Here is a 138,487-nt window from a genome sequence, read left to right as displayed (position 1 = left end):
GTCCAGCTAATGGGAGAAAGCAATTGCACCCAAGCGACCGAGTTCAGCTTAACGGGGTTCACAGAGGACCCAGTGACTCAGGTCACCCTCTTTCTGATGTTTCTGTTCACCTATCTTGTCACCGTCCTGGGGAACCTGGGGATGATCATGTTAATCAGGGCCAGCCCCCAGCTCCACTCCCCCATGTATTATTTCTTGGGTAACCTGGCTTTTGTAGACTTCTGTTCTTCCACCGTCATCACTCCCAAGATGTTGGTTGACTTCATATCAGAGAAAAAGGGCATTACTTATGCTGGGTGCGTGGCTCAGGCGTTCACTTTTGATCTTTTGGGGATCACCGAATGCTTCCTGCTGGCTGTGATGGCGTATGACCGTTACGTGGCCGTTTGCCATCCCCTGGTGTATCCCCTTGTCATGTCCCCAAAACGCTGTTTCCAGCTGGTGATTAGGTCATATCTTGTGGGGTTGACAAATGGTGTGGGACAGACTATCGGCAAGTCCAGTTTATCCTTCTGTGGCTCCAGCATCATCGACCTGTTCTTCTGTGACATTTCCGCTCTGATATCACTCTCAACCTCCGACACCACCCTCAGCCACATTATCCTAAGAACTTCAGCATCTTCATTAGGTGTGTCCAGCAGCCTGGTTGTCCTGGTCTCCTATGTGGCCATCATCTCTGCTATCCTGAGCATCAGTTCAGCCGAGGGCAAACGCAAAGCCTTCTCCACCTGCACCTCCCACCTCACCACCGTGAGCATCTTCTATGGGGCATCGCTTTTTATGTACTTAAAGCCCAGCTCAGACAGCTCAAGAGAAGAAGATGAATGGGCTATGGTGCTCTACACTGTGGTGACTCCCATGCTGAACCCCTTGATCTACAGCCTGAGGAATAAGGAGGTGAAGGAGGCTTTGAGGAGACTCACAAAAATAAAATGATATTGAATGTTGTAAGTTTATGGCCAGATAGAATGGAGATGTGGGTGATATTCTCAGTTTTTGATTAATTATCTCAGATTGATAACTTTTTTTGGGTCTTCTGCACTTTGACTTAGCAGCTGCACTGGCTGATTCAATATCTTCAGCCGGTTTAGGTTACCAATAATTTCACTCAGTTCTCCAAATGTTGATAATTATATTTAGTAGTTAATTTAACCTAATGAAGACATGGGTAGAGAACTACAAGCATGCACTACTCCTCATTTAAAATTTTGCTCTCTACCATTTATTCAGTCCTATGTATCAGGCCAAATTAAACCAGAAGAATATGGCAAAAATTTCTGTAATTGTTTGGACTCAAATTGCGAGCTGTGTCATGTGTTGCTCTCCCTTTTACTTAGCAAATCAGAATAAACAGGGGGTGAATTCTACTATTCCACTAAAAAAATTCCATTTCCAGACAGCTTTTTAAAATCCTTAAGGGCCATAATAACTAGCCTCAGGATGCCAACACCTTTAGCAAGAAAAATAGATATGACAGCAAATAACTAGTACGCTACACAGGAAATATTTTTTCTTTTTCATACTCAAACCTCGTTAAATGATTAACAGCACCATACATGTCATTTAACTTTAGGCAACTAAAAATTTAAGTTAAATACGGTATTTGGGTGACCTCTATTGTGAATGAAGGCACTTTGAAAGCATTTTAAGATGCGGTAGTAATTAATCCCCCCCCAGGCAGATACTACCAAGGAACCCCCATCCACTGCTCTACACCGTTGCTTTCCGTCTCCCTGTTGACAGCAATAAAAGCCATGATCTCCCTGCTACCCTGACCAGAACAGATCATAGGAGCTATGGTGTTGCTCAGCAGCCTTCTCCTTCAGACCCCGTATTTTGCAGCCCATGGCACCCTGGACCGATGCCATTGCCTGCCCTGATGTCTCTCCTGCTGCCTTCCTGCAGAGAGAGCTGCCTCGTGGTACACAAATATTGCATACGTGAAAAAAGAAAAAATACTTCAATTTGTGTATTACCTTGGCCCTTACAGACTGCAGCCTCTGTCAGGACCATGGCAAAATCTGGAGTGTTGGCTTAGCCTACTTAGTGCTATCCTAGGGACATGTAATAACTTGGGTCGGAGGGAGAAGCTGCACAGTTGGATCAAATCAAGTTAGGATCAAAGCGGTTCACTGATTTATTAATGACTCACAACTAACAGGCACCCAGGGTCAATCAGCTGAATCCTTCTTTGTTCCCAAAGCTTCCTGATAATTCCCTGGTTATTATTTAATCCAGCCGACGGTTGGCTGCCTGGCTAGCACGGTCAGCCTAGGGCAAACGTCCTCCCAGGCTGTTTGCGCTCCCATCCTTTCTTATCAGCTGTGCTGCCGTCAGGGCCGCCCTGCCCAGGAGGGGCTGTGCTGGCCCCCCGCCGCAGCTGGGACCCCGGGAGGTCTCCGGTACGGCCACCCACACCAACCAGGGCCAACTCAGACCCCGTCGTCCCACTGAGCCTTGGGGATGACCAAGGGCAGAGGTTTGACATCATCCCTGACCCCTATTTTGGTGTTTGACTGCACTTAGAGCGGTTTTTTTCCTCTGTTTTTTCCTAACTGGAATTTCCCATGTTGCAAATTCACAATAGGAAGTCCCAGATTTACCCTCATCTGCAATATGAAGCACATGGAGCGCTTGCTGCTGGCATCAAGTCAAAAAGAATATGATGTTATGAATTCCTTCATGTATCTTTTCTTTGTCCCTGAAATGGGTTCCAAAACTGCACTTAGCCATAGTTATCTCACATTACATGCAGACTACCCATTTCATGACGATGAGACCCTGGACACAGCCACAGCGAGCAAGGTTCCCCTCTCTTCATCATTTCACACGTCTCCAGATGTGTTCAGCTGGACCGACTGAACTGGGACCTCTGCGTATAACTCCTGCTGTCGTCCCACGCTTCTGCTCCTCTGTGACTGTCACCCTCAGAATGTTGTTTAATTTAGGTGCAGGGAAGATTGCCACCTTTTTCTTTAAATAAAAGACTCAAGATTATTTTTAATGTTTTATTTACAGTCCCAGAGCATCTCTTCTTGCTGCAGTGACTTACGGCCGTTATTGGGCAATATGTAAAATGCAACACTATTCAATGACTTTGTGTCCAGCTGGTCTTGCCTTCACCATCATCTGGTGTCTAAATGGGAACACAAAACCTTAGTGTCTTAAAAATACGAGTCTGTGGCTACAGCACTATTGCTCTGCTTGTTGTGGCTTCCTGCCGGAGCTGCCACTCTCAAAACCGAAAGCGGTTTGCTCGTTGTGCAAGCAGGGCTTGCTGTGTTTGGGAAAACCCGTGGTTAGCTGTGTCTAACGGCCCTCGCCGACTTCTGTGGGGTTAGCATCTGACCGTGACAGTGGTGGGAAACACCCCGCGTGGCTCCAGGAGGAGAGTTGCAGAGGGGAGAAGGAGCATCCAGCATTGCAACCCGCTTTCCTGGTGGGTCATGGTGAACGGGCAATGGCGTGGCTGGCGTCTTGCATCTCATTTTGCATTCATGCTGATTAGCCGCCAATTTTTTTGGAGCTCCTCTCCTCTGAAAGGGCTGGAGCTGCTACAGCTACATCCCCGGAAAGGTGTTTTAGCTTGTCTCTCTGTCACATTAAAAGCTCCAGGACTCTAGATGCAAATGAGTTTCCAGCTGGAATTCATTTTACTTAATAAAGCAGAAATAAGGCAATCAAAACAGTGTTTTAACATCGTAGTTATGTCATGGTTTAACCCCCAGTGTTTGCGGTCTTGTGTCTGAAATTGTCTTTTGGCTCTCCCTCAGAAAGCACATGCTGCACCGCAGAGTTTAGCTGGAGCCAGCTAGGCTTGCACTTTTGGGTGGAGCTGCCTTAATTCTAGTTAAATCTGTTTCAAACAGAGAGCTGAGCAAATACTGCTATCGCAGGGGTAGGAGCCACCTCCCCTTGTTTAGATACTTAGTGATTAGAGTTGGGAATCACCTCAGATGTCTTTAGGGGAAGGACTTATCTCCTTAACTTTAAATAAACACCATGTCACCTCTACATGTGGACTGGGTACGTGGGCCCCCTTTATGACCAAGGAAGATTTGGTCAAGTCCACCAGTAGGGTCCGGCGTGGGTCACTGCAAGGCAGACACCGACATTTTGTCAGCTGAAGCGATCGATCAACTCTGCTGATTGTACTGGCCAGTTGCGTTAGCTATAATGAGACTTAGCTCACAAATAGGTAACGACAGACACTCAGGTTTGGGTCTTAATATGAGCTGAATCTAAAAGAGGGTGAAATGAATCCCACTCTGGAGGTCTCCTCTAGCTGGTGGGTAAAAAAGGCACCGAAACAGAGAAATGTATTTTTTTTCCTTTGATTAAAAAGGAGTTGAAGACTTTGGCTTACAAATGTGTAAATCCTGCACTGGGGTGGTGACTCCCCTCCATCACGTGCCATCCAGATATATGGGCAGAACCAGGAACCTGGAGCACAACCCTTTTCTCTCCAGGCTACCTGGAAACCAAGCTACCTTCAGGTTCCCTTAGTACAGAAATGAAAGGGAGAGTCTCGGTTTGGCCTTACTCCCTTTAAAATCGATGGCCAAGGTATGTCTTGTTTTCAAAAGAGAAATGGGAGGTATAATGACGCATTTTAGACACAGTTACTGCCCTGGAGCAGAAAACCCTCCTGAGGTCCTAGTGGAAGAAGCAAGGAGACCCTATCCAAACACCGGTGAGTTCCTCTCTGTGTCTGCCTTCACCACCATACGTGGCTCAGAAAGACATTTTGAACCCAAGAAAGAGAAATTTTCATTTTCTATATTTCTTGAGAAAGAGGGAAAATGAAAAGGGGAAGGTTGGGCTGAGCAAGGACAGAGAGACACGTGGGGCAGGACTAATCTCAGCTGGCTTTAGACACCTGCAGTGTCAGCATGTGCATCTAAGGCAGACACCCCAGAGAAAGGGATGCTTCTGTGTGCGATGATGTGGATGTCTGAGATGGGCCGGATGATGTTTTACACTATACAAACTAGCAGCGGTATTGAGAACGGCTGGTTTGGATGTTGTTAGATGTCACGTATGTGTTTGAGATGTCTACGCTCAGTTACATAAATGCCACCCATGGCAAAGAAGGAAATTAATAAGGACCAGGAGATGGCCATCCAATGCGTGAGATGTTAGCAATGTGAGATGCTAGCAATGGGAAACAGCAGTTGCCTCCTTCCCCCTGCCCAAGATGCATGCAGATGACTGCAGTTGCACCTCCTGAACCCATTTAAAGGTGTTAAAGCTATCTAGCATAACCCTGTCTGCAATCAACTGCTCTTTTCTACAAGGAACAAGTCACACTATTGGTTTCCTTTCTTGCTTTCACAAGCACCGAACATCCATCCTGGGGATATTTTAATTTTGAAGCACACAATGCAAAATGGCTTTGCAAAGGGAGTTTTTTTGTTCAAAATGGGCAGATGGGAATCACACAAACTTCAACAAGGGGAAATGCTGAGTCCTGGCCGTGGGGAGGAATCGCCCCAGGACAGACTGGAGAGCAGCTTGGCAGAGAAGGACATGGAGGTTGTGGTGGCCACCACGTTGAAGATGAGCCATTGAGATGTCCTTGCAGCAAAGACGCCCACCAGCACCCGGAGAAGAGCATTGGCAGCGGGTCAAGGGACTTTCTGCAATGAACCTCTGACCTGCAGCCTGAGGAATGGGGAAGTAAAAGCTGCTTCAAGAAGGGCAGTGGGAGAAGAGAAATCATCCTGAAGAAACAGTCATCTCGCTGGTGCTAGAAAACGGACAGCAAGGCTGATGGAAAGAGGGAAGTGAGAAGGGAAGAAATAATAATACTCATTTCTCAAACAGGCCATACACATATTTTAAGGTCATCTCTAGTAGATAACAGGAGAAGCAGTCATCTCTTTTTTTTTTTTTTTTTAACCATGAATAAGAACAGAGGAAGAAAAAATATAGCAGGTAAAATTATGGTGATACTGAACACCAGATGTGTGACTAGTAGATGGGTAGCAGGGAAAAAAAAAGAAGAAACAAAAAAATACTGATTGAAATTCACGCCCCTAACTGCAAACATCTAGGAGACCTACCCGAGTTCACTGTCCGGACACATGCATGGGTGATGCATCCTACCCTTGGAGCCAGACTTTCAGAGAGCTGCATCCATGCAAATGCTGCTTATAGGACCTGCTCTGAGACTCTACCTCCTGGCAAGCAATGGTGTAAAAACATATTCAAGCGTAAATGGAAAGTGACAAGTTATCTTGAAAAAAGAAAATGACAGCACAATGGCAAATTGATATCTGCATTTCGATCCACTTTTTCTTTAATGTTTCCACATCTGCTCTGTGGAAATATGTAGTACAAAAGAAAAACTAACTGATCATTGCAAATATAAAGCAATAATTTCCTTAAATTAATCCATTACTTAGAGTTGGCGTTTTCTTTTTTCTCCCACGTTCCTGGAGAATAAAGAAAATCTTTCAAATCCAAGTCTTCAGCAAAAATGCATTGCCTTGTGTCCCACTCCTCATTACAATGTTGTGTACACAAGTCAAATTGCTCAGGCTCTGCAGGCATAATTTCTGATGTGCCTTGGGGATCCCACCCCTAAAACCTCAGAGAGAAATCTCAGTGTTTATCCCAGGCTCTTCGGGGAAGACGCACTCTCTTTTCAGGTGCCCCAGAGACCCTTTGGTAATTTGTCCTGTGGGCATGGGGTAAAACTTAAATCTTCCAGCCATGTTAGAGGATGTGATAGGGAAACCTTCCTGGTTTTGGAAAGACCAGTGGAGCTTGTGTTTTTCTTTCACCTCAAGGACCCGTGAGTACCTTTCTGACAATGATTCGAGATGCCATTGACCAGACAGAGGGTGAAATTCTAAGAGGTTTTGAGGCAATTTTTGCTGGATGGGGAAGGGCTTCCTTAACGAGTGTGTGTCCATCCCCTGAAGAAGCAGGAACAGCCCCATGAAGAAATACTGAAGTTATTAAGGTCCTTCCTGAAGGAAAAAATGCATACTCCAGTAGGTCTGAATCTTAATTCTGAACTCAAATTTTGGATAAAAATTCCTGATATTAGCAGACTCGAAAGGCGTAAGGAAGATGACATGGAAGTATAATTCAGAGTAGAAGGAGGTTTTCCCTTAAAGCTAAACCTACATGAAATTGCAATCAGATATGCTGGTCTCATTTTAATTGACCCAAACATATCACTACAGAGTCAGAAAATCACTCCAGCATGGTCTGTTATCTATTTAATGCAACACTAATTAATGTGGCAAATTAAGGCACGATATTATTGTATTTACTTGTCTCTAAATAAGAACATCCCCCCAACAAAGGGAAAGAAATCCTCCCAAACATGCCCACATATTGGAAAGAATTTGGATGTTCGTGAGAAGAAATCATTTGCAAGATCTTTTGCAAGACTGATTCTTTCCATAATGGGCCAGCCAGACCTTTAAGATCAAAGCTTTAAGATTTTTTTTCCATATAGGAACTATTGGCTATTATTTTGTCAATATAGTATTTTTCAATATATTATTTTGGATCTTCAACCTGTCCACTGAGGATAACATATTTTTTCTCCAAATAAGTGCGTGCATTCATCCAGGAAACACCGAATCCTGCGTTAGCCTCAGGCACTACCTATTCCTGTGAGCTGGGAGAAATTATTTAACCTCTTCCCTGTGTTTCTTTGTCTGCTCTGTGCTGGTGCCAGGAGAATGGCTGGGGGAAACCATTCAAACGTGACCGAGTTTGTCCTCTTGGGCTTCACCAATCTGCAGGAGCTGCTCTTTGTGATTTTTTTACTCATCTACATCACCACACTGGTGGGGAACCTGGGGATGATCATCCTCATCAGGACCAACTCTCAGCTTCATGTGCCCATGTACTTCTTCCTCAGCCACCTCTCTTTCCTGGACATCTGCTATTCTTCATCCATCACGCCGAAGCTCCTGTCGGGCCTCCTTGGAGAAAGAAATATAATTTCTTTCAATGGCTGCATCACACAGTTTTTCTTCTTCGCAGTATTTGGCACCACAGAAGCCGTCCTTCTGGCCGTCATGGCATACGATCGCTACATGGCCATCTGTGAGCCTCTGCACTACCTGGCTGCCATGTCCCACGGGGTCTGTGTCCAGCTGGTGGTGGGCGCCTACGCTGCCGGGAGCCTGAACGCCCTTGTGCACACCAGCGCTCTCCTCCGACTCTCTTTCTGTGGCCCAAACCTTGTCAATCATTTCTACTGTGAAATCCCACCGCTCCTGCGACTCTCATGCTCTGACACCTGGCTCAACGAGATGGTGATGGCCGCGTGCATCGGCTTCGTCATAACGGCCTCAGTCTTGGCCATCGTTGTCTCCTACGCCTGCATCCTGCTCAGCATCTGGAGCATCCGCTCCGCGGAGGGCAGGCACAAAGCCTTCTCCACCTGCACCTCCCACCTCCTGGCTGTTGCCCTCTTCTACGGCTCTGCGGCTTTCTTGTATTTCCAACCCTTTTCCAGACACGCAGAAGATCGAGGGAAAACGGCCTCCATCTTCTACACCATGGTGACCCCCATGCTCAACCCTTTCATCTACAGCCTGAGGAACAAGGAGGTGAGGAGCACTCTCAGAAGAGCTACGAACAAGCTCCTCTCCTGCAGGTATTCCCACAGGTCCCGCTCTAACCAAACTGAAGCAGGTATCATCTGCCACAGTGGAATCAGCAGAAGAAATAAGGCTGACACCTGACAGAAGAAGGGCACCGTACATTTCTGCACGTCTGGTGAGATGTACATGCTCTACCTTGTGCTGAACACTGTTTTAATTATGAATTAATTCCATGTTGGGGTCCCTTGAAAAATAAATTACCTGTAATTACAATGTCTGAAAGAAGGAAAGAATGCAGGAAAGACGGACAATCCTAAAAGCACTTACATTGTCAGTGAAACTTTTGGAGTAAATTAATTTATAAGCAGCTCTAGAACATGCACAGTTGATACTTTTTACCAAAGAGGATTTATTCAATGTTACAACAATATTAAATCCTGTAGCCTGAAAGAGTTGGCTCAGAGCAGAAGGGGACAAGCTAAATAAAGACTACGTGTTGGAGAGGGACAATGTCTTTCATAATTTTGTTTTCAAATTTTCTAAGTAGCTGCCTAAGGTTTTGCTTTACTACAATAAACTTGATTTATTATTTTCTCTGATTTGCCTGAGGATAGTCTTTATGGGGGGATAGCACATCCCTGTGCTTCATATATATTGCACGGAGAGCGCCTGTGCTGGGCATCTTGCTTTCCTGGATGGGTCTGCGCCATGGAAAGCTACCAGCCCGGAGCCACCACGCTGACATGCTCCTTTGCCTAGGAGCAAGGCGGAATTTTATCCCCTGTGACAAGCAGTCACTCATCTTGGTCCAGGAACAGTCTTTCAAGACATTGTCTGAGCAGTCTTGGCTTTTCGCAGGATGTCATCTGGTGTTGACAATACAGAAAGCCTCCGTACTTCTGGGCATATGTTGTATTCAAATGTGCCCAATGTTTGACAGCTCTGAGACTCTCAATGTTGTCCAAAACTCCCCCCCCATCTCCTCTCTTCCTTGTGTCTCTCCATCCAGGCGAAGTTTATTTTCCGTCTCAGCTGCAGCTTATTCATAATTTCTGCTTCCAGGTTTCAGGGGTTGAGTCACCTCGGTCCAGGAGTCATCCTATCTAATTGCAGGCGTTCACATCTGAATTAGTCACCACAGGTTCCCCTTATGGAGACAACTATGCATTTGGGGGCTTTGATTCATCTGATCTATTTTAAACATCTACATCAGTGTGAGGTGAATTTTTCTGGAAAAAGTGCATGGTTTTCTCCACTTGCTGCTTGGCAACAAAGGCTGATAGAGCTAAATGGCAAATATGGATTTGTCACGCTCAGGGCATAGTCTGAAGAGTCAATTTAAGCCTAAGGGGAAAGTTCCAGCTCACCATGCTGATGTTCTGGAGTCCTTCAAACACCCCACTCAAAAGTGAGAAGGTGAAACTAGCCTTTAATCAATAATTTATAATTCAGCTAAGCATGAATGCTCAGCATCCACAAAACACTTTCTGGAAAGAACAGAAGAGTAAAATGGATGAAGATAGTGTCAGAGGTATGCTTTTGTTTTGATATAAAGGTCGCTAATACCAGATATTAACTTCCTGAAGAAAGATTTATATTTTCCATGAATGGATAGAAAATAATTCCCTAGAAGATCTGACTACAGATACTAGTACCGTTTTGTTCTTTTAAGAGCAATAAAAGAGCAACTTTTCTGCATAAACTTGGCTGTGACTCTCTCAGATGCCTGGATCTAGCTCTGGGTTTTTAAACAACAGAATATCCCAGATAATGTTAAAACAAATTGCAGCAGAAGAGTTTCTGAATAGTTTTCCCTTTCTCTCCAATAGCATCTGCAATACTTCTCCAAATACTGAGCTATCTCCTAATCCTTGAATCTCTATTTCTTACACCAATTCTTTTTAATTCTTTGTGATGCCAAGAGATGAATTATATATTCCAAGAGATAAATTTTTATATATATATATATATAATTCTTTATATATATATAAAGAAGTGGAAAAAAATACTCAAGCTTACATTTAACTTGCTAATTGTGTTTATGCATGTCTCCTCCTTAAGGACCTGTTTCCAAAGTCATCAATTCCCAAGAGAAATTTCCTGCATGACACCAAGGGGAGGGCAGCAGCAAACTCCTTGGTCTTTCAATGAAAGAAGCCTATAAACACTGGCTTTTCTTGGTCAAGTATTGATGCCCTTCGTGCCTGGCAAATCATTCTTGCTTTTAACACCAACACTGGGAGAAATTTGGGCTTATTTGTCCCATAAAATTTTGGTCTAGGAGATAATAAGTCTCTGATAAACCAAAAAGGGCCCCAAGATGTGACCAGACAGGTGAGTTTTAGCCTAAATAATGCTACAAAGCTTCGATCTGTTGCAAGGGGAGGGCTTTAGGCAGGAGTCTGTTTTCACACCAAATAGTCACCTAAGGTCAGGATATCTCATGCAAAACCCAGGCGTTTATAAGTTGCTTTTCCAAATTTAAGGCAGCCACTAGATGAGGCTATGAGTAAAGCCACCTGAGATACATTGGCACTGCCGGAGGTCAGCAGCCCCTCAGTCTCGGCTGATCATTTTAATCATGATTACTGTGATTCATAAGTATTGTCTAGTGGCCGGAGATGGCAGCAGCTCGGACAAGCTGATGAAGTGGCTCTACAAAGCGTCGGTGGTCTGAGGCATGTTATCATGCTGGCAAAACCCCCTTGCTGTCCTTGAGGTCTGGTTTATCTCAGACCTTTTACGTGAGGCAGATAAGAGGACTGATGGCGCACGGTCAGCTATTTGCTATAATACAAAGATCACGGCATAGAAGCATAACCTGGTTTATTTGGCAAACTTCAAATTGTTTTAGAGGGGTGTGAAAGTTTCTGCTACTGACTTAATGCTGGAGTGAAATATAAAAATCTGTTTGACTAAGTCCAGATTTAAGGGAGGCTCACGTATAAGTCGAGCAAGGCACATGTATTGAACTTTCCTCATGCAGAACGGTCCTTTCCAATGGTATAATTTGGTATCTTGTTTAACAGTTCAAAAACCCTCAGTGAGCAACTTCTGTGACTATTCTTAACTCCTGTTTTAAGAAGACATGAGCTTAATTTTATCTTCCCTGCCTCCTTCAAGCTACATTATCAGCATCTTACTTGCCCCAGTTCATAACAGCACTGTAGCATTGTTGGGGTTTCCACCGGTACCAACCTTTTAAAATTCTTTCCCCTGTCTTTCTCAATTCAGTGGCATCACAAGAATGATATAGGTATCACCATATTTAAAGGGGGTTAATACTTACACTAACTGTCCTGTTTCAAACTTAATTTCAGAGTTTCATAGGAAGGAAGGGAAGAAATTAGAGTTTTATTTTAACTTGTTCTGACTCTCCTAAAGGAAATTATTTAAAAAATGTCTTGATCTCTCACCAGTGCTTTCTTTCTTTCAGTCTTCTGAAACAAGGGGGTTTTGGTTGTTGTTTTGGTTTGGTGGTTTTTCTGTTTGTTTTTTTTTTTTCAATGCAAACCGATTTCTAATGTCAGAATCAATTGCTGTGGTTACCTCTTTGGAACTGATGAGTAACGAACTTCTTAACTTCTTCAGGAGGTAGAGTAAGACTTCCGATTTGTGAAGTGACTTTATCAAACCAAATTAGTAGTGACTAGACCAGAATAAAACCATTAGAAATAAATTCAGACATGCATTTTGTTTACTTTAAAATGTATTTTGAGACAAACACTGAATATGTTGTTCAGCAGTTCCTGCCTCTGAAATTTGTATTTCCCAGTAAAAATAAATGCATCTCTAACCTCTGTTTGTGGGGAAAACAGGAATACGCTGACTCCTTTTTTCTCTGCATCTCTGCTTCCCTACAGCAACTGTGTTATGATGATGGCCGAAGGAAATCACACACCCAGTGCTGAATTTGTTCTCTCAGGGTTCTCAGAGCAGGGGGATGTCCAGGCTGTCCTCTTCATGGTCTTCTTGGTGATCTACGTGGTCACTCTGCTGGGGAATCTGGGGATGCTCGTGTTAATCAGACTGGATGCCCAGCTTCACACCCCCATGTACTTCTTCCTGAGCAGCCTGTCCTTCCTAGACATCTGCTATTCCTCCTCAATCACCCCCAGACTGCTCTCGCATCTCCTAGCAGAAAGGAAGGTAATTTCTTACTCTGCGTGCCTCACACAATTTTATTTCTATGCCGTCTTTGCCACCACCGAGTGCTACCTCTTGGCTGTGATGGCGTATGACCGCTACGTGGCCATCTGCAGCCCACTGCTCTATGTCATCTCCATGTCCAGCAGAGTTTGTGCTCTGCTGGTAGTTGGCTCGTACCTTACTGGGATCGTGAATGCCACTATCCACACAGGGTTTGCACTTCGGCTCTCCTTCTGTGGTCCCAACATCATCAACCACTTTTATTGCGAGGGCCCCCCGCTTTACGCCATCTCTTGCACGGACCACACTCTCAATGAGATTCTGATGTTCGTTGTGGTTGGCTTCAACCTCTTTGTCACCAACCTGACCATCCTCATCTCCTACACCTACATCCTGGCCACCATCTTCAGAATGCGCTCAGCTGTGGGGAAACTCAAAGCCTTCTCCACGTGTGTGTCCCACCTGACCACCGTGACCCTCTTCTATGGATCCGCTGCGTCCATGTACTCACGACCCAGCTCCAGGCACTCCCAGGACCTCGACAAAGTGGCCTCTGTGTTTTACGCGGTGGTGACCCCCATGCTGAACCCCCTCATCTACAGCGTGAGGAACAAGGAGGTGAAGAATGCTCTGGGGAGAGTGATGAAGAGGAAACGTTTATCATCTGAAAAGTAGTTTTCCCTGGTGCATCAGAGGAACTGAGAGATCTTCTCAGAAATGTTTGTACTTTCCATTTCTGTACAGCTATGGTATGAAAGAAGCAGTGCTCTCCTGTGAGCTACTGGGGACAAATGTATTGGGAAACCTCTGCCTTGTTCCTAAATACTGGGTCATTAACTCCTCTTGGATTAGGCCATTCACTGACCAGTCTCAGGGATGCGTTAGCTACTTTTGTTTGTGTTTACAGCCTGATATTATTTTAATTTCAAGAATTTAAACCCTCTGACCCTTTGTAGTTTGAGAATGCATTACCACTGTTGTCTCGAGCAACGACAGCAAATAACACCTATTGCTTTGAGTGTGACAATGACGACCAGAGCTCTCTTCATATCAAATAATGGGCACGTTTCTGGTGAACACAAGAGTCAGGTAATTTAGTGCTCCCAGTACTAGTGATAGACACTGGGCTTCATAACAACAATTCACTGCAACAAGACTTGTCAGGCCTTTCTGCAACTTATTTTAGCTTAACCGTAGCTGTATTTTCAAATTTATTTGAGAAACTTCACCAGTGCCTGCAACTTGCTCAAGGACCAGAGAGCTGTCATCTGTTGTCTCCTGTGAGTAATGGTGAAATTACCCAGTCAGGTACCTGCTCCCTATACTGGCATTTTGATCTTATTTTGGTTATATTAACTGGTTTTGCTTAGTTTTGATCAATTGTGTGATTTTCCCTCTAAAATAAATCATGAGATACAGGGGAACGACCAACAAACTTTAGCAACTATACTGTAGCTAACCCCATAGACCAATAGGAGAGAAACGAGTGCTGACCAGGAACAAATATGGGGTAGAAACATTTAGAAGTGATCCCGAGCAGACCCAAGACTGGCATGGAGAAAGTTCCCACTACAACCGGTGCTCCCACCAAGCACCATACCTCCTCAGCAAGGAGCTCAGGGTGCTGCTGGGTCACTGCACCATCCCACCAAGGAAGAAGGACCTCAGTCTGCAGGTGGGAATTTAACCTCAGGGATGAGGGGCAGGTACTTTAATCAGAGAAACCTTGAGGAGCATTGCTCTCCATCCATCCAGGCCCCCACAGTTGTCCTTAATACAGTCACATACCATCACACTGACTCTCCAACTCGTCGGCTTTTGGGGCCTGGACTAGCTCTGACAAGCAATGCAGCTGTAGAAGTGCACTTTGTCGTTAACAAGGAAGAAAGTTTCTTTCTTCTTAGCCCCTGCTGATTAGTCTCTCATGGCTTGTTAAGAAGAATGAGGTAAGTTGACTTCAAGCCCTCTGAGAAGCTTTCATGGTGATTAGGAAACTTTCTTGGTAAACCCCAGAAGGTCTTGTTAAGCTGATGACTCCTGGAAGGGTAGTTGGTCCCCAAGGACCACTTCTTCCTCTGGGAAGGGGAGCAGCATCACTTGTGATGGAAATAGCTGTAACCACCTGTCTGGCGAGAGCCAGGAGCTCAGCCTTGCTGGAGGGCCTGCTGGAGGGCTTTCTGTACCGGTACAAGCTTGGTCATACACGCTCATTAAAGAGACATCCTTGTCTGCATGACGTGCAGATAACGTGGTTCCCCTGGTTCTCGCTAATGGGGTGATTTGTCCCCCCCTGCTTTTGACCCCCTATCAGAGGGAGCCGGGGAAGGTTGTTGCATTTCTCTTCAACTTTGCACCTCCTCGAGGACACCTCATGCCTTGAATTTCTTGTCATTAATTTCCTTGGGATAGATTTGCTTGTGTCTTTTTTAATTCTTAAACTGCCAGGCAAGTTGAAGTACACTACGTACATCCTCCATGTCTGACTGGTTTTCATAAATATGATTTTCCTACCATTACGAATCTGGGACTGGACAATAAGCATGGGAACGGGTTCACCTGGCTCTCAACATCTAAAAAAATCATTGTCTAATTATGAGATAGTCAGCCAGGTCCCCTTTAAAATATGTAGGAATAAGAGGATGTTTTATCACATTCTAGGACAGATGGTTAGAATGGATGTGGTGGAACAGGAACAGGTCTGAAAGCACTGGTACCATGGACCAGCTGTCTATGGTATATGCATTTCAGAATAGTTTTCTCTGGATTAAATTTATTCTGCTCCAGTATCTGAACACCTACTGGAGGTCAAACTGCATTAGGTGTCCCCCTCAAGCCCATTTTCAGTTTGTTTTCGTCCAAAAAGAACCCAGCTCTTGCGGCCTGACCCCAGCCTGCAATGCGAATGAAAATACAGTGAGAGGAGAAAGCTTGGAGGTCTTCAAACTTAAACTCTTTAAACTGCACTTTGTCTGAACAAAAACTACAAAAATAGAAACACATCTTTATTGATCACAAATGGAGACAAGGAACTCTGACTTAATCACTCAATTTTTATTTATCTGAATTTGAAGGAGATTAATCTACTTCAGACCACCTAATCCCTCCCCCCAACACTCTTAATAATAATAATAAAAAGAGCTTTATTGGGTTTTGGTTTTTTTTCCTCTCAGTTGGACTAAAACTTTATAAAGGAAAAAAGATACTTTAATAACTAAGAAACCACTTCACCTTTTTTGCATGTTTTCCTACAAGTGGTGCTGGAAACTTTTGCTTAAGTTGCAGGAAAGGAGCAAGATGCAGTGAAATTCCCCAGGCCAGGTCTGGGTTTCATTGCCCTCATGTAGAAATTTGGTGCCATTTGCTCTGTCCTGAGGTGCCAAAGACATTGGCATGCACTTGACATGTATGCCATGCAACCTTCAGAAGAGTTGGGCCATTCTGGAGCGACATCTGAAAGCTCAGAGGGAGACCTGGGGGTATCTCCAGGGTGTTAACAATCTACATTCACGCAACTGAACTCAATCCCAGATGCCTCTGTTCTTCTTGACATTGGTTCTTCCAATCTGACCCACCCTATCCACACTGGTGTGAACGTTTCACTGGGAAAATAGTCTAGGACTATGAAAAGTATGTTTATGTGGTGCAAAACAGCATTGTGAAGAAATAACTGGGACAGCTCAGGAGCAGAGGCATGCTACTTCATGACGCATGGAGCTCCCCCTGAGCTACGGGTTTGGGCGTAAGTAAGGAATATTTAATCCAGCATAAGCACAGGGTGAAGATGATGTACAACAATGAGGCCAGCCACTGCTAAGATCCCATTTTATAGTACAGATATAAATTATATACGGGGAGAGGTGGGGAGGAGAGCAGGTCTGCACAGTGGCATGTCCTGTCCATTAGGAAGCACGTCAGGATCAGAAGAGTTTATGCTCCTGCCTTGCACCCTCCTGCACCTATTGTGAAAAGCAACAAATGAAAACACAAACAAAAGATTGGTACACTTCTTGCTGTATGCATCTTTGGGGACGTATTCCCTGGTTTTCTTCTGTTAAGAAGCTGTCTGTCTCTTCACCAGTCTCTTCAGTGCCTCCTTCACCTCCTGGTTCCTCAGGCTGTAGATGAAGGGGTTCAGCATGGGGATCATCACCGTGTAAAACACAGAAACCACCTTGTCCCTCTGAAGGACGTAGGTGGACCTGGGCCAGGCATAAATAAGGAGGATGGAGCCGTAGTAGAGGGTGACAGTGGTGAGGTGGGCAGCACAGGTGGAGAAGGCTTTGTGCTTCCCCTCGGCCGAGCACATCTTCAGGACGGCAGCCAGGATGGAGGCACAGGACGTGAGGATGAGCGTGGAGGGGAGGATGACATTGGAGGTCAGGACGACATACAGGAGCGCCTGGTAGCTGTCTGTCACATCGCAGGAGAGCTTCACCGGGGGGGCAGGTCGCAGAAGAAGTCATCGATGACGTCGGTGTCGCAAAAGCTGAGGGCAAACGTGCGGCTGGTAATGAGGGTGGAGTTGGGAAAGCCGCTGAGGTAGGAGGCAGCCACCAGCCCCATGCACAGCTTCTTGGACATGGCAGCAGCGTAGAGCAGTGGGCTGGAGACAGCCACGTACTGGTCGTAGGCCATTGCTGCCAGCAGATAGCACTCAGTGTAGGCCAAGCCACTAGAGACAAAGAACTGAGCAGCACACCCAGCGAAGAAGATGCTTTTGTCCTCGGAGACGCAGTTCAGCAGGATCTTGGGGGTATAGACGGAGGAATACCAGAGGTCCAGGAAGGACAAGGTCCCAGTGAAGAAGTACATTGGGCTATGGAGCCGTGAGCTACGCCGTATCACCATGATGAGGGTGATGTTGCCCACAAGGGTGGTGACGTAGGCTAAGGTGAACACCATGAACAAGAGAAGCTGCAGCTTCGGGTCAGTGGTGAACCCCAGGAGGATGAAGCTGGTGACCGAACTGTGGTTCCTCTCTTCCATGGACAGGGGAAAGGGACCGACCTGGAGACATGGATCACGATGGCTATTTGATACTTGCAGTGCGGGGTTTTGGGACACCGGCTAAGCAGGCATGCGCGCATACACAAAAGAAAAAAGCAGAGTAAATTTTGTGTTGAGAAGGGCTGCACTGTTATGATTTTGATTGTGCTATTTTATGTCAAATAAAGGTTTGGTGTTTTAATCACTTTGCATCACTTTGAAAGCTGCATTTGCCATGAACATACATACATACACGCTGTGCATGGTGCTATGCATACAGGTATGCACACAAGCAGTTTCTATATATTGCATATAATGCATTAAATCCTTAATAAAATATATACAAGAAACAGGATATGAAAATATGGGTATCTATATACTTGTAGGTATGTATACATGTATCTCTGTAGGTATTTGCTGACTCTGCATTCCCTGACTTTTGTGAATGTGAAATCTCAATCTCAGTGTTGCATTAAATTACTCGTGCATTGAGACTCCTTGATTTGAAGTACACATGGAGAAATTGGAGATACACATTGAAGAGAAATGCATGTAGATTCGCCATCTGGTACGAACCAACACAGTTTCATTAGATTCATTTTCATGAGTCATACCAGTAAAAACACTGTCTCATTAAGTTTTCTGTTTTGCATGAGCAAACATTGAATGGTTGGATGTTCGTCTTAACAGTCATCGCTACAGATGTGTGTATCTGGAAAGACCTCTGTTTTTAGGCCTATTACTGAAAGCAGCAGTCATTCAGTGTCTTTGCACACCTGAGTACAGGCACACTTGCATCTACAGAAGTTGGAATTCATCTCACCTGACATGGTCAGTCTAAAAACTAATTATTTCAGCTCTTTCATAGCCAGTGAAAGTGATAGACTCTTCCCCAGGGAGACCAGAACATGGGCTGTGCCCTGTTGCTTCCTTGCAACTTTCCCCGTGCTCCCACCGGGTTTGCGAAGACCCTCTCCAGGTGCCCCTGGTGCTGGCTGCTTCTCAGAGGTGCTGCAGTGGGCTTGATGATTTTTCTCATCTGGCCTCATATGTTGATTCTTACGTTTGGTTTGTCATCAGGTAACACAAGGGAAGAGCAGAAAGATGAGGGGACAAAGAAAAGAAAAACGAATCCCCTTGAAGATTTATCTTCTTGCCTATCCATAACACTGTATCCCTTGTTGGCCCTTTTTGCCCAGAAATACTTACTCCTGGTCTTGTCCAGCAAGCACTGACGGGATCACAACTTTAGAGATCACGAGAACAAAAGCGCAATGACGGTCTCTGTGTGGCCTCTCCACACCAGCTCATCTCACAGGGCAGAGCAAGCAGGTATGTCCTCGCCTGTCCCAGCACCGCCCGTGGTGTGTGGCTGGGATATTTATCCATTGCCTTGTTCCGCATTTCCTTTAAGGACCTGGTCCCTGAAGCATGTAGTTCAGCTATTCAGTACGGCCTTTGCAGCAAACGAAAGGTTGCTGCACAGTTGTGCATCCCCCAGAGATCCCCTGACTTACTCCCTGCACCCCAGAAAGAGAATTTTCAGAGCTTTCATGGCTCTCCATGTTACTAGCTCATTATTTTCACCACTATAGCTGCAGAACAAAGAAGCAGTCTCAAGAACATCCAAGTTATTTGCATTTAGTTGATTATATCTTTTTACCAGTCTGAATCAGGGAGGAAACAAGAACTCTTCCCAGGAGTCTCCCCAGAGCATTCTTCACCTCCATGTTCCTCAGGCTGTGGATCAGGGGGCTCAGCGTGGGGATCACCAGGGTGTAGACAATAGACACCACTTTTTCCTGGTCCAGGGAGTAACTTGAACTCTGCAGTCAATGGGGAGAAGTGGGAACTTTTATGCAAAATTCAGATAAGCTATTTAGGATGTTTATTTTGGAGCAAGACCAATTGCTTCCTAGAGTATTTGGCAACAGGGTGGAGAATGGTCAGATGAAGAAGTCTACAGCTGTAGATGACAAAATTCAGTTAAATCATGCTCAGACTCAACAGCTGGTATGCTAAATAAAAGCCCTGAGGTAGCTATAAATAATCTGGAAAAAAAAAAAAAAAAAACAACAAAACCCCACTACAACCCCATAATTAGCTTTTCATTTCTCAAAAAATGTTGTCTCCAATTTCCTTTTGATATTTCTTTCTGGGGTCCTGCAGGCTGGGACTCTCAATGAGAAATCCCATGCCAATCCAGGGGACTGGCTGTGATGACTAGCACCAGACCGAGCACCACATGCTAATGCCACTGAACGACTCATTTCACGCCTTATCATTTTTTTTCCCCTTTGAGCAATTCAGTGCTCATCCAGTCTGTGTTGAAATTGTATAGATTTTGGTGGAATGAAATTAAACTTCAAGCACAGCTTATGAGCATATTTGGAGGGAGCTGTGCACTGCTGTTAACCTATGCAGACCAGCTGGTTTCCAGAGGTGAAAGAACTGCCCCAGCCAAGCGTTGAGTCCTCTTATGCATTTGTCTCGGTGTCTTCTCTCATTCCCAGGACAAATTTTTGGGAGCTAGAGACCAAAAACTGCCAGGTATCTTGGGGAAAGAAGACTCTCAACGTTTGGTTTGTTTTTTTTTTTGTTTTGGGTTTTTTTTTTTCCCCAGGTTTTGCTTTCTGCATTCCTTTAAATTAAAATTCATTAGAGAATTTTTGGCATTGTTGCACAGCTGAGCACAGATTGTGGTTTTGTATATTTCCTGAGTTACTAAGATTTAACGAACAGCATAAGGACAGTGAGTAAAAGCAATAACACAGACACAATCTGGCAGACTTCATAATATCTCAAGCTGATGATACTTATCCTACTTTTGAAGCTGCCTTAGACCCCTGCCAGAAAATGCTGCTCTGGTCCCCCTAGACACAAATTCTACTGAAAAGCTGGGCACCCAGTGACTTTTAGGTAAGCTGTGAATATGGGATCAGGTAGGTCTTTGGTGAATTCAATACCAGATAAAGGCAGAGTGACTTCAGAAGGGGGTCATGTTCAACTGGTCCTAAGTGCTGCCCATATCCCAGAGGGATGCAATGTTTGGAGTGGCTGTACACAGCCTGCCAAGGTTTTTGACCCCAAATCTCATTAGGAAAAAATAATAATGAAGAAAAAAGTCCATCATGGAAGTTAATAGAGGACCTACTTGTCAGAAAAGTTATAATAACATTTTGAAAATAATTGGTGCCTTTCTTTATATATTCATATATTTTACTAGATGAAGGCATCTCTCTTAGCCATGGGGCCATTGACAGCAGTTGTAAAGGAATGGTGAGAGATTATCACCAGGCAGCCCGGGTTTATGCAGAGTTTGTCTGAGAGGGTTTATAACACTTCTGAATTCTCACTGTCAAAACAAATACACATATGAACAGACAATATCATTCCTGCTAATAATGGCAGGAATAAGCAGTCTCTGAAATGCAGCTGTTGAAGGTTCTGAAAGTAGCAACCTACTCAAACAAACTAATACAGAGAGACCTCCAGCTCTGTAAACTAAATCTCTTGGAGAACGCAGATAGGAAAGTTTTTCGTGATTCCATACATCAAGACCACAGTATCGTGGATAATACATGTCATGGCACTTGGACCCGGTGGACAGTTTTCAGTGAAAAGAATTTTGTTTAGGTAAGACTGCAGTTCTGGTATTGATTTGAGTTTCGGTGATTGCTATTGCCTTGCTCTTCTCATCAATGCTTATAGCAAAAGTAAAAAAAAAAAAAAGTTAACATGAAAAAACAGTGGGGAGACATTTACTGTCTTCTTGAAGCTGGCAAAGGCAAAGATCAACATTTGGGGTGGGCTTTGGAGCAAGAGGGTGCTGACAAGGGGAGACCATGACAGCAGAAATGGTTGCAAGAAATACCTTTGCATTGCTGAAATCCAGCTTAAGTGGCACTGGGAAAGGCACTTGAGAAAGTTAGATAATAACCAGGGGTGACTGCAGAAAAAAGTTGAGATTTGCTTTTGGTGAATCATGTAGACGTTCACTTTTCATCTGCTCCCTCTCCTCAGCATGGGAGCGGGGGAAGACATCTTCTTAAAACCAGACATTCAAAGCGAATTTTTCCTGGGCTTCATTAGTGAGCCTGGAGATGAAGAAATTTATATTCCAGGTGGATTTTTCTTGTTGTCAAGCTTCTGTTCTCCATGGACTGAAATGCCTCCAAGGTCACAGAAATGAGTATAAACACCACTTGAACACTAAAAAGTACAGAGGGGGTTTGTCTGCCCTCTGGAAGGTGCAGCAACAAATCATTCTCAGTGCAGCTTTTAAGGAAACAGTGCCAAAAAGCACTCTCAACATTTGTTTGAAGATGAATTATGGCCTCGGTCATTGTCTGGAAGAGCAGCCAAGCTCATCCCAGTTGCTGAAGGAACTGCATGGACCTGCACTGAAGATCTGAGGTTTTTTGGAGAAGTGGTGTCCAAGGTGAGGGCATCTTCTGTTCTGGCCAGTCCTCAGCCCTGAACCTGCTCTGAAGCAGCAGGACGTGAAGGGATATCATGGGGCTAAAGTAAGCACCCCTTTCTTTTGGTCTGATAGACTTGAAGGTGGTGAGATAGAGGAAAGAAACGACCAGAGGTGTAAGACATCTTGTTTATAGCAACGAGACTGAGAACAGCAGAAGGAATTCTACATGGGGGGGAGGATTCTTCTGCTTTAAAGTTTAGATGACATAAAGCAAGGAGACATGTAGGTGTTTGGTCTTTTCATAGGTGCCACTGTAATGGCAAGGGATGGCCCTGACGGCCAAGGCAAGAGGGTGCTCACTACCTACAGCACCTACAGAGTATTATCTCCTCTCCCTGCCCTGCCCAGCTCCTCCTGTGTTTGCTTGTATGGTCTCGGCTCTACATCCAAGTTCCTTTCCCTGTTGCCACTGTGCCACCGCGAATTTCCTTTCCTATGGGGTTGTCAAGACTGTGTATACTGAAAACTGCATGTTCATATCAGTTTTGAAAGAAAAATGCACGCTTTTGCTCTGTTTTGTTTTGCAAAATCAACAAGAAAACTAATTCTGCAATTTCTGCAAGTTGAATTGTTCCTTGTTGTTTTATTTAAAAAAAAAGAATTATTTTAAAAATGTACCTGTCATTTACTAAGGAAAAACCAAAATGCATTAATTATCTTAATTTTTTTTAAAAAAAGGTTATTACTAAGAATGCCTGTGTTAAATTTCCCCAGGAAGGGGGAGATGAAACGCTGAATTAAGCCCTGGTGGGCATTATCACTGTTCAGCTTCACAAGTCGGTTTTGGTTTTAGGATCCTTTCGAAGCCTCTGGATGGAGGCTTGGTTCTTGCAAGAGTGATCCAGAGTCCAGCTGACATTTTATGACCCTCTGGTAGGAAGGGCTCTGCCTCCCTTCAGTGACACCGAGGAATCCGAGGGTCCTGCTGAGCTGCCCAAATCATTGTCTGCCACTTTACCTGTCTCCCACAGGCTGAATGCGTTATAGAGAATGACACCTGTCAATCACACTGATGTGCGTGAGTTTGTTCTCTTGGGGCTGACTGCCTGCCTGGATCTTCAGGTTCCCCTTTTCTTGGCTTTCCTGGCCATGTACATGGTGACCCTCTTGGGGAACTTTGGGATAATTATATTAATCAGGACTGATCTTCACCTTCACACCCCCATGTACTACTTCCTCGGCCACTTGGCTTTTGTCGATGTCTGCTATTCCTCCATCATCCTCCCCAAAATGCTGGTGCAGATCTTGACGGAGAAGACGACCATCAGCTTCTCGGGGTGCGCAGCCCAGCTCTGCTGCTTCGTTATTTTTGGGGTCACCGAGTGCCTCTTGCTGGCCGTGATGGCCTACGACAGGTATGTGGCCATCTGCAAGCCCCTCCTGTACCCCGCCATCATGTGCGAAAGGATGTGCCGGAGGCTCATCGCTGGTTCCTACTGCGTTGGCGTCTTGCACGCGGTGACGCACACCACTTTCATCTTCACTTTCTCCTTCTGCCGCTCCAATGTTATCAACCACTACTTCTGCGACATTGCCCCGCTCTTAGCTCTCTCCTGCTCCGACACCCACACCTACGAGGTGGTTGTCCTCGCTCTCGTCAGCCTAAACTGTCTCAGCACCATGACCATCATCTTTATCTCCTACACTTATATCCTCCCCACCATCCTGAGGATCCGCTCTCCGGCGAGCAGGACAAAAGCCTTCTCCACCTGCGCCTCCCACCTGACGGTCGTCACCATGTTCTATGGGGCAATCTTGTTCATGTACCTGCGCCCCAGCTCCACCTATGCGTTGGATGAGAATAAGATGGCCACGCTGTTTTACACCGTCATGACCCCCACGCTGAATCCCTTGGTCTACAGCCTGAGGAACAGTGAGGTGAAGGCTGCCCTGAGAAGAGCGGTTGGGAAAAGGCAGTGAGCGAAGGAAGCTGGTGACCAGGAGAGTATTTCCTTATTGCTGTTATTGAGTGGGACTCAAAATTGCACTGAAGTCTGTACTGAGCAGAATTTCTTTATAATTTATCTCCCTTAATTATAGGGATAAGTCAGGTGACTGCCACTGGCTCGGATTAGACAGGTAACTTCTGCACAGCTGAAGCTGGGTGAGGTGAAGCCCAACCTCATGCAGCATCAATGGTCAATGAGCAGTGAGCAGCTCCTCCACACAGCTCGATCCACCCTGTTCATCTCATTTCTCTGTTCAACGACTGCAAAGAAAGCCTGGATTGCACTGGAGATGGGTTTCCAGGCTGCTAAGGTTCAGAGGAGCACCCAGAAGAAGAGTCAGAAACCCTTTTTCTATGGAGTCTCTCTCTGAAACCCAGTGCCTACAGGCTTGGGTGGGAATGGGATAGACCTGAAGGACTATGGGATATCATATAATCAGTTAATAACTCAATCACACAATTCTTCACTGTAGTTTCTCAAGCCATTACCTGTGGCTTGGCACTCTAATAAAGGCTTTTTCACCAAAAACTTGATTCCTGCAAATGAAGTTGCAGGTTGAGTTCAAGGTGTTTGGTCCTTCCAGATGTCACAGTGAGTGTTGGTGCTATTTTTCCTGGAAACCTCTGGGCATTTTGAGCCTCACCTTTGCTGTTCCTAAAGCTGCTTCTCAGATGGTGTGCAAACATAAATAACTTAGTCACAGATTGGGTCAATAACAACTGTTTCACCGTTCATCGAACCATCGATGCTGCATTTCCCAGCCCTTTAAAGCCTATTAAGAAATAGACTTTCTGTATAATACACCAAGAAGTTACAGAAAGGGGATGGATGCTGATACCCTGAAGGTCTCTGTCATAGTATTACGAAACAAATAACTTCAGGTAAAAAATACAAGTAAACAACTGTAAAGTTGGGATAAAAAATGTTCTTACTCAAGTGAGTTTTCCACCCAGTCGATATTTCCTCACACCCCCCAAGAAACAGGCACGTCTATATGTAATTCACTTTGTTGCAAGACCAATTTCTAAAGCAAATCACTTGGATCACGCACCAGAAATGCCTGTCTGTCTCCTAGCAATGGAAAGCTGTATGCATGTATGCATTTGATGGATATCTAGGACTATTAGGCGAATCCACACAATCTGTCCAATCTTTTGTGAGCTGCTCTACTTGTAAGACCAGTTTTATTTTTTTAAATTTAATTTAAATTTTTTAATTTTGTTTTATTTTTATATTCCTCTATTGTACATATATATATGTATATAGAGATTGTACATATATATATGTTTGACAGAGGAATATAAAAATAATTGCATTTCTCCCAAAGGAAGTTTTCCAAAACACTTCTCAACAAAAGCACCTCAGAAGTCTCAGTGGATTAGAGACAAGAGTTAAAAAGCAATTAAACCAGGCAGGCTGGACAGACCAAACATCTCAGTGTCCTCACAGTCTGTCATGAATTAGTGTGAAGTAAGAAGGAAGACCTCAAGTGGTAAGGAAAAGAGGACATCCAGATTTGTTTTACAGCTGAAACTTTAAGGTGATATATAATTTTAAGGGGGTATATAATATCTTTGCAGAATATAATATATAATTCCTTGCAGGGAGCAAGAAGGAAGGAGAACAGCTTCCTCCTTCAGAGATGAGGTCTGTAAAGAAAAATTTGATTGTTCTCGGTTGTATCTTTAGTAAACAAACCAAGACGAGCTATTCTTTTCATGTGAGAGCAATAGAACAAGACGAGAAGGAAAATCACACAGCACACAAATGTTCTGAAGGTTATGACACCAGTTATAATTTTTTATAATTCTTGAAGGTTATAATACCAGTTACCAGATAAAATACAAGTTATAATATGTCTTTATCTCTGCAATGCATTGAGTAATTTTGTGATTCTACAGGTTTTTCTGCAGTGTTTTAAACCCCTATAGCTGTGTCAATAAATGCTTGAGTTTGCTGACACACAGCTAAATCCCATGCACTTCTCCTACCTTGCTACATAGTTGATTTGATTTTTTCCATTATGAATATAAGCCAGGCTCATTGATGCCAGTTTTACAACAATTTACCTGCTGATTTTCCTGATGGGAAAGCTGTACTCATCCCACTAAAGAGATTTAGTTACAGTGGCAGAAACCCTATGAGCAGCACAATATTTTCCATGATCTTAGACTAAAAGTGGGCCGGTTTACCCAACAATTTTCTTGGCTCTTTTCTTGGTTTGTTTTAAATACATATTTATGTTACAGTGGCTGCTTCTGGACCACTGTGGAGGGCTCCTCCGTATTTCTCATGGATATCTGTGATAAAAAGTCAGGATGCATTGGGGTATTTTCATATATTTAAAACTCCTAAGTATGAATTTTAGAATGAGGAGGCGTAGAGAAAGATGTTGTAAAGGCAAAGATTTTTTGTGCCATCTTTTTTTTTAATGGTTTCTTTTCTCCCAAATGATGGCACAGCACCATTTCCATACACTCCGTAAAAGTGTAACCCCAAATTAGCAAAATAAATGAAAAGTTATGAAAGAATAAGGGGGATTTTCATCTTTTCTCTCTGCAAGCAAAATAATCTTTAAAAAAAACTCCACTGGGAAGGCTTCCTAAAATTTGAAAGGTTATAATCTAGCTCAAATTCTCTGAAAAGTCTATTTTCATTATCGATATAACTAATATGTTACAGGAATCACTGAACCCTTTCTTTAACTCTTTTTTCTTAGAGCTTGGGAGGGTTACACTGAAATGTGATATATAGTATGAGTGCAGCAGAGATAAAAATATGTATGTATCAAAATGAATGAAAAATTGAATACTTGACAGAGTAACTGACACCAAAATAACATTTCCACTGTCTTGCCAAATTGTTTTTTGATGAATGTTGATTCAAAATTAAACCAGTCTCTGATAATGAGAGGGTTAGTCAGTACAGGCACTGGGGATTGTTGGTCTTTTCAGGTGCTCAGTCTCTCCATTAATTTATTATTGTTACCATGGCTCTATGAACATAACTTACAGTGCTTTTGGAGAAGATGACAGAGGAAAATCAAACCGAGCAAGTTACAGAGTTGACTCTCGTGGGACTGACAGACAACCCACGACTACAAGCGCCTTTGTTTGTGCTGTTCCTCCTCATTTACTTCATCACGCTGGCAGGGAACCTGGGCATGGTTGTGCTGATCAGGAGCAGCAGTCAACTTCAATCACCCATGTACTTTTTCCTTAGCCATTTATCTCTCCTAGATGCTTGCTACTCATCGGTGGTGGCACCGAGGACATTAATGAACCTTCTGATTGAGAAGAAAACAATCTCTCTAGCCAGCTGTGCCACCCAGCTTTTTTTTTTCATAGCTTTTGGGGCCACGGAGTGCTTCCTTCTGGCTGCGATGGCATACGACCGCTACACGGCCATCTGCAACCCTTTGCTTTACCCATTGGTCATGTCTCACAGGGTGTGCGTCCTGCTGGTGGCTGGTTCGTACGTCCTTGGCCTGCTGCACTCTTTGGTGCACACGGACTTCACCTTCAGCCTGCCCTTCTGCCAGCCAGCCGAGATCGACCATTTCTACTGCTCCATCATGGCAGTTCTAGCGCTGTCCTGCTCCGACACCCGCGTCAACAGGCATCTGATCTTCGGCCTTGGGGGACTGGTGGAGATGGTGACCATCTTGGCTGTCCTGGTCTCCTACGCCTTCATCCTCTCTGCCGTCTCAAAGATCAGCTCTGCTAAGGGCCGGCACAAAGCCTTCTCCACTTGCACCTCTCACCTGGCTGGAGTCACCGTCTTCCACGGGTCTATCCTCGCCCTGAACTTCCGACCAAGGTCCAGCGACACCCTGAGCACGGACAAGACCTTTTCTGTGTTTTACTCACTGGTGGTGCCCATGCTGAACCCCCTGATCTACAGCCTCAGGAACAAGGAGGTGAAGAACGCCCTGAGGGATTTTGCCATGTGGAAGTAGCTTTGGCACGATATTTATCTGCTGGTTTTTTGGTAGAGGATGCCATAGTTTCACTTAATGACAAGGATTTTTGTTTCCCCACCCTATTACTTAGGCTTCCAGATTTGGTTTGGAAACATTTCCAAGTCTTGCTTGCTTTCTACTACTGGCTTGTGCCCATCATCATATACCACAGACAGTCTGATTCATCTTCTGTATTTTATTGCATGTAGCTTTTTTTTCTTCCTTCTTGGTCTTTTCAGATGTACATTGGACATTAGCTCCAGGCTCCTTGATAGATAGCCCTGTCAAAACGCTCTTCCACAGCCATAGCATCTCCCAGTTTATAGCTTAAAACCTGCCTTATGACCTTTTTTTATTTTCAGGCCCCTGCTCCCTTATCGTTAAAGGGCAATGAATCTTTCCTGTACAAGCACAAGAAATTTAATGAAAGTAATTAATGAATTACTTTTTTTTTTTTACAGGAAAAAACGGCATTTATCTCATCTATGTTAGGCACTGCTCTGAGATATCTGTCCTATCTATTATCTAAAGGATAAAGCTAGATAAGGTATCTAAAGCTAAAGATTTGGTAACTAATTTTTAGATAGATAAGGCAGGGTTATATGAATATAGTCTTAAATGCTGAGGTCAGTACGGGCCAGGTTTTGAATGATCTACAGAGCACCCCATTTTCTCTTTCCAGAATGTTCAGGCTGATCTAACTGCACCTGAAGCACAGGACAAAGAGGCACATTTCCAGCTCTTCCTGCCAAAAAGTGGCTTGCTTTTTGAGGTCTCAGAACCACTTACAGAGAGGACCTCTATCATGTCATTTCACAGGGGCAGTTTGTGTCTACAGCCACAGGTTTCTACATTTTGTAGATACCTTCTCTGCAAAGATCGAAGCAAAATAATACACTGATGCTCTTAGTAGAAAAAGTATTTCCAAAAAACCAAGCCTGTTTCTCACGTTGCAGGAGTTCACAATTCTGCCTCCCCTGCACTTTAGATGGAAGTTCTTGGAAGTTCACTGAGTTGGATTCACCACACATAAGACTATGGCAATCCAGACCTCTTTTAGAAGTGCAACACCAAGTCTGGGTAAACTTTTAAGCATTTTAGTTGTCTCTGCTTTGGGAACTTAATTAAAACCAAGAGGAAATAAGGACACCCAGAGTGGGGTAATTCATGAAGCAGCAATGAGCCCTACATACTACATTTCTCATCTAGGCTCCCTTTCCCACAAAAGGTTGGACACGATGATCTTTCGAGGTCCAACTTAGGCTTTCTGTGGTTCTGTGATTCTATATGTAACATATAAGCAAAAATATCCAACAAAATAGAAGGAAGAAAACAAGGCGTGGTGAAGATTTTAAAAGAAAGAAACTATCTGATATGAAAAGTCTCTGCCTTGCCAAGCTCTTTAGCATTTAACTACATTGATTCCAGCTCCTTCATTCGACTGCAGGTGGAAGCCACTTTTCCCCCAGGCCTAAGACAACGTCTCCTCTCCCGCTGCTGTTTGCCAGAGGACACAAAAGAGACTGTTCACCATCCATCTACTTTCCAAATATAAGTTAATTCCCATGCTACTCACAACAGCTAAGGGAAAGATATTTTTTTGCTGCAGTGTTTCCCTGCTGCAGACAAGGCGTGCGGGTCTATAGCTCTGTGGAGTCAGAACTCATCGCATCACCCGAAGGTGTCCGAGCGGCATCAACAGACAAGGGGCAACCAAACTCAAGTGTGTGAGAAGGAGGAAGACCCTGTGCTGAACTTATCCAGCCAGCCTGAATTTTGCTGAATTTTGTAAGGAGGTTGCAGAATTGCACCCAATCACAAATGCTTATGAGTGTGCACCCAAGAAACAGCAAATGTCCTTTGGAATTAATTAGGCTGAGCAGAAATTAGGATGCTTTTTCTCTTATGTGCCTGCCAGGTAAAGATGAAGGATTGCTGGCCCCTCCCCAGTGTTGTGGCCATTCCTGTACTGTGCTTTATGTCCCCCCTTCTTTAATGAGCCATAATTTGCAGAACTGCTGGGTTTTGGCTTTTTTCAGACCCAGACAGCTATCAGCTACCCATAGATTATGTGTTCAGGATTGTCTTTCAACTATGGAAACTAGACACACGCTTAATTTTTAAATGAAACACACCATTTGGTTTTTGTAGCGTGCTTTAGCATGAGCTGGGCATTTGGATGCGGGACACTGATGCCAATCTCCAGGTGTAATTCCATTTGCCTCACCAGTTAAATAAACGGCACTTGCGATGAATGTAAAACACCACTCAAAATGAATGGGAGGCCCCCTTGGTGCTATCACTGTGCAGAAATTGCCCTTAACACTGGGCAGTCTCAGCACAGTTCATCGTCCTGTATTTTTAATTATGTTGCCTACACTTTCTTCCTTTGAGTGAAGATGTATGCTGAAGTGTGCAGCCTGGGGAGGGATTCCCCTTGATATTCAAAGGTATAGCTTGAGATCCTGACTCCCACCAGCTTTTTCACTTTTTAAGTCAGAAACAAATGCGCTGCATCTTTTCAAGCCTTTTATCTTACTTTTTTCCAGCAAGCAAATTTTAAAATACACTTATTCTTCCAAAATGTTCCCTCCCACCCCAGCAGCTTATATCTAATAAATAACTTGCAGGTAACAGTGAGGAATTTTATTGGACTTTACAGATAAGGTCAATAATCTTGCAAGAAAATTACATATTTATCAGTGAAAAAAAAGTTATAAATCAATAAAACTATGATTTGTGCTTCCTGTGAGAAAAAGAGGCCTGGAATAATTTGGGGTAATCTCTTCCTACAGGCTGGTGACTGCAAAGTGAAATAAAGTTTGAGGCTCCCACTCCTCCTGGTTTCCTTCCAAGGAAGATGTGATTGTGGGGTGTATTTCTCAAGGCTAAGTACTGTAATTCACTTTTGTGCAGAAATTGTGGAAGAACCTACATAAAATTGTGAGGATTAGGGAAAAAAATCCGATTGTTTTAATGCATCACAGGCTTTCTCACTTAAGATAAACTGTTCACTTCCTAGCTGATACAACTCTTTGATGTTGACAGTGGTTTAACATCCTTCTCCTGCACTTCACCAGAGCACCCTTCACCTCCTTGTTCCTCAGGCTGTAGATGAATGGGTTGAGCATGGGGGTGACCACGGTGTAGAAGATGGAGGCCACCTTATCCAGGCTGCTGTGGCTAGACATGGGTTGTAGGTACATGAAGAATATTGTCCCGTAGAATAAGGAAACAGCCATCAAGTGGGAGGCGCAGGTGTTGAAGGCTCTGGATCTGCTCCGTGCTGAGCGCATCCTCAGGATGGTGCGGAGGATACAGATGTAGGAGAGCAAAATGATCGTGCTCGTGCCCATCACATTTATGGCGACAAAGGCAAAGATGACCATCTCACTGCCGTGGGTGTCGGAGCATGTGAGCTTCAGCACGGGGCTGATGTCGCAGAAGAAGTGGTCGATCTGGTTGGGGCCGCAGAAGGAACCCCCAAAGGTGCAGCCTGTGTAGATGATGGCACTGAGGAAGGCGATGATGTAGGACGATGCTACCAGCCGCCGGCAGACGTGGCTGGAGATGACCATCACGTAAAGCAGGGGGTTGCAGATAGCAACATGCCGGTCATAGGCCATCACGGCCAGGAGGTGACACTCGGCAGTCGCAAAGAAAGCAAAGCCGTGGAACTGCGTCATGCAGCCAGCGAAAGAAATGGTTTTATTCTCCGATAACAGGTCTGCTAGCATTTTGGGGGAGATGACTGTGGAATAGCAGACATCAGCGAATGAAAAATGGGTGAGGAAGAAGTACATGGGGGTGTGCAGGCTGGGAACCACCCAAACCAAGACCATAATCCCAATGTTCCCCACCAAAGTGACAATGTAAATCAATAGAAACAACCCAAAAAGAGGGGCCTGCATGTGTGGACTGTCTGTAATTCCCAAAAGGACGAATTTAGTCTGTGTGTGATTTCCTCCCATGACCAGATGTTACCTGCTGAGGCAAAAGTAAGAAAAATATCAAAATGATAAAAAATAGAGTTTCACTTTTGGACCGTATTTCACTCTAATCAATCACCAGTTTAACTGCCACATTTTGGTATATTCTGCTATATTTTCTAAACCCAAATTGTATATGTTTTTTCTTTTTCAGTTGAGGTACTTAGAAAAGAACAGGGAGTGAGTTGAAGCAACACGAATGGCAATTTTGTTTATCTATGCTTGGATACTTGAAACTATGGATGTATTCTAGCACCTGTGTTTTCAGATTTAAGAAAAGAATCAGATCTTTATTCACTTTCAGTTTGAAAGCAATGTCAGAAGACACCTCAGAGGAACCTTATAGGACTGCATGTAAACCTGGAGCAATGGAAAGCCACAGTCCCAGTGAAATCATAGATTACACAACATTAATGACCTCCAGACATTTTGCCTTGGCTTTTAATTATTATTGCAGTCTTCAAATCACATTTATCATACCATTATATATCATTCGCAATGGATAAAATTCACATTGGTAAATTAATGATTTATACCTTTATGAGCGCCAGCACGCTGAAGCATCCTGAAGCTATGGCCATTAAGTTAAGAGGCTTACTTGAAAACTGAGTTAATTTTAAAACATGCTGATTCCAAAGGCTGTTTTGTTAATGACTATATTCTGCTGACAATTTGAAATGTTGCATTTCTTTGTAACACAATAAGACTCATCCTTATTTAACACTTGCATAAATCAGTTTATCCTCCTTTAGCTGCCTAAGTAAAAGAAAAACAATTTGCACAAGCCATTACTCCCTCTTATTATAAAGAAAACCTACTTTGGTGAGGCTGTTTTCCAAGAGATCCCAAAAAAAGAGGACATGAGGACATGAAGAAGAAAACCCACTGCCCAAATGCAGACGAGGCTCTGCTTTGTTTTGGTCTTACAGTTCCTCCTGTGCCTTTGCTGCTATCGAGTGAGGGGAGCCAAGGGTTTATCCCAAATGCAGCAGAGGACATCGGTGCATCCGCATAACCTCTATTAACCGCCTGATGTGAAGAGACATATGTTCCTTCCCCGACTCCAATAGCTGAGCTTGTGGGTGACGGGGCTGTAAATACATTCCCTCATGCTTTCCTGGGAGAAAGCCCCTAGAGCTCCTCACAGCAGGGTTTACCAGAGGGGAAAAAAAAAGAAAAGAAAAAAAAACCAGGTGAAATGCAATTCTGAAAGCCATTGGGCTGCTTTGGGTATCTGAAAGACATCACATGGATGAGCCATCACTGAGCACAGATACACAGCGGCAGTGATGACCATCTCGTATGATGCTTCTGAGATACTTGTGGACCATGCAAAGATTTTGATCTAGACCTTGCTGACAGAATGAAAATGGGTTTAGAGACATTTCAGATCTTTCAGAGGATCCCCAAATGGTTCATAAAGCACAACTGACTCCGTCTCTGGAGCTGCTGATGTCCCTCTGTGGACACTAGACAGCCCAGTTTTCCAGCAAGGGTGGGATTATCCACGTTTAGGTACCTATGGCCCAGATGTCCACACCTGAGCTGGTGACTCCCGGCTCCCACTATATTCAATGGTGAGAAATGGGCATTTTCAAGCAGTGATTAATTGTTCCAGAGTGAACTAATAGGCCTTAATCACCCTGACCGGTCTCACCTGGAGCCTCCATCCCCATCCTCTGCCCATTTGCCCATGAGCTCTATTTAAGCTCAGCCTAGGGAGCCTGCTTCTCTCTTGAGTTATGCTGCAGGAGTACTGGTTTCCAGTTTAGGAATAGGTATGCACACCTATGGATTCCTTTGATCTGCACCTAGGCTTGATCATGGACCTTGGACCTGCCTCATCATCACCAACTTGCCTGATGGTCTGGAGTCTTGGCTGAATTTGGACCAGGTCTCTGGGTCTGCCCTACTTGCCTTGCTCAGGTACTGTGAGATGGTCCCCTGCACACTGTGATGTCCCCCTTGGCTCTATTTAAAGAGATTAAAGAGGACAAACCCCTGCGGCACTCCCCAGCCTCCAGGCAGAGTACAACCCATCACCCTCTGCACCCAACAGCCCAGCCAGTGCTCGCTCCTCTGGCAGTCCCTCCCCATCCAGACCATGTCCCTGCATGGGTACCATGGGAGATAGTATTCTCAGGGAAATAGAATAATAAACTTAATGTTATATTCAAGTGTTATTCTCTGTTCCTTAGTACCTCCTTCATTTCCTAATTTGATATTAGAATTATGGTCTTCAGTAGGTTGGCAACATTTCATCTTGGAAATGGGTAGAGTATTCTTTGCGATTTTCAAGGCTTAGTAAAGACTGGTAAATCTTTCCAGCTTGAGTGTTTCCATAGCTACAAGATGCTGAGGTGTCGTCTCTAAGAGATGCTGTTTCTCAATAACCTCACAGCAGTTTCTGATCTTGACATATTCTGGCTCCCAGAAGACAGCCCATCTCAAGGGTTGAGGAAGTAATAGCTCCAGGCACCTAGCTCTTGAAATCACTAAGGGAACTTTCCAATTATATCTGAAGGGGAGAAAAAACAAGAGTGATTGGCATGGGGTGATGTGCCCAGTGAGACTGTTGGCAGCTTACCCCAACCATCTAAGCTGGAAAGCAATAAATAGTGAAGACAGGAGCCTCTGGGAGACACAGCCATACATGGACATCCAACACCATGTAGAATTAAAGAGAAGAAAAGGAGGCTTGCAATAAACTTCCTACCCTGAAAGTTTGATTTATGAAGCAAGCTAGAAGGTGGAAAAATAAGTTTTTTCTTAAGTCAGTGATGATTCTGTGCAATGCAGACAGGTAAGAAAGAACTGATTAGAGGCAATGCCAAAGAAATGCAGCAGTGATTGTCGCAAGAGCAAAAATTGCCATTTCTCTTTGAAAACATATCCTTGCCTACTGGTAAGAGTTATACTGGGACAAATATATACATGTACAGAAGAAATCTTTAGTATGTCTTATGCGTTTACCCTCATCCCAGACACAATCCTTCTTGGGGACATATTAATTATTTTATCCTATTTATGAGATAAGCGCACACACTTTCAAGTTAACTTAATAGGATATTGTCTAATTTTCTGTATTGTTACTTTTCTAGTTTTCCTCAGAAATAAAAAGGTGCAGATTCTGTCTGTCTTTTGAATGATCTCCTTGGAGAAACTAACAACAGAGGCAGGCACAAAAGTAGTTCAGACTGAAAAAGGCTGGATCTTCTACAGGAAAGCAGAAGAGGTGGCATCTCAGGTACTGTTGGGCGGATAGCAGTGGAATTGGTGGCAAGCAAGAACCCAGGGCAGTGAGAGTCTTCAGGGTCAAGTGGAGGATTGGACTAGGGAATAAAAAAGAAATTGAAGTCTACTCCAGCCTGGTATGAGGGCAGACTGAGGCTTTCTTATAGAGAAAGGGGAGTTACACTGAAACTGCTCTCAAATACCTGAGACACATATAGTTATGTTACAACTTTTTTCTAAAAGGGAAGTTTTACTTTCTAACCTTAATTTGGCATGTTAATCAGTTGCTTGAAAGTACTGGTTGCTTAAAGTGTAAGTTAAATGATAGAAATAAAGGGAAGAGCACAATTTTTAGCAAGTCACCAGCTAAGCTGGAAGATATTGGAAAAGGAAAGATATATGTGTGTGCCCTTCTGTCTATGTATTTATTCTCATGAGATGAAAGCTGTTACTGAAATGCAGTTTATTCCCCAAAGTAGCCACTAACTTTGTTAGCAATCACTTATTTAAAAAAAAAAAACCCACCCACATTTTCTGAGCACTTAGAATAAGAAGTCCTGAGTGACAAATTCAAACCCTGAGCTACCTGGGATAATAAAGAGTCTCTGGGACATCATCAACCTGAAAAGCAGAGTGAACGCTAATATTCCTCTAGCTTGTGTATTATCAGAACAAACATTAATGAATATGAGCTGCTCTTCCCTTAATGTGGCGAAAACTGCAGACAGATGGAAACAATGCACGTAGTGAAGACCACAGCGATGTCCAAGGGAAAACTTGCTTTGTTGGTTTCATGCTTCTTTCCTTGAAATCAGTACATGAGGTAGAAGATACTTTCAAAGCTTGGTTTAAGAGCTTGAATGGCAAATGTAGTCGGAGATGTGGGTCCCTACATGGCCAGGTGGTTGTGGACCAACTAAGCATCCTGCCAGGGTGTCTGTCAGTGTTTCATTAGAAAACATCTTCATTATCTACAGAGCACAGGTTTAAAAATCACTAATAATTAAGCAAGGGATTAAGTCATCATAACTAATCTCATGGAAATCACCTCCCTGCCTGAGAGCTGGGAGTTTCTTGCAGTGATGGCTTGGGAAAACTGGACTACGGTGACAGAATTTGTTTTCAAGGGGTTCACGGATCGCCTTGACCTCCAAGTTACCCTCTTTGTGGTTTTCCTGCTCATCTATGTCATCACTGTGGTGGGAAACCTTGGCATCATTGCTGTAGTCTGGCTCAATTCCCAGCTTCAGACCCCCATGTACTTCTTTCTCAGCAACTTGTCCTTCTTGGATCTGTGCTACTCCTCAGCTGTGACACCCAAAACGCTGCTGAACCTCTCATCAGAAAGGAAGACTATTTCTTTTGCTGGCTGCTTCACACAGCTGTATTTCTACGCCGCTTTTGTAACTGTGGAGTGTTACCTCCTGGCCGTCATGGCATACGATCGTTACGTTGCCATCTGCAACCCGCTGTGTTACCCCATCGTCATGTCCCAGAAGGTCTGTGTTTCTCTCTTGGCTGGGTCCTATGTGGTTGGGTTTTTTAATTCGGTGGTGCTCACGGGGTTTGCACTGCAGGTGTCCTTCTGCGGCCCCAACGTCATTGACCACTTCTTCTGCGACGGGCCACCGCTGTCAAAACTGGCCTGCTCTGATATTTGCCTCAACCAAATGCTGCTACTTGCTTTTGGGGCTTCAATGGGGTCACCACCATATCAGTCATCCTCATCTCCTATGGCTGCATCCTAGTGACCATCCTGAGGATGGGCTCTGCACCGGGTAAGCGCAAAGCTTTCTGTACCTGTGCATCCCACCTGGTGGTGGTCATCATCTTCTACGGGACCCTTGTCTTCATGTACCTGCGCCCCACCTCCAGCTACTCCCTGGGCAGGGACAAAATCGTTTCTGTCTTTTATGCAGTGGTGACGCCTGTGTTGAACCCCTTCATCTACAGCCTGAGGAACCAGGAGGTGAAGCATGCTCTAAAGGGAGCAGTGAGGAAAATAATTATTTCCCTGCTGAAGCGGTAAATAGTTTGACATTTAGGCAGTGATGGGAATGAGTTCTGTGTTTTGGGGTCTTTTTGGAACTGGAGAGCAGCTGTGATAATTCTTCTATATATTATTGTCCATTTTGTAGGCTGCCTCTATTGATGTGGGATTAATTTGCTATACATTCACCTCTAGGTAGTGCATTTCCTAACAGGAGAAATACATACTCATTGAAGAACCACCAAAGGTCCATTTGTGAGGAAACATGCTAAAATGTCCAGATGGTTTCTGAATATTTGGAGGCAAGTACGTGCTGGGTTTTCTCATGGACCTGCCATTCCTTAGGCAACCCCAAGTCACCTCTTTCTTGAAGGGAAATACAATGACAAGGCTCAGCCCTGTAAAGGTAACACATTTGTAAGATTTCTGCTGAGAATTTGGACCACTTTCTTCTCAGCTGTCTTTGGCCTGAGCCTCCTTGTGGTCACCCTGTCCCACAGTTTGGATGTCATTCATCAGCACAGTGGACTACATCCCTACCAAGTGCTGTATCTCCTCCAGCCATGAGATGGGATCTCCAGATTTAAGGTGAACTTCAGTGCTTCCAGGTAATCCCCATGACAGAAGGGAGCATGCAGGAGAACACACGGAGCAGACCAAGGGGGCTTGAATGGGAGACGAGGATATGTTTTCCTAAAGCTGCAGGAAATGGGGAAAATTGAGAGGAACTTCTCTGAATCCTCTTCTTGCACAATGACCCATCAAAGTATGTTCAAAAGTATCTTAAAAATTTTCTGCTGCACTTTAATCCTTCAAAATGCATTTTATAGTGAATAAATACTTCAAATGATTTTGTTAATACACAACTAAGTATTGGACAATGACAGTTCCTAAAGGTACTGTTTAGTGGAATTTTTCAGTACCTATATTCAAACTTAAGGATCTACAGTAAAGCCATGGTGCATTAGTTGCAATAAACCTAATATTTCCAATCTTTTCTCTAATTTTCTCTAAGTATGTCATTATCTGTATCTGAAAGACCATTAGCTATGGGATTTAACTGGCCACACTCAAAGTTTAATGGGTAGACATTAAATCTGATCTTAGTCTCCCTCCGTAGCAGGAACAAAAGACCATGATTCTTGTTAAAATAGACATGGGAAATGGCTTGGGTGAACTGTGTTGCATAAAGACCTAATGCTGCATATAGGAAATGTAGCATGACTCTGACATATTTAACTTCAAGACATCTGAATTTATGGTGGCTGAAACCCACCCAGCCTATGGATCATGTCACTTCCATATGTCAGATTTCAGTTTATATACTATTTTCCTGTTTGGTTTTTTTTTATTTGCAACTGCTCCTTTCCCTTTCTACCTCCATTATAAGAGCAAAATTAATAGGCCAAAAATACCCTTAGATGCGGCAATACACAACGCAGCTGCATAGCTGATAAAAGAGATGAAGAATCTAGTGATAAACATTTCAAGGGTTTATACCTACTTACCTGATAACTATTTGTGTAACTGCTTTCTATGAATTGTTTTCCCTTCTTTGTCATTCTTTTGTAAAAAGTAAAAGAAGTTTCTTTTGGAAACAACTGGAATGCATGTTTTTATTTACCTTTTCAAGAAATAGGGGGTGTTTTGAGTTGTACCTGGAAGTTTAGTCATAAAGTGGGAACAAACGTGAATCAGTGGTGAAAGTGTTGGCACAGAAACTCCCCAAATATAAACCCTGCTGTTAAAATATTGCCATTTGTAGAGCTACACCCAACCAAAACACCCGTCTGGGGTCAGCACAGCTGTCTGCATTGCTCTTCTCTGTCAATATTTGGGTTTGCTGGTGCAGGTACTGGTCTGTTGCTGGTTGTGCTGGCTCTGGTGCCATTGAAGGTGTCCTGCTGGGCTCCAGCTGCTCTTCCAGAAGGTCATGGGTTCCTGTATCTGCCAGAGCCATCCCTTTAGCCAACTGAATCACACCGCTGGAGTTCAGAGACTGGAAGAGAAGCTGGGACACCTATAGCTCATGTGTAGGTCCATAGGTCGTGCGGACCTGGAGCAAGGTGAGCCCAAACCCATCCCATGTGTCCATCTCTCAGCCAGTCCTCTAGGCTCTCAGTAATGCTGATGGAGAACTTGTCTGTTCATGTGACCATCCGTGGGTCTCCTTTGGACATGGCAAATCCTCCTCCGGGCTCCGCTGAATCTCTTGATCCATCTGATCCCACCTGAGATATCATAGGATATATAGACACACATATGGCACAAGATGTAGGGAGACTTGTGCCCTTTAGGGGAGCAGGAGAGATGTACGGTGGGTCTCAGATAGTCCTAGACACCCATGTCTGAACAGCTGAACCACCACCTTCATTTCTACTGACTGCAAATAGAGCCTAGGCTGTTGGCTTATATGTCTATGCTTAATGTTGTTGACAACTGATAGATGAATAAATCCCACCTATGGATCAAATATCATCCAAATATGAACTGCTGTTTATATGGTGACTCTATCCATGCTGTCAGTTTAATCTAAAAGCATGGGCTTCTATTATTTAAAGGGAAAAATCAGCTATACTGAAAGAAATAGTGTAAGTTTTAAACCTTGAAATTGTTCCAGACACTGAAAGAAGCTGGTATCTATGGAGTGTGTCGAGCAGAGATGAATTACACTGAAATTACCATTAATATGCTATCAGTTTTCTGCTAGCAAAAAAAAAAAAAGTTAGCAGAAAGAACTGGATTAGCACCATCTCTTTTCAAAATAGGCTGTGATGAGATGGTTTTGATCTTGCAATAGAGGTGGAGCAGCAGAATGACCTGGTTCTCTGCAAAAGGGAGGAAAAAAATGGGTAGCTGAGGTATTCCTGGAAATATCTGGAGTGTAGTAAAAAGATTTAATGGACTGCCTATCAATCATGTTCTGACAGGTGGGTCCTGTGCAGAACTCCCTGTTCTTAACCATCAGTAGCCTGGAAGCTTTTCAGCCTCATTCATTGCCAGGAGGCTTGGGTCAGCCTTCATCTCCTGTAATTCCAGCCATCTGCTCCAGGCATCCATCCAGAGCTAATTACAACAGCCTAAGCTGCTCGCAATAGGTGTTTAAGCTACTTGGAGTAAATTGCCCTTCGGATGCACCGTGTCATCTCCCCCTTGATTTTCAGAGGGGCTTGTGAAGAATAACTTGTGCTCATTTGGATCTCTACCTTTTCTGTCCCTTGAGGCTGCCAAGTGTTGTAACAGGTTATTGATATTTGTGACAATAATTAGCGCAGGATTTTGCATCCTCCCACCTACAGAGCTAAGTCTTTATTAGCAGTTCAGACTCTTGTGATTCTCATGGATTCTCATTAAGGAGCCAGGAGTATACAATCAAGATTCACTTCTCTTAGAGACCTGAACTCTAGCCAAAGCCATGACAAACACTTGCTCCCTGAGGAGGGGTGCCCATTGCCCACAAAGACCTGCAAAGAGACATATAGAAGTGACGCGTTGCTGCAAGTAAAGAACTTCATCTGACGGAAATATGCAGGAGGCTCTCTGATGCGTAGGAGAGATGTTCTTGTTTAGCTGGAAGCTAGGAGGATGGCTTCAAGGGTCAGTCCCCCAGATTTATTGTGCAGACATCCTGAGCCTGTAGTGTCATCCAAAGTGGAAGAGACCTTGCAGCTGGTAAGAGGAGGTGACCCCCATCCACAGGTATGTGTGAGCATTCCCCAAAAGGTCCAGGTGAGCTCTGCTAGGACTAAATCACTGCAGCAATGTTACCTTTGTGGGGGCTGCTCTGATTTACACCAGGTAAAGGTTTGCTCCTCTGTGTTGGTTAAAGAAGATGAAATATTTCTGCTGGGATGCACTTGGGATGCACTCCAGTATTTTGAATTCAAAAGATCAGAAATCATGGTGCTTATGGTATGTTTAAGGAGCCTGGGAGAAGAAGAGAGAACACTCTCAAGGAAAGATTAACCCACCCACTGACCCTGAAATAAAGTGATATTCACTTTAAGAAGTAAAGGATATTTCTATAAATATTCTGCTGATGGAGAATGGTTCTTCAAAGAGTCTTCTGATCCTGGTGCTCACCTGGTGGGGTAAGAATTTGATTCTCATCTTTAATCCTGTAAAGGTTTAATTGTTCTGAACCTTCATGTTTTCAGGGACAGAAACCTGTATTTCACATTTGCATTAGGGCAAGCAGCTGAACTATGTGCCTAAACTTAGGCAACTGGAGTTGAATGAGTTTGGCTCAGCCCAGCTCTGTGGTCTCATCCGTGGCATTGACTCCTCTTCCAGCTGAAGGGAGAGGCAGGAGCTGCTGGGGTTTTGCCTGCTGAAAATGGGATGAGAGAAGTCCTGGTGAGTGCCCTAACCACCAGGATGCCATGCTGTGCCATCATCAGGCTGTCTCTGAGAAGGTTTTTCCTCTGCAGATGGCATCTTAAAAAAGTGAATTCTCAGTCTGCCTCATTTTTCCCCTTAACCATTCCCCTCCCTCATGCCTTCTGCCAGTGCTCTCAGCCATACCTTGTTTTCACCTGGAAATAAGGTGCACCTCGCAGTTGGATGCTGCTGTTTGTGCATGCTGGGGAGAGCACCAGGTGTGACTTTATATTCCAGGACAGCATCGTGGAACCTACTTTTGCCTGGGATTAGTCAGTACCTTACAGCTGGTTCATGCTCATAAACACTCACAGCCATCTCCCGACACTTAAATCACTTCTGCAAATCAGGTTTCATCTCCCAGTCCACTTCTAGAAATACAAGGCATGATTAAAGTCATCGGTATATCGTGGTGGTTCATGGTACCTGTCATGGACTACTGCAGCACGGCGAGGGGAGCCATGAACAGGGACGCGATGGGCTCGCTTATTGAAAGGCTGATCCAGCATTTGTTAAGCCCACATAAACTCTTTATACAGGGGACCCTAACACCAGGGCTAGTACCTTTGCTCTGAACGTCATGGGGAAATCAAGACAGATTTTATGGTGTTTAGTCTCTTAATTGTATATTCTGGAAATTGTACCAAGGAAAAGAAGTTTGATGTTTATGCCAGTTCAAAATAACAGCTTCAGACCCAAATTTTGCTCATAGTCTCCCTGGCTTCATCTCCCAAAGGCTTCTGAGAGTGTAATGTTAAACTCCTGATGTCCTGAATGAGTTTGGGATCATGCAATACCCCCTTCGTCTCTCCCTCCCTACTTCCCAACAAATTAAAGACTGGGGTTTTTTTTCTTCACCTTGGTGTCTTTTCCAAAACAAAAAAAGGAAAGCTACAGTATTTTTACTCTTACTCCAATCTTACAATTACAGCCAGAAGCCACTGCCAAAATCAGAGCTGTCTTGTTCTGGGCACCTTAATGTGATGGGTTTGAAATGGGGAGGAAGGGAAACAAATGTGGAGAAAAACTTAATTACAGGAGGTCGAGGGCAGAGCTGATGATTCGGTCTGTGTCACCTGAACCCCTATCTTCTGTTATATCCATCCATCTCATCAAATTGTAGGTATCAAAATGGGAGTCTATGATACAAAGAACCTGCCTGAAGCTCTGCCCGCAGCGGGAAAGCGAAAGACCCTCCTCAGTGACTCGGTGCAGGCGGGGAAGGTGTTTGGGAAAGCTGGGATGCTCTCCCTTCAGAAGGGACCTCCTCTTTCCTTGGACTGTAAAGGAGGACAAGCCCAGGGCCGTGCAGTCCATCCCACTAGCTCCCTAAAAATGAATGGGAATGGGTCTGGGTGCTAAATAAAGGCATGGTTTCTACATGGTCCTGTGTTTTCAGGCTCTCTCCTTCTTCAGTAGACACGGAGCCCTGAATGGCAGAGCAGAATCACACCTCAGTGGCAGAGTTCATTCTCGAGGGCCTGAGCGACCAGGCGGAGATGAAGGCAGCCCTCTTTGTGCTGCTGCTGCTCATCTACACCGTCACGCTTTTGGGCAACATGGGGATAATCGTAGTCATCCGAGGTGACCCACGGCTCCACACATCCATGTACTTCTTCCTTGGCAGCCTCTCTGTTGTTGACATCTGCTTCTCCTCTGTGATTGCCCCCAGGACCTTGGTGAACTTCCTAGTGGAGAGGAAGACCATTTCCTTCGTGGGCTGCATGGGCCAAGCTTTCTTCTACATCGTCTTTGTGACGACCGAGTGTTTCCTGCTGGCTGTCATGGCGTACGACCGGTACGTGGCCATCTGTAACCCCCTGCTCTACTCCTCTGTTATGACTCGGAGGTTGTGCATGCGGCTGGTGGTGGGGTCCTACATTGGGGGTGTCCTGAACTCCATCATACAGATGACCTTCATCATCAGGCTGCCCTTCTGCAGCTCCAATGTCATCAACCACTTTTTCTGCGATGTTCCCCCCCTCCTGACTCTGTCCTGTGCCAGCACATACATCAATGAGATGATTCTCTTCTCTTTGGCCGGCATCATTGAGCTCAGCACCATCTCCACTATTCTGGTCTCCTACATCTTCATCTCCTTTGCCATCCTGAGGATCCGTTCAGCTGAAGGCAGGCAAAAAGCCTTCTCCACCTGCGTGTCCCACCTGACAGCGGTCACCATGTTGTATGGGACAACAATCTTCATGTATTTACGCCCCAGCTCTAGTTACTCCCTGAACACCGACAAAGTGGTCTCTGTCTTCTACACAGTGGTGATCCCCATGCTGAACCCTCTCATCTACAGCCTGAGGAACAAGGAGGTGAAGGATGCTCTGAGGAGAACAGCAGAAAGAATCACAGTCAGGCTCTGAACCCTCTCATTAAAACCTGATACAGGAATGTGGGCAACATGGGGATTTGTCCCAGAGGCTGTGGAGCCTCCACCCATGGAGATATTCAAAAGTTGCCTGGACGAGGCAACCTGATGTGGCTGTGAAGTCAGCTCTGTTTTGAGCGGGACATCATAGAATAATTTTTGATCAGAAAGGACATCTAGGAGGTCTCTGGTCCTATGAATGGCAAGTTATACACATATATACATATATGTGTGTATATGTATAAAAATACGATATTAAATGTACATTATACTATATATTTATATATAATGCAATATATTCTTGTGTTAAATGTGTATGCCAACACACATGTTACTGATTTTTTGTGTCACTCCCTAGCCTCAGTTTAGCTGGGATCTCAATGATTTATGGGCTGGGTCAGGGAGGCAGCTCCTGTGAAAAGCTCTTCCTAGGAAGGATGGAAACACAAGATCTAAATGGATAAACTTTGAAGTTTTAATGCAGTTAGGGGGTAATGGAATGTTGTGCATAAGCCAAGTGAATGAAATATAAATTCTTAAATAGGTCTGTCTTTGAAACCAGGCTGCTGAGTTAAATTGCAGGGTTAAATTGATCTTTGTCACTTCTTTTTAGGCAACCATACACATTTGTCCTTTCATCCCCCTGCCCCGTAACAGCCTTTCAAAGCCTTGAAACAAAGCTCTAATTAGTTTTCTAATTTATGCCCACAGTGGTTTGTTAAAAACAAAGACAATAATATTATCAGTAGAGTTTGCATCCAGAGATTTACACTTCGGCGTGAGGCACTGGGGAAAAGGAATGAAAAAAAAAAACCAAAACAACCCCAACAAACAGAAAAAAAGAAAAAACCAAACACCCTGAAACAAAAAAAAAAAAAGGAGGGTAATAATAAAAAAAAAAGAGCAGTCTTTATTTCTTATGCAATAAGCAACTCCTAACAGAAATTGCAGCTCCCCTTTTCACCATATTCTGGATAGAAATGTGTGGTTGCTGTGAAAATGCAATGCCACCAGGGCAACAGTAACCACCATATCTTCCCCCCACCCAAAAAACCTTTTCTATTTCTGTAGCAGTTCATCACTCAAAGGTGAGAGATGTCCCTGAGCAAATCTTAAGCTCCTCTGGGAGGGGATTTGGAGATGATCGTCTTGGATGGAGAAGGTTTGGCTGGGTCCTGGATGAGGATTTTCCACCTGCAGTCACTTGATCTGAGCTGTACTGTCAACAGGGGGAAAAATACTCTGTAACACAGTGAAAAATAACCCAAACAGTGATGTGACCCTGGTCAGCACCTAGAACTTTTAAAAAAAATTATTATTATTATTTTATCATTATTATTTTTTGATATTAAAGTTACCAGCCTGAAGCTGACTCTTATGCGTGCTGGCAAGGCACAACAGTGTACAAACATACGTGTTCTTTAGCTGCCCCTTTCCTTCTCAAAAGTTGCATTTCATCTACTTCTGAATAAAATCCATTCCTGTTTGTATGGGAATGACCTATTTTTGTTCCTTCTATGTACCATTGTGCTTTGTTGTCAGTCCCAAGAGATGCAAAATGGCCATAACAGTCCCTTTCAGATATCAAAGGGGAGGGGGGGAAATGCTAAACAAGTGGCTAGAGAAATACTGATCAGGATTTCTTATACATCGTCACCATCTATTGGACATTGTTGGAAATATGTGCTCCTTTTTATTTTAGATAAAAACTTTTTCTAATGTGGTAGTAAGCCTTGGGTAGCTAAGTGGCTTGTCCGTGTTCAGGAAACCGAGAAATAGCGGATAAATAAAACAAGATCATCATCTCGCCTCTACAGTTGCTGGTCCCATTTAGGTCAGCTCCTGATCCTATTAAAAATGAATGGGCCATGTCAGATGTTTGAACAAGTTCCCCTCGCAGAATTGAGAAAGAGGAGCTTTGCTTCAGAAATGTTTTAAACTGTGTATTTTTTTTTTTTTAAAATACAATTCTTGGGCGAGGCTTCAGGTTGTATGAAATCTAGATTATCAAATTCACTCTGCCCCATGAATTATTTTTCTCTTAAATAGTCTGGGCTAACCATACACAACTTGAAATGGTAATTCCTGATATTTTAAATTATTACCTCCTACAACAGTTGTTTTCTGTAGATCTACAGATCACTCTCAGGAAGGGTCCCTACAGCACATCTTTACTCCTGACACAGCTATCCCAAATTTTACAATAAAGGCAAATGAAAATACATAGGGAGATCTGAACTTTTCTCCCATGTAGGTAAAGGATTTAATTTTTTGTTGTTGACTTCTGTAAATTGCATCCATCATTATCTAAATAATCTCAGGTGAGCAGCTGCCCTCAGTGCTCTCAGATGCTGAATTAAATGGATGAGGCTGCTTATATAGCTACCTGGTTCCTAGGTCAGTGGGGTGGATTCATCCCGGTGGCCTTCACAGGGAAAAAAACCCACCCTTCGCTCTGAACCGCTGAGTGCTAGGTGGATAAAAGCAGCATCATTCCCTACTAGGTATTTTTTTGGAGCAGGCGAGGAGGTGACTTTTGTCCTTTCCTGGAAGGCACAGCAGCTGGTGCAGCCCCCTCATCTTTGGGAGCAAAGTATAGGAAGAGTTTTGGATTGAAAATTAAAGGTGGATGCATCAAAATGAAAAATAAGGCTTGGTATGGGGTTTTTTTATTCTAAACATCAGCATAAACTGAAAAAAGGGGGTGCTGGATTTCTCATCACCTGCAGTCTGCACTGAGGGTTGAATGTTTCCAAGATGAGCCACTCTATAGAAACAAAAAAAGAGATTTTTGAATACAGATATTGCACACTACACACAGATATTACAATAAACTACCTTTTGGGATTTTTTTTTTAGAATGTATGAAACTATTAAAGGCAACATTTTTGAGCCGGTATTGTTCAAATAAGACCTTCTGGTGTCATTAATCTTAGAACCCCTTTGGCTATACCTTGACCTGGCAGTGGAAGATCTCGGGACCCCCCTGGGCTCGGCAGGGCTGACCCTCCCTTGGTCTGACACCTCCCTGGAGGTTAAGACGTTATTCCCCAACTTGTTTTACCCCCGGCTCTGTGAATCTGTGAAGGGCAAAGCTCTGGAAGCACGGATCGATGGTGCATGGGAGAGGACATGGCATACCTTTCCGGCTGGAGCGGGGAGCAGCTGTGAGTATAAAAACCATTTCAACTGGCCCCAAGAGCAAAGCAGAAGAAATCCCTGCTGTGAAAAAATCCCACTTCATCCCACGGCATCCACAGGATCCCTAGGACTTGTGGCAGACTGTCCCCCCTCCCTGCTCTGCTTCGGGGCAGCAGAAACAGTCACCCGGAGAAGCCAGAGGGATGCTGGAGGCATGAGCACAGGATGCTTTTGCTTCCCAGTTTAAACCATCCTATTAACAAGGTTTTTTTCTGCATCCACTAGAGAGTTTGGGCTGTAAGACTCTTAAAACACCAGCTAACCGAACAGTGTATTTTAGCTTGGCTGTAGGGTCTCAGCAGTGGCTGGTCTTTCTCCTACCTATAATGTCATGAGTTAAATCTTGGGAAAACACTAAAAGACAGGCTGCTCAGTGAGTCCTAGGGCAGCTTGTTGAAAAAAAAAATCTTGTGCTGGCTTGCCCAAGAGATGCAAGATCTTACTGAAATTTGTGTAAGAAAGCAGGTGCCACAAATGGAAGTCCTTTCCCCAGGAGGACAAGGATAAATATTCTGTTAGCTATTCAGCAGAGCATGGACCAACCACCTGCCTGTCAGCATGGATAATATTGAATCCGAGGCAGCAAGGTATGGGTTTTTAATTCAATTTATCTCCATTCCAGTCAGTCTCTTCAAGCCACAGGGAGATGTGGTTCCTGGCGGGCAGCTATCGTGCATAGCACGAGCCTTATTCACCTCCGGGGTTTCATATCTACATCTGGGATCGCTCCACACAAAGCAGTTGGCTTGTCAAGTAAGAAAAAGTGGGGGTGAGCCGTAGTTAATTGTGAAATTCAGGTCAATTCTCCAATGGCCATAGATGTCTGCATCTAGGCAGGTGGATGCTGCCTCTGGGGGAGGATTCAGCTCTAGACCCAAACAGCTCGATTTTCATTATTTGTAACACATCTTCCAGCACCGTGCGGATGTCTCAGACGCTGCTTCGCCTCCGGCATCTCTACGTGGGCAGTGAAAAGCAGGTCTAAATCCCCATTAATAACACCAGGAGACCAGACATGTTGCTCACAGGACACCTGAAATGAGATGTCTGGATCTGGAGGTGAACCTCACCCCTTCAGCAAAGGGTCGTCAAATAATTATGACTTTTAAGTTTGGATCTATGTCAGACGCCAGGCAGCATGCACTCTTGGTTTGCTCTCTGGTGTAACTCTGTCAAGCGATGATTGATGTTATCCAGGAAAAATCAATATTTGTTTATTTTATCTGTCGTAGAGTGTGATTTTAGGAGCTGCTGATTTCTCCCTGGTGAGCAGAGAGAGCAAGCCTGAATTTATCTTTTATCTCCAAGTTAGGCATCACGTCTAAAGTGAGGTGAGACAAATTCTGGGTCTTACTACTGCACCATCCTATGCTTGGAAAAATTACGCTAAGGAAAGTCGCATTTTCCAGTGCTTTCACCTAGAAGAAGTCTTCCTGGGACACAGGGAACAGATATTTATTCCTCATGTACTCACACTGGACTGGGAGCACTGAAAGATGAGAAATAATTCAATTTTCTCAGCAGTTATTGGGGAAGTCATGGACTTCCATGTATAAATGGCTTGAGAGGAACTATGAGAAAGCCCTGCAATTTATTTATGCTTTATTCTGGTATGGTATTGTCCTCCTTCCTTGCCTTAAAATATCCACCCACTTCCAAGCGTGTTGCTGGTGGTTGTATGCGTTTAGCTAAGGCTGAATGGGGAGACCGGGCTCGGGAACTTGAGGTTTTACTCTCTCAAAGAGAATTTACCTTATATTGACTTAAAGTGGTGTAACTGATTGATAGACAAAAATTGACATTCTTAACATTATTGACAGATTTGGGCCTGTTAAGCATTTCCATTTGAAAGACATAAAGCAGCTGAACTGCTTATATATTCAATATGGTTGAAGACAATTATACATTTGCATCCGAGTTTATTCTCCTGGGCTTCACAAACCGAGAAGACCTGCAGGTGACATACTTTGTCTTATTCCTTGCCATCTATGTCGTCACTCTAATAGGAAATCTGGGAGTAATTATGTTAATCAGAACTGATTCGTGCCTGCACACCCCCATGTACTTCTTCCTAAGCCACTTGTCTCTCCTGGACATCTGCTACTCCTCTACCATCATCCCTCAAACCTTGCTGAATTTTTTAGTGGAGAAGGTTATTTCCTTCGTTAGGTGTGCCACTCAGCTCTTCTCCTTTGCAACCTGTGCCACCACCGAGTGCTACGTGCTGGCTGCCATGGCTTATGATCGCTACATGGCCATTTGTAACCCCCTGCTCTACTCTGCGGTCGTGTCCCAGAGGCTTTGCGTTGGGATGTTGGCTGGTGCCTACTTAGCTGGCGTGATCAGCTCCACCATACACACGGTTTCCATATTTCGTCTCCCATTCTGCCGGTCCAAGAGGATCAATCATTTCTTCTGTGATGGACCACCGCTGCTAGCCCTCTCCTGCTCTGACACCCATGTCAACGAGGCGATGGTTTCTGCCGTGGTGGGGTTCAACGTGCTAAGCACCACAGTCTTCATCCTAGTCTCCTACTTGTCGGTCCTCTCCACTGTCTTGCGGATCCGCTCCGTGGCTGGTCGGCACAAAGCCTTCTCCACCTGTGCCTCCCACTTGGTCTCCATCGCTTTGTACTACGGCAGCTCCCTCTTCATGTACTTGCGCCCCGGCTCCAGACCGTCCTTGGAGCATGGCGAGGTGGTCTCCATGCTGTACTCCATCATAGTCCCCATGCTGAACCCACTAATCTACAGCCTAAGAAACACGGACATGAAGAATGCCATGAGGAAAGCAAAAGACAGAGTCCTCTCCTCCTTGTCCACACATGGTTCCTGGTCAGCTGAAAGGAGAGGGCTACCCTGACATGGTGAGGAGGGTTAGATATTGCACCTTCAAGAAGCAGGTACTAAATGCACCCGGCAGCAGGACACCTGGAAAACACGTTTCTCCTTGAACCAAGGCTACGTGCTGCACTAGGATGGACGGGACTTTCCCTGGCTGTAGCCTGAGACCTGACAGCGACCATGTATTGGGCAGAAAGTTATTGTCCAAAGCAAATGTTATTTCAATATTACTTGAAATAAATATTATTTATTATTTAAATACTATTAACAAATAATAACCCACTTCATTTCAGGCTTCAGAGAGCAAAAGGGAGAATGCAGGTTGTGGCTTTGCCGTGCTGATATCAAACCAGCTAGTGTCTGATCTCTCATGTTTTATATTCATGAACGTCCTCTGGTGATGCTCCTAGTATTAGGTGGATGTCAGTTGATTTTTCCAGGAGTTTTAGCTCCAGACCACAAAGTGAGGTTGCGTGAAACAACGTTGTGATTGTGTATTGGTCATCAAAGCACTCATGGTAAATGGGGACAAGTCATATTTGGGCCTCTGCTCTGCCGTGAAGTTAACTGGGCATGTAAAGAGCCAGAGTGCTGGTGGAGGGAGGATTTTAGGTCTTCCTTTCCCCCGAACAGCCAAGGTGCTGGTGGCCTGCGGTCGCCTTATGATGGAGATGGAGCAGCTGCAGTACCGAGCTGTCTGGCTCTGGGATTTCAAGCTGCATTACTCACCCTGCAGACACACACCCTACCCAGGCAGGTTTTCTTAGTGGATTATTTAGCTTTCCATGTATGTTTTTGAAGCAATCTTTGAAATCTCTTTTTTTTTTGTCCTAAAGTTGAGTGAGGGTTATTTTCCCCCCCTATTATGTTGCTTTTCCCACTTCACAAGCCTTAGTTTTAGCCCAGTACCCAATGGGGAAGAAAGAAATTAAAAACCATGGGGAAATCCTTTTCCACCCACCTCCAGTGCAGCTCCAGGACTAATAGTCTGCTGCCTTCCAGCAGAAAAACAAATTTACATTAAAAACATCTAAAGGCATCTCCATCTTGTTTCCCCATACTTTCATAGCTCAGTATTCTCTTCCATCTGCCCTACCCTTTGTGTTTTCTAAATGTCTGGGACAAAGTTATCATTTAATATTTGCACTAAGGGTTTTATAACATCTCTTCATCTAGCAGAAGCTTTCAGGAAACATTGGCACTCGGAATTCATCAGAATAAAACTGGTAAATCTGAGTTAATTCTGTTATAACCTCAAAGCAGCTGTGTAAAATGATGCTTTTGAGCAACCGGTTGTGCAGTCACCAGTAAAGCGTATGGAAATAAGTGTATCATCTGCTGGAGAGGACTCCCCATGGCCACGCTCAACCCATTCACACAGTGGATGCTCCGTCAGGTTTGTTTTCAGCACCCTTCAACGCAACACGAGCTGATCCATCAGCTTTCCCTGTTGGTAGTAAAGGGCTTCCTCAGTGAAAGACTGAAAGAGAGAAGTTTGTGATAGTTGGATAAATAAAAAGCAAACTACCCTGGACTTGTCTTTCTGCAAGACCAGGTGGTGGCACGGGCAGCCTGGGTAGGTCTCTACAGGAGAGCTCGTCGTGCAGGTGGAAAGGTTTTGGAGAGGGAGGAGGGATTGAAAGGGGCTTTTGCTGAGCAGGTCAAAATAATTATCAGCTGCAGGAGGGTCCCTGAGGGAGAGCGGCTTGCACAAACATCTGAGGTAACGCTTCATCTGGGATAAAACCCCTCTGCTAGCCAGCCAGGGCGATCCTGCCCCCCCCGAGCATCTCTTCTCCTGCCGCAGCTTCGACCCATCGGATGGGCTTCTCAAGGAGCTGCAGGCACCACATCTACCAACACCTTTCCTTTTAACCAAGCAGGTAAAAAAGGGTTTGGCATTTCCCATTGGTGACCCTTGTCGTGCTGCCTCTCACGTACTTGAAAGAGTTTTTAAGTGCAAATGGTACAAGAAGACTCAGCCCGGTGCTTCGCTGCTCTCTCCATCATCCCTTAACCCATAACACATTTCACAACACACTGCTTCCAGTGTGACTCAACTGATTTATCTCTTTAGCTGTTTGTATACTTCATATTGCAAAAAATACATTAGTATTGATTAACACCTGAAAAATGTACACCAGTCCCTTTTTGTGGGAGCTGGACTCGGTGTAATAAGTTATGAGGAGCAGGTTACTTTTTTAAATTTCATGTTACAGTAATATTTATGTAAATTTTTTTTTAATTTCTGCATTTCAATGATCAATTGGCAAACCTAGGGAAAAAAAAAACCCTAATTAATGCTTCTGTTTTGTTCATATGACTGAAGCTTCCCACACTCCTTTTGAGATGAGAAGAAAATTCAGAATAAAAGCATCTGCTCTGTGAAGTCCTGCAGCATAGGCTCAGGCTCAGGAGTAGCTCCATCTGTACTTGGCAAGATTTTAAATATTGTTATTATTTAAAATAATTTATTTAATATTTAAATATTTTTTAATATTTAGCATGTTTTTAACCTTGAAGCTCTTTAAGATACGATTGTCCTCTCCAGGACTGCAGGTTCACATATGAGCTGCTCACCGAAGGTTGCCTCTACGGGATGGAAACATCCACCTCTAGGACACAATCAATTTAATTCCAGTGATGACATTGTTGTCAATAGAGAGAAATGCATGCTTCAAGGGTACGAATCGTCCAGACGGAGCTATATCTCCAATACCAAGCGATGTTGACCAAGAAGATCTGAGGTCGTTAGAGTGAAACAAGTGGTGCTGGGACTTAAATCACCCTCCTGCACTCACTGCAGCCTTCTGTAGTTTTTTAATTCAGCCCATTCTGGGGGAGCGGATGCTGGTTTGTGGCTGGGATGTACTGGTGGAGCTGCATCTAAAGGAATTCCATCCGTGCTCTCCAAGAGCATCCATGGCATGAGCCCAAGTGCCCTAGCAGGGGTTAGGAGGTTTGCTTCAAAAAACCCACGCTCCTGATCTAGGGACACTTCAGCGGAGATGTAGCATCTGTAGATAGATCTTCCATCAGATAATTCATCTGCAGAGGGGCTGCAAGGGGGAGATGGGAATATCCAAGCTGAAGCTTTAAAAAGTTGGGTTTATATATACTATATTTTAACACCGTTACGTGGATATTTGAGTCGGTCATAGAAAGCTCACTGCAATCACAGCAAAGCCGTGCTGGAGACACTACCACTGCTCCCCGCACACACCCCCCCGCCCCCCCAGCACATGCAGCGGTTTTTCTTCAAAAGCAGATAAATTTAGAAATTAAAACCAAACCAAAACAAAAATTTCAAGTGCACGGCTTTGTTTCCTAGTGGAAAGGCTGCACCAGAACTAATGAGGCCACAGAAGAGCACTGACACAGTCTGAAAAAAAAAGAAGAGAGAAAAAAAACCCCTTGACATTTCCAGAAATCAGTGGTGAGAATACGAATCTTCTGTTTTCCACATTTTGGAATGTGTTTATTTGACTTCATTTTTTTACACTCAGATAAACATTTTGATATTTCTTAGCGCATCATTAGCACAGTGTCTATAAATCATTGCAGAATTACTCCCTTTTAACATCTGACTGCATAATTAGCTCCTTCACCTGTTTGACTTCAAAGCTTGGGCTAAAGGCAGAAATACAGTTGCCTTGTATTTTTCTAAAAGAACGCACCATTTTCTGTTGCATTTACTTTATAGATTAAAATCCGATGGTTCCACAGTATTTCTCTCTCAGGGATTCATTTCACTGACTCATTTTATTTCTATGCAAATTCATCTAACTTGTAGAAATGATGGATGGAGAAAACCTCACTGTTTTGTCCGGCTTCATCCTCTTGGGCTTCTCTGATGCCCCAGAGCTACAAACCACAATATTCACAATTTTCTTATCCCTGTATGTTTTCATGGTGCTGGGGAACCTGATGATGATCCTGCTAATCAACGCCTCCCCCCAGCTCCACACCCCCATGTATTTCTTCCTGACTCACTTATCTTTCATAGATTTTTGCCTTTCCTCCACTATCATCCCAAAAGCACTGGAGACCTTCCTGCTGGGGAGAAGCCACATCTCTTTTTTGGGTTGCTTTGCCCAGATATATTTTTTCCTTGCTCTGATCATCTGTGAGTGCTTCCTCCTGGGGGTGATGGCTTACGACCGATACGCGGCCGTGTGCGAGCCGCTGCTTTACACCACCACCATGTCGAGGGCGCGTTGCTACGGCGCGATGGTGCTGGCGTACGCCGCGGGCTTCCTCACCTCCCTGGTGCACACCGTCCCGGCGGGGACGTTGTCCTTCTGCCGAGCCAGGAGCATCAACCACTTCTTCTGCGAGCTGCCCACCCTCCTGCAGCTCTCCTGCTCCGATGCCCGCGCAAACGAGATCTTGCAGTTTTCCATTGCTGGGCTTATCACCGTGGGCTCTGTCCTGATGATCCTGGTGTCCTACACTTACATCCTCTGCACCATCCTGCACATCCCTTTGGCCAGGAGGAGGCTCAAAGCTTTCTCTACCTGCAGCTCCCACCTGGCTGCCATCACCATCTTCTACGCGCCGGGGATGCTCGCCTACCTCCAGCCTTGCAAGGCTTGCTCGCGGGATCAGGCAAAGCTGGTTTCGCTGTGTTACACCGTCCTGACCCCCACCCTCAACCCCCTCGTCTACAGCCTGAGGAACAAAGAGGTGAAGGGGGCCCTGAGGATGCTGTGGGTGCAAAAGCTGGTGCCGCACCTATCCAGGTTTTGAAAACGCATTTGCAGCTCTTCGGTACTTTGGAGGTAATGAAGGAGTATGCGTTATCGGTCATTATTGGTCCGCTTACAGATAAGGAGATCACACAGCAAGTACAGGGTATGGAGAACTAGCATAATGAATCGGTCTCTTAAACAACTTCAGTTTATTTTCATCGTGGTGTGAGCCTTCAATAATTAAGCAGAATAATTGTCAGCGCTTTCCTAGCAAAACTGAAATAGTACCATGATGGTTTGTGTCTAAATTGTGTTAAATGAAAATATTGCCCACAAAAAGGATGTTCAGATTGGAGGTAAACAATTACTAATATTTCCATTGCCTGCTTGATGATCATTTCCCCCGAATAAGCCTAAAGAACTGAGGATCTGTTTAAGTCAGTGATACATGGAGAGCTGCGATGCAGCCCAGACCCTCAGGGTGGGATGTGACCATCCAGGTGAAGGTCCAGCTGTGACCTCAGATGAAATTTCTGACCAATGTATGGAAGGTCCACCAGAAAGCACAAAGCCATGGTGTTGGCTCTGGGGACCTGGAGCCGTGCTGGCAACTTACGGGCACACATATGTTAGCATGTTGCCAGAAGTGTGTCCAAACCAAATTCTTCTTGGGACGTGTTGTCTTTACGACTACTAATCTTTTCCTTTTTGGATGACCGGTAACAGGTCCATGCTTTGTGTGGCAATTTGACTGAGTTATGACTTCTGTGTGTCATCACATGGCTGAGGTGGAAGATGCTCTAAAGAAAACTAGGCAAAGGGTTTTTTAATATTTAATCGAGACACACCTTTTATCTTTAATGAAGTATACAATTTCTGGAAGAACATGTAGCCTGTATAATGACAAAGTGAATAAATTTTATGTTTTAAAATAAGCACCTTTGTAAACTGTGGTCTTCCTAAAAGAACCGTAATGAATAAATGTGATGGCAACCAGTTAAAACCAGCTTTAAGCTGGCGTGAAGTGAAATGCTATAAAGCTTTTAATCAAAGTTTCCAATGGAGTTTTCATGAAAAATAGAGGCATTTGGACAATTTCCCCAAGAAACAGAGAACGTGACGTCTGAAGCGCCTTATCCTCGTGAATCAACAGGAGGGACAAGAATTGTTAACATGCAGCAAAGGACGTTAATGCTCCTTTATGCCCTGTCCTTCCATCCTCTGCACATAGGAATACATCAGAGAAGGCTGGATACGGTGCTGTAGCTGTGTTTAGGGCACTGGGTGGGGAAAAAAACCCGTTTCTCTCTCCCTGAGACAGCAGGGAGGGGAACCACTGTAATTGTCGTGGCCAGCATCACCTGGAGCCTCCACCCCCACCCTCTGCCCAGGGCTTGGGGCACTATTTAAGCTCAGCCCTGGGTCTTCAACAACTTTTAGAGTTGTGCTTCATCCTGGTCTTCAGCTTTCCTGGCTTGAATTTGGCCCTTGGTTTCCTCCAGGCCATTGATGGGTGCTGTGGGACAGTGTTCTGTGGGTGAGGCTATTGCCTATCCTGCATTGTGGCCGCTTTCAGCTCCCAGTTTGCCTTCCCTTATGGAGTAACTGGTTCTTGCTGCTCCCTGAGCCATGTTATGTTATGCAAACAGCATGAATAACTCTTAATGCAAAGCAAACCCCTCTAGAGTCCAAGCTGAGGATAAAGCAAGCTGTTATGAAAGGTAAGCGTTATAAAGATCTCCTCCACCACGACCTTTTTCTGTGGCTGTCTTGAGAAAAATGACCCCTGCTCAGCTACATGCTCTTGGGGGATTTTATTTTGCTCTGTATTAGGTAGCCACAATGTAGACTCTTACATCTGAGTGAAAACCAGTTTGGATTATTGGTATAACAGTATAGTGGGAGTGCTTAGGTCATGATTTCTATGGCCATCTAAAAGAAATCATGCTAGGAGTATTTATCTTTTATTTTAGCTTCAAAAAAACCCCCAATGTCTGGATTAACTCAGATGCAGCTATGTGCAAGTTAACGCTAAGTGACAGATGATCCCCCTCTTCTCTCTGTGGAGACCTGGCATCCCAGCTCATATTGCTCAAGGTCTCTAACAGGTTGCAGTCAGTTGTCTCTGCTTTGGAGAGCATGAGATTCTGCAGCATCCCTCAGTGGTACCTTCTCAGCTATGCAGTTGTCTTGGGGAAGAGCTGGCTGGGAGGAAATATCACTTCCAACAGCCCTATGACAAGAAAATAGGGGGGAAAAAAAAATACTTCTCCCTAGCTAGTTACATTCAATCATGCTAAACTCCTTGCCAATAGGGAGAAATACCACTCCCAGCTGCTGCTGCTTCTCCTCCTAAAGCAGATGTGAGATGCAGGTCAGATGAAGCCCATTTCTCTCTCATAGAGCAAATCTGGGTGAGTTAGATGCCTTGCAGCTGTAGGAAGCAAGGGGTAGGGTGAGATTCACCCGGGTGGCTGAGAGCACTGCTATGCTGCTGGGTACAGGCAGAGACAAGCTGGAGCTTTCAGTCCCCGCGGGTGAAAATGCCTGGGAGTTCAGCAGGAAAACATCCCAGCTGCTCGGGTGGAAGTTCCCTCCAGGTCTGGAGGCAAAGCAGCAGAGGTTTTTCAGTACAGACCCAGCTATGCTGCCTTTAGGCTGTGATGTTCTGGTCACTCAATGATTTAGCATCTTCCCGATGCTAGATCACAGCACTTACTGCTCTCCTTCCCCGGCAGGTCAGTGGTCTCTGCTTCTGCTCCCTTAATTTCCATGGCACATCCCCCTAGAAGCAAACGAGATTTTTTTTTTTTTTTTTTTTCTTCCTTGTAGTTAGCCCAAAGTGAGGTGTATGGGGTGTTTTTGGATATACCTCCCCAAAAGTCCCCAGTCCTCCTTGAACTTGCCTCTGGAGAAATCTTAAGAAGCTAAGCTTAAGAGGGAAATTCCTTATGAGCTTATTTTTACCACCTCCTATGATATTACATAATTTCACAGAAAGAAAAAAAACCAAAACAAACAAAACCAAGAGATGACAAGGAAATGGTTATCAGAGGCCCATAATGACAGGATGTTTGGTAACGCTGAGTCTCCGCAGATTTTAAACCATGCTTAAAATTTGCTGTACCTGCTTCTGTAAATATACGTGGTTCCTTAACGCCTCCAGACAGCTGACATAGGACTATTTAAAAAGGGAAGCAGCAGGCATTTTATCAACTGTTTGGGGTCAGTTTGGTCAGCAGGCAACTCCCCAAAATGTTATTTGCGGTTGCTTTTCTAAGTGCATCCTTCACCTCCTTGTTCCTCAAGCTGTAGATCAGAGGGTTGAGCATAGGGACGACCAGGGTATAAAACACGGCGGTGACTTTCTCCATCTCCAGCGAGTACTTGGAGCCCGGCTGCATGTGGCTCAGCCCCGCGGGCACGTAGAACAAGGTAACGGTCAGGAGGTGGGAGGCACAGGTGGAGAAGGCTTTGTGCCTTCCTTTGACAGACCTAATCCTCAGGATGGAGATGAGGATGTACACGTATGAGATGATGATGATGAAGAGCACAGACATGGAAATGGTCCCATTGAAGGCTACAAGCAAAAGCTCATTGAGGTGGTCATCAGAGCAGGTGAGTTTCAGCAGAGGGTTAGTGTCACAGAAGTAATGGTTGATGACGTTGGGTCCACAAAAAGGCAACGGCAGCAAGCAACACGTTTGGATTAGTGAGTTCAAAATCCCCCCGACGTATGACCCGGCCACCAGCTGAACGCAGACTCTCTTGGGCATAGAAATAGTGTAAAGCAGTGGGTTGCAAATGGCTACGTAGCGGTCGTATGCCATCACAGCCAGCAAGAGCACCTCTGTGGTCACAAACACAAGGAAAAAGAAATGCTGGACAAAGCAGGCAGAGTAAGAAATGGTTTTCTTTTCCACCAAAAAACCAATAAGCAGCTTTGGCGAAAAGATGGAGGAGTAGCAAAGATCAATGACAGACAGATTGCAGAGGAAGAAGTACATGGGAGTGTGCAGCCGGGGGTTTGTCTTGATCAATGTGATCAGCCCAAGATTGCCCATCAGGGTGATGAGATAAATCATTAAGAACATCATGAAGAGAGGAGTCTGCAGCTTAGGCTCACTTGTCAGTCCTAGGAGGATGAACTGGGTCACGGTGGTGTGATTGCCTTGAACCATATTACCGTACCTCACAGCAGCGTGCCTGCTGGCAGGAGGAGAAAGAGGGTGAAATAGGAAGGAGCAATGGCATGGCTTGCATATGATGCTGATAGCAGCAAGTACTTTATTAGACTCTTTATTAAAACTACAAAGTTTTGATACTTGAGATGATAACATCTAACTGTGCTTAGGTTCTCTGCAAATCCTCACAGGCAGAGCAACTCTTTCAGAAATTGCATTCTGTCCTTACTCTCTTTAATCATGAGGCCGAATTAAAAAAATCAGGTTTTTGCTTTAAAAAAAAAACCAACCCCAATATTGAATGATTTCAAAACTGGAGAAGGGGTGAAGAATTTGCAAACTTCATCTCGTTTCATTAGGAGGCAGAAAAGGGGCAATGTATTTCATTTTCCCCATGAGAAGACTGAACACAAGTGAGTCATGACAACCCTGGGAAGCCCCGAATCCCCCGGGCCCTCTTGGATCAGCTTTGCTGGATCCCCGGCTGCCCACATCAACTCCGCAAGCGAGCTGCCAGAGACTCCGGGGGTCACTCGGCAGCCTGGGACAGAAACTCCTCTGCTAGATGGCAAGAATAGGCTGAGCTGCCACATTTCTGTTGATAATTTTGGTCATGTTCCAGCACAGAGGGAAATATTCACACACACACCCCCCGCCCCAGTGCAGCAAATCACAGTGAGACAGAGTTTTATTACATTTAATTTTTGTATCTGCTCCAGCTCACCTATTACTTATGTGTTTTTCTCCACTCAAGGTAGGGAAGGAAGACATTTTCAGGCTGCTCTTCATAATTGTGAGACTAAGAAATGAATTGTATATAATGTGTTATGTATATAATAGAAAGCTGTTACCTGTATTCATGGCAATCCAGGAGGTGAGGAGGGAGGAAAAAAAAAAAATTGCTTATTGGAAAGCTCCATGCAGCAGAAAGAAAACCGGTGCCTTCATTTTCAAACCACACAACACCTTGCACACAGGATTTTTTCTAATCAAGCCCCTCCAGTGCCAGTTACTCACTCTTTCTAGCAGAGGACAGCAGGTGTTAGGAATCCTTCATGTGCCTGAAAGACTAGTTTCTGGTATAAATAGTGGTTCTGGTATTAATTAACAATAATATCAGTGTGATAAACAGCAGTGGAAATCTTTGTTTAGAATAGAAAATGTAAGAGAACCACCACCACCCCCCCCAACCAACTGGTGGTGAAAAATAACATCAACTACCAGCCAGGGAGAGAGGATAAACTATTTCTCTGCAGTATTGACACCAAAAGCTCAGGTGGCTCCTGATTTTCAAAGATACTTGTAATACCTTTTGTAAAGGCACAGTTGGGACATACTGAAATAGAGTGTGCTGCTGTTTCTCCTGCAGCACGCTGTCCTGGCGTGTGGAAGGATGCCGTGGGCGATGCCTGGCAGTTTTGCTCACACACCAGGCATCAGTGAATGTGTTACTTAATTTTCATTCTTGGGTTTAGCGGTTCCCATCAGGGTGGCTGTCTCACATTTGAGATATATCGCTGCACTCCACTTCTCTGGTACAAAACCAGATTCTTGTGTCTCTGTAACAGAGTTTTCACTTTACAAATATTTATGAGGTTCAAACATACCAGAAATAGCTGGTAGGATATTTCTAGGTTTTGGCTGCAGCTGCTTTTCCCTTCCACTAAAAGAACTTTTTTTGAGAATACTTGAAGATCCTTATAAACAAAAACCTGTAACAGATCCACCCAACCCTCCTGCTGGGACAAAGCTCTCATTTTCTGCAAATGAGGAATAATACTGCAGCATGGGCAGAAGCAGAAGGTTGCTCTAAGCTCTGCAGCATGTTTTTATTCATCCTAGAGAAAAATCTTGAAGATTTCCTCAGGGGCTGAGCCCTGTGTAACATGCCTTTCTGTGCTGCTGCATAGCACAGTCCTGCTCTTGTCTTCCAGCTGTCTTCCCTACTCAGTTTCTGTATGTTCAGGGCAGAAGAGCAGCTTTTCAAATGTTTTCTCTGAGGTTTTATCACAATAAGATGGTGACACATACTTAGAAAGCCTGAAGATAATGCCTTGAAATTCAGACATATGGAGAATAAACAGTTCAGGTATATTCTGCTAATGAGCTTTTGTCCTGAATCAGTAATCTTGCAAGCTTGAGTGCTGTGGGGTTTAATCTTACTCCACATTTGAAGCCTGTGCCTACAGTCCTGCTTTCCTGCCTAATACCGCATTCTTACCCAGCATCCAGATGCATCTTTCCATGATTTGCAGACAATACGTGTCCCTCGTCCTAAGGCAGAAAGAAGAAACGCGAGCTGTGTTCCTCCATTCTTCAAATTCCTCCGATCCTACAGGAGGAGGGAAGCGGCAGTCTGCAGACGTGACGCTCAGAAGTGAGACTGAGTAACGCAGCAGCTCTGTCAGCAAGAACCAAGGGTGCGTGGCACCGGCCTTTTGACCAGAGCGGGTGACGGCACTGTCCCTAAGGAGCTTGTGCAGGGGGACAGCTTTTGGGCTTACTCACTTCTTTCACCCTCATCAGTAAAATCCCTGAAGTTAAGTCTTAGCTGAGCAAAGAGCTTCATGCCAGCCACGGAGGGGATTGTTAGAAACTCTCAGAAGAGTCTGGAAGAAGTTTGGGCTTGGGTCCTGCCCACCCCCACCCCCAGCTAACCGTGCAAGGCTCATTAACCTTTTTTTGCTCAGTGCTGATGTGGAGGCGGGGGAAGTTTTCATCTGTGCTGAGCCACAGGTGGGAAAGAAACCATAGGAGTGTGCTAAATAATGTTTAATGGGATGCTGGGGTTTGGAATTTATTCTCCTGTTTGGACCGTGCAAGTTTAGAGCTTCACATAACTCTACAGTTTAAGGTAGTTGAAAGCGCAAGTGCCAAAAGCAAAGTCTAATGTGCACATAAATCACTTTCTCTCTCTGCATGTTTAACAGTTTTTACGGCTCTGAGTTAGAAAAACCTGATTTCTCAAGCTGATCGCTTCTGCGCCTGGAGATCACCATTGCAGCTGCGTCCTATGCAAAACACCCCAAGGAAAGCCACGGAGGCAGAGAAGATGTGCTTCCAACCCAAAGGTACAAAGCGTAATGTGTACTTCAGTGTAAGAGCACAAGCCAAGTGTACAAACACCAGACTGTATTTCTGTAATCACGGTAATCATGCTTATGATTTTACCTGAGGTTCATTAGAGAAATTATATTCATTTAAAGGTCTTTGTGTGCATCCCTTGAGAAAACGGTAGGCAGCAAACTTTACCATTGTGTTCCTTTAATTGCAGCAAACTTCACCATTGTGTTCCTTTAAGTAAATTAAAGGTATGTGAAAAGGCACTTAAACTTTTCTAAGAATGTTTCATCATTCTGGTTTTATTCCTTGAACTATTCTTGGCATCGTAATAACATGATACATAATAATGTGATGAACTAAATGCTATTTGGGTCAGCAAGAAGCGGGCAGGATGAAGGACTCTGCAACTAGTTATGGAGACCAGGGTCAGGTTGAAGACAGCAAGCCTGCAATTTCTCTTTCCTGCTGTTTAGTTTACTTCCTTGCTATAAGCATTTTTCTGACACTTACTTCCAAATATTATTATTTTTTTAATCATCTTTCATTCCCTTGCCACAAAACCATTTCACTGTACCTTTCCACATGGTCACAATGAAGGTATTAAGATAAAATAGGAGCATTTAATTAAGAAGCTCCTGTTAGGACAAATTAAGGATTGAAACATTTAAGAGAACACACAATCCCAGTTCTTTGTCTTTACTGCATTTTGAAATGAAGTAACATAATTAAGTAATGAAATCCAGGTAGATAAAATGTCTGAACCACTATGACTACCAGGTGAGTATCAGTTAAGGGTAACAGATCTCAGCAACACCACAGGAAAACACATTTCAATCAATTTTCACTGATAGCTTTCTACACATAATAAACACATTTCAAATGATAAGTATCTTCATCATTTAAAACTCATATAGTAGTCTACTGTGTACTGTAATACTGTATAGCCTACTATATATCCTACAATATACAACATAGCCTACTACGTATCATATCTATTGTATCAGTAGTATGGCCTACTATGTATTATAACAGTGTAGGGATAACTTACCCTGGTGACCAAGTAAATCTGGATGGAAGGTAACGGGGGTGGAGGGCACATGGGAGGAGGAAGGCAGGAGAGGAAGACAGGAGAGGAAGGATGGAGGAAGCAGGATGTGGTGGACACTAAAATAATCCCAGAAGAGCCAGGCTTTCAAACTAACCTGCCCAGCAAGGCTGTCCCTTAAAGCCTCCTGGGAAAACTACACTAAGAACTTGGACTGGGCTCCACTTCTCCATTAGAAAAGAAAAACCAGCGAGAGGCTGTTTAGAAGTTGCTTAAACTGTCTGAGCAGGTTTTTCCAGCTGAAGGAAAAAGCTTGTCACTGAGCCACAAGAGGTAACAAGGATTCAGGGTTGGAAGCACAAATACTTGCAGATAGAAGCCTTATTAAATACATAACTATGCAGAATAGGTGATAAAACATCACCCCTTGTGTTGATTTTAAAATCTAATTTTTCCCTGCAGCACTTTTCTGGCTTTCTGGATGCATATTCTGCAAGTAATGTGATGGGAGAAGTGACAGCTGCATTGACACTTGTGGAGAGCAGAGCTGTCCATCCCAAAGCACACCGGCTAGAGCTGCCCTCGTTTGAAGCACTAAGGCTTCCTCTTGCCAAAATATCTCCAGCTTGGAGCTTGGAATTACAGTTAAGCAGAGACCCTGTGAAAACCGCCAGATCAGAGAAGCAGACGTGTAAACTTTGGGTGCTCTGCTCTGGGTGCCCCTTCCCACACGCACAGCAAGTTGCAGCCAGGCAGGACATCCAACTCAGGAAGCTCCCTGCGCAGCACCCGCTGCTGTTGTTTACACTATGTTTAAGAAAATTTCTGAGATGGCTTAAAAATCAGGATTATTTTAGCAATGTTCATGTGAGATGGGGGGCTAGAAATTTTAGGAGAAATATATCAGCGTGGTTACTTATTACAGATATAGGTAAGGGTTGTTGTTTAATGATTATGGTAAAGAATGGATTTAGGTAGGAGCTGTTTAGTGATTATCTAACTTGTAATAGAATTTTAATGGTAGTAAACATGGTTCAAAGGGATGAGGAATGAAGATTAATGTATACATTATTGTAACTAACTGAAGCAAGAGATAGTTCCTGATGAAAAGTAGAAGTCGACCCCAAAGAGCTAGCCAAGACCAACCATGCGATTTGAACAAAAGCCAAAGGGCGACTGAGCCTGCGCAGGAGCAAGAGGTAAAGAGTTCATCGCGAGGAAGACATACAGCCTTCATCTTTACAACCACCACAAGGAGGCATTGCGCAGACTCAGTTAGGAGGGACTTAGGGAAATGACTTTTTAGAACTAATTTTAATATAAAGCGGGGATAGGTCATGCATATGTATAGGCGTATTAGAAAATCTTATGTATATGTAACACTTGACTGTTTAAATTTGAAGTAAGTTGCTGTGTCAGGCGTGCACAACTTTGGCGGGATTACCCCCTGTGCTGCCCAGCGCTGAATAAACATACCTACTTTACAATCTCACTGATTGTGGAGTCTGTTTCCGCATGTCACATGGAATTCTCCTGTAAAACAAGCCCAGCTTCTTATTTTATAACTTGGCAGAGCTGACCCACAGATCTTCAATGTCTACAAAGCATCCAAAAGCCACTGTTAACATCAGAATTAAAACTTGAATTTTCTGTATTCAGGCATGTGCTTGATTTGTTGGCTGTTGTCACTAAGAGGCTTCCCTCTAAAAACTGCTATTTTTCTTCACCTGTGCAGCCCTCAGCAACAAGCCTTAAGCCATCCCTCCAGAGAATGAGAAACATTGTATTTGTGTATAAATTTTATTCTGAAAACAAAACCCAGCACATATAGCTTTGACAAGTAAGAGGAAAAGACTATGCAAAATACAGAATAAAATAAAATAAAAAAAAAAGAAGAGGCACTACCTTTTTTCTTCTTAGTCTAGGACCTGTCTCTGTGTGTACAACATGGAAGGATGCCTCAGGAAATCAGGGAAGTGAACAGGATTCCATTCTAGGTTTATTGACATTTTTCTTTTTAAACACAAAACAGAACCTAGCAGCAAAATTCAGGCTTGGAGAGCTGCAGTCTCAGCTCAGCTTGTCCTCAGTTTATGCACTATGAGCAGGCCAGAACTTTGCTGGAATTGGGATTACAACTTTTTTTTTTTTAAAGAAAGAAAAGTGACTGCAATAAGGGAAGGAAGAACCATTACCGAACCCTCGTTCAAGGGAGGTTTACCTTGTTATTTCAAGTCTTCTTCCCAACTCCAGCCTACCGTCCATTCACATCTCCCCAGTTTTTCCTTCAGCCTCTGCTGCTTGCACCTCCCTCTTTTTGGATGGATTGTGTCAGGCAGAAATCTCTCTTTGTTATTCGTACCCAGTTCTCACTCGCTAGCTGTTCAACTTTTTATTTCTTAAATCAGATAGGGTGTTTGTGATCAGTGCCTCCCTTTAACTCCACAGCCTGGGTATCACCTCCTGTTGTCTCCTCATCAAAAGTCTCAAACCGATGAACGCTGCCGCTGAATACAACTCCCTGGTTCCTCACCCCTCCAACCCCCCCACGCTGCGGTGGTTTCAGCTCTCTCCTAGCCTCATATGTTACTACTGCTGTGCAGGAAGACGCTTATTCGATTCACTAACCTAGCCTTGTCGGGAAGCACTTTAGCAGCATCCTTCCTAGCACTAACACGCAGGACAGAAAGACGACCATTTGTTATTAGCCTAAAATTCCTGGTTGAGGAAGGGGTTTGTGGTGGGACAGTCTGGCTATTTTCCCTTTTTGGTCTTTGCGGCGTTGTTGGTCTTGGCCTTCTTCTTTGCTGACCCCTTGGTCTCTGGCTCTTTGCGCTTGGCTGACGTGATGGAGCCCGTCACCTTGAAGAAGTCGTCCAGCCGGCCCTGCGTGCTGCCCTGCCGGCTTTTGCTCAGCCTCTTGACCCCGTTGCGGATCCGCTCCTCATTGAACTGCTTCTCCCCGCACATGAACTGGACGAGCTGCTCTTCATTCGGCTCGGTCCACTTCAGCTCAACAGAGTCGGGGTTGACCACATCAGGCTCTAGAAAAAGCTTCTGCGCCTCTTTGTGCAACCAGTTCTCAGGCAGAGGGTACTTCTTGGTGTCTATCTGCTGAATGATCTTCTCAATGGTTTTGTGCTCCTTGATGAGCTCAACAGCACGCTTGGGGCCAATGCCACGGATGCTCTCACAGTAGTCACAGCCCAGGAGGATACACAGATCCACAAACTGTTCCCAGGTCAGGTCTAGATCCTGCAGAATACGGTTCAGGTGAAACTCCTGGATGGGCAGCTTCTTTGTCTCGCTGGCAGTAAGGTGCCGCATCAGGACGGGACTGCCGAAGGTCAGGCAATCCATATCTTCCGTGGCAGCTGCGTAGACCTTCCCAGCCTTCACCAAGGTAGCGCAGCTGGCTTCAGCCTCCCCCGGCGCCTCCACATAGGGGATGCCCATCAGTGTTAGCAACCTCTTGCACTCATCGGTGTGCTGCTGGGTCACCTTGACCAGCCTCTTGCTGTACTTCTCAATGTTGGTCTCCTCTCCGGCCTCCTGAGCCTCCTGCAGGTGTTTCTCAGCCTCAGCCCGGCGCTCAGTTCGCTTTGCCAGCTCCCCCGATTTCAGCTGTGGGGGCTTGCCGTCAAAGACGTAAACCGGCTTGATGCCGTTCTCCACCATGCGGATGGTCCGGTAGAACATGCCCATCAGGTGGCTTGTGGTCTCGCCCTCCTCGTTCTGAAGGACTTCAGCTCCCTGCCGCACGGCGATCAGGAACTGGTAGATGCTCATGGAGGCATCTATAGCGACCTTCCGGCCAAAGTAAGACTTGATGTCATTCTCCCGGATGGCACCAGGAGCCACATCGGCAATAAGCTTGGCCAGGCCATGGATTCCCATCCTGGGGAACAGAAAAGGGGATGTTGGGATCAGCCTCTGCACACGCACGGTGCTGGGGGTTAACAGCTGGGCTGTGGGGGGGGGCGTACCCCCTAAGCAGGGGTGATCAAAGGGAGGTGGCTGCTTCCCTTGCAAACCATTACCCCACAGGCTGCAGCCTCCGCTGGCTGCCGTTACCCTGCTTCCAGCCTCAGTCTCCCTCAGCCCACCATTATCCCCCTACTCACCATTACACCCCCACCATACCATTATCCCCACTTCTGACCTCAGCCTCTCCCAGCCCAGCCGCAGCATTATAACCATCCAGGTCCCATTATCCCCCCCCGTTCTCACCTCCCTGTTTCCTGGCTCCACCATTACCCCCCTACCCACTATTACTTCTGGCCGCAGCCTCCCCAGGTCTGCCATTAACCCCTCCTGCACCCCCAGCACGCCATTACCTGCCCCTCCTTCCATTATCACCCTCTTCCCACCTTAGTCTCGCCGGGCCCGCCCTTCCTACCCCCCCTCCTCAGAGCCTGCCATCATCCTTCTCTTCTAATCACAGCCTCACCATCACCCACCCCAGCCTGTCCCAACCACTATTATCACCCCCCAGGCCTGCCTCAGCCTCTCTGGCCACCATTATCACCCCCCAGGCCCGCCTCAGCTTGCCCCAGCCTCCATTATCCCCCCCAGACCCGCCTCAGCCTCTCTGGCCGCCATTATCCCCCCCCTTCTCACTTCAGCCTTCCCCAGCTGCCATTATCCCCCCCTTCTCACCTCAGCCTGCCCCAGCCGCCATTATCAGCCCCCAGGCCCGCCTCAGCCTCTCTGGCCGCCACTATCCCCCCTCCAGCCCCGCCTCAGCTTGCCGCAGTCGCCATTATCTCCCTCCCAGGCTCGCCTCAGCCGCCATTATCCGCCCCCCCCCCCCAGGCCCACCTCAGCCTGCTCCAGCCGCCATTATCCCCCCCCAGACCCGCCTCAGCCTCTCTAACCGCCATTATCCCCCCCAGACCCGCCTCAGCCTCTCTAACCGCCATTATCCCCCCCCAGACCCGCCTCAGCCTCTCTAGCCGCCATTATCCCCCCCCTCGACCCGCCTCAGCCTCCCGGGCCGCCATTACCCCTCAGCTCGATCCCGCCACCGCTCCCGCTCTCCGCCGCAATGCCCGCCGGGAGCTCGGCGGAGCCAATAGCGAGCGGCTCCCGCTCGCTCCGCCCCATCTATCCCGGCATCCCCCCTCGCTCTCCCCTTCCGCTTCCGGCGGGAGCGGAGCGGGGAGCGAAGGCGACGTGTCGGAGCGGAGCGGGAACCGGGCGCCATGGTGAGGGGCCGGGGCCGCCGTGAGGGCTCGGGAGCCGGTCCCGGCCCAGCCCAGCCCCGCCCCGTCCCCCAGCGGTGTCGCTTACCCTTCTGCTGTCTCCCCGCAGGAGCTGGAGGCGATGAGCAGATACACCAGCCCGGTGAACCCGGCCGTTTTCCCGCACCTCACCGTGGTGCTGCTGGCCATCGGCATGTTCTTCACCGCCTGGTTCTTCGTGTATCCCCGGGCTGGGGGTCGGGGGACAGGGGAGCGGGGTGGGGGGTTCCCTCACCTTGCTCTGCCTCCGTTATCGCCTTAACCCCCGGGCTGCAGCTACGAGGTGACTTCGACCAAGTACACGCGGGACATCTACAAGGAGCTGTTGATCTCGCTGGTGGCTTCGCTCTTCATGGGCTTCGGCGTCCTATTCCTGCTGCTGTGGGTCGGTATTTACGTCTGAGGCCCGGGCGGAGGAGCACCGGTACCGCCTTGTCGATCCCTATGGCTGTAAGCTCCCCGAGGTCTCAACTCTGCCTGTGTCTGGGTTGGGGGGGGTCCTGGAAATGTAGCCCTGTCACCCCCAGTCTTTACAAAAACCACTTTTCTTCACGGGCAGAGTTAGGAGGTACAAAAGGCTGTGCCCCCATCCTGGCAGCAGCCTTTGGGCTGAAGCATGGCAGCTGCTGCCAGCTGCAAAGCAGCTGTTTGGTAACTTAGCTGGAGAGGGCTTCTGTGCCCATCCGTTAACTGCAGGCAGAACTGGCCTTCGTCCCCGTTTGAGGCAGTAAGGAATCTCGCACGCTGGGTATTGTCCTGCGCTCTGGGGCTTTAGTAGCAGCGGAGTCTGGCCCTGGGGAATGCTGTCTCACCGACCTCCTTCATCTCTTGTTTGGTTCTAGGTGGGAAGCCCTGCGGAAAGTCTTTTTGTATTTCTTTTATACTTCAACAACAAAGCTCGTGTCAGGTGTGGGCTCTGCTCTTGTCGAGTGACTTCTGCCAGCCCAACAAACCAAACCTGAATAAAACTGGCTCTGTGACGCACCTGCCTTCGGACTCACAGTTTGTCTTTTAGGTGCTTTTTTTTTTTTTTTACCTGGCTTTTCCAAACCACTTTGGTATTGGCACAAGACCCAAGGCCACGTGCCTTGGGATGGGCCCAGTGTTTATCATAGACTTCCAGAGCTGTGTATGCCCCGAGGGGTTTCAGTGCCACCTCGTGCCGCTAGACCCTAGAATATAGGTGCTTCCTTCTTCTTTCTAAGCCTGCTTTTATATCCCTCAATCTTTATATCCCTTCACCCTCTTTCTGGAAGGCTGTGCCCATTCTCATCCTGAGCCAGCAGCTTCGTGGCTCAGCAGCACAGGGGAGAGGGGCAGGGACTGCTCCGAGCTGCTTCGCTTACCATCAGCAGCGCGTGCTGGGGACCTCCTGCGCTAGAAATGGAGCTGATAGAAATGCCCAGTCCCGCTCTTCAGCCAGGTTCCGTGCTCCTGCGGCACGCGGATGGCGGCCGTGGCCGGGTTCGTGTACCGTTTGGCCTGGGTGAAACGGTGCTTGCGGAATGGTCTCTGGCCAGGGTTCCCAGGTAACGCGCCGGTGCGGCTGCTCAGGTGCGAAGCAAGAATGCTGCTTGGCTGGTGGGCACCGCAGCGGGTGACACAAGCTGTGTTTGTGGGAAATGAGGTTTTGGGAGGAACGCTTGAGAAGTACAGGACAGAATAATCTTGTAGCTGGATGTGCCCTTCGGTTAAGTAGTGAATTGCCTATAAAAGAGGAGTCTGTTTATGGCGTGCGTAACTATTTTTATAGGTAGCTTTGAATTTGTAGCCCAGCTTTCAAAGCAATTAGATTTCAAAATCAGAAATTCAACAGGTAGCTTACAGATTTAAAGCCCTAATTTCCTGTTTGGGAAGGAAGCTTTCCCTCTGCGGATGCCTCTGGATCTGGCTCTGACCTCTGAGCCGTGAGCAACAAGTTCTTTTTTTATACCTGTTCAAAAGCATGCTACGTAGCAGTGAGCAGCCACAGGCTGGGGCTGTTCTGACCCTGACCGGATCCTGCACGGGCACGTCTGGAAACTCCCACTGATTAATGACATGGGGGTTCCTCCATCTTTTGGGAAGCAGTTTTATAGCTACTGAACTGAAAGACTGTTATTTCATAGCAAGGGAGGAATGCGCCAGGAGCCGTCCTTGGATACAAAGCAGTATTTATATATTTATTTATATGGGCATATTTACCTCCAGCATAAAACAAAGTCTAAATAAGCCAAACAAAAAAGTGGGGAATCCGGAGACTCAGCACTCAAATTCAGCAAAATATAAATATAAATCAGAAAGAAAGGAGGGAAACCACGCTTGTTCCCCACAAATAAAAACCAATAATCAATAATACCTGCTAAGAATGCAACTCTACAGACTTGCTGGCAATATACAGTGATTAAAGCTGTGACAGCAACATTTAAACCAAACAAATTAGTGCTTTACTTTTTTCTTAATTCTTGCAGTGGTGGCATAGTCTCTATTTACAGGCTTTAAGCTCTAACAGTAGGACAGAATGTTTGTGAATTTGCTTTTGAAACAAACTCTGAAACAGCCAAACTTTGGCAAGTGGCCTCCTTTCCACACTTGTCTTCCTTCCTGCCAAGAATGTCTAGAGAGATGAAGCGTCTCGTTTCCAGCGGAAGGAGAGGGTTTTCCCCAAGCTGTACGGCTGGAGACATCGGCTCAGAGCTCCCTCCGTCTCATGCAGGTAAAGGCCTGATTGTTAACTCTGTTACTGATTGGGGATGGGGAACATGTCTTCAGTTAGGGCAGAGACACCTTGGGGGGAGTCTATGCAAACAGCTGTTTCCGTGGGCTTAGAAGCAATCCTGTGACCCTTTAATAATTACAAAACCCTTTTGAGTTGGATTCTGCCTTGCTGTGCAGTGGCTGGTGGATCTGGCATACGCTTTGTGATACACTTTAAGACAAAAGATGCTATTATTTGCGATATAAGATGCTAAAAACTGCATTCTGAATCCCTCTCCTCTTTTGATACCAGGGATTGCTGTCAGCCCGCTGCTGCTCTGCTGTGAAACAGCTGTATGTGGGTAGGGCCGGCCTTTGCACTTTAGGTGTTGCCTCGTCTCCGTTCTTAAGCTAACTGGCCACCGTCTTTGAGGCACGCAGCATTTTATGCACATGTAGGAAACCACGGTTCCCTCATGCAGTCCTGTCTGCAGAAAAAGGCACTAGAGATGTTCCTGTAGCCCTTAGGCACTTGGTTTGCCAGGGGCCCTTGTAAACCCCATAGCTAAGCATCGCAGGGACACCTGAGAGACTCCCATCTCCTCTTGGGCTACTGCTGCTAGCACGTTTCTAGTGATTGATTGATTCCTCCCCTCCAGGAGTGGCTTTCCCTGCAGTGGGGCGAGATGGACTTGTGGGTCTCGGCAGACCTTGGCCAGGACCACCAGCGAGAGGGTGGATTGGTGGTGGTGATTGCAGGCAGTGCTTTCAGCTCTGGCCCTCACAACACTGCTCGTTACCTCTTCAGGGGCTAAACGAGCACACAGGCATCTAGCCCAGCTTGACAATACAAGGGAAAACGGCAGGTCTGAGAAGGCTGCCTCTCACTGAGCAGATATGGAAGAGCATGTGGCATCACTCACCTGAATAAGGACTTGCCAGCCTGGACCACTGATTGCCAAGTGGAGAATAACAGCTGCCAAGAAAGTAACTTCCCAGTTTAAGGCCAAGCAAAAAAGCTCAGGGCAGGTAGAGGGAAGAGTGCTGAGCGGCCTCGCCGGATAGCTACATCGGAGGGTTTCCTTCCCAGTTGCAGGGAGAAACAGAGAATCCTGCTGAGCATGGAGCTGACCTGCTTGTGCGTGGCACAAGAGACCTCTGTTTTTTCCGCTGAGCTCCCCAAAAATCTGGTAGTCCCCTAGCTTCACTCCTGCTTGGCTGCCTGGCGTTGCCTGCTCACCTACTGGTTCCTGCCTGCCCAGGCTTCAGTGCATTTTAGTAACTGGAGAGCATCACCAATGTATAGTTAAGTGTTTGCTGCCTGTAGGCATACAGTAAGAATGAAGACCTGACCTCAAAACTGCCCTACAAAGAGCGAGCCTTGCCTGGCAGAGATGCCAACTCCTAGCGATGTCGCAGGGAATTGCAGGGCTGTGGCTGCTTTGCTGGGACAAGCTCAGAAATAAGTTCTGAGGAGATAAAACTGCTCCCCAGACTGGGGGGAGAAGGCCACGTAGGGTCCCACGGGATGTGCACAGGAACCACCTATCTGGATAAAAAAATGTCTTTGCAGCTTGTTTCTTTGGAGCAGCGGAGCCAGCCACGCACTCCGCAGTGCTGGTAACACCACGGCCTGCAGCTGGCAAAGGGAGGGATCGCTGCATCTGTCTCCACTGAAGGCAACAAAACGCAGCAGCCAGAGCCTGATGCAGTTTCCCAAAACCAGTTTGGTTCGAGTTGCCTGCGTCCAGTGGGGGGGCTGCAAGGGGCAAGGTGTGCTCTTTGAAGCCAGCTTTAGCGTGTGCTTCAGAACTGGTGAGTGGTGTTTCCCCCTCACTGCCCTTCCCCAGCAGTGGCTGCTCTTTCCTTAAGAGAAATGCATCTCAGACATAAGAACCTGGTGGTGGCTCAGCCTCCAGGAACGCAGATGTCTCCTTTTTAGCAAGAGGTGCTGGAGCAGGACGGGGAGGAGGATGGCGCGCTGGTCAGTCAGTCTGACGTGTCCCAGCACCGCTGTAGCAGTCAAGCTTTAATGTGGAGCTTAGCAGTGGCCCCCTTTGGTTTCCTATTCGAGACACGCGTAGCTCAATAGGGACAGAATTAAGAGACCCATTTTTATACGGCTTAAAAAAAAAAAAAAATTCAGTAGTTTAGCAAGTTAAGAACTTGTAACAGTAAAATACCCAAAATACACTCAACATAACTGCTTTCCGAGAACAGTGACAGCAAGGGCCCACAGTCGCTGCCATTCCCCGCTTTGTGGGAGAGGATCTGCCTCTTCAGTGCCTGGCAGAGGTCCGTTAGCCAGGGGGTGCAGCGAAGCCACGTCACACGTCCCCAGCGACTCAGCCTTGCTCTGCAGGGCGTACCGGGCTTTGCCAGTGGTCTCACTTCTGCACATCTGGGCAGAGGTGGCCGCGTTGACTTGAGAGCTGACCAGGCAGCTCCACACACTGCAAGAGGCTGCAAGCTGCTGCCAAATGAAAAGAAACAAACAGGTCCCATGACACTTAACGCAGGTGACTCACGGTAATTTTTCTCCCATGGGTTGATGGCAAGTGTCCCCACACATGGTTTGGCCTGGGCACAGCCTCAGCAGCATCTTTAGTGGGGTTCTTGAGTTTATCCATCCAGACCTGGATACGGTGAAAGTTAAAGAGTACAGCGAGGAGGGGGACAGGCAGGGTAAATGTTGAAGCTGCACCTTCTCTTGTCCACAGAGGACAGTCCGTTTGCGGGTCCTGGGGTCTCTGGGGGGTCTGTGGAGTGGGGCTGCGGGGGATGGCCCTGGGCCAACTAGAAGGAACAGCAACTCCAGTGTACGACTTCCAGTACGTCCAGGCACAGCCTTCCTTTCCAGGCCAAACTCCAGCGTTTCGCTCTTGGAAAGGGCTCCAGTGTCGAGCAATTCCAGTGTTGTGAAGAACTGACGTGGCACATCTGAGACCTCCGGGCCAGTACAGGATGGAGCTCCCATCCGCACTCTGGGATGTGGCAGACCCGTCCACGTTCAGTTCAGTGTAATGCTTTCAAATCCAGTGTTGCAAGGGGAGGGAGAAGCGACGGAGGACACAAACGTCCCCGTAAGGGAAGGAGAGAGATGGTCGGGGCGGCGTGGGATGGTGGGAGTCGGTGTGAGGTGAGCCCAGGAGGTACCACAGGGCCGGTTGTGTTCCTGTGGCTTAGGTCCTATGTTCTGCGTGTGCTGTGCTTCAGTGCCTGCGTCACCAGCCACAACCAAACCAGCTCCACGCCCCATGTGGGAGATGGGGGTAAGGTGGGGCTGGGGGCTAGTGGAGGAGGGCGTAGAGGAGTCTCCCCAGTGTCACCAGTCCCCCTCCTCTCTCCAACCAGAGGGCACTGGTGCTGCCAGGACTCACTCACAGAGCCAGTAGAACTGAAAATAATAGTCAGTGAAAAGGTGTCCCATCTGCTCAGGAGCAGTGCTGCAGTTGGCTCGGCCCTGTGAGAGAGCGAGAAAAAGAGCTTACAGAGAGGGGTAGGACGCATGCTCCGAGCGGGGAATTGTGTCTGAATTAAGTGCTGGGGCAGAGAAAAATCATCCCCCCACTACCCATGTAACTGTGGAAGGCAGCGGCCACGATGGAGAGGACTGTGGAAGGCTCTCAGCGCAACGTGGCTGCTAAACCTGCCATGGTCCCAACGCTCTTCTGCCGCTCAGCCCTGGACAAGAGGAAGGACAAAGCAGCTGCTGGTACTCACAGGCTGTGCTACTCTGAAGTGGTAGGTAAACTCCCGGAAAGACATCATCACAAGAGGCCAACGGTGCGTTGTTTCCTGGGGAAGAAAGTAGAATAGCTGGGATGAGATCGGGGCTGAGCATCAGGGGATGTTCTCCCAGCCCAGACTGGCAAGGAGCCACACAACCCTGCGCTGTCGAGTGGAGGAGCAACCTCTCCAAGGTCAGCAATCGAGCTGGACCGAGAGGGGCAAGGAGGCACTCGAGGGTAAGAAGGGTCTGAGGCAGGCTCCGGACATGGGTCGGGTGGGATGATTTCATGTGAGTGACCACATGTACCAGGTTTACAGACACCTCCCTGTTGGGGTTGCAGGGATGTCTGAGGGTCGTTGACATTAGCCAGTGCAGAGTACGGCTATGTTCGAGCACGAATTCCCTCGAGCAACTCCTGTGCTGCCCATCCCAGGCAGCTGTAGTCCCTTCTGGAGGGATCAGCGTTGTGCTGGGGTGACGCAAGGCGTGAGGATTTTGTGAGCCGTACCCTCCCTCCCTACCTGTGCGTCTGTCGCATCAGCGGAGCTGTTCCTGCTCGCGGCATCCTGGCAGGGGTCACTGGAGACAAGGCCACAAAGGAAGATGGACACCGCGGAGGAGGAGCTGGGGAGACAAGACACAGTAAGACCCTGCTGTCTCTTCCCCAGCTCAGGCAGGAGACACCGTGGCCACACGGCACAGCGTCCAGCTGACTTCAGGGGTACCGAAACACCTAAGAGATGAGCCCCGTCCACTCACTTCATCTCCAGGGTCAGGTTGGTGTTCACTGCTGTGAGCTGGTTGACAGGGATGCGGTAGGTGAAGTTTCCAGCCCTAGGGACACAGAGAGAGCACTGGACCTCAGCACAGCATTTCAGGCAGCTGTGTGATGGCCAGGACAGGACCCAAAGTCTCTGCTGGACCGAGACTTCAGAAGGGAGGGCTTCCCAGGCTAGTTCCCAAGGATGAGCTCATCACCAAATACAATCTTCCTGCACTCTGAGCGAAGGACTTGGAGCCCCAGCTCCTCTGCCCAAGGAGCAGCATGGGCTGCCTTGGGGTGATGGCAGAAAACGGCCCAAGGCTCCAGGAGCTGCCCATCTGCTGCTTCCCCCGGAGCTCCCACCAAAGCGCTGGCAGCCGGCCTCGCCTCACTCACCTGCATGCGTCGGCGGCTGCGCAGTACTGGGACTGGATGGCCATATCGATCTCCACGATCCGGACGGAGTGCAGCACTGGGCTTGGCCCTGCGGGTGGGAGAACTGACTATTTAGGAACAGCGAAAGGATGGCAGCTGGGGTACCCTGAGCGAGAAGGGCTGGAAGGGATGCCTGGCACTGAGACCACCTTTCCTCATCGCCCTGTCATCAGAGAGGGGGTCAGATTGCTGCAAGACTGCGCTAACACCATGTCCAGGCACAGAGAGCCAGGAGAAGGGGTGCCCCAGACTATGCCAATGGCTGGTCATCGACACTCCTTTCTCTCTGCTGCCAGCATGACTGAATCTGTGCATTTCTTCCACTAGATCTCATTTAGAAATGGCCGAGCAAGCCGAGATGGGGGTAAGAACGGAGATGCTGGTACAGCAGCCTCAGGAGGGAACCAGCAATGGGCTAATATGGCCAGAAAGTGTAGGGCAGCATGGGGGAGGAAGGGCAGGGCTGGAGGTTGAACCTGGCTGCACTGGGAGAGCTGGGGGCAAACAAGCTGCAGGATGGGGACACAGCGAGAGCTGCGGAGGACGGATGAGACCCAGTTGGTTGAGGATACCCCAGGAGAGAACCCAGGACCCCGGTGCTGCTGCAAGGGGGGAAGAAGATGGGGTCCACCTACCATCTGTGCCGGGATCCTCCGTGCGGGGCCACTCGCTCACCGGCTGCTTGATGCTGCGCTGCTGCCGGGCCTGCCCCAGCGGGGAGTTGCTGCGGGAGAGCGAGAGGTTGGAGATGTACTTGGATTTGCCCTGGATGTGGGTGAAGGGGGAGGAGGGGCTGGCATTGGGGCTGCCGAAGCTCTGAGACCTGTCAGGTGTCTTTGGCCACTTGGTGTAGGAGGTCGCTTTCCCGGTGATGCCCCTGGATTTGGCTTTGATATTTGTCACTGGCAGGAGTGAGGTCTGACTTTGGTCTGTGAAGAAAAGGGAGAGAAAGGTTATGCTGAGGCAGGGAGAAGCTGGCAGCACTCCTGACCTCTGGGACCGGTGCAGAGAGAACAGCTACCAGTTCTGGGTTTGTCCTGTCCCCGTGTCACCTCCCGTATTACCCTGCTGGGAGCAGCGGAGGCTTCCCAGCCTCTGTGCGTGAAGGGGCTGGAGGGATCCTCGCAGCAAAGGGAAGCTAGAGCAGGCTGTGGGCACAAAGAGGGGGCACAGCCCTGTACTCAGGTAGGGCACAGTGTTTAAGGCAAGATTAAGGCATGACTCCAGGGGTGTCATGGCTCTGCAGCGACTGCCCAGGGTGCTGCTCCTCCTGCAACAGCGACGACGACGGAGCAAGCGAGCTTGCAAAAGCCCAGCTTGGGCAGCCAAGAGGCAGCACACCTCCCGGCCTGTCAGAACCCTGCTCAAAGCAAACAGAGGAATGAGGTCAGACTGCAAGGTACGGCTGCTCGGGCACGCTGGCCAGCCTGGCGTAGCCTCTCGTGACTTCGTGCTGGCAAAGCAGGCAGCTCCAAAGTCTTTCCAGCCCGCACTTACCCCTGGCAGCATGATCACGGATGTCTGAACCATGCCACACGGGCAGCAAAGGCTGTTCAGCCTGGCAGTCCCGCTTTGCCCCGCAGCTGCCTGCTGGAGCAGTTCTCAACCCGGGCAGTGGGTGCGGAGGAAACCAGGCACATTTTGAAGGGCAGGCTGCACGTCCTTTTCATAACGTGCAGAGGTAAGACACGAGGTGAGACGGGGCTGGGCATACGAGGTGACGCAATGGTGAGACAGACCTCGGTGTTGTCCCAGCACCTCCTGGGTGCCTGGGCTGGTATTTACCTGTCCGGTTAGTGGCATGAGTGGGGCTGGTCTCAGAGAGGGCAACAGAGGAGACGTTGGTGGGAGCAGCAGAGCAGCACGTGGAGAAACACGGCGGGCTGAAGCAGGCTAGCACGCTGTGACCAGGTAAGCCGAAGAATAAGTCATGTGTGTCCTCTGTGACTGCAGGGCAAAACAGCAGGGACATGTGGAGTAAGTCAAGGGGAGAGGCATCTAACAGGAGCGGCCACCAAGCACCCCTGGCATCCCTTCCACAAAACCAGAGCCCTCGGACCTCCCAGCATAAAGACAGCACAGTGCCAGCAAGCTCCTGGCACGGAGGAGCGGCCACGTTCATCACCCTGCACCACAACCCATCGTCGTGTGCGTCTGCCAGGCCCCCTGCCCTGCTGCGACCTACCCTGGTGCGTGGGGGTCCTGCCGCTGGCTCCGTCCGACGCAGCTGTGGATCGCACCATCTGCGTTTTATCAAAGTTCTGGCTTGACCTGAAATGCAGGAAAATATGGTGAAAACCTCTACCACAGGGTACAACAGTGTCACTTGTACGTGAAGAGAGAAGCGGCTGTAGCAGTGAGTGGAGTGACGGGACCAGGTACACGAAGCAAGAGCAGACGTGGAGAGCGCAAGGGTGAGGAGGAGCAAAGACTAGAGTGATGTGGGAAAGGCAAGGCAGGAGAGAGGCACGCAAGCCGTGAAGACAGCAAGGAGGGCTAGGAAATGCCACAGCAGATCGTGTGGCAGTCCCACGTCTGGCAGGGATGAGTCCCAGCTGGTTCAGAGGACACCAGCCGTGCTCCCTTGATGCTCACTGTGGAACAGGGTGTACTCAGTGGACTTGATTTCCAACAGTGATCCCTGGGGTGGATTTATGTGCTCAGGTCTTAACACGTTAGGCTATAATGGGCTCCAAGCATTCACCATTCCCTAAGGGAGATGCCCCTTATCTCTCGGAGACAGACTGTTCCTCACCTTGTTTTTCAGAAATACGAACAATCCCACCCAGATTCATCCCACATAATTTCAGTTATTTCACTGAAGCTACTAAGATCTGAGCTGAGGACACCACAGTCATCTCGCGAGGGTAAGGCAGATGTGAAAGCGGAGGAACCGCTGCCTGGTGTGTTTTTCTCCCCCGTCTGCACAGGAGCCCGGAGCAACACCACTTCTGGGCACCAGCTACCGCCTACAGAGATGTGGGATAAACCAAGGCTCTTGCCTTCATACACTGTAGCTGTCCACTGAGCAGAAATTTTTACTGAGTTCCTAACAAAGATGTTCAAGATTTTACCTGTCCAGACCCTGCCCAGGCATAGGAGCAGTTCAGTTTTATCCATCCCACAGTTTGCTTGTCCTGTACCCGTGTCTTGCCTGTCCCCTTAGCATTGCTCTAGGTTTCTCAAAGATAAACGGAGATTTCATTTATTTAGAGAAATCAAAATACCACTTTGTCACCCGCACAACTTATCCTATTACACGTATTTCTTTTTCTGGTGAAAGGAGACACAACGCCAGTCTCCTGGAGGGAATGTGGGCACCAGCCTCTGGAGCTAACCTTCATCCCAGCCAAAAACCTACCCCTGTCCCTCATGTTCCTCCACTGCCTCGTCAACACTTACCATGCATGGCTTTATCTTGCATTCCACAAGCAATTAATTTTTTAATAGCTTCCTGTGAAACACTCTGATGTGGTGTTCTTAAAAGAATAAATTAATTGTGCCTTCCACCGCTTTTTATGCAGTGTTTTGTTCAAAGGGTGCTGATAAACAGGTAGGGCCTGTTTTCCTTTTAAGGGAAGTATTTTGCAGCAGCCCTGCAGATCCCATTAACTGAGGTGCTTTACAGGTCTGTACCTAATGAGTGACTCAGCCAGCCTTCCCTGTGTCAGTACCTTTCCAAACATTCCCAGGGGTGATGGCTCATAAAAAGAAATAATTTAGGGTTTTCTTCTGTCCCTCTTTTGCACAGTAAGCTGTCCTGTACTTGAGAGTGACCCTCCACAATAAAGCTACTGGCATATGAAGAGAGGGTAGGAACATGTCTTTGGCTAATTCTTCAAAGTCTTCATTCTTTTTACATACTCCCTCCACTCCTTTCAGACTATCTGCTCCTGCTCTACCTGTAGTATGTAATTTCTTTATTTAGCCTTTGATTACTTGGTTCTTCAATCTCCTAATCCTAATTTCCCCTTCCTGATGGGGTCCATAATCCTTCCTCCTGGCATCCCACTTGCTGAGGTATATTCATATCTCTTCCTTTGCTTTCAATTTTGCTTAAGATTCTTGGTCTTCTGTGGTGCAGATGGAAGAAAGAAGAGGAATTGAGAGAAGGGATGCAGCAATTAAATAACAGTATAATGAAACAGTAACATACCGTGGACAGAGAGCGACCGGGACCCCAGGACCCCTGTGCCGAAAGAGTGCCAGGAGACAGGCAGTGGGCACAGCAAAAGAGCTACAGGGCAGTGAAGGGAGACGGGAAGAAAAGGCAGGTCGGTAGAAGATGAGGAGGACAGGGGGGAATGAAAGAGGATATGGAAGATAATGGAAATGAAAAGACAAGAATGGGAAAATAAAAGACAAAGTGGAAAGAAAATGGGTTGGATGAGAGATGTAACCAGAACAGGAGGGAGAGAAATAGGACAGGGAGAAGAGAGAGAGAAAAAGAGACTCGTTATCTGGTAACGCGAGCTCCCAAAGGAGTGAAGTGTGTCAAAACTGAACGCCCAGCACAGGCTGCCCATGTGCACGCTTGCCGGGTTGGGGCTGTTCCCTCAATGCTCTCTCCACACTAAGGACACTGTCTGCAGAGGAAAACTCTTGCCTAGTACAGACTGGTCTAGCCCCACTGCAATCAGTGGGATGATGCTGTTTTAGTGCAGCTGAAGAGGCATCCAAAGAACATTCAGACTGGCCACGAGTGGATATGTGAGTAGCCAAACAACAGGGTATTTTCTTTTTCCTCTCTGTTCCTCACTTCTTGCTCCAGATAATTTAACTGACATCAGACTTGGATGTGTGGATGCATTTGGTTGGCTTTACAGCTTGACTCACTGGAACCGTCCTCAATAACCCCACAGCGGCTGCTTTTTGCGTTTCCGACTCCCCCGGTGTCACCACATCCCTCCCACAGAGCCCAGAAGTACCTACCCGTCGATATCCACAAGGTCCTCTTCACTGCGCAAGCTCAGCACGTAGAGCGTGGACATGGACACCACGCTGGAAAGAAAGAGAGAGGTACAGGCTGAGGACGGGCACGGGGCAAGGGACGTGTCACAGTACTGATCTGCTTCCAAGGGATTTCAGCCCATGAAAGAAGCCGTAGGTCCACAGCCCCTCACTACACACCCCACAGATGGCATGGGCCAAACGGATGAGCTGGAGCGAGACAGTGGAGGAGCGGCAGCCTGGGCGTGCGGTCTCACCTGAATGCCATGATGATGACCAGGGCAATGATGGTGCCCTGCAGGAAGCGCTGGCTGATGCACGCCTGTTCTGGGACAACCGACGGTGACTGCAAGAGAAAAACCCCAAGATCAGCTCAGGAATCCTTACTGCTCTGGCCTCGCACCGATCTCACCCATCCCATCCCAAGCTCTCTTCCAGTTCCCCTGCAAGCCCTGAATCCCCTCAGTGCAGAAGCCATAAACGTCTTCGTTAGGCATGGACAAAAAGGAAAGAGAGATCATGGAAATGGGAGCAGACAGGGTGACTCCCTCTGCAGCATGTGTAAGAAAACACATGAGGACCACGCAGACGACTGTTCCCAGAGAGGCCACCTTCCCCTGCACAGCGTTGCTCCTTCGGGAGCAGTCTCTTACCTTGCTAGCTACTTTGTGGGGCCTCTTTTTGTGGGGCATGCTTCCCGCACGGCTGAACTGGCTTCCTGTTTGGCTGCAAGGAGAAAGGAGGAATGGAGGTGAGCTGTGCAGGGACAGCACTCGGAGCGATTCCCAGGCAAAAATGTGATTCTCTGCTGGGGGAGAAATCTCTGTGTGGCATGACAGTCACAAATCCTTGTCACTTCATCTGCTTGGGGGTAGGTGCAGTGCTGGTCTGTTGCCCAGAGAGCCTGAATTCTGCCCCCAAACCTGCGTAAGCTGACCAGGGTCAGGATGATGATTTTGGAAGCATGAGAAACTCTTTGCCCTGAGGAAGTCACTCACTCGCTCTAGGGAAACGTGGAGGTAATTTCGTACTGGGTTTTTTTGGTCTGGTCTAAGAGCAGGCTGTTGGTATGTGTATGCCAGACCTGTCTCACCAATCTCAGCTCCTTGAATCTACCCCAGGCCAAATGACAACTGCCAACGCCCCACCGCTCCTCCCCATCTCCCCTTTCCCAAACCAAGCTGTCACTCAGGGCTGCCTGGGCTCAAAAGAAGACATCCCTTCTGGCTCCCATGCCCTCAGTATGCCCATACCTGAATGCCCCAGAGCTCACGGTTGACTTCATGCTGTCCAGCCGCTTGAGCTTGGCCAGCTTGTGACTCCACCTCTCCAGCTCATCGATGCGGGTCTCCAGGTTGTCTGTCAGTTTGCACAGCTCCTTCACGGCTCCCACGTTCTCCATGAAGATGCGCTCCTGCCAGGGAAGAGGTTGGCAGTCTGAGTGGCCTGGCACGTGGAGGCACTCCTGCTCCCGTGGATCTGGCCACCCTGGCTGCTCTCCCATGCCCTGCCACAGGGGAAAGGCTACACAACACCCAGCTCTGGGGGTAGGGAATCATCCGACACGGCGCATCTAGATCTCTACAGCCCCTGGATACGAGAACAAGAGACACCCTCTTCAAACCCAATCAAAACAATAAATGTTGGTGCAGGATCCCTGAGGTGTCCTGCTGGTGCTAATCCAAAGAGTCCTCCTCAGCCACGAAGGACAGACACAAAGTCCCCATCTTCATCAGGAGCCCTTGGTCAAATCACGTAAGCAATGCTCTCCATCTACGCCTTCTCTACCCCTCGCTCTACAGTGCAAGCTGCTGGAGTTATTCTGCAGCATTATCCAACAGACAGTTGATCCCGACCAATGGAGAGCCCAAATCCAGAAGCCTCTGGAGAGCAGCCTTCCTCCTGCAGCCCCTCTGGTAAAGGCAGGGTGTTCCAGCACAAGCATCTCCCTCTTGCACAACTGCAGCTACATCCCACGTACTGCTGCCGGCACTGTGGTATCGCCCCTGCCCCTTATCCACCCTCGGGCTCTGCCACTCCACTTCTCCATACAGAGCTCCCTAAGGCAAAACATGTCCCTGGTGTGCTGGTCCAGCACTATGCTCAGAGGATCTTGGACACCATGGATAATTTGTAGCAGTGGGTAGATGCCTCTTTGGGGAGCTCAGCTAGAGCAGACCACACAGCTTGCTGCGACAGACTGTTCTGCAGCGTGCACCAGCTCCTGTTGGAGGGCTGATGCTGAGCCGTGGCCCATGGAGGAGGGCTGTACAGAGAAACAAAGGACAGCAACGGCCTGGCCACGTGCAGATGGGACAGAAAAGGTTACTCTCACAGCTACTGCTAGCTGGTGATGTAACTGCAGGGATCTAGGCTTCCACAAAGGAGAAACAAGGCACTAAGGTCAGTCCTGGCCATTCCTACTCTGGGCAGAGTGATGCAGGAGAGAGGTGGCAGCTTTGGGAGGCTGTCCCCTCGATGTATGCTACGGGAGGCTGTCCCCTCGATGCCCAGAGAAGCAAGCATACTGCCACAGGTTACAGAGAGGTCAGGCAGCCAGGTGCTCTGGGTTATCTCGACATAACCACCTTATCTTATCCAGAAAGGAGAGATTATGACTAAGAGCCTCCCTACAGGAGGCTGCCAACAAGGAGCCCTTCCTGCGGGAGATGCTGCCAACTTTCACCAACATCAGGCTAGTTCCTCCCTGCTGGTGTCTGCTGTCCACCCAGGGCCGCTCCTGACATCTGAAAGACCAGCCAGGTCTGAAACTCATACGGGTGGTGTTGGCTTAGAAACTTTTCCCAGGCATCACAATTTCCCTCTTCCATTTTCAGCCCTGCAACTCCCTTGAGCCAGGTTCAACAGCTTCCCAGCCCCTCCTGCCCCCTTTGGGCTGCCACTGACCTTGTTCACCACCAGGAAGTTCTCCAGGGTCTTCCCGTTGGAAAAGACCAGGTCCCCGGTGTCCTTCACAGCTTCAGGGAGGATCTCCTTTACCTCCTGAGCAATGACACCTATGTGGAAACAGCGCAGTGGGTCAAGGTGGTCTGGGCAGGGCTCCTCCTGCCACAGCTCTTTCTCCAGCCCATGCGGTCGTCGGCAGGACCCCTGTTCACTGGGGACGACACAAGGGCTGTCCTCCCTTCACCCCAGCCTGTGCGGGGCCAGGCAGGGCTCGTTGGAGCCCCCATGGCCCCATACAGGCTCAGCAACAGAAGAGCAGAGGCTGTTCAGACAAGGCTGGTTCCCAGATGGCGTGGACAGGGCTATTTGCATCACCCCGCTGCAGTGTGTAGCCGTACCCCTGGAGAGAGGTGGGTACTTGGAGAAGCCTTATCACAGAAGCCCTATAAGCCACCTGTGGGAAGTGCCATGTTCTTTCCTGCTCGCTAAAGAGGGAATTTCATTAGATGCCTAAACTTCAGCGGGTGAGAAGCCCCCTCTTTGCTATCCCATGCCTGGGGGGCTGTCCCCGGGCAGGGCTGGGTACAGCTGCCAGGAAAGGCAGGGCAGTGCCGCTTCGGCACCACGAACAAAACGCCGCTGTAGGTTGCAGAACGCGACGTCCAGCACTGCAGACGCAAGCGGGTCACCGTGGTGTGACACAGGGTCCGTACCTGTCTCAGAGGTGTTGTCAATGCCCACTGTGGCCGCAAACTCGGGCTTGTAGTTGTAGTGTACTAGTCGCATACGGGAGATCCTCTTCAGCTGCTCTGTGGTGTCCACCTGGGACAAAACAGACACGTGCAACTCCTAAGCGGGGTGTTGCTTCTTAAGTTCCCATGACACTGACTCCAAGCAGCAAAACCCACTACGGCTCATGGTAACACCTTTGTGAGACAGCACTTCGTGAGACAGCCCTGAACCCTGCTCAGACCAGGCACTGGGACGAACAGCATTTGCACTGGGGTTAATCTCCAGTTCTTGTCACTGGGCAAGTTCCTTGGGTAGTGAAGCCAGGCGGAGGCTGAGTCCCGTTGCACAACCAGGCACAGGACTGAGGCAGTTCTCATAAATATGAGACATGATTATACCCAGCTTTTCTGGACAGGGACGGCCAGGTGAGAGGACTTCAGAGCAGAGCTGAGCCTCTCACCCAGGCTCTGGCAAGCCCCAGTGTGCTATCTGATATACTCACCTGTTTCCAGGTTTGTAACTTCTGTGTTTGCTAGTTCTGGCTAACAGTGGAAGAGTCAATATTCCCTAAGACACAGTGGACAGGCTGTGTTTGGGACAGACAGGGACAGACAGACTACCAAGGCACTTCCCATCTGGTCAATAGGAGCTCAGGTTGCCCGTAAGGACTATGTCAAAATCAGCAGCTGAAACAGGTTCACGAGGACACTCACACTTTCTGTGGTACCTCTTCAGACCCCTGATCACCACAAACCTACGCTGGTTTGCTTGGCTCTTACCTCCTGGATGTCCTCCTTCACTCGGACATCTGAAGGGTGCATCAGCGAACCCATGACCTTCACATTGCCATGGACCACGAGGGCTTCATCGGGGCGGTCCGTGTTGATGCCAACCCGACCGTGGTGAAAAACAGTATCAGGGAGCTGTGCCCGCTGCCAGAGCACATCGCTGTCACTCTCAAACTGGCCAGGGTTGGAGGCCTGCGGAGAGACAGGGTAGTGGGGACTGAAAAGCAGCAGTAGCAAGACCAGAGGGAGAAACGCTGCAGTGCTGCTGGGCAGAGGCACTCTGAGATGTAGACGGAGTGAGGATGTCAGGAGAGCCCCACAGACCCATCCCTCTATGCGCGTTGCAGAGGCACTGTATAGCAGGAGAAGCCAGGGGCAACAGATGGACATCAGAGAGCCCCACGCTGCTGCAGTGGCCTGGACGGTGCCAGGCACCCTCCTGCAGCAGCGTGCCGTCCCCTTTAGCGTGAGTGGGAAACAGCTGCGAAGCCAAGCTTGGCGTAAGCAGAAGCACAGCAGCGTCCTTGCTCCACGGAAGGGAAACGGGGACGGGGAAGATCTCAGCTAAAACTGGAGCACGTTCACCCAGGTACCCTGAGAAGTGGGAGGGGGCTTTTGGGATGAACAGTCCAGGTCACGAGATCCTGGCACGGATGCCCTCTCCAGCCTGCAGCACACTGAATTACAGCCCTAGGAAGACCTTCAGGCTGAGCTGTGGCAGCCCCAGCCTCGCAGGAGGGACAGCAGGGAGTTGGGCAGAGCCAGCAAAGGACAAGCAAGGCCACGGAGGTGCGAGACAGAGCTTTGCGGCAGCACAAAGCAAGGCGGCAGGGGCAGGGATCCACTGCCAGCCCTGGGAACAGATCCCAGCCTGCCCTTACAGCAGAGACAGCCTTGGCATTCATCTGCTGGCCCTGCCTAAGCCTCTCTCCGCAGGAACTAAGGCTATGCCTGCTCCGCTCCTCTCCCTAAAGGAATATCCTTGCTTTCTTGAGCTGTCTGTTCTCTCAGCTTTCAGAGCTGTTCCAACAACCCCAACCAGAACCACATAGGACAGCAGGAGGAGACTGTAAGTGACATGGGTGTTGCTCCAGGTCCCAAATCCCAGGGTTCTGGCCTGCTGCTGTTGTTTGTGACCCACTCACAGGTTGAGACGGGGCAGTCCAGGCTGCCTGCAACTCCCTGCAGTTCTGCTCTGGGCACCCTGGAGGCTGCATAATGCATTGTGGACTTACTTGTCTGCAGATTCTGAGGTCCCTCTGTTTGTGTTTTACGCCCTGCCTTCACGCCTTGGAGCTGAGTGCTCTAACGGAGCCCCGGGAGAGCCTGGGAATGGTGCTTATCTCTTCCTGCTCCTCTGCATTTGAGCACTGCTGCCTTAGCACATGCAAAAGGTGCTGCCCTGGGAAGGTGCCCAGTCTTCCTGCACCTGGAGGCTTTGTCCCTGCTGCAGAGTCCCAACAACACTGTTCTCTCACTCCCAACAGCTCTACCCTGGATACCGGTCCAACCTTGGGAGAATGGGATGCCTTCCCCATCCTGCAACAGGTTCTTGCATGCCCTGAGCAGCTCTGAGTAGGTGTGGAAAGGCTGGAGCCAGAACCCAGGTGTGGATAGGTATAGCTACAAGCAAGGCAGTGACAGTTTGGAGAAGGTAGGCAAGGGTTGGGTGGAGAAAGCACTGAAAAGCCAGAGGAAAGTAGGAGGATTGCCCAGGACATCCAGCAAAGGGCTGTGGGGCACCCATCGAGGCTGAGGGAGGAGAGAGGGACTTACTCTGACGATGATGCGCTCAGAGATGTGGGCTGCCAGAGTGTAGTTCTGGTTCTGCGCGTGTGCCTGCAAGGCTACCACGAGCATGAAATACCTGCCAAGAGGGGACAGAGGTCAGGGTGCCATCCTGCACTGGGAACTGCCGAGTGTGCTTCCCCTCTGGAGGACGAGGCACCAAGCTGTCACGGTGGGCTTGGCACAGCCCCTCTCCTTCTGCACCGTCCCCAACCCCTCACAGGGTGGGGGGAGACCCTTCTTGTGGCCACAGCAGACACCTCCTTTCCTCCACACGGACAAAGATGGCCAATTCAGGACATGTCCCCCTCCCTCCAGCCACACTCCCCAACCCAGGGGACTGGCACATCCATGGGTCTTGAGTGCCCACAACAGCTTGGAGAAGGCATCTCTGCTCCTCACCTCTGGTCTGGGTTGGGTTTGCCTTTCTTCCGCATGTTGTTGGCCGTGGTCTCGCTGAAGTGCAGCCGTCCCACGGTGACTTTGGTGACCTGCTCTGGAGGCAGGTTGACCCTGGGGAAGGGAAAACAGAGGAGCGAGTGAGGACACCGCTGGAGAGGAGGTTCTTTCGGGATCGGCCGTCTCCTGGCCTGCTCCACCAAGGCAGGTCTATGAGCTGGGCACAGAGCAGAGTGGGGAATGTAGAGGAAAACTTTGCTGTGGGAAACAGAAAAGTGGAGAGCGTGAGACCCACAGTACTATCCTGCAGCCTCCGACCCAGCCCCTCTCCTCACCCTCTTCTGCCATTGCTTATTCCCCAGTCGCCCTTCCCCAACGTGAACAGAGCCCGGGCAATACTCACGTGACAGGGTTGAAGGGCCGTTTGCTGCGGTCAGACTGCGACTGCTCTATATTGATCGACTGGTTCAAGGCCTCTAGCTGAAGAGGAAGATTTGGGCATGTGACAAAGAGTGGAAAGACGAGACCTTCCCCTTCCCACCTCCTTCTCTCCAGCACAGGCCAGCTCTCTGCCCAGCCCTCCTAGGACTCAGGACAACTGACTTGCAACACCCAACCTGAGCGCGGTCATCGTCCGAGCATGGGTGCCTCCCTTGGCAAGGGGAGGGTGAAAGGATCTTCCCAAAGCGCCTATATACCTCTGGAGTCAAAAGTGAGAGGCAGCCCTGAAGACACCCAGGCAGGGACTGAGTCCATCTTAGGACTCATATTTCAAGATGTGCCTTGTTCTGGCCTTCAGCACTCTCCTACGCGCTCCCCTACAACTTCGCACACGAAGACGCGGTGTTGCCGTCTACCAAGCACCCCTTCTCCCTGCTGGATTCACTGCTGGCCCTTAGCTCCCGCTTGCCTTCACTCCGTGCAGCTTCAGGTAGAAGCACTCTAAGGGTTTCAGGCCCTCGGGGGTCTTCACATACTTGGGATCTCCAAGCATGCCGATGTAGACCGTGACCTGGAAGTGATTCTTCTTCTGGCACACAAAGGCGTCGTCACCCACCGAGAAGTTGAACCCCTTGTCGGCATCTACGCGGTACGTGAGCATCGGGCTGTGGAAAAGGCAGCAGGCGTTAGACCAGAGCCCTGGGCACACCACGAGAGGCTTACGCTTGTGGGGGGGGGGAAACACATGGCAGGGGAAGGAGGGTTGTTTTGAGGCAAAAGAGACAGCCTCTGATGCTGCCCCTCCTGCCTCGCGCTGACGCTGCTCTCGGGCGCTCACAGGGCTGATCGGCGCAGGCAGGCACTGCCTGACGTGAACCCAGCGCCTTGCCTAAGCCCACGCAGCAACCCATCCTGCTGTACGCGGATGAGGGTTCAGAGAAGGTCCATACCTCCCTTGAAGCTGCGAGGTTTGCTTTAGGTGGGTCTTCAACTGGAAAGACATATGGCTCCTGTGACGAGGATTTGATGAGGATGCTGGGGCAACCGTCCCTCTACACGCTACGCTACAGTACTAATACTATAAACATAGTATAATATGAGCCACAGCGGGCTAGCATCTCCTTTCCAAGTGCTGCTCCTAAAAAGTGCAGCTGCTTAGCCCTGGCTCAACGCACACTGGAGATACCAAGCTCCAGAGCCTGCCCAAAGCCTGGAGCAGACCCCTGAATGCTGCTTGCTGGGGGAAGCAGCTCAGGCTAACCCGGGGGGGGTCCCACACCTCTGCTTGCTTCACCCGTCGCATTCCCGACGTCGCCTGCCCTGGCCCTTCTACCAGGCGGTACTGCCTGCGTGCCGGATTCCTGCCGAAATCACAACCACCTGCTCCGGCTGTTCCGAAAAGCTTCCAGCTCCCAGCGGGCATGTCCAGAGGAGGAGGAGGAGGAGGGGGCCCCGGCTGCCCGATGAACAACACACCAGCTGGGGAGGTTTAATCTACATCTCCTTAATGGGCTGGTTACCATGGGAACGAGGGAAATATGTGGCCTTTGCAGCAAGTCCCCTTTCTCTCACCATCCAAAAACCCAGACCTGGGCTGGTGGGCCCCCCGGGCGCTGCCCGCCCTACGCAGAGGGGAAAGAGATGTCTCTCATCCCGCCTCCCCATCAAGCAGTTCTAGCAGAACACCCAAATCCCATTGTTTTTAATTAAAGAACTACGGATGAGGTAAAGGGCATCTCAGCCTAGCCTTTGACATCTTCAGGCTTAAAAACTACGGAGCATGCTTCCACAAAAGCAAAGCGCTTTTGACTTCCACCTCCAGTTCTTAACGCAGACAGACGGACACTGCCCAGAGCAATGGGAGGGGAGGTGGACAGACTGACAGCGGACAGATGAGGCAGACCTCAGCAGACTCTGGGAAGCAAGAGCTTATGGAAAGGTCACTTTTGCTGCCCTGCTGTCCCTTCCTTTCTTCTGGGAGGAAAGCCCTTCTCCCCCCACACACACTTGAGGGGTTAATGCGGATGAAACCTGTGGGTGTTTCCAGGCAGCCATGAATAATGCCAGGACGGCTGTGAGCAACTACTACTCATTTCTTGCACCCAAGGGACCCGGGGCTGCCATGCCGTGCCCTGAACACAAACCAGACGGTGGGAGCAGAGCACTACCTTAGCCCAGAAGCACGAGAGGAATTCCCCTGCGCTCTCACCCTCCCAGCCTCAGCCCCCAATTCTCCGTCTGGCTCTTCTTGATGGGGAGCTGTGGCTTGGGCTGGCCCGAGCACCCTCCGCACTCACCCCAGGGGAGCTGGACCCCTTCCCGACTGCTTTCACCAAGACCCGTCTCTGCCTGCCGAGCTGCCTCCGTCTGCCCAGGACCCCTGAGCATTCACCCCTTGCCCCACTGGTTTTTAATAGAGAAAGCAGAGGAGAGGGAGGGACTGACTGAACTTCCAAACCACGGGTGCTTCCCAAACGTGCTCTGGTTAACGTCGCTCAAACCAATGGCTGCTAAACACATGTGTTGAGAGAGGGCAGACAGTCGGGCTCCCCTTCCTCTGTCTTCTAGAAACACCCGGTCCCTCCAGAGTCCTCTTCTCAGAGGCTCCTTTTCTCGGAGTTTGCCTCAACGGCTGTGGCTGCTGCATCCCCCAAAGCAGGATACCTGCGCTGGGGTACTGCGGAGGCAAGAAGCTGCTTCGGTCTCAGAGAGGCCAGGGATCTCCCCAGCCCTCTGCCTTCAGGCCATCACTGCTGGCTGAGCCAAGGAGCTGCTCTCAGATCACCCCCGCTGCAGGGCAGGTTATCCCCCAGATCTCCTATTCCAGTGCTTTTTTACTCTCACATTGTAAATCCCACCTGGAAGCAGCAGACCCGCTCCCCCACTGCCACGTGGGGCGAAGACATCGCTGCCTGCGGCACTGTAAGGACTCCGGTGACGCTTCTAAAAAAACATCTTCCCCTTCATCTTAACCCACAGGGACTTTAGGGTCACCACCTAAAGCTCCGGACCCGATCCTCAGGCAGCGTGCCCCTCCGGAGATGTGTTCTCTGGATGGGCGGCTGCCGTGAATGGGGCGGTAGGAGAAGGAAGGGCAGGTGACCCTGAGGCTGAAGCGGTTCCTGGGATTAGGGATGACACCAGCCCCTGACAAGTCAACGTCCCGCAGGCACCAAAGCCATGCTGGCTTTTCCCAGGGAGAGTGGAGGGGTCAGAGGGCAAAGTGTCAGGAATAAAAGGTCTGGGGTCAAACAGATTATTTTAGCCAAAATGCCCCCACTGACAAAAGCAGATTAAGGCAGGACTCAGAAGGCCAGGATCAGAGGAGAGGAGGTTTCTCCCAATCTCAGTGAGGGTTAGAGGTTACAAACTCCCCACATCCACACTTAGAGGAGCAGGGAGCACCCTCGCCCTCTACATTAAAGTGCAAAGCAAAGGGAAAGGCACTGCAAGGAGAAAAGTGTCTCTGATGAAAAGGGAACTGTATTGGGATCTGTGCCTGAAGGCAGGATCATCAGAGGGATGCTCACGTGCCTCAGTTGTTTCCTCTCTGGAAGAAAAATCTCCCCCGTTTCTCTCCTCCTTCCTTCCAGGTTCCCCAATATCCCAACCACTCCTAAGACACAATGTCTGGAGACCCCCTCATTCAAGAACCACTCACTAATTCCATGCAGTCCCTGCTTTTTTTCTCTTCCAGGATACAAACACCGGGATGGAGGAACCCACAGCTGAGCAGCATGACGCTGCCGTCTCACCCAGCCCACATTAGACTGACACAGCCCCACCGGCACGTCCACGGCTCAGCACCGTACGTGGTCCCTCCAGCTGCCTGACACACACTCGCAGCACGAGAGAGTGAGCCCTCAGTGATCCATCACCACGGAATCAGCCAAGCTGGCCAACGCACCGCGTCGCCTAACCCAAAACACATCCAGCAGGACCGGAGCACGTCACACTGGTCTCCGTCCCCTGCGTGAGATCCAGGATCTGCAGCAAGGCCAGGTTTGGTGCTGTTTATAAGGACACTTCTTCCAGCCAAGGAGTGCAAGCTTGAAAGCTCAGGTTTAGCCCGCAGACCTGAGCTTCGAGGGAGAGCGCACGGAGAGCACCAGTTTGCTTGATGGGAAGAGAACGGCACCAGCCCAGTTCCCAGGGTCAGAGCAGAGAGATTCTGGCCTCGGCACGGAAATGTTTCTGGTGAGCGCTGCACTACCCTTCGCCAGCTGCCTTACCTCAAACTGTAAACAAATGGGGAGAGGGAGGAGGGAGCCTGCTGGCATTTATCAGAGCACGCTGTCAGGGAGATGAATTACTCCTGCTCCCAGGAGTAAATTAGCGAACTGCCTGGTTCCAGGCCTCTTTGGCACCGCTGCTGGAAACCAGCTAACCCTTTTGAAGGTTCAGTGAGTCTGAAACCACAAAACCAGTGCAAAAGGCCAAGAAGAAATATATTATCAATAAAACTAATCCAGAGACTTTGGTCTCCTTCAACCAAGGCAGATTCCTCAGCCCACATAAGCAAAGCCTGAGACACAAGCCCAGCAAGCCAAGACACAGATTTCCAGGCACCTCCACTCGAATCCATGCAGCAACCTTTCCTTCCTTTCCTCCATTTCCTTAATCCAGCCTACTTCTAGGAAGTCTGCGTCAAAATTAAACCTGTGTAGTTCATATGAGCCCAGCTCTCCTTTGCTCTTCTCCTGGCAGAGGGCTGCTCCTTCTCCACGCCTGCCTGGGGATGGGGAATCTGTTGCCATTCACACAACAAAATTCACTGTACAGGTCTCTTAGAAGGCGGAAAAAGCTACTTAGGAACGACAGAATTAGTTCAGATCCCCCCTATGCTGTCCTCATGTCATCAAGCCCTGGCAATGGCTGAGAAGGAGCCTGGCTCCAAGACAGAGCCCAGAACAGCAGAAAAAGAGAAATGGTGAAGGGCCCCTACTCTGTAGCATTCTGCCAGGAAAATTACTGAACGGAGATGAAATTTTCCACATATCCACAGACACAAGAACAAATATGATCTGATGTGACAGCTACACTCACTGCATAAGAAGAGAGAGCTGTTAAACGGGCTTGAACAGTGCTGATACAAGCTGGAACAAACTCTCACAGGGCTATTGATCATCACAAACCATAGCAGAAAACTCTTTCACGAACAAAAAACTTTCAGCGATGGTTACTAGTGGACTCGATGATATTAAGGGTCTTTTCCAACCTAAATGATTCTATACTGAGGGACCTAATTTTGTGTGTGCAAGAGGAGGAGAACATGGAATATCATTTCATTGTATTTTTTGCCCTGTAAGATTATACTTAGTATGGAAAGTTACACATAAATCCACAGGCACAAGCATAAACTATTCTGTATAGGTTCAAAAATATATTAAATAAAGTACAACAAAGCAATTATTCCACCAGCCCAACAGAAAGTGTCATGCCTAGATGCAGAAGCAGAGCTGGATCTCTCCTGTGCAGCAGTAACACTGGCCTGGCTTTCTGTGAGGGAGAACAGGAGAAAGCACTACAAAACTGAAAAATTCCCCTCTGTGGAGGCTGCGAGCACTTGTCCTTCTTAGTGGAAATGCTACAGGCTGGATGCAGGTTCTTCTTCCTTGCACATAGCCGGGTGGACCTGCAGGGATGGCTTTTGAGAAGTCAATCTTCTGCACACTCCAGGGCACAGAGCTGCTCTTTGTGTGCACCAATTGCTATTAAAACACCAACAAGCTCTTGAGTACCATGCTGGGGTAAGAACCTGAACAGCTTCCTATGGTCTCCCTCCTTAACCTACCTTCCTGGTCTCTTTTCTTAAGAACAAGAGTAGGAAAAATCAGATGATTCAGATGATTTAAATTCCTGGGGCTGTGAATAGGTTGCGGGCACCTGGATTGCAGGGGAAAAAATATGTTCCCTCTAGGGGCAGGAAACTCTAACAGCACATACAAACTAGAGAACAGCTTCCAGCAGAAAACAGACCAGGAACAGCTGGGCCTTGCTTTATGATCTCAGAGGAAACTAAATTGTGGAAATACTCATGGATCTCGAAGAGACACAGATGCCTGCTCATTTGCTGAGTATATCCAAAAGGCAGAAAGGAAGAAGACCCCTACCTTCTAAAACATGAATTAGTCAAGCTAGAAAGTGCCATTTTAGAAGGAGGAAGGGAAGATCGATCTTTTGGTGTTTCTCATAGATCTGTTCTAGTGCAGTGCTGTACCGGGAGAACTAAGCGATCTTCCATTTAGAAAGAGATGTAGGTTCAGCTTGCACAGGCTCTCCTAGAGCTACCTGGCCTTGAACCCACCACAAAGAAGGAAGAGTCCACTGAGGTAGTGTGTAACTAAAAATGAATCGATCAACCCTTGACCTTAACCCCTAATTCTGGTCAAATCCAGCGCCACAACAAACTGCACATGGGTTCCTAAAATCTACATGAAGTCAGTTAAAAGGAATTTATTCATTACACAACAGGATGATGACCTAAATGCCACAGAAGTAGGTTTGCTCTGGCTTTCGCCCTAAATCCTAAAAGCAGGTATTAGGCAAGTGATCCCAAGCACAGATCCAAAGAACATGGCAGAGCAGGGCTGGGTTCGCAGAAGTTAAAAGCTGTGGTTTGCAGCACCCCAGCAACTTCTCTGTCCCCAGCAGAAAATATGGTGTAGTTTGCTTCTGCCAGTCTGCCTGTACGATACCAGGGTGCACGGCAAATCTCTGGAACAGGGACTGTAACACCTGCAAACAGTCCGTGACAAGCTGAACGACTTGTGACGTGTTTCGGATGAGAAACCATTTACCCAACGCAGGTAAACAGTGAGATGGAAGGAAAAGGGGACTCATTATGTCAGAGAAAAGCGAGGCCGTGCGAAAGGTCTGCTCCTACGATGCACAGAGCTCATTGGAGCCTGCTCACTACACAAGGTGCGTTTGTGCTTCTGCCACATAGTGAAAGCCCTGCGGAGATTGACGGTGGGAGAGAGGCCGCTCCGGAGACTGACAGGCTGTGACCAAGCATTGCCCAAGTTAGAGAAGAGGGTTTCGCTTCTCCTGGTGCCTCCACTTCTCAAGAAGCCTTTTGACAAGGGGCAAAGATACTGAGGCTCACAGCTGGAGGCAGTACTGGCACAAAAACAGAGTCTGGGAGAAACAAGAACAGCAGCAAAAGCTGAAGGTTGTTTTGTCAGGTGGGAAAACAGCAGCATCACGACTGCCCAGTGACTCCCAGACCCTGGTTGAAAACCAAACGATAGAGGTGACGTGTCCAGACAGCGCTCGGAGCGGGTGGGAGCTGAATGCAAACACCACTGTCCTGTGTGGGAAAGCAGGAATTAGGGACTGTGGCGTGTCCGTGCTCAGCAAGAGATGGTCAGCTTCCCCCGTCCCCCAGTCTACAGAAAAGCAAACGGATGGTGGAGAGCAGGAGTAGGGCTGCAGGACTGGACTTTGGAGCTGCTCACAAGTTCCCAGAAGTAGTTGATATTCCACCTGAAGGTGGGAGAAGCTTCCTTTATGGAAACAGTTCAGTAAAACAGAAGTAACCATCTCCCCTAATCACCCCACTCCTGCTGCAGCTGGGGAAACAGACACAAACACAGTCTTTGCAAATGACAGAATGTCACCAAAGCAGAAACCAACTCCAAAAGCCACTATTCTGCAGGGGAACAACCCATAGCATGCCCCTGTCACCACCAGGTCTGCGTTAAAGACGGTACAAGGACTAGGGCTGCCTGGGCAGGAGATCTGTGTGCAGGAGGGCCAGGGCTTGCAGCAGCAGCTTCCCTGCACGTCACAGATCCTAGTCTGCCTCCACGACTGGCCTCACCTGGCGTCCTCGGCTCCCATCCTCAGCACCACCCAGGCAAAGTGTGATAATAATCTTGGGTTATTCGGTATCGCAGACAACAGAGCACCCCCTACTCCGTGTCCCCCGAGAGGACCCTCACCAGCCACTGGCTGTGCAGAAAGAGGAGGAGGGGAAACAGCGGGGTTCGTTTGCTCGGCGAGCAGTTCCTGGAACCCAGCCTGCTGCTTGCCAGCTCTCGGTCACCTCCAAGGAATGCAGGGAGGATCCAGAGTGGTTTCCTCTTGAGCACTCCTCTTTCCCTATGCAGCTTCTCCACGCGCTGCCTCCACCCTCCTCTGCCCCAGCCTCTCCTTCCAGCTCCCAGCCCCGCGCAGCCCCCCCAGCCCACCTTCCCACCCAGCCGCTCTCTGCTCCCCCACCTGCCTCGGCCACCCCAGCTTTCCTCTCCACCCACTCCCCTTGCCTCTCTGCCAGCTCGCTGCCCCTCCTGGCTTCCCAGCTTTCCTCAACCCCTTCCCTCTTCCTTTCTTTCTCTCCTCCTTTCCTCCTCTGCCCATCAACCGCTCCCACTCCTCCTCCCCAGGCTCCTTTCTATGCTGCTCTCAAGCTGTGCTGAAGTGGCTCTAGATTACCTCCAGCCATCCGTGCTATGCATTGTCTAGGAAATCTTAACACTTATTTTAAAATCCAGGACCTTGGTAAGCCTGGGCAGGAGGAAGGGCCGCCGCAGGTCCAAACCATGCTCAGGGCAAGGCTGTATTTGCCAATACAACCCTCCAAGGCAGACCGAGGTCTGAGTGGCTGCTGAACTGCCTTCTGCTGGCTCCTACAGAGCCAGCCCCATTTCTTAATCCTCCATCAGCCCTGAAGAAGCGCGGAGAGGTAACTTTCCCAATGGCAAAGGTACAGCAGAGAGAGTATCTCCCCCACAGCCCAGCAAGCAAGCAGAGATCAGCAGGTGATAGGAGAGGACAAGGGGGAGCTCAGGACAATCCTCGTCCCGTCTTGTGAGTACGATGCCCGCAACCCCAGTCTCTTGCCACCGATACAGGAAAGGTGAATCTGACTTTCTCCAAAGGTGGATGAATTACTCACAGTTCTTTGTAGTTGGCATCATACAGAGTTGCCCACTTGTTCTGTTGATGTGGCTGCCACTTTATAGACTGGTAGTTGGGATCCAAGTAGGAGCCATTCAAGCTGTCGTTATCTTGAATCAGGCCTGCAGTCAGGGGAAAACACCTATTTCAATCGCTCCGACAGAGCGTCCAGCTGGGTAAGAGCACAAGGAAGCGACCGGCATTGCCTTTGCGGCCAGCCTGAAGCTTGCCTCCTGCCTGCCAGGGCACCGCCAACGACACGAGATCTGGGCCAGGACAAACTCACCACCCCGCTCTCCTCCCGAGGACCCAGCCGGGGTGAGCCCCACTCGTTGGCACCCCACGGTGCCCACGTGCCCTCCTCCCGAGTACCCTGGCCCAGCGGGGTGCCCAGGCTGGCAGCAGGGGTTTGCATGCCGGGGGTATTAAGGGGAGGGGGACGGGGTGGGGGGCAAAAACCACATACCTGGTGAGAGCGCTCCCGGCTGGTGCCAGGGAGGCGTTTGGACTCTGTCAGGGTTGAGTGGCACGGACCCCATACCTGGCTCCTGCTTTATCAGCCCGTTGAGCATCTGTGCATTGAGGGTGTTGGGGGGGGACTCGGAGTGTTTCCGCTTCTTGGCAGGGTGCACCGGGAGGCTGCGGAGACCCACGGGAAAGCAAAGGCTGAGCAGGAAAGCAAGAGGTGGGGAGGTAACAGCCCCACAGCCCGCAACCAGGAGAAAACCGGGATACCGCATAAAAACCAACACCTTCACGGAGGGAGCCACAGGCTCGTTCAGCACCGTCACCACCTTCTCCCACCAGGCTCTGCCCACCCCCCCGTCACTGCCGAGCTCTGTGCTGTCCGTGCGCTGAGCCACGTCTTTGCTTTCCTCTTGTCCGTCCCCACCACCCCACTCCGAGACACGCGCTGCAAACCCCTGCCCCGCGCTTTGGGTCATCTCCACCTCGATGCTTCCCCAGCTCGCTCCCAGAGACCCAGGGCACGCTCCTTAACTCGCAGTTAAACCCCGTAATTTTTGCTCACGCGTTCCGCAAGCCTCCAGCTCCCGTTCCCTCACCCCCCCTCCTTCCCCAAATCACACAAATAACGCTGAAAAGCCCCGGTGCCTTGAGGCCTTACTCTGCTCCGTGTTGCTGGAGTAGCTGGTGCAGCATCTGCGACTGCTGGGCATGGTGGAGGTCGGCAGGCGCCATGCCCTGCCCGATGCCGTACGGTGGCATCAGGGGCTCAGCCTTCATGTACATGTCCCGCTGCAGGCTGGGGTAGTGAGGGTTGTGCTGCTGCTGGTGCGGGTGAGGGGGGGGCGGCGGCGGGGGACCCTGAAGGTGTTGGGGTGGAGGTGGAGGTGGCGGAGGAGGGTGCTCCAGGCGAGAAGGGGGAGTCATGTGGCACATGTTTTCGGGGGTCATGGTCCGGAGGAGGTGAGGATCTTGAAAGAGAGGAAGAGTAATAGCTGTTAGACCAGCAGGTAGGGCCACGCACTGTGTGTCCTAAGGGTCCAGCACAGACACGGCACTCCTCTCCCCTGGAAGAGAGGAGAACCATCCTGGAAGAGTGGAGAACCATCCTAGTCCCGGTTATCTTCACGAACCCATACCTCCCTGCCTCTTCTGCCTAGCCTCAGCACGGCTGTGTCCCCTCAGCCACCCCTTCTGCCTTGCAGTGGCCACCTTGCCCTGCACTGACTTCTCCTCCCAGGTTCCTTAATGGCCCCAGCATCCCACAGACACCTCCCGGGTTCCCCAGCATGAGAACCAGCGCAGCGCTTCCCTTCTCATGTCAGCAGCCTTGGCTGTCAGCCGCAGACCCTGTCCAAGTGGTATCACCAGAGCAAGGACACAGCAGGGTCCTGGCTGGCCAGCTGATAAAGGGACGCGCAACACTACGAAACCGGGTGTCTTGTACTGTACATCGTCTCAGAAGAGGTGAGACTGAAAGGAGTAAGCACAAAGGAAGCAGGCAAGGCTCAGCATCTTGAAGCTCAAAGGACCAAAACTCGAAGAGCAATGAGGTCCTCAGGCTGAGGGACAACAGGGAAGATTCCCACAAACATTCCTGATTATTTGGTAAACCTAGGTATCTTGCGCGGATGCTCTGCAGCGAAAGAATGTCTTTAGGAATTCCCAGACAGCTTTTGTGTTAGCTTTGTATTTCCCTTCAAACAGAAAATCCATCAACCACCATATTCCTGTAGCACCAAGGAACGGCATGGACCAAGAAAGCACAGTCGGGGGAAAAGGTCCAACAGTCAGCAACAGGGTCTGAAGCCTGTGCCTGGAAATGCAGAGCTGGAGAGAAAGCACCTGAACTTTGCCTAATTTTACTGATTCGGGGCATGGCCCAAGGAAAGCGCCCAGCAATGTGCTCTTGTGGCAAAGATGAGCTACTTCGTGATGCCGGAGCTCCTCGTAGTTGCGGGCCACGACACCCTGCCAAGAAACCAGACTCTCACTCACTGACAGAGCCTTGAGAAGCCAAGGGTGGGATTCATCCCACAGAGCACTGGTCATCTGAGGGCTCGGGGTCCCAGCTCGGTGCGTTGCCTGGTGTCCTCGACGGTCCCAGCAGAGAGATGTCCCAAGGATGCCCTCACCCAGCTTGGGCCAGAGGCACCGAAGAAGGCTTGTCACCGTGTTAGAGTACTACCCAAGGTACTACCAAGGACACTTGCTGGGCTCTTCTCCAACGAGAGCAGAGACAGGCATGGGAATAACTGGAGAAGAGAAGAGACAATTGAATGACCTGAACACCTCCAGCTCATCAGCACCACCAGTGAGGATTTCTGTGGAGGCACTTGCTTGATTTTTTTAAATTTAAACCAGAAGGAGACTTTGATCTCTAAATTTAAATAAACAAAAAAGGGATATTCAAATGTAATCTTACCTTTCTCCTCCTCTATTTGGAATTGGATACTAAGGCCATGCCATGATTAGGGTCGTTTTGACTATATCAGCATCAAAAGAAATGCTCGGTGTGCGGAGGGGCATGCAAATCCATCTCCCTTTCTGCAGCTGCTTTGGCCTCCAGCTAGCCATAAGCTCAATGCACAGCAATGCCAGTGCTCAGCTGAGGGCTTTAACTAGAACCAAAACATTTTTGGAGGCTAAGAGCAAAAACTAAAGTGTGTGAAGTAAAGCAACATGGTTGAATCTCACCCAATATGCCTCGAGAATGATTAGAAATTAGTGATTTGACCAAAGGATATAATATGAATAATTTTACTGAAGAAAAACACACATGTTGGTGAGAAAGTTGGTGTGCTGGCAAGACTTGAACAGGAGTACTGAAGGACTGGTCACACTAGTGACCACACCAGTGAAGTTTTAACACCATTCTCATCAGAACTCAGCCATAATGACAGGATTAAGTGCCTACTCAAACCTTCTGAGAATAGTCAGCATTGCATCATTTCAGCAGCTTATTTTTATGTTTTAAGGCACCCTAAAAAAGAGTGAGCTTGTGCCATGAGCAAGTGAAGAGCAAAGATCTGAGTCTGATGAATTGCAATGATTTCTTATGCCAGCTTCTCTATCCTCACTGCAGAAGCTGTAAAGAGAAGAAAGAAACCGTAAAGAGAAGAAACTTTTTGCCTGGAACATGCTTCTTTAGCAAAATCAAACCCTTCCACAGCAAGATTCTGCGAGTGAAGAAACGCCGTGAAAAAATACAAGAAAACTAAAAGAATGATCACCAACTTTAGTGCAAGACACATGAGAAATGAGCTGACAAGGACTGAGAGAAGATCAACGCAAGAAAATCTGTGCACAGAAAAATCTCAGTAATCAAGATTTTACATGTGAGAGAAACTTTTCAGAACAGTGCATGCTGAAGATGTCATGTTGAGAAAAATATGACCTGAAAGAATTTACAAATTTTCCCATGAAAATCTCCCAGGAAAACGTGAGTGAACATCTTGGATGTAGATGAGTGGGAATCTGAGGCATTAACAGGCAGCTCCTGGAGAAGCAGGTAACAGAAGCCTCACGTGGAAGTTCAACATTTCTCCTGCATGGAAGTCCTTCCTTCCTACCCTAGCGTTAAAACAGAAGATCTCAATACCACTCCAAAAGCCTGTGCTTGCTAAGGAGATTGACAGCACGGTCCTTCAAACAACAACAAAAAAAATCAGCTAAACTCACATTACCCTCCTGAGACCTCCCCAGAATCCAGCACACCAAACCTGTGCCGACAAAGCACGCTCAGCCAGGTTTGGTCAAAACCTGGTAGCAAGCTGGGTGCTGATGCCCAGCTGAAGCACATCACCTAAGAGAAACTGGAACTGAAAGGCCCAGGCAGTGACAAAATGTGCAGCTGAGCCACTGCCTCAGAACAGGAGCTCTTCCCTGGGTTTTCCTGCCTGTGGGAAACCCACAGCCTGGTCCCCAGCCCCACAAAACAAGCCCCCACCCACCTTTTCTTCAACAGGACAAAGCTCATCTCTTTTCACAGCCTTTGCCTAATGGCTGGAGGTGTGTCTCCATCAGCCTGCAAGGTTCAGGTGTCCCCACAGGGTACCAAGGTCCCTGCAGAAATGAGGGACTGACTCCTGGGGCGTTTGGCCCTGGGGTATAAGGAAACCAAGGGGTGGGAAGGGACGGTGACTTTGCAGGTGTTTTAAGTGCAGGACAAAACTTCTTTGCACCCCGCTGTGGACATCTGATTAAGCTAAGCACCAGCAAACTGCAGGAGGGAGAAAACACGTCCAGGCACCGGCCAAGCCTGTTACAGACTATGGGGACATGGAGGGGGATAGCCGGGAAGGTATCTGCCGCGTCTTTGCCAGGCTGCTCCCCTAAGCAGGTGCCACCAGCCAGCCCTGAGCCAGACACTGGGCTGGATGGACTTTGGTCTCAGAACAACCAGTCAGCGGTTGACTTAATGAGGCCAAAGCACTTGACCAGGAATCAGAAAACTCCTCCCGTTGCAAGGTCTGGAAAAGTGAAATGTATTTACGCTGAGCCCTCCTACCGAAAGCTGCCGGGGCAGGGCCACTTCCACCCATTCTGCTCCCCGCAAAGGCTTTCTGCTACCCGCCAAGATCTCTCGGTGCCCTTTTCCAGCACCCATCGAACTGGATTCCTCTACCCAAGCTCACCGGCAGGGTCCTGCTCGCAGGCCAGTCTGCCTTCTGGAGCTGTCTCAGGGACAGCCTAGCCAAGCACTAGGGCTCCAGGGAGGAGGGGAGGTCTCCATCCCTAGGAGTTTGGAGATCGGGAGCAGCCTTGCTTTCACACAATGGCCGGGGCTGACGGGTGACATCCCTGGGACGGAGTATCTCTCTGCTTTTCAGCCGGGTAGTGATGGTACCGGGCACGACATCCCCCTTACCCAGCTCTGCTCCTGCCATCCCGACAAGCACTCAACTTCCACCCGTGTAACTTGGAGCGAAACCAGCACAGCTCAATAACGCAACTGGCCAGGCAGCTTCGGCACCACTCAGCCCAGCTGACGGATACAGCTTCCAACAGCTTCAGAACAACCCTCAGAGACCAAACCTGCATACAAGGACAGCCGCTTCAGGGCTGGGAGAGGAGCCTCGCGTCCTCCCCTGCGAAATACTGCAAGAAATACGTCTTTGCAACATCTTAAGTGAATGTCCTGACCCCGCAGCATGGTCAGCCTTGGCACTGGCGGCTCGGGTACAAGCTGGGAGACCTTGTGCAGCTTTCAAGGGACAACCCATGCACGAGGGTCCGAGAACATGCCCTCGCAGCAGACGCTGCATCTTCACCGCGTCCCCAGCACATCGCAATTTTCACAGGCTTCTAACCAGGGTGGAGATAGGGGCTGACGCATTTGCCGAATGCAGGACCCGTGCTCTGTGCTCCCAGCTCCAGGGAAAAACCAGGTCCGGGAATCTGATCCTTTCCCTCGCGAGGAAGGAGCTGCTTTGCGGGTGCTCTCTGGAGCCTCCTCTCCTCCCCAAGCAGAGGTGCTGCTGCTCTGCCTGCACGTCAAAGCAGCTCTCCCCGTGGTGAGCAACCCGGCCTCTTTGTTATATTTAAGGAAGGGCCAGGAGGAATTCCAGGGATTTTTTTTAGCAAGATAAACAGAACTCTTGACCTCTTCCATCAAAAAAAAAAAAAAAAAAAAGAGCAGGCGCTGTTCCTGGTGGGGACTGGGCTGGAGCCTGGGGAAGAGGGTGCTGCTGCCGAGGGGGAAGGGAGACCAGAAGCAACCTTCCTTCCTCACCGAGGAGTTTCTTCCACCAAAGAGCAGTGAAGGTCACCAGAGGAACCAAATAACGCTCGGTGGCTTCCCCAGCGACCCTGCCTGCACTTGGGGGGACCCAGCTCTCTCTGCCCTTTGCAGGGGGAGCGCAAGACCCCCAGGATCAGCTGGCCCCACTGGAGGGGAGGGAAGGGCTGGGAAGGAACTTACTGCTGAACGGCGGGTTCATTTCTGTCTCCCCGAGCCGGGCTCCATTTCAGGGACGCGCTCCCGCTCTTTGCCTTTCGCTCACCCGAGGCGGAGGGCAGGACAAGGAGGCTCGCGGGCTCCACATCCCACCCTGCCCGGGGACAAGCCACACCGCCGATCTCTCCCCGTGTCAGTGGATTCCCACCTTGCCTTCTTCTCTCCTGTTCCCTCTCTTGCTCGCTCTCCCCCCTTGCAAAGACTAGCAGCAGAACAATAGGCGAAAGTCTAGGGATATTTACTAACTGATAATCTCCCCACGTATTGCAGCCGCCTGTTTTCTCCCGTCTGATAAAGATTTCAGAGCCAACCACTTTCACAGAACAAAGAGGGGGAGGATGTTGGGTTTGGGGTTTGGATTATTATTTTTTTTTTCCCCCTTCTCTCTCTTTTCAGCACTTACCATTCACCTGCTGAGGGGAGTAGGCTTCTGATCCAGAGTCCGGGGGAGAGTCAGGTAAAGTGCTGCAGAGCAATGGGGAAAGAGAAGGGAAGGTCATTTTAAACCAGCTTCCAGCACAACTGAGAGGTCCAGTTTGATCAAAGCACCCTCCGGGCTCCTGTCGGAAATCCCAGCTGCGCCCGCGGCAGATCCCCGTCACCCCGAGCGTGTCCAGCTGACGAGCTCGGGACTGCCGTGGCTGTCACTGCTCCCCTGCTCCCCACAGTGGTTCCCTGGACCTCAGGAGCAGGGACAGACATTTTGTTGACCTGCCAATGAGATCTCCAGTTAAAAGAAGCCAAACCGAAATGTATCCCTTCCCCAGAGAAAGACCGTGTGCTTCACCGTGGGTCAATGGGAGGCTCTGGGGGAGCTGGGCTGGGACCTGGGATCTGATGCACAAAAGCGAAAGGCTGGGAAGCCCACGGGATGGATTCTGCCTTGTGACCTGTACGAACCTGAGCACCACCACAGCTGCTGGCTGTATCACCCTGGCTCTACTCCAACATCACCAGGACCAGGATTTGGCCCTGGCTGCAAAAAGCAACCAAGTCAAAAGGGGAGCTCTCAGCTGCCTTCTCCAGCACACCCACGGCTCGGGGATGGCAGGACTGAGGACCAGCCCCGTCGTGTGCGGTGGCAACGCAGATGCACTGCAGGGAGCCGGTTGGCTCCTGCATCCTTCCTTATTTTACCTCGAGCCAGCACAGACTGCAGGCAGCTGGGCTCTTCAGCCATTTCCAAAGCATCTCCTTGAAAATTCATTTGAACCAATTTTTCTTTTTTTCCTTTTGCAGCCCCTCCTCAACATGCTTCCTACTGCAGCAGAAGCTTGGACCTCACGCATCTTCAGGCGAAGGTAAAATTTCCACCACCCTGGCGCACAAGTAAAGGACTCGCCTGTCTCAGACACTGGTTCTTCTCTAGCAACGTTTTGGAGATCGAGTACATGAAAAAAGTTGAGGTCCTGCTCCCAGCTAGACTGAGCCACGGTCACTGCAAGCCAAAGCTGCAGCAGAGGTGGGCAGGGAGGCAGTGGCTCTGGTGGCTGGAGCGGTTATTGCCTACGCTCTAGAGAGAGGCTCACTGCACCTTAGCGTTTGCTGTATGCTCCGTCCTTTGGAGATCTTTGGCACAGAGATAGCTTCTCTGCCCATTCACATCCACTCCACCGCCGGTGACGCACAGCCTCAGCAAGCCCCAGCAGGTTTCAGCAGCCCAGCACCTCGGCAAAGTCTGCTCCATCTAAGACAAACACGGCTGTTTTCCTCCCCATCTCCTGACACCTGGTTCCTTGTCACAAGTGGATTTTCAATGGGGATGCTTTTCCATTCCCCCACCTTACACCGTCAGCTTTGTGGCTGCAAAATAATCCCAGACAAACCAGTATGGCTTGGACGAAAGCTGGTGAAAAAGCAAACGAGGCCCTTAGGGCTGCGGGGAGGAAAGGTGCAGTACACCATGCACACGCTTCTCTGAAACTCTGCTCCTGACAGCACCCACAACGACAGCTACAAACCAGGACAGCCACCAGGACCTTCCTGCACCAGAGGAGCCCAAGACCCCCTAAATGGGTTCTCCGTGGTAAGAAGTACACAGCAGTAGCTGGAGAGGGATGAGGTAGGGTAACCCCAACAAAGAGCCCTCACCGTACTTCCCTCATCCTTCACTTGCAGCACCTTTCCACCACTCTCCTTCTACGCTTGGTCTGGAGCACCTATCACCAGCCTTATTTCCAGTCTCCTTGCCACGCTGGCCATAACTTCATACTATATTTCCTACGAATTTATCAGGATTTGTGCCTCAGCGAGCCAAGTTTTGGCCAATTACAAAAGGGCCTGGGACAATTCAGGGAATCCTGGAGGCTGGGAAAGGCCTTGCGGCAGAAAGATGGACACTGCAGAATTCACATAGGGAGGTAGTGTGGATGTGCCCCATCCAAGGGAAGGGTTTGTTGGTATCCAACATGTGAGAAATTGCTCCTCCAGGAAGAGCCTAGTACAATGCGGAAGAGTCATCCTGGGAGGCTGAAGAAATGCTGCCATGAAAGCTGACCCAGTTCATCTACATCCAAACCAAGGTCTTCACCTCTAATAGCAAGCTATGATCTTTACTCGTGACCTCTCACATCCTGCAGAATGCCAGATGCATGCAGAAGAAGGGGACGTGACAAGGCATCGCGTCATGCTTTTGGGCATGGTTCCTCCTAAGCTGCGTGTAGCCTTCTGGGTACACAGCAAGGCTGGGAATAAAATAAGGGCAGATTTTGTTAAGCTTGTCTCTTTCGGCAAGATCTTTCCAAGTTCATCCAAAGGGCCAAAGTCATCCCAATGGAGCTGCGTTATGGCTGAATCATTGGTTCAGTCTGCTGGAGGCTTCCAAATCTGGGAATCGCCACGCCGTACTTGCTGGCAACACTAGAGGGCACAAGGCAGAGGGAGAAAAACGAGGCAGGGGCTTGCAGAGATGAGCAGTCCTGGGGCCATCCTGCCCTCCTTGTCCCTTACATCCACCATCTCCACTGGAGAAGGCGCAGAGATTGGCTGTGCAGAAAGCGCATCAGGGCCACCCATCACCTCTGCTACAGAGACGGGCTGGACCATGGCACAGCTCCTCGTGGTATGACTATTGCCAACTGCCAAGGCCTCCTGCTGATAAATATGCTGCTGCACACGTTGATTTTCATCTGTCCAGCTTCAGGTCATCTTCTTGTTTCACTCCCGTATGACTGGGGGGGAGCAGCTTGGACCAGAGAGATGCACGAGGAGGAGGAGACCAGACACGTTCTTCCCTTTGGGTCTCCAGGCAGTAAAGCTTTATGGATGCCAGCTCCTATCCCAGACACCACTGTGGGGCCGTACCCTCTCAGCGTGCCATGCCTGCCAAAGTGCTCTCTACTGACACGGTCTCTGTCTGGCCCCTTTGGCCACTGCGGATGGCAGCTGCCACGTCGCTGCGCTCTCCCAGCCTGCCAGGGTCATTTCATTCCTGCCTGTTTCAGGCAAGGCCATCCCAGAGAGCAGGAACCACATCTTTTCTCCTCCCAGGACTAATTGTCCAGTTGAGTCCATCAGCAATGCCAAAACCGGCTCATCCTCTTCCCCTTCACCAGGTCTGCATCCAGAGCTTGTTGCAAAGGAGTACAAATACAGCTCAGATGCCATCTTTTTCTTCTCAAGAGTGGAGTTTTCTACAACACCAGGCCAAGAGAAGTACATCGCTCTGCCCCATTTAGTCAACATCTTCCCCTGCCATAGTCACGGGAACATCCTGGAGACTGATTTTGTCTTGTTCAAATTTATTCTGCACCTCTTCCTTCTTAAAAAAAATACAATGCTACAATATTCTCCCATCACACGCTTGTAGATGTGCAGCATAGATATGCTGGTCACCCAGAGCCGACGGCTCTACCACCACCTGCAGACACAGGGGATGTTACCGATCCTCTCTAACTCAATGCATACGGCCAAGATCTACCAAACAACCTTCCAGGAAACTTCAGGACCTACACTTGTAAAAAAGCATCTCTCCGTGAAGCAAGGGTTTAATACAGACTGACGCTGCCAGCAGTTAAGGCACTGTGGGACGAACTACACCAACCTTCCAGACCCCACCAGCCTGGAGGAGCACTTGTCCCACCATTTGCCCTTGTTCTGCCACCCCAACCCCACTTACCCAGGTGCGTAGGAGGCCTTAGGCTCCGATTTGATTGGAGGGACCACGTTGTTTAGGCAGTGGCCGCCAAGGTAGCCCTTGGGCACCACCATGCCATTGTTGTTATTGCAGTTGAGGTGAGCACCGTAGCCGGGTCCGCAAGGGTTGGCCAGAAGAGGACCATGCCGGATTGGGATCTGGTTGCCCGGGGGAGGAAGGTGGAGGGAACCGCTGGAAGCGGGGTTGGTCACATTGGCGATGGAGCTGGCAAGAGGCGCGTTGATGGTGGTTGAGCTGGAGGGCTGGGGGTGTGCATAGCTGGCTGAAGCAGGGATGTCAGGGAAACAGCTGAGAGAGAGAAGGGGACAACCTCAGCAGAGGGACAGGTAGACGGTGCTTTCTTCCCACCCCTTCCCTCCCCAGCCACGCAGCAATGGGGACGGAGCCACTCAGGTGCTCTGGGACACCCAGAAAATAGCAAAACAGGCAGCATTGTGGTGGCACCAGCAGGAGCGTACAGGAAGGCAGGTCAGCCACCTGGGTTGGTGGGACTGACGCAACCCCAAGGGCGTAAAATCCACCTGCGGAGCTGTAAAGGCCAGAAGCGCCCAGGACACCAACCTCAAAGCTTGCGAAGTCAGCAGGATCTGCTCCCCGTGCTTCAGCTTACAGACTAGCACATGGAAGCCGCTTTGTCACATCAGCCCCGAAAGATCCCGCTCCCACCCTGCGGCCCAGATCGCGCTGGCTGCTATCCAGGTCTGCTCCCCCCCTCTTTGCCAGTGTCGGCGCACACAGGGAGACCCTTCCCTTCTCCGCACTCGTGTTGCGCTGGGGATTTAATCTGTCAGGCTGAGCTACTAGTGCTTGCTTTCCCATTGCTCAAATTAAGGAAAAGTCTTTTGCGATGCCCTCAGGAGGGGAAAGAAAGGGGACAGAAGAGACTGGGGAAATTCAAAGGCAAGAAGCCAGGAAGAGACAGGAGGAAGAACTGGAAATGAGTAAGGGAGCAAAGAACAAGAAAGAAGGACTCTAGGAGGGACAGAGGAGCAGCCAGGGTGCACAGTGATTTCTAAACGATTCCTCGAATTGCAGGGCTGGAAATTGCTCAACTTCTCTCCACAGAAAACAACAGGGAACGCTGTTCCTGCTGCGGAGCAAAGGATGCACTTACATATCTGGTGAGTCCTCCTTGCTGATGTACTCTTCCAGGATGCTAGTGTCGATGTTAGATGGTTCCAGAGCTCCATTAATGTCGTGGCCTGCGAGGGGAGAGGAGGTGGAAGCGTAAGCCATGAGAAGGACACGAACGGCCCTTGCTTCGCAAGGTCAGAAACACCACCAGACCTTTGCAGAGTTAAGAAACTGATCCAAGAAGATCAGCAGATACTTCAGTTTGAGGACTGCCATCTGTCCATACCCATCTGCATCCCAGCGTAAAACCAGACAGAGATGGGACGCGTGGGCCAAGCCAAGGTGGTGACGCTACCTGGGAAACTGGACACACGGGTGGGCTTTGTCTACAGCAATTTGCGAGCCACGCTCTGGCTGCGGGACACACGGGCTTCCCGGGGCCGGGCTCGGGACACGTGGGAGATGGGAGATCACGGGGTCAAGCCCCAGCAATGCAAGACACATGGCTCCGCAGAGCACGAGAGCCAGGTCTTGCCCAACCACCACCACGAACTTGGCGCTGACGTGGCCCGAAACGGCTTTGTCAGCGAAGCTGCAAGAGCCGCTGGCCTCGCCGGGGCTGATGGCGGGGCTCCCCTTTGCAGGCAACGGGGGGGGAACAATCCCCGCAGAGGCAGGGTTGTAAGCGTGGGCTCGGGGGTTGCTTTGGGAAAGCTGGTTTCCTCCCCTTCGGACCCTCGCCTCCGCTTTGCAGGACGCGCTGGAGTTTCTCCGCTGCTGCCATGACAGCTCTGGATCAGCTCCCGACCCCGCAGGAGCCCTCCTCCCTCTCCTCTCCTCTCCTCCGCGGGCAAGCGGTGGACTTCCCTCTCCTTTCTCCTGGAGGGCTCCTCCTCCCCTCCCCTGTTCTGGGGAAGCTGGGCCAGGTTTTGTTGACAGAAAGTGCTTTCTTTATCTGTCTCTCTGAAGTGGGAGTCTGCAGCCCTCTGGGGTCGGTGCCAGCCCTCGGTGCCAAAGACACTGCCAAGAAAGTGGAAGAGAAGGCCCGGCTCCCCCCACCTCCCCGAGCTCAGATAACGAAGGCAGCCCTTCCTGAGAGACCCCGCAGCTCCACGTTAAAGCACGACGTCCCTTGCCCAGGAGAAGACCCTGACCCCCCGGCCTCCCCCCGCAGACCATGCGCCGGGGAAAGGTCAGCCGCTGAACCGCAAAACCCAGAACGGGGGGTTTCAGCCCACCCCTGGCCAATTGCAGCTCTCCCCTCTGCAAATCCCTTTCATACCAAGACAAGCAAATCGGCAGAAATAAATCCAGCTAGGAATTCTGCCAAACGGACAGGGTGTGTGCGCGGATGGAGGGATCTCTCCCTTAGTAACCCTGGCTAGAAGGGAAAAAACCTGGGTAGCCGCTCACTTGCGAGACACCTAACCCTTTGCACACCATCTGCCTCCGTGGCAGAGCCCGGGGACCTGGGGGAGGTGGTGGTGGTGGTGATGACGCTCTCCCACGCGAACTCTTGCTACAAAAGGATGCATCTGGAGCAGGGACGTGTGATGCTCCTGCCAGGCTAGCATCGTGGCGAGGACAGGGCAGGCAGAGCCTACGAGGTCCTGAGCTGCGCCAGCACCTCTCTTATATAGTCGCAGACCCCAGGTCAGCACAAGGGTACTCCTCTGCGACAGCACCGTCCTCTCCTGCAGTCGCAGTGACGTGGTAGCAACCGTGTCGTTGTCCTGCTTCAAGTTACGGTTGACTGGAAGAGCTCACCGATGGCCAGCACCATGGGTACTGGTGTCCCTTGCTCATTCCTGAAGACCTCTGCTATAGCCTGCTCCCGACACTTCACCACGCGTGGCTCTACCAAGGCATCTCTTCTACAAGCAGCCGCTCCTCGGCCGCTGTGACCCCTTAACATCAGCTGAAACCCTTCTGCCAGCGGGTGAGCACTCCCCGCTCTCCGCTGCCTCGCTCTTGGCCAAAGAGACCGCACCATAAATCACACGACGTGTTTGGCAAACGTCCACCGCAAAAGCTATCAGAAAACTTTTCTCCATCCCAAGTTCCAGGGTTGGGACCCAGGTTCAAAAAAAAGGCACTTGACCAATTTTGCTGCCCTTCCACAAGCTACTGAGCCTGTCCAAGAAAAATCTGACCCCACTGGGTTTCCCTTACACCTCTAAACTCCAGGAGCTTCTCCATGGTAGAAGAGGAGCCCAGGACCTCTCCAGAAAGGACAGGAGGCCCTCGACAGACAGAGGTGTGCTAGGCTTTCCTATTTCTTTGCTACTTTGCCTTAAAAGTCACCTTCAGAAGCCCTCAGCTGAGACCCAGGCGAAGGGTGAGATAAGCACCGTGACGCGAGAGGTGTGTCAGCTGTGCTGCTGTGGGGTTGAGACGTGATAACAGCCGTGGCGGGGTCCGGCTGCGCGTGTGCCATGGGAAGGGGCTGCCCACTAAAAATAGAGGACTTTCCTTCGCTTGGGGACAGAGGTACTTGCATCAGCTAGGGTGAAACGGGGATGTCAGGGCAGCGGGTCTCGCTGGCAAACCTGTGCGAGGAATGTCCCGCTGCCCGTCGCTTCCACGCGGGCTGGGCTCTTACCAAAAGCCAGCTTAGGTGATTAATTAAAAGCTAATACTTCTCCATAGAGTCACGAGCTCCGAACGACACTAACAACGCTCCCTCCCCCTCCGAAGTGGGGATTAGGAGGAAGCGGGAAGCCACCGAGGAGGGACCCTGGGAAGCTCAACACCCACGCAGCTCTGCACGAGACAGGCTCCCGCATCTCCTCGTCCCAGCAAAAGAGAGACTGGCATTCGCCCTCTCGCTGTGGGAAGAACAGCAGCAATCCCCACAGAGCATCTCCTGTCTACGGCCCTGCCTCTGCACCAGCGCCCGCCCCAAAGAGTACACGAGAGCTCGTGTCACCCATGACCCTTTCGATGTCCCCGAAGCTCAGCAGGATAAATCCTGCCTTCCATCCCAGAGCAGCAAGCCGGGAGAGGTGCCGCAGGCACCCACAGAGCTGCCCAAAGAGACCGTCTCGCAAACCAGCTCATTAGTGCTCTCTGCACACAGTGAAGCCTCCCAGGGCAGGAGGGTACCAGGACCAAGTAATTCAGCCACTTCTAAGACGCTGACCTCCCTGTACGGGCACGGAGACTCCTCAGGGCAACCTCTTCCAGGACAACCTTCTATTTCACAACTCCTTCAGTTGGTGCTGCTGCAAAGAAACTCCCAAACCTGCCAGGTCCCTATGCCCTGTCCTCCTCTTGGCCCCCGCACTGCCACCCCGCTCTCATACCATGCTACCCCTCCATCCGCTCAGCTTTCTAACCCCTCCCTCACAAAAGGGTTGAGGAGATCCCCAAAAATAAATTTTGCCTGAAGAACAAGAAGATGTTAAACCCGCAGCACCCTCCTCGTCAGCAGAGCCGGGCGAGCAGAGGCCCCCGTACGTGTGAGAATGTCAGGAATCCCAATGTTTGGACTGGTTTTCTCTGCCTTCCCCAAACCTCCAAACACGATCGACATTCAAACGGAGGTGCTCCCCACACCGCCGTCTCCTCCCTGCCCCTGCTCTGCCGGCGTGGGTCTGCCAGCTCGTCCCTCCTGGTGACATCCTCGCGGCTTGAGAACTTGCTCCCCATCCCATTTTCAGGTGCTCCGCCATCAGAGATGGGCAAGCGGCCACGGGGCTCTGAAAGAGTTAACGGTGTCTGGCCCCTGTGAGTTGTCATATTTACAGGTCCGAGAGATTAAAACCAGAATTTACCTCGAGTGATAGGCTGATAAGTTTATGGTATTTCTATTTATAACAGTCCCTCCCCCACCTATTCTTGCTCTGTTGCCTGTCTTCTAATCACCCATAATCCTGCCTGGGTCACCTGGGGGTGGGAGGAAGGGAGAGAGCTGAAGAACTTCATCCTGGGATCTGCTAACGAGAACCAGATGTGGGAACCTGGAGATGACAATGAGATCAACTGTTTTCAGGGGCTGGGGAACATCAGCGAAGAGCGGGGGGACACCAGTGACACGGAGGATGAGAAGAGGCTGTGCCAAGCCCAGAGCCTCCCCGCGGCGCTGAAGCCACGCACCGGAGGGTGAATTTGCGTTCTGGGTTTCAGGGACCCACTGGGGGTCTGCAGGCTTGAATTATAAATGAAGCACCGTGTTCCGAAAGGCGTCAAGAAAAGGACTGCAATTAAGACGAATGAAAAGCCGCAGACCCTGGTAAGCCTGCCTGCCGCACGCTTCCATTCCCGGCCACCTCAGCCCTGCCTGGTTCCCAAAACAGACAGGTACAAGCGACAGCCTCCACCACGGGCTGCTCCGAAAGTCCGTCTCTTTCTCCAAAACACTTGCCTGAAGCGTGGCAGACGTCACCGGCTGTTAATGCTGCCCCGCGTTCACTTCGGACAGGACGAGGAGCGCTCCGGCGGCACTGCGGCACCCAAGCCTGCACGGCTGGCACCGGGGCGAACGTCTGCCGTCCCGGGGCTTTGGAGGACGGCTGCTGCCCTGCCTTCGAATCAAGCGACACGCTGGGCAGTGCCCGGCGTGCAGCACAGCCAGGAGAGGGAGCAGCCTGCAGGAGAAGTCTGCTTTGAAGTCCTTGACCTACAAGACGGGCCAGGGCCATTACCCCGCTGAGCGCAAACCTTCGCCTGAGACCTGGTGCAAAGGACGCGGGGCTTGCCCGCGTCCGTAGCAGGCTGGGGAGCCACCAGACACAGCAGAGCGGGGAGAGGAGGCTCGTGGACGTGGTGCTGGTGGTACAGCGCAGGCGGCTGGAGCATGCTGGAGGGCCCGCAGCTTTCGGGACGGTCCTTCGGCCGGTCACGGCAACCACCGAAGCACATCCACCTGCCCGAGGACCTCCCTCGGTCCCTCAGCCACCCTTGGTCCACTCACCCACCTTGGTGCCCTCCCTACACGAAGCACGTTAGGGCAGGGTGCTTATGGGGAAACTGAGGCACAGAGCACCCCGGTGACAAAACCACTGCTGAACAGGGAGACGATAACAAAATATCCAGCGGGTGCATGGTGGGACAGGACCGGGAGACCCCAGGAGCTCCTGGCTGACGGTCCCACGTGGCAAGGTGCAGCATTCCCTCTCCCAGCGGCTCTCCGAGCACGCGTCGGAGTCCACACGTAGGTGAGCAGGACAAACGCAGCCAGCCTCAGCAAATGCCACCAGGCACGAAGACCCACCAGCCAACACCTGGCATGGCACGGCGTCACCCGCAGAGCTCAGCAGCGGCACACCACGCTGGCGCAGCCGGTGCCGCAGCGAGGTGCGGAGCCCCGGCGCAGCCCCGAGCACGTTCCCGTGGCCGTGCGTGACGGGTTGTGCAATCGGCAGGCCAGGCTGCCGCATCGGCACATTCCCGGGGCCTCGAGCTGCTCAGCACCCCCTTCGTGCTTTCCTCCCCTGTTTATCCTTCGGCCCTGGCGGATTGGCTGCCGGCCTGGCCGCGAGCACGAGGAATCCGTGCCACGGCTGGCTAACCAAACACCGCCTAAGCCCGAGGAGCTGCGGGGCCAGTGCTCGGCTTCAGACCTACTTCCCCATCAGCAGGAGCCCAGCTGGCTCTACCACAAAGGGCGAAGCCCGAAGAGCATCCAGCATCACAGCCCTGCTCCGCTCCGGCTGGGAACGGCATCCCTCTTGCGCCTGCCCTGCCCGGAGTGGGATAACGGCGAGGGCCACGACAAAATCCTGTCCCTGCCCAGAGATCTGGGCTATGCATGTGCCAGATGGGCAGAGCCAGCCCCGGGGACACAGCTGCTTGCTTAAGGAACAGCGGGATGATCTCCCCATCGCTCCACGCGCCCAACCCTGGGCTGCCCAGAGGGTACGGAGGGGTGGAAACGTCCCCTCTGGCGGGAGGGACGCCGACCCTGCAGCCCCTACCTCCGCCCCAGATACCAGCCCAGCATTCCTCTTTAATTAATGTTCTTTATTACCTGACTGTAACGATAACCAGTCACTCCCAGCAGAAGTGGCTCCTGTAACCCGAGTGGGACGCCAAGCAAGACCACTCCCCCGTCTCCCCCAAAGCGCTCTCAGGACCACCCCAGAGCAAAGCCCTGGATGTCCGAGGCACTGAAAGGGGCCCCCTCCCCGAACCGCAGCGTGGTTCCTCCATGGGATGAGCCCTTCCTCACGCCGACCCCTCTATCGTCTTCCTTCGGCCCCTCCAGGACAGCCTGCTGGGGTCTGCACGGGCTGCCAGCGGGGAGAAATTTTACCTGGTGTCAATGCATGCAACTGCTCGACTTCATGGGCATTCACTTGATCTGATGCTGATGGAGCTACGCTGGCTGGTTCCTCACTCCTAAATACTATCCTTGAGCAGTTTCAGTCACGTTAGGACACCCTTCTCCCGCACTCGTGGAAACGCAGCACGTGCCCCTTCCCAACAGAAAAGGTAGGGCTGTCCCAGTCAATGCAGAGGTACAGCCATCGCCCTGTGTCCCGTCCTGGGGACATTCCCTTGTCAGCCCATCACCGAGGACAGCCCTGCCCCTCCAAAGCAACGGGGCAGCTCGTGCATTCCCCGTTCGTGCCGGAGCAGAAACCCCAACGCCCGAAGTCACACCAGAAACACAGCCACGGCTGAGCTCTGGGAGTCCGTGGGGCAAAATCCTGGGGAAAACACCGAACTCAGGGCTAAGGAGATGGGGGTTCGTGAGAATTTGGGCATTACCCAGAACCTGTGGGCTCCAGGGAGCCTAACTTGCTCATCACGTATTCGAAAGGAACTAACGAACGGAGCAACTGAGAGGGGCTTTGAACATAGACACAACACCTTCTCCGCGGAGAGGCCAAGACCGTACCCAGCCCGACTGTACCTGACCCCCTCCTCCCTGGCAGCTCTCTTTCGCCCTCGGTGAGCTCCCAGACAGCATCCCCGCTCCCACGTCTAACCCCACGGCAATCCTCTCGCTGCTGAGAGGAGAAACTATCCCACGTCAGCTAGGGCGGGATGCAGAGAAAGCAGTGCATCAGGAAGGGAGATATGGGACTGGTGGGATTTAGCCAAGACCCCAGATTTACCACAGTGAGTAAAAAGCGTTACAGGGTCTCCAGTGGCCAGGAAGACCCTGGAGCAACAACCTGGCTGAACAGCAAACCAGCGCCAGCGGCAAAACGCTCAGGGTAATGAACCGCACTGGTATGAGGTACAACCAAACCATCAGTAGCACCATCCACAGCAGCATCGCCATGTCCCCCGAAAAGCTCCTTCTGACCTCACATGGGCCCACAACTCCTTAGCTTACATGCACAGAAGAATGTATCTGACAAAAGCACCTTCGGATAAGCTGGAAAGTGTCCCTAACCTTTTAATGTGTCCTGGGTCAGACCCACAGCAACCCTCATTCCAATATCCACTGCGCAGTGTTGCTATTCCTGACATACTAGCAGGAAGATCCCCTTCAAGATATCCCCTTGTATATATACAAGCCAGTAAATATACCCTGTATAGGTGTATAGAGAGAGAGATTATGCCCTCTCTCCATCTCCCAGGTCTGGGGGAGGACAAGGTGTGTGGTGAGAGACATCCCAAGACACAAGCAGCACGAAGAGCCAGAGGAAACCATCCCGCTGCGCCACAGCAGGGCATGGGCATCGTCCTCGGGGAACTCTGTGGGAAAAGGCAGGCAGGTCCATGCAGAAGAGATGACCGAGCCCCATCCTCCCTCCCAAACCTTCCTGAGCCGCCCTCCTCTTTCTACTCTCTCCTTCCTACCGCCCTCTCCGCCAGCCACCTCTCGGCACCTTCTCCTCTCTCCTTCTTCCAGCCCCTCTCAAATTTCCCCATCTCCCCTCGTCCCTTCCCTCTCCGAGCCGTTATCCCTCCGGACCCTCCCGAGTCCCTTCTCCTTCCGACTCTCCACCCTTGTCCTGGCCTCTCCTCCGCCCTTGCCAGCTGTGAACCTTGGCATGGATAGAGCCATTGTCCTCCGGGCATTGGGGCCGAGGAGGAGGAGGGGAAGGTGTGAGAGGGGACACAGTGGAGCGTTTGTGTGTGTCCCCGCAGCCGTCAATGCCCTGCTTGTCCATTCATGCACTAAGATGGCAGGAACAGCAGCACCCACACAAGCGTCGCCATTTGGCGGGGTCCAAGGTGCCTGCCCAGGGGGGCACATTGCCCTGTTTGTTTGGAGTCCCGCAGAGGCAGAAGACAACGCCTTTATCTCCCTCTCCGGACCGAGGGTGTCGGAGGGCTGGCGGGGGGGACGACGGGACCAGAGAAGGCCACCTCATCTGGCATCTCCCGAGCTGAGGACTGACAGGGAGGTACCGCTGCGCTGAGGCCGGCTCCGCGACCCTCGCGCCTCCGTTCCCCAGCCCAGGAGGAAGACAGGGATGGGGAAAGGCTTCTCAGCACAGCCTCCGGGTCCCTTCTGCTGAGGCTCCTTCGTGCTGGTGGGCTCGCCTGACCCAAGGCAGAGCAGCACCACGCTCCCAGCTCCTCCAGCCGTGCCCCGAGCGGGATTACGGCACACCGGCCGCATGGCCACCCCGCTTCCCCAGGCTTTGGTGGGCTGCGGTTAAAGGACTGGGCAGTAAAAAAGGAGACGCAAGCCAAAGCTTCTGCTCTTGCGTGTTCCTCTTTGCAGCCACTAACTTTACCTAGATCGCAAGTTTTGGGGGACAGGAGTGACCGTTTTCTATAGGGTAACGCCTATGTGCATGAGCTCCCTGTCACCATCGCGGCGGCGAAGGTCCAGCGCAGCTCTTTCCGCTATCAGCATAAACTTTCTTCAGTGTGAATTATTACAAGAGCATACCAGCAATACAAGAAAAAAATAATAATATTTATTACCAGCTACGTACTGGCATTAAGCAGAGACTATGGCCCAGCTGCCCAGAGCCTTGCCGTGCTCGGCGGCGACCGGAGAGGCAATAAAGACTCAGAGAGGCACAGGGACTTGACAAGGCTGATGGCAGATGGCTCAGCAATGTCACTGCTGCTCCGCTACTGCCAGGGAGAGACCCCAGGGACACAGTCCCCAGACACTGACCTCGCTGCAGGACCACCAACGCTGCTGGGCTTGCGGCTCCTGGAAAGGCTCTTGGGAAACTCGGAGACCCAGGAGCCACTCCGGAGACCATTTTCAGCCCAATTCTGAAGACGTGCGTACCGCATACATGGGGGGGACTCAGGACTTGTCGCTGCGCTGCCTCTCCTGGAAACCCCCAGCACAAAACAATCCTGAGGCAGGAAGATTAATAATCAAACAGCAACAGAATACAAGCCTACAGGCAGCCAAGCATCGCCTGGAACACCACGTCCAGATCGGGCGTCTCGTTCCTCCCTTCTAACTGGGAGGCAACAAGGTCTCTCCTGTCCAGTCTGGACAGCCTCCAGAGGAGACTGAGTGTAAGAAAGCAGAGCGATTTATCTAGATGGGACTTTTGCCAGGGCTTGGGGAGGGCCATCACTACTTTTGTGCAACCAACACCGATCTTTCACAAGCAGGAGTGTCAGGTCATCAGGCTTTTCCTTCTTCTCACACAGCTGGGACGTGCAACCATACAGCACTTGCTCTCAACGCTACACTGCAATAGCATTTGCTCCAGAATTGACTCCTGTGAAAATCACAAAGGGTAGCAAAAACTTCTTACGTCTTTGGGTTTCCTCTACCATCGCTGCAGTAAGTCCTCATCTACCTCTGCCGCACACGTGGCACAAACCCCCTCAAGACCCAAGGCCGCTTCCCAGGATCTAAAAGCAGAGCAACGCGACCAAGAGAAGCGGACCGGTCAGCCACACAGGTACAGGGCAGTCATTTCTTTCCCCAAGGAGGAGGTTCAACGCATCCTGCTTCCGTGGTCTAAGTCTTACTTGGCAGCTGTGGAGCATAAATGGTGCGTTTGCAGGTAACCGCAGCCGGCGCACGCTGGGCTAGAGAGCAGCATGGGGGTTGTGTAAATGGTCCAGCCAGAACCCTCCTGCTCTGTGCTGCTTGGCTTCTGTTCAGGGTTGATTCATGAGCTGATGTGCCCTGCTTGGGAGTTCTTGCTCTCCTTGTGCTCCTGAAAGAGGGATGGACCGAAGGACACGCTGGACACTGTTTTTCTCTGATTTCATCCATCTTCAGACAATACCAACCATTATATCCCTGAATCACGCAGACCACAGAATTTTACTCAGGGCGTCCCCCACCAAACCTAGACTTTCTCACCGTAGTGGACACATCCTTCGGACAGATGCAATTCTGAATTAGGCTTCAGCTGATTAATTCATCTCCTGAGGAAGGGGCCACTAATCCACTTCCACCTTTAGTTCCTCATCTTAGTTTGCGCAATGTATCTCCATACCCTTAATTACCAGACTAAAGAGCCCTCTGCTCCAAGAAAGCTACTTTTCAGCAAGGTGTTGTGGACTAGCTCAGTCACCTTCATGCTTTACCTTTTCCCAAGCTAAAGCTAAGCTTCTCTAGCCAACCACAATAAATAATAGGTAACGATGAAATTAAAATAATTATTTTTTAAAAAATCCCTAGGGATTAGTGCCATGCTGGCTATTTCCATATGGGCTTTCAGACTGAAACTGAGGTTTCTTTCTTCTTTAAAAAAAAAAAAAAAAAAAAAATTCTTGTTTGCATTTTCTGACTAACTATGAGCTGTCTCCTGCACCGGAACATAGTTCCTGCACCAGGGATTTAGCAAACAGTTACCAGACAATACAAATCAGATACCAAACGTGCTGCTTGGATCCCATCCACCCTGCAAGCTCTCTGTGTGTTCTGGGTCTCACTTCAAAGAAGTGTGCTGTCTGGAGCAGCACAAACCAAGAGGGAAGGTGCCTGGCACGCTGCTCGAGGACGCTGTGTGGGGAGGGCAGCACCCGGAGGAGAGGATGAGGAGGTCACCCTGGGCGTGGGGAGGTGGGAGGCACTGCCTGCACGCATTCCCGCAGGCAGAACAGCTCCTCAGGCTCTTGAACGAGTCGTCTCCCCTCATTAGACAAGAGGAGGCAAATACTGGGACTGAAATAACGGTGAGATGTGCCCAAAGCGAGATAAACCTCACAGCAGCACTGCCTGAGCTGTGGGGTGCAGGAACACAAGGGACGGATGACGATGGGCGAGACTTTCTCACAAAGGACTGAGCGCAGAAGAGATGCACGAGGAAGGTTAGGGACCTGCCGACTAAATCGAGAGCCGGCTCCTGGTACCTGGCCCGGGCAGATCTCTGGCAGCCATCCCTCCTTTGCTCCTTCCATCTCCCCCCAGCGCAGAGGACAACAGGCAGTAACTGCTGCGGCTTCCCGACACCGCTCGCCCAGCTCCTTCTACCCGGAGCAGGGATCACACGCTGCTGCTGTTTTAAAGCACCTGCTGGGGAAAGCAGCGTGTAGGTCCTAGCGAACAAGTCTGTCTCGCTGCCAGCCAGAACTGTGACAAAGAGCCGAGTTATGAGGGAAGAGTGGGAAGGCAAGGAAATTACACAAATTGTATGAGTCATTAGATCAATAGATTAAAAGACCTCTTAGAGCCTTCTGTCCAGGCCAGCATAAGGTCATTCATTCCCAGCTCGCTCCTTGGGGCTCTGCCCCATGCGTCGGGACTTTCATCACTTCCATTCGGGAGACGATGCTGTGGCCCCACACTCCTCCAAGGCTGGCTGCCCTCCGCAGAGCCCAACCTGAATGCTCCCTTTCTTATCTCCACTCACCGCCAGCGCCCCTCGTGCTAAACAGCAGAAGGATTTCACAGCTGGGCCATTCACTATCTTCTAACCACAACTGCTCACAGGCCAGCTCCTCCAGTCCTGACTGCCATCAGCCTGACATTGTCTGTCTCCTGCGGCTGTCCTGTGCACAACAATCCCCGTGCTATTGCCTCCCATTGCCACCCCAGCATCTGTCGCAGCCGGGAGCAGGGAGGCTCTCTCTCTCCCTTTGAGTATCTATGTTTGGAATTATTTTCCCCCAGATGCATCTTCTTTTGCTTTCCCCAAAAACGAGGGCCACAGCTCCAGCTGGGCTGGACCACAGCAGTTCGGCTGACTTCATCAGAAATGGAGCAGAAAGCCTGGCGTTCCTGCAAAATCCACTTCTCATCTTCTCACTCAATGCTTGTGGTACCAGCATCATCTTTAGATTGCTAAATATGCTTGTTATTGAGGTGCCTCAGTGCCAACACACTCTGAGGTCTGCTGGGCTCGGTGTTGTCAATTCAAATATCAGCCAGGCAGCCCCTGCTCTGCAGCGTTTACAGGCTTGAATTTCTCCAGTGCGTTTCACTTAATGCCTAACGACATCCCGATTAGAAACTTCCCCCGCATGGAACTGACAGGGAGAACATGAGAGAGATCAAACACTGAGTCACTGACAGAGCTAAAATACAGTTGTTAATAGAGAGACATCAAAGAGCAGAGGGGTTACTAGCAGAGACCCCCAGGAACTGGTACCCGGGCCGAAGCCATTCAGCATTTTTTATTGCTGTTCTCCACTGGCAAAGTTTGAAGGTGGCACACATATTGGTGGGATAGCAAAGAAAGGAAAAAAAAACCAACCCAACTTATTCTTACAGAGCATCTTGAATCACCTGGTAAGTGACAGCAATCTGTCTGCTGCATAATAACAAAGCAAAAGGCAAGACAATCATGAAGTAGCACGTACAGGCTGGGAAACTGTTGGAAAAAAAACAACTAAATAAAAGGCTCCAGTTTTCAGGACTAACCACAGCCACGCAAGCCCCCAACACAACGTGGCAGCTCTGACAGTGACTGCAGAGTTCTCCATGAAGAAGGGGACTATCGAGCAGAAGACGGAGAAACGGTCCTGGCTTTTCTGCATACCGCTGCTGGAATTGATGGCCCACCTATGTTTGTCTGGAAGAGGGCACGGAAATACTGCAGAGACTTTGGAAAAGGTTGAAATAACGCTGCTCGGGATGCACGAGAAGCTTTACAAATGTCCCTGTCTGGTCTGTTTATTACCAGGAGGCTGAGCAGTGATTGAATCCTCACATATATGAACTCCCATTGGAGAACGCAGCTTGCTGGGAGGGAGTTTCAGTCTTGTGAGGAGGACATGGCAGTTGGAGTGCAAGATTTGTCAGCGTCAGCCACGAAATAAGACGTTGCTCCTAGCAGGGAGCAACAGCTTTCCCAGAGAGGTAAAACACGCAGGTCAGGGACCATCTGCTCCTCTGTGCCTGCAAAGCACAGTCACAGCAGGCCCATGGCCCTCATGTCTGACTGCAATAAATAGGAATATTAACATTACTGGTCACCATCTTTTGGAAACTATAAAAAATTAGTCTCAAAGAGATGCTCTAGGAGCAATTCTACCTCTCGTATATCTCGGAGGCCCCTCCTAGTTGTAGAGCCCACAGTGCTCTGAATCTAACACAATACAGAGGCAGCAGACAATGGCTCAACAGATACACGAAGCTCAGGGAGGGAAACCAAACTTTCTCAGCACAGAAAACCACAACCACAGCCCACTCGCTGTTCAACTGTCCTTCAGGGTCTCCACGTTGTTGAGTTACGGACAAAGGTTTCAGAGGTAACTCAGTGACTAGACGCTGATTTAGGATTTTCAGCAGTTCAGGAGCACTTTTGACAGTATTTTCCTATTTCCTTATCCCCACTGTAGTTCACCGATCCTCCCAAGAGAGCTCTATTAGCAAAATTCATTCACAGCACGTGTTACCGCAGCTCCATAAATCATGAGTTGTCCATGGAAGGGGAGCACGGAGAGCATTGACTTCATCCCGCTCCCACCAGATACCTCCCTCTAGGACAGCACGCCGGATTCACCCCTTACACTAAGTCTTTCAGCCAGTCCCCAGCTGTGAAGGGAGCTTCCCTGGAAGCTGACGCACAAGTGACAAACCATTCCTTAACCTCAGAAGAGAAGCGCTAACATTTATTCTGGAGCTAATCTCCCTCCAAAGGCTGCAGGACAATTCCTCACTGCCCAAGAACAACACTGGGAGCTACAAATGAAAGGTGATCTAAAAGGCTGGAATGGCTGTGGTGGTGACTGTGACCAATTTTGGGGGGGAAAGCTGAGCCAAGAAGATAAATGACAAGAGTTTCAGCCATGCCAAACTCCCCCAAGACAACACAGCCCACTTTGCTGAAGTTTTCTAAGCTTTCCTTCCCCACCTGCCTTTCCTTTGTGACAGACCCCGGCATGTCTTTGGAACAGCAGGAGCGTACCCTGCAGCCAGGACCATCTCCTGCCAGACCCCAACTCCGCTTCTTTTGGAGGTTCACTGTGCGGATTGGGGTCTGTCGTGATAGGAAAGTCACTTTCCCCTTCCGCAGATTCCTGGGTCTCTCCTAGAAGTCTGCTCACACAACGAGGCTGGGGAAGTATGTCAGTGCTTACACCTTAGGTCTAGAGCCGAATTAAACGGGACTTTCAGCTTAATGCACCTCCCTCCAGGTGCTCAGCGAACTTGCTGGAGCCTCTTCCACCCAACCGCGCCTGCAACTGGGAAACGAGCCGCAACCGTCCTGCAGAGGCTGACGGTCCTGCCATCTCCGTGTGATCCGTGGGGCTCTCCCTCGGGCAGGAGCTGAGCTCCTGGCCGGAGAAGGAAGGACTCTGGGAAGACCCTGGCAGGACAGCACTGCTGTCCAAGGTACCGCCGCCACGCTGCACCCATCGCCTCTTCCCGCACGCCGCGCCGGCACGCAACTCGCCGGCAGACGCCAAGAAGGGAGAACCGAGCCAGACTCTTTCCCAGAAGGACGGTCCACGTTTATTGAACAACCACAGCAGTCTCCATCAGTTACGTTTACAGCGCCTGCGCCTACAGCTCTGATCCCTGGGACATCTCTGCCCACGCAGGGCGAAAGAAAGTCCCAAGATTATCGGCCTCTTGTTTCTGTGTAGTCATTTGTGCCAGGGGCTACACGGATACAGGGAAGGAAGAGATGGATCTCGACCCAAAAGTGCACAAGTCTGTTATACAAAGGGCTGACACAGGCAAAGCAACAGGGAACTGCCTGGATTCATGCTGTAAAATGGTGGTGTAGCCCAGAACAGAAAAACACATCTGTAGACTGTTTTGTCTGGAAGAGACCGACCCCTGCTTATCCCTTCAGAAAAGAGCACGCAGACCTGAAGATCTGCTGGAAGAAGCTGGCAGACCTAGCCTCTGCCTCTGACAGGGCAGACACAAAACTTTCTTTTATAGAGACCTGTACTGAGACCAGCCAGCAAGTCAGACCCACGTGCTAATCGACCTGTACGCTGTGCTCTTGTTGGAAACTTCTGTTGTTATTTGTTTCTTTGGTTTCTAAAAAAAGCTTACCGCAGAAGCAAATGAATTACTGACAACTTCTGACAATCCCCACTAAATCTCTTTGACTTCTCCAGTCCCTCAGAGAAGTCCTCAGCCCATACAAACTCTCAGGGCTGAGCCAAGGGCAAAGACTGACCAGTTTCTCACAGTTCAACAGGACATACTCCTTCCTGTAAAAGCCCCAAACCACAGCTATGGGGTTTTGGGTTGGGTGGGTGGGTGGGTGGGTTTTTGTTTGGTTTTTTTTTTTTTTTACAGATGAAACACAAACCCACAACCACACATGATGAGATGCCCCACAGTTCTGCTGGCAAAGCTAGGTTGTTAACCTCAATCTCATAGACAAATTCTCTGTGGCAGTAAAAAACCACCAAACCTATTATTCCTCCACAGTTTCAGCTGGAGGTTGCATTGCTCAAAGCTGTTATATGGGTCAGGCTAGAAGATCTGATAGTTCCTTCTAACCTGAAACTCAGTTAAGCATCTTTATTTTAAGAAATGATACTGTCAAAGTAAGGAAAATCAGAAGGTAATTTTATTGAAAGACTTACTGCCACTGCCTGGGCCTTATGAAATCAGCAAGCAAGAAGAGAGGAGCAGACAGGGATAAGAAGAGAGAGGAGAGGTCCCTTTACCCCAGGTGGTCCTTAGCTATCTCTGTAAGTGGGGAGGCTCATCTCTCCACTCTTCCACACTTCACCTGAACCATAAAGTCTTCAGGGCAAGGCCTGTCTCCCACTGCCTGTCCAAAGAGATTTGGAGCTCACCCCTGCTGCAAAGCAACCAGCAATGAGGACAAACACCTTAACAATATGAGACCTCCCAACCGCTCGGTGACACAAAGCCTCTGGATTTATTGAGCACTATGAAGTTTGGGAAACAGCAAAAAAAGATTTAACGTGGCTCTCCTGCATTGACAAAAGCCTTTAAACCAACAAACACCACTCCGACCCATTCAAACGACAGGCTGATCAAAGAAGAAACAACTTCTACAAAACTTGGGGTTTAGTTCTACAAAAACAGAGACCTCCACAAGTCTCCTTCAGGCAGTGACTATCCCCAGGGAGCAACCTGCGCTCCTAAAACTCATGTCCCCTTTTCACTTGCTAACATCAATTTTTCACTGGCTGATTTCGCATCCTAAAACACAAAACAAGGACACATCAGACCAACTTTCTCCACCTCATTCCTACTATCTAGTTCTCAAAGCCCACTCTCAGTGTGGTTTGGTTTCCAAAACTGCAGAGAAGAGGGTTTAAACAAAAAAGCCCAGTAAACCCCACTACTTCTCTCCTTCAGAGAGCCAACTGAAAGCATTCCATCTTACGCATTATGTTCTCCTGACAAGGCCTTGCTCTGCACCAGTGGTGATAAATATTTGTGGTGTCTGGTATCAACTTTACTACACATCACAGCTCACTGTCACTGTTCTCATCTCTTTCAAAGACAAACTTGGCCCAATGTCATGATCACCTACAAATTTGTGCCTTGACTAAATTAAGAAAGCTGTGCTGAAATTTCATGGTAAAAATTCTGTAAAAATCTCTACCAGTGATCATCCATGATCTATTGCATCCACAGATGCCTCCTGGGTGTAACAGAGCCACAGCACCTGTGTCTAAAAGCAGAGGAGTAGGAAAGGTCCCTACCCTGATGTTCCACGAGACCATCCTGTTGGACTGGCTTGACTTTTGACCAGCTCCTCTTCCTCTTCCCAAGCCCCTGCACACCAGCACAAACCTCCAGCACCCAAACTTCTCATTCTGGGCTGTGAAACCTGTCCCCAGTCTGCAGGTCCCCACATTGCTGTTTCTTCTGTCTTTTCAGCCCCTCAACGCCAATGAGATGAGTTTTGAAACATCGTTTATCACCGTTCTCTCTTCACTACACATTCTGCTATACTGCATGTGAAAACTCATCACCATCCACCTCTCCATTCCAACACCCTTTTCCAAAGACTGAATTAAAACAGACAGGAGGGAGAGGAGATGGACAGAAGTCCTCCTACTCCCCCCTACCCAGAAATTCTCACTGACGTCAGATTTTGATTTGGATGGGACCTCATCAGGAAAAAGACCATTTCTGTTCTTATACTGAGTGAAGCATTGATTGTATTATCAGCAAGCAGCCAACTGTGAAATGGCTTGATAGCCCTTATAACGTACAGGTTTTAAACTTTTGCTTTACTTAAGCAGGTGTTTCGTTTCCAATAAAGACAAAGCGCACTTTTTAGTGCTTTAATGAATCAATGTCCGTAACCATTGCTTGTCATAGCAGAAGAGATATGCCAAGATCAAGCAGGCTGATAAGTTGTTTGGTTTCCTGTTTATCTAGATTTCTAGCAGTCAGCTGTAATCAGCACATGGGATTAAAAGTCATAAAAGATAGTTGTTGATTAATAAGTATTGTCAGATACAAACTAAGTGAATCTTCATATACCAAATTAAGTTGAAAGTACTCTTTATATTACATCCACTTCTCAAGGCTGCAAGCAAGAGCAGCTCAGCATGCTCTATGGTCCCTGCGATCAAAGCAGACAGACAGCTTGCAGGAATTAGGCCTCCAGCTCTTTTGGAAACCCTACCTGTCTCTTCCACAAATCCTGTCCCATGCCCATCCCCACGCCCTCTGCATTGTCTCCTCCCCACTAATTACTATCATCTTCTCCTTGGGTAAGAAAACCAGATCTGTTTGGCACTCTGAGTCTCCTGAGATAATACACTGCTGCAACGTTGGGTTGATGACAAAAGACTCTACAAGAAAAAAAAAAAACAAACCTCAGTCCCAGCAAAAATCGCTTTAATTACTGTTTTTAAAAAAACCAGAGATCTCACCAAAGCTAGACCACGGCTGTTGGCATCGCACGTGCCTATCAGCTCCTTATTCGCCTCTGGTCCCATCCCACACTGCTTCAGCTAGCCTGTTCAGTCTCTATTCACACTACACACTGGTCTGCAATCACAGCCCCACTTTTTTTGCTCTTCCTACTGATGCAGTTTGCAATCACTTAGGGCATAATTCTGTACATCTCCTTCAGTACGCTGCAAACAAATGATGAGAGCTGCTGAGAAAAGAAGACTGGATAGAGCAAAAGGGACGAGGGATGGGGAAGGGGAAGAGTGGGGGAAAAAAAAGAAAATGTAGGATAAGCCAGAGAGGCTAAGAAAACTTCAACCACTCCAGGGACTGATGCCAGCTTTCCGGTGACCAAGCTGGTCTGTCACAGCAACTGGGATGTGAAAAAGAAGCATTGATGCTGTGTTGCACCAGAGGAAATGATTCCTACCTCTGCCTGCAGCCCTGCACGCTAGCCCTGGCCCTGGACATGCCATGGGATTATGATCACAGCCGCGTGGCGCTCCCAGGACCGCTCCCCCTGGTTCACCCTAGCCTTTGCCTTCAAATCCTGGATCCAAGCACATCAAGGCTATTTGAAACTCCAGCCTTGGCCTTTCCAACCAGCCCTCCTCCCCACCACCCCAAAAGCCAGCAAAATCCGCAAGCGTTCGCTCTCATTCCACAACAAATCTGGCACCTCCGTTTTGCGGCCAGGGCTGGTCTCTCTCCCCAGCCCCGCAGCCCTGCTCCAAGATCTCCCTTTCGCCATTTTGAGTAACTGCATCAAAACAGACAAAGTTCAGCGAGATAAGTGGTGGACCCTGAGTATCACATTTCATTTTCCCTCGGGAAGGAAGCCTTTCATTCAAACGTGCCTTGAACGTGCTCCAGGGTGTGCTGGAAGACGGCGGGGAGCACAGGGTCCTGGGCTGACCAGACCGTCCACCTCCACCAAATCGGACAGGAGATGTCCTCTGTCCCTGCCGTGCAGGGCAAACGGTGCCAATGGGAGAAGGAAGGTCTGGAGGATAAGCAAGGGTATGCCAAAGTATGCCGGTCAGTAGGAATAAGAGGGTATATTCATGAAACCATAAATGGGAGCCATCAGATAGCCAAGTGTAGTGTGCAATGCAATCCACCCTCTACTTCTAAGAGCACGCCTTTTCTCTACGCAGCAGCAGTACCCTCCCTTGGACTCTGCATCTTCCCTGCTGACCTGACACAGTCTCATCCCCCTCTGTCCATCCCTCATTCCGGTATCTGCCTGGAAAGCCCCAAGAAGGCCATGGCGTGGGTTCTCTCTCCCGAAGGATGCTGCCCTACGGGAGGGGCATCTGGCAAGCACCAGCTCGGGCCCAAAAGCCACAAGCCTGTTCCTGTTTGTGTCTCCAGTCACAGCTGCTCCCCTGTCCTCTGGCAACGCACATGCTAGTTAATCATTCCTCAGACACATTTAGCTTACTGGGGTTCTTATCAGAGAGTGCAAAGTCCAAGTCCAAACAGCAACACTACTAGAAAGAGGCAAAGGGGTTACCCAGCAAGCTCTGCAAAGCTCTGCCGGAGCAACACCATCCCCAGCCAGGGAAATCCCCAGAGATACGCTGGAGGGATGCCAAGCCATGGTCTAGGACCCTGTCTGGGCAGCACAGAGGAAGGGAGGACACCTGCAGCATTGCACCCTCCTAGCACAGCTCCCAGCTCCGGATCACTCAGGTCTTGTGCCAGCAGGAGGGATCCACAAGGTCCCTAACCAGAAGAGGGCAGGTACAGCAGTGCCCCGTCTCTCTTCCTTCTTTGAAAGACCTCTTCTGGTTTTATTTCTCACTAAGCGACCGTGGGGAGAGAACGACAGCAGGGCAGAAAACAGGGTGAAAGCAGAAAGCGAAAAGATGACCACCGAACTATGACAGGAGGCAGAAAGCCCATGGGGAGAGCAACTTCCCTACGCGCCACTCAGGTGGGGTTGCACTTCTCCAGGCGATGCCCAGCTCTCTCCAGGCTAATCATGCTCAAGAGCCATTTTATTCCACGGTTATTGGAGCCAGTGACATGGCAGCTGGGATGACTCTGGCGCCAGAAGGCTGGCCCTAGTGAATGCTTTGTTCTAGCAGAAAAGGCTGAGGGAACAGAGGGAAACCCTGCCTATCCAGCATCCCACTAAGGCTCCTTCTTGACCAGCATCCCTTTCCCATATCCTTGTACGCAGCAGCGCTTGCACAACCCCAGCCCAGGCACAGGGAGCAGCGCGGGTCAGCCGGATCTCTGAGTCACCACCATGCCCGTTTCCATCAGCCTGGTCCCACCTCCAGCGCGACTCCCTTCTAATCTGTCCCGACGGCCACCTCTTCCTGCTACCTCCTTCCAAACCCCCTCCTAGTCCGTGTCCAGGCATCGCTCCCAGGACACCAACCTGTGGAAGATACATTAACCAGAACACGGGCAAAGTACCTCTCTCCATCCCCGACGGAGCCTCTGCGGGCTCTTTCTGAATCACAACCCACCCCTTATCAGACGTCTTAAGGGATCCACCCTCTTACCAACAGCTCTCTGGCCTCACTCCATCTGGATGTCTTCTGGCCTCTTCCCATCCAGGAAAAAAGGAGTTTTGGGGAAACTGGGGAGAGAAGGCAGACCCCAGAGAAGTACCAACACAGTCACAAGACCACGCTGGAAGCAGCAGACCGTTCTGCACTAGCCTTGCCCTGAGGAACGGGCGAGGACAAGCGCTTTGGCTGAAGACTCTGGGAAACTCCTGCTGCTGGTCCTGCTGGGATGGAGGTGGCAGCTTCCCCCTGTGCCCAGAAATGCCCCCTGGGCCTCAGCCAAGCACTGAAGGCTGCTGGTGATGGGCTCAAGGGAACATTTTTCTCTCTTCCCTCCTCTGCTTAGGCCCTAGGATGGAGCTGGGCTCACCAGCATCCTCACTGAGGGCACACGCTGACCAGAGGCAGACGCCAAGTCGAGTGGGCAGGGGAAGCTTGAAATAGAGTACAGAGAAAGGAGGACCAGAAAACAATCGCATTGAAAAGAGAGATGGAGATGCAGAGGGGAAAGCAAGCTGAACCGTGGAAGGGTTGGGGGATCTGTGCTGTTACCTGCTCGGATCCAGCGCATCCTGAGCATGGTGAGAGCAGATGTCAAGCTCCCGCTGCGTCCCTGCTCTCTCCCTCTGTCATTATGCTGCCTAGCTCAGCTTGTCTAGGTCCCAGGGTTGCTGCCTGCTGGTTTTTCTATTCCCACAGGGAAGAGTGGGAGGGCCAGGGAGGAGGCTGGGAGGCTGCTGCTACACACTGGGATTTGGGTCTGCGAGGGGATTACCAGGAGGGATGGTCATGTGTTTGTGCTGTACCAGGTTCCCCAGGACCATTCTGTCACGGGCTAACTCCATCCAGCAAAGCACTCCACACAAAGCCTCTTACCTTCCCCACTGCGCCAGCCCGGCCCTGGAGAGACTGTCACACTGCAAAGCCACCGCGTCCCCAACCCCGCTCCTCCCGAGAGTCGGGTCTAGGCACAAAACACCCACGGCGATGTGCAGCAAAGATCACGCCGTGCTTTTCGCATTGGAGCCCGCGATTCTCCACAGCGTTTCCCCGGTGCTTTCCCTCTGCCCTTACTCTTGCCACATCAAACAACTCCACGCGAGCGGTGCAGGAAAGCCAGCACAGCATCAGAACTCAAAGATGCATTTGGGGGACGCAGAGGCTAAGGGCCAGACAGCCACTGGACAGGCAGAGGGTAAACAGCGAGCATGAAGCCCGGCTCCCAAAGAAGCCATTCTTGCATATAATTCAAAGAAACTAGATGCTCTGATCCACTGTAGTTGCATTGCTATGTCAAGCCCAGGTACCTAAAAACATACATGGGGCCAGTTGTCCTAGTTTGCGTGCGTGGCTTCTGCCTGCCAGCCAGCACCACAATAAGACACCACAGCCTCTGCTCTAGAGGCTCCGGGTCTCCTGTTCTCCAGCCCGTTCTGCTCCCGGTGTTTTCAGCCCCAAGAAACCACCGCTCTGCCCTCTGCATCCCTAAGCAGCCAGGAAGACTCTCCAGCAGCCCTTTGTCGCTCTGCGACTCTTTTTTCGCAATCCTCGAACCTCTTGCCTGGCAGAAACTGAAACTGTCCCTGTGGTTCAGAGAACCCCCAGTGAGCTGTAACTCACACATGGGGTCACCAGCACCACTGGCAGCCAGAGCCCTTCCAGCTCAGGGACGCTTCCCCCCACCATGAGGTGCCGGCCAGTTCTGAAGAGAAACCGTTATTTCTCTTCCCTTAAGCTCACGGCTTCACTGTTTTACATCAGTTAAAGTTTTACCAGTGAAGTCCTTCTCTACTCGTTCCTATCCACCACCAAATCCTCCTGCAGACACACAGCACACAGAGACCCAACCCTCACGACACAGCACGGTGGACAAGGTGCAAACCCATGAGTTCTGGGTTCAGCTCTCTGCCTCAGCCCCATCATTTTATATTTCTTCATCCGAGGAAAATGGGGCAACGGCCCAGACCTCTTCCTGCAGGGCTGCAAGGCGGCATTTCCTACTCACACACATAAAGTGCTCCACAATACACAATAAAAAACACCAAGAAAGTGACCAATACCATTAACACACATAAACACGCACTCCTACGGGCAAAAACATTCACTAATACAAACACGCTTGCTGCCTTGCTGATAAAACACCCGGTGCTCACTTGCTCACTCCCAGCTCGGAGGCTCCTGCAGCATGTGCAATACCAGCAGCCCCCGTGCGTGCACGCACAGACACACGGCCGCTCGACAAACACACGCTTCCGAGTGCTCCAGCCACTTGCGCTCGGTGAAAAATTGTAAAGAGCTGCTTCGTTTCACAGGACTCGCTTGCCCTCACTGAAATCCGGCCCTTTCTGTTTAACCAACTACTGTCTTTCCCAACTACAGTTCAACCCCCAAATCCTCCAAACTTTTAGCGTTCACTATTCTTTCTCCATGTCTTACCCTATCCCCATTGAGCCATCTGCCAAACCGCTCACTCCCCTGCCCCCCAAGCCCTGCTCTGCACATCTTTCCCGATATACATTCTTTAACAACCTCTTATCTCATAAATTAGCCGAGAGAGAGAGGGATCCCGAATAGCTGAGCTCTGTCGTAACTGTTTCCCTTACGCGAGTGGTAAGCGGGGAGGAAGGTAAGGTTTCTAGCAGGATGCCAGCCAAGGGTCAGACGCTTTCAACTCCCTACTTTTCCTTTGATACAAAATACAAATGCTCTGGGTAAACACTCCTAATACTATGGAAAGACCAAACTGCGCTCCTTTACCTCCGTTGCCAGAACCCCCAGCATCCCACGCTCTCTGCCTCCAAGCTTTTCCAGCTGTCTGCCCAAGCTCTCCTCGGCAGGATGGTCCTGGACACCACCAAACACATTTACCAGCTGGGCTAACACAAACCAGGACAGCGATGATCTTCCTAACGCAGGAGAGGCCCACCTGGAGGACACTCAGAGGCCATACTGCCAGCCAGACTCACGCTCACAGCATCTTCATCCCAGGAGGGTGTGAAGTTATGCCCAACCCATCTCTTCTCTCAGAGACTGCGTACGCTTTTCCCTAGCCCCCCCCCCCCAAACATCAGAGCAAAGCCCTGGACTTTTCACATCGTTCTTCTGCTTCTCCATCCTCACGAGTCTCAGATCTCACTCTCGAAGAGCAGACGACTACATTCCAGGGAAATAAGGATATCCTGCCCAAACAAATACTGAGCGCCCTCTTTATGAAAATAAAGGTCCATCTCTTGCAGCTGAGAAAACCAGAGGCAGGCAATTGGACCTGAAATCTTGGGCACGCTCGGTCCCCAAAACCAGCCTTGCTCTGCAGATGGGACCTGTCGCACTGTTGCTGGAGCCAGCCAAATGCCAGGATTTGGAATCAGCACAGACACCGACTCTCTTCCACACCTCAGCCAGCACAGCCCCCACTCCCCAAAAGTCTGCAAAAAGAGACCAGTTAATCCTTGTCTGACACTTTGAAATACCGAGTGCTATACAAGCACTAAAGGATTACTCTTAAATATGGTGGGATTGCTTACAGCAGGCTCAGATCCTGTGCAAATCAGAGTCAAGCAAAGGAAAGGGAATTCCCAAATTATTTCAGGGTTTTCAGTGTACAGGAAGAAATCCCTTTAGCGTAAAATCTCCACTGGGCGAGAAGATGATCTGTGAGAAGAAAAAGTATTTCACTATAAGAGAAAAATATGGTCTGAACATGTGTTCCTCCCAGGAAGGGAATCAGCAGACACCTTTTAAAGAAGTGATGGGGTAGCGAGGAATCAGTTCTACTAATGAATTTATTCCTGTAAATAAATTAATAAACTCTAACAGATCTATTGTTCACCACTATAGTACACATCCAGAAACCATTAATTCTTCAGGACAGCGAGACTCCAGGGCAGATCTGACTCTGTGCTGCAAAGCTAGCGATTTAAGGCACTGACCTTCACTTCCAAATAACAGAGGATCCGTTTGGCCGCGTACTCCTTCAGAGCACCACGATTAAAGCGTGCACAAAAGGAAAGAACCTTGTTTCTTCACTCGCTGCATAAACCAAACCGAGCAGCAATCCTTCGCGGTAAAACTTTCTCCTCTTCCCCTCTCACCCTCAAGCACTGTGTTGTAACAGATGCTCTTTAATAACACCGCCAAAGGGATCTAGCTGCCCAAATGAAATAAACAGCCATGTTGGGCTCCACAAAAAAATTAAGATCAGAGAAGTTCTGAAAATGAAGTTATAAAAGTAAGCAAATAGCAGAGGCTAAGAAATATCCTTCATCCCCAGTTTCCCTCACTCTCGGTTTTTACAGGGACAAGATGGTTTTAATTCAAAAGAGAGAAAAAGACTGAAAGAAAGAAGAAAAAGACAAAAAGAAAAAGGCAAAGATAAAAAGAGAAAGAAGAAAAAAGAGAGAAGGAATGCCAGAATGACTGAAGTTGGCAGGGACCTCTTGAGGTCATCTTGTCCAAGCCCCTGCTCAAGCAGGATCAACCACAGCACCCAGAAAGAACAAGATAGACAGGAAAAGAAAGAAACCTTCCACCCTATAAAAAGATGCTCTGGGGGAGAGAGAGAAATTCCACTTCTACAAACGAAGAGACAGAGAGTTGAAGTCTAATGCCGGTAAATAACGTCGGGGTGCTGAGCAAGGGCTGTGCAGGACGCCGGGGAGGTGCTCAGCGCCCAGAGGACTAGAGGTGGGTGGGCAGGATTTAGGAGATTCATCCAAGTGAAACCCTAAAAACAAAACAAGCCCCCTGAAGGCTGAGGAGAACACAGGCTGGGAGCACACGATAAGAGCCTGCGTGGCGAGGCTTCCCATCCTCGCTAATCCTGTCGCTCCCGGGAATCCAGAATCATGGCTAGAACAAACAGGGGATGCTTTTTCCTTTGAAGAAGAAGAGATGCGTTACTGAGGCATCACACGGATGCCAGAAGAGAGGAAAGTGAGAAGTAAGCAGCTTGAGCCTCCGTTCACTCTCAACAGCATCTTCTGTTTGCGGTGCATCTTCGCTTTCCTCCCCAGGTTTCGTCCTTCCACCAGCCAAAGAAACAGAAGGGACACAGTCCTCCCACCCCAACCGCCCCAGGCCACGCTGAGTGAGCAGCTCAGCGGAGCAGGCGGCACGCCGCCCGATCCCACCGCAGGCGAAGCACAGCACGAGGACTCCGGAGGGAATCCAAGCTCCGGAGCTGACCCATACACACAACCTGCTCTCCACGGACCAGGGTCCACCCCAGCAGACCCCAGCTCTGCCACCGGCAACAGGACCTGTTGACGCAACGGAGCCTCGCCAGGATGGGCGCGTTGTTCCCCCTCGACCAGTGCATCTGTGTGCCAGGGGCTCACACCAAGGTGCACAGCCCGTGCAACCAAAACCTCCGCCTGGTAAACGGCCCACCAGAGAACAAGGGCCACGCGGTGCAGGGCGCAGCACCAGAAAGAGAGAAACAAAGACAACGAGCGAAAAAGAGAAGCGACAACGCAGTCAACAAGGAAGAGCGAAGCGTGCCAACAAAGCCACACCGGGAAGAAGAAACACTGAGCTGAGGGAGAAACAACAAAGGGCATCGGGGTCCCAACGCCTCCCCAGCCGCACAGTTCAGCCCTACCAAATCCTCAGCTGCCACGAGCAACCGTGGTTCACCCCTGCTTGACAGAGAGACCAAATTCTCTTTACAACCGCTTTTCCGCCATTGGTTTCAGTAAAAGCTGCCTTTGGTTTGCACTGATGGGAAAGAGACCGATCCACAGATAACGTGGTGCCCGAAGGGGTCCGGGCTCTGGCTAGACGGCACTGGCCTGCAGATGCCGATTAAGAGATGGTGCGGGGTCCGCTGCTGGACACCGCTGCTGTGGGATCAGCTATCTTCTAGACCAAAGAGGAATGACTTCCCCAGCGAAGCTCACAGCGGCAAGCCTGCTTCCAACACGCTGCGCCCAGTAGCCATGGCTCAGGGGACAAGTAGAGAGGCTGCCGGTCCCGAGGTGAGCAGACAGGGCGGCCAGGAGTTTGGCGACGTCTGCGATCCGTACGCCAGAGCTCCCGTCCGCAGCCCGCTCCGAGGACCGGCGAGGGCCATACCGAAGTCCTCGCCGGGGCGGTGGCAGGGATAACGTACGACGCAACGCGCTCCCCGGCCCTCGCTGTGCCGGGACCTCCGGCTCAGGACCCACGACGCGACCGTGGCGCACCGCAGGACGCGCGCCCACCGCCCCTGGATTCTACACGGGCACGGGGGACCCGCTGCCGCTCCGACGCCGGCCAAGGCGGTTGCCGTGCCCTGCCTTTGGCCTCGGGTCAGCGGCCACGGGCCACCCCCGCGGTGGGAGAGGACCGGGACATAGCGGGACAGCCCTTACCTTCAAAAAACCGCTGCAGAGCCTCCGTCTCGTCCACCACCTCCATAGCTGGGCCATGCACCAGGCGGCCGGGCTAGTCTCCGCGCTTGCAGGGGGGCATCCCCCCGGGGAGGGGGGGGGGAGAGTGGGGAACCGCTCCGCTCCGCAGATAAATCCCCCGCCGCCGCCCTCAGCACCCCGCACCGCCGCCCCGGCGGGATCCCGGTGCCGGTGCCGGCGCCGAGCGGGGCCGCCCGCTGCCCATCGGCCTCCGCCGCTCACCGCCGAGCGCTGCCCCCAAACTTGGGCTGCCGCGGAGCGCTCCTCCCTCCCTCCCTCCCTCCCCGCTCCTCCTCCTCCTCCTCCTCCTCCTCTTCCTCCCGCCGCCCCTCTACCGGCCGCACCGGGCAGCGTGCGCCCCCGCCGGCAGGGAGAGCCCGCCCCGGTACCCCCCCCCCCCCCCCACCCGAGACCCGGGGTTTGTCCGTGTCTCCCACCCCCCCACCCCACCCCGATGGCTTTTTCCAACAGCACAACCCCGCGGGGCTGACCCCCCGCTCGCAAAACCAGCCATAAATCACCCCCAAAATTTAAATCCTTCCAGCACGGGAGCTGGGGGGGGGGGCGGGGGGAGGGGGACAGTTGTGTTTTCTTCCCCAGATGTGCCCACAATCAATAATAATGCCTCGGGAAAAAAAAAAAAATAACAGTACAGTATCTAAATGAAGTTACAGTTATCTGACCACAGTTAACCAAACGCAGAGCCCCTGCCAGGCAAAGACTGTGGGACCATTCTCTTCGGGGCAGATAAAGCGCACAATGAGGTTTTGTCCAGCCCCACAAACCAATTCAGAAGGGCAGATTCTCTTATATATATAAATATATTTTTCTCGCTCACACAGCTGTGCAGTGACCAATTCTTCTCTGGGGAGGGGAGCGGGGAGGGGAGGGGAGCCGAGGTTTGGGGATAGTAATAGGTCTATTATTTCAGGGATGGAGAGAAAGAGCTCAACAGCCCTTTTTTCTCCTCTCTCTCCCTCTCTCTTTCCATTAAGACAATTGTTATTCTCTGTTACCCCACGCCCCTTGTTCCTGTGCACACGCTCACCTCCCCCATCTTCAGGCACAAGCTGCGTGGGAAGGAAGCAAAAATTTATTTTCGCCATAAAGCCTGAGCGCTAGCCCAGGCCTAAATCCAGTCGGTGCCAGGTTAGATGTTAGGCCGTATTAGATTAGACCCCAGAACTAAATGCTCCCGGCTAAGGATTCAAGCCCGGACCCTCAGTCCCCCGTCCTCCCAGCAGCACGTTATCTCTGCTCAGCAAGAGCCTCCTGCGTGAAGATGGCAGGAACAGACCTCCCAGCGAGCACACAGCCCTGTACACCCAAGTTTCACTCGAGAACACAGCAGAAGACGTTCACAGGCACATATAGGACCCGAGCATCTCGCTCAGTGCTACCGGTGCATGGGAAAGCCTCCCCCGTTGAGTCTCTGCTCGCTCCTGGCCAGGTCTCCCTTGCACGAACCTCCCCCCCCGTGCTCCCCAATGCTCCGCTGCAACATCACCCACCCCTAAATCTTATTCTTGTGCCATGAGGCCTGCGGTGCATCACCTACACGTCTCTCAGAGACAACTAATGCATTATAGGAGTGGCAGGAGGGAGCTGGAGCTTCAGCTGCTTAGGCACAATAAAATAACAAGGGAAGGCCAAGGCTATTCTGGGTCACTTCACCGGTGACTGTCAAAGCCAGCAAGAGAACCTGGAAACAGGCCAAGCTGGCAGAAGAACAAGTTCCTGCCTGTTATGGCATTGGACCCTAAAGCTGGGTCCAAAGATGATCAAAGATTTGAAAGGCAAATGACCCCGAGACCGATCTGCCTCGGGTTTGTAACCCTCTGGACCGACCGCGTCAGTCTTTGCCTGGGATTCCCCACCCCCAAGGTGCAAACTCCTGTGCAGCAACTCATTTAAAATAAAACTGCGACACCCCTCTCCTCTCCTTAGTAGCAACGTGACTGTGCCCGCAGCATGCCCTTCCCATAACATGACACAGACTAGCCAGCCCTCCCGGCCCGAGTGCCACGCGCCCCACTAACGAGACGTGAAAAGCCCTTTTGAGAGCAACCCGCTAACGACGCAAACCATAGCAGAGCGGCTGCCACCCCCAGCAAACCATCCTCCTGACAAATACTCTAAGTACATACTGTGGGGGAGCAGGATAAACAAAACACTCGTTTCTATTGTCTGTGGTACGAAGTTATCATAAGAACAAGCAGGCCAATGGCCCCCAAATAATTTCTGAAATAAGTTGGTGCCTTTGGGCAACAGCATTAAGCTAGCCAGCTATTTGTACCCAGCGCATGGCCACGGCTTCCCAGCAGGTAGGCTCAGCACGGTCTCACCTGTGTAGCACAGTATTGCGTACTACATTACCATAGGAGTAAGATCCACCAGCGATTAAGAGATCTCACTCCCAGTTTGCACTGGGAAGGCAGAGGTTAGAGTGGCTGCACTTGTCGCAATCCAAGCAGGCAGCCTGTGAAACACAAGCTGTGTCTCCTGATCCCAAGCCACTTGGACCTAACTGCCTCCCTAGGGCTGGTTCACCCATCTTTGCTCCTTCCCTGGTGTCTGAATCAAGCAAGGTATTGACGGTCTGTGTCCTTCTCACCTTATTTTTCCTCATACGTATTTGCCTCTCGGTACTGCTCAGCGCTCTGTCCCAAGGAGTGCCGCTGTCTCCCTTCCTGGACCTAATTAAAGGGAAAAGACAGGTCGGACACGCACTCCTGATGGCACTGAGGTACACCCCCAACCTCATCCCTGCCCAAAAGGGGAAAGAGCAGCTGGTCCCTTACTGCAACGAGCTCAGAATCCAGCATTTCAGGGTTGTCCTGGTGTAAACCCCAAGACATACTAGAGAGATTTGAACCCAGAAAAGTCAAAAGATATCGCTTTGATCTACTATCG

The 138,487-nt window shown here is 49.6% G+C and overlaps 14 protein-coding genes and 1 pseudogene across 24 annotated transcripts; 10 read left to right on the top strand and 5 right to left on the bottom strand.

Moving 5' to 3' along the window:
- The first annotated feature begins 9 nt into the window (after positions 1-9).
- On the top strand, positions 10-936 carry LOC128153112 (olfactory receptor 5G3-like). Its single transcript, XM_052812012.1, has one exon. It carries the CDS (start codon positions 10-12, stop codon positions 934-936), a length of 927 nt encoding a protein of 308 aa, XP_052667972.1.
- A 6,767-nt stretch (positions 937-7,703) lies between these two features.
- LOC128153105 (olfactory receptor 1019-like) lies at positions 7,704-8,717 on the top strand. Its single transcript, XM_052812002.1, has one exon. The coding sequence runs from the start codon at positions 7,704-7,706 to the stop codon at positions 8,715-8,717; it is 1,014 nt and encodes a 337-aa protein (XP_052667962.1).
- A 3,690-nt stretch (positions 8,718-12,407) lies between these two features.
- LOC128153130 (olfactory receptor 1019-like) lies at positions 12,408-13,400 on the top strand. The gene has a single exon (XM_052812042.1). It carries the CDS (start codon positions 12,450-12,452, stop codon positions 13,398-13,400), a length of 951 nt encoding a protein of 316 aa, XP_052668002.1. The 5' UTR covers positions 12,408-12,449.
- A 3,376-nt stretch (positions 13,401-16,776) lies between these two features.
- LOC128153110 (olfactory receptor 1013-like) lies at positions 16,777-17,711 on the bottom strand. Its single transcript, XM_052812009.1, is given in 2 exon segments — positions 16,777-17,162; positions 17,165-17,711. Coding segments are annotated over 2 exon segments (933 nt in total).
- Positions 17,712-23,184: 5,473 nt separating this feature from the next.
- On the top strand, positions 23,185-24,214 carry LOC128153111 (olfactory receptor 1044-like). 2 transcript variants are annotated; one of them, XM_052812011.1, is made up of 2 exons: positions 23,185-24,093; positions 24,188-24,214. In XM_052812011.1, exons 1-2 carry the CDS (start codon positions 23,185-23,187, stop codon positions 24,212-24,214), a joined length of 936 nt encoding a protein of 311 aa, XP_052667971.1. The 2 variants fall into 2 exon arrangements, with proteins under 2 accessions (XP_052667971.1, XP_052667970.1); XM_052812010.1 differs by lacking the exon at positions 24,188-24,214 and having other exon boundaries at positions 23,185-24,114.
- Positions 24,215-26,264: 2,050 nt separating this feature from the next.
- LOC128152428 (olfactory receptor 1020-like) lies at positions 26,265-32,075 on the bottom strand. The gene is made up of 2 exons (XM_052810646.1): positions 31,182-32,075; positions 26,265-26,315 (listed from the first exon to the last, which is right to left on the bottom strand). The coding sequence occupies exons 1-2, from the start codon at positions 32,073-32,075 to the stop codon at positions 26,265-26,267; spliced, it is 945 nt and encodes a 314-aa protein (XP_052666606.1).
- On the top strand, positions 27,157-28,101 carry LOC128153132 (olfactory receptor 1102-like). Its single transcript, XM_052812045.1, has one exon. The coding sequence runs from the start codon at positions 27,172-27,174 to the stop codon at positions 28,099-28,101; it is 930 nt and encodes a 309-aa protein (XP_052668005.1). The 5' UTR covers positions 27,157-27,171.
- Positions 32,076-33,916: 1,841 nt separating the features above from the next.
- LOC128152427 (olfactory receptor 1020-like) lies at positions 33,917-39,552 on the top strand (annotated as a pseudogene).
- Positions 39,553-43,020: 3,468 nt separating this feature from the next.
- Positions 43,021-44,278, top strand: LOC128153109 (olfactory receptor 1052-like). Its single transcript, XM_052812008.1, has one exon. It carries the CDS (start codon positions 43,131-43,133, stop codon positions 44,067-44,069), a length of 939 nt encoding a protein of 312 aa, XP_052667968.1. The 5' UTR covers positions 43,021-43,130; the 3' UTR covers positions 44,070-44,278.
- Positions 44,279-49,157: 4,879 nt separating this feature from the next.
- LOC128153131 (olfactory receptor 1038-like) lies at positions 49,158-50,138 on the top strand. Its single transcript, XM_052812043.1, has one exon. The coding sequence runs from the start codon at positions 49,161-49,163 to the stop codon at positions 50,136-50,138; it is 978 nt and encodes a 325-aa protein (XP_052668003.1). The 5' UTR covers positions 49,158-49,160.
- Positions 50,139-53,914: 3,776 nt separating this feature from the next.
- LOC128152426 (olfactory receptor 8I2-like) lies at positions 53,915-54,868 on the top strand. Its single transcript, XM_052810645.1, has one exon. The coding sequence runs from the start codon at positions 53,915-53,917 to the stop codon at positions 54,866-54,868; it is 954 nt and encodes a 317-aa protein (XP_052666605.1).
- A 2,967-nt stretch (positions 54,869-57,835) lies between these two features.
- LOC128153108 (olfactory receptor 1052-like) lies at positions 57,836-61,666 on the bottom strand. Of its 2 annotated transcripts, XM_052812005.1 has the most exons (2): positions 61,642-61,666; positions 57,836-58,981 (listed from the first exon to the last, which is right to left on the bottom strand). In XM_052812005.1, the coding sequence occupies exons 1-2, from the start codon at positions 61,664-61,666 to the stop codon at positions 58,023-58,025; spliced, it is 984 nt and encodes a 327-aa protein (XP_052667965.1). In that variant the 3' UTR covers positions 57,836-58,022. The 2 variants fall into 2 exon arrangements, with proteins under 2 accessions (XP_052667965.1, XP_052667966.1); XM_052812006.1 differs by lacking the exon at positions 61,642-61,666 and having other exon boundaries at positions 57,836-59,027.
- Positions 61,667-65,079: 3,413 nt separating this feature from the next.
- FEN1 (flap structure-specific endonuclease 1) lies at positions 65,080-68,191 on the bottom strand. The gene is made up of 2 exons (XM_052811996.1): positions 68,109-68,191; positions 65,080-67,000 (listed from the first exon to the last, which is right to left on the bottom strand). Exon 2 carries the CDS (start codon positions 66,997-66,999, stop codon positions 65,857-65,859), a length of 1,143 nt encoding a protein of 380 aa, XP_052667956.1. The 5' UTR covers position 67,000; positions 68,109-68,191; the 3' UTR covers positions 65,080-65,856.
- Positions 68,189-69,329, top strand: TMEM258 (transmembrane protein 258). 2 transcript variants are annotated; one of them, XR_008238846.1, is made up of 4 exons: positions 68,189-68,309; positions 68,416-68,525; positions 68,622-68,809; positions 69,188-69,329. XR_008238846.1 is itself a non-coding variant. In XM_052812046.1 (4 exons), exons 1-3 carry the CDS (start codon positions 68,307-68,309, stop codon positions 68,746-68,748), a joined length of 240 nt encoding a protein of 79 aa, XP_052668006.1. In that variant the 5' UTR covers positions 68,191-68,306; the 3' UTR covers positions 68,749-68,795; positions 69,188-69,329. The 2 variants fall into 2 exon arrangements, 1 of the variants encoding a protein (XP_052668006.1); XM_052812046.1 differs by having other exon boundaries at positions 68,191-68,309; positions 68,622-68,795.
- A 1,152-nt stretch (positions 69,330-70,481) lies between these two features.
- On the bottom strand, positions 70,482-138,283 carry MYRF (myelin regulatory factor). 8 transcript variants are annotated; one of them, XM_052811943.1, is made up of 28 exons: positions 135,536-135,659; positions 108,556-108,643; positions 107,403-107,729; positions 103,689-103,750; positions 97,988-98,297; positions 97,328-97,500; positions 96,860-96,983; positions 88,427-88,622; positions 87,920-87,996; positions 87,520-87,630; positions 87,106-87,196; positions 85,321-85,521; positions 84,523-84,631; positions 83,810-83,919; positions 82,156-82,316; positions 81,556-81,628; positions 81,160-81,248; positions 80,885-80,953; positions 80,109-80,189; positions 78,138-78,223; positions 77,738-77,899; positions 76,776-76,881; positions 76,588-76,676; positions 75,914-76,001; positions 75,514-75,588; positions 75,276-75,378; positions 74,745-74,819; positions 70,482-74,484 (listed from the first exon to the last, which is right to left on the bottom strand). In XM_052811943.1, the coding sequence occupies exons 1-28, from the start codon at positions 135,579-135,581 to the stop codon at positions 74,398-74,400; spliced, it is 3,369 nt and encodes a 1,122-aa protein (XP_052667903.1). In that variant the 5' UTR covers positions 135,582-135,659; the 3' UTR covers positions 70,482-74,397. The 8 variants fall into 8 exon arrangements, with proteins under 8 accessions (XP_052667903.1, XP_052667899.1, XP_052667901.1 ...); XM_052811939.1 differs by having other exon boundaries at positions 76,588-76,881; XM_052811941.1 differs by having other exon boundaries at positions 76,588-76,881; positions 97,403-97,500.
- Between the last annotated feature and the right edge of the window lie 204 nt (positions 138,284-138,487).

Source organism: Harpia harpyja, chromosome 16 (assembly GCF_026419915.1).
Source record: "Harpia harpyja isolate bHarHar1 chromosome 16, bHarHar1 primary haplotype, whole genome shotgun sequence".
NCBI lineage: Eukaryota > Metazoa > Chordata > Aves > Accipitriformes > Accipitridae > Harpia > Harpia harpyja.
This window is presented reverse-complemented; position numbering and strand designations above follow the sequence as displayed.

Excerpts from the sequence above, each read along its gene's own strand:
- LOC128153112 (XM_052812012.1), top strand. The coding sequence starts at position 10 with ATGGGAGAAAGCAATTGCACCCAAGCGACCGAGTTCAGCTTAACGGGG.
- LOC128153105 (XM_052812002.1), top strand. The coding sequence starts at position 7,704 with ATGGCTGGGGGAAACCATTCAAACGTGACCGAGTTTGTCCTCTTGGGC.
- LOC128153130 (XM_052812042.1), top strand. The coding sequence starts at position 12,450 with ATGATGATGGCCGAAGGAAATCACACACCCAGTGCTGAATTTGTTCTC.
- LOC128153111 (XM_052812011.1), top strand. The coding sequence starts at position 23,185 with ATGACACCTGTCAATCACACTGATGTGCGTGAGTTTGTTCTCTTGGGG. Across the intron at positions 24,094-24,187 it reads TGAAGGCTGCCCTGAGAAGA|TCTGTACTGAGCAGAATTTC; the intron begins GCGGTTGGGAAA and ends ATTGCACTGAAG.
- LOC128153132 (XM_052812045.1), top strand. The coding sequence starts at position 27,172 with ATGACAGAGGAAAATCAAACCGAGCAAGTTACAGAGTTGACTCTCGTG.
- LOC128152428 (XM_052810646.1), bottom strand. The coding sequence starts at position 32,075 with ATGGGAGGAAATCACACACAGACTAAATTCGTCCTTTTGGGAATTACA. Across the intron at positions 26,316-31,181 it reads AGGAGGTGAAGGGTGCTCTG|TCTAAGATCATGGAAAATAT; the intron begins GTGAAGTGCAGG and ends GCCCACTTTTAG.
- LOC128153109 (XM_052812008.1), top strand. The coding sequence starts at position 43,131 with ATGGCAGAGCAGAATCACACCTCAGTGGCAGAGTTCATTCTCGAGGGC.
- LOC128153131 (XM_052812043.1), top strand. The coding sequence starts at position 49,161 with ATGGTTGAAGACAATTATACATTTGCATCCGAGTTTATTCTCCTGGGC.
- LOC128152426 (XM_052810645.1), top strand. The coding sequence starts at position 53,915 with ATGATGGATGGAGAAAACCTCACTGTTTTGTCCGGCTTCATCCTCTTG.
- LOC128153108 (XM_052812005.1), bottom strand. The coding sequence starts at position 61,666 with ATGAGCCTTGCACGGTTAGCTGGGG. Across the intron at positions 58,982-61,641 it reads CCTTGCACGGTTAGCTGGGG|GCAATCACACCACCGTGACC; the intron begins GTGGGGGTGGGC and ends ATATGGTTCAAG.
- FEN1 (XM_052811996.1), bottom strand. The coding sequence starts at position 66,999 with ATGGGAATCCATGGCCTGGCCAAGCTTATTGCCGATGTGGCTCCTGGT.
- TMEM258 (XM_052812046.1), top strand. Across the intron at positions 68,526-68,621 it reads TTCACCGCCTGGTTCTTCGT|CTACGAGGTGACTTCGACCA; the intron begins GTATCCCCGGGC and ends CCCGGGCTGCAG.
- MYRF (XM_052811939.1), bottom strand. The coding sequence starts at position 135,581 with ATGGAGGTGGTGGACGAGACGGAGGCTCTGCAGCGGTTTTTTGAAG. Across the intron at positions 85,522-87,105 it reads CTGAGCGCATCATCGTCAGA|GCCTCCAACCCTGGCCAGTT; the intron begins GTAAGTCCCTCT and ends GTCTCTCCGCAG. Across the intron at positions 74,820-75,275 it reads CTGATGCGACAGACGCACAG|GAAACAACGCACCGTTGGCC; the intron begins GTAGGGAGGGAG and ends TTTCTTCCCCAG.